At 42.7% G+C, this 144,179-nt stretch overlaps 5 protein-coding genes across 7 annotated transcripts; 2 read left to right on the forward strand and 3 right to left on the reverse strand.

Moving 5' to 3' along the window:
• Positions 1 to 885: 885 nt before the first annotated feature.
• LOC121548163 (A disintegrin and metalloproteinase with thrombospondin motifs 7) lies at positions 886 to 95,800 on the reverse strand. Its single transcript, XM_045209949.1, has 23 exons — positions 95,118 to 95,800; positions 92,056 to 92,423; positions 88,915 to 89,095; positions 87,609 to 87,805; positions 82,757 to 82,840; positions 80,630 to 80,754; positions 76,761 to 76,910; positions 63,121 to 63,264; positions 54,798 to 54,942; positions 45,015 to 45,107; positions 44,496 to 44,641; positions 43,273 to 43,442; positions 41,511 to 41,644; positions 37,525 to 37,645; positions 36,309 to 36,553; positions 26,622 to 26,769; positions 9,557 to 9,683; positions 9,119 to 9,332; positions 6,254 to 8,623; positions 5,590 to 5,742; positions 5,050 to 5,223; positions 1,093 to 1,239; positions 886 to 933 (listed from the first exon to the last, which is right to left on the reverse strand). The coding sequence occupies exons 1-23, from the start codon at positions 95,242 to 95,244 to the stop codon at positions 886 to 888; spliced, it is 5,811 nt and encodes a 1,936-aa protein (XP_045065884.1). The 5' UTR covers positions 95,245 to 95,800.
• A 2,024-nt stretch (positions 95,801 to 97,824) lies between these two features.
• rxfp3.3a2 (relaxin family peptide receptor 3.3a2) lies at positions 97,825 to 99,977 on the forward strand. Its single transcript, XM_041859837.2, has one exon. It carries the CDS (start codon positions 97,979 to 97,981, stop codon positions 99,230 to 99,232), a length of 1,254 nt encoding a protein of 417 aa, XP_041715771.2. The 5' UTR covers positions 97,825 to 97,978; the 3' UTR covers positions 99,233 to 99,977.
• A 3,075-nt stretch (positions 99,978 to 103,052) lies between these two features.
• LOC121548165 (calmodulin-like protein 4) lies at positions 103,053 to 109,896 on the reverse strand. Its single transcript, XM_041859514.2, has 5 exons — positions 109,815 to 109,896; positions 109,569 to 109,599; positions 108,977 to 109,117; positions 106,413 to 106,601; positions 103,053 to 103,351 (listed from the first exon to the last, which is right to left on the reverse strand). Exons 1-5 carry the CDS (start codon positions 109,815 to 109,817, stop codon positions 103,254 to 103,256), a joined length of 462 nt encoding a protein of 153 aa, XP_041715448.2. The 5' UTR covers positions 109,818 to 109,896; the 3' UTR covers positions 103,053 to 103,253.
• Positions 109,897 to 110,698: 802 nt separating this feature from the next.
• LOC121548164 (ceroid-lipofuscinosis neuronal protein 6 homolog) lies at positions 110,699 to 120,241 on the reverse strand. 2 transcript variants are annotated; one of them, XM_045209978.1, is made up of 8 exons: positions 120,146 to 120,241; positions 118,894 to 119,011; positions 115,081 to 115,179; positions 114,630 to 114,818; positions 114,328 to 114,383; positions 113,621 to 113,743; positions 111,738 to 112,023; positions 110,699 to 111,015 (listed from the first exon to the last, which is right to left on the reverse strand). In XM_045209978.1, the coding sequence occupies exons 1-7, from the start codon at positions 120,202 to 120,204 to the stop codon at positions 111,753 to 111,755; spliced, it is 915 nt and encodes a 304-aa protein (XP_045065913.1). In that variant the 5' UTR covers positions 120,205 to 120,241; the 3' UTR covers positions 110,699 to 111,015; positions 111,738 to 111,752. The 2 variants fall into 2 exon arrangements, with proteins under 2 accessions (XP_045065913.1, XP_045065914.1); XM_045209979.1 differs by having other exon boundaries at positions 110,699 to 111,046.
• An 8,796-nt stretch (positions 120,242 to 129,037) lies between these two features.
• LOC121548166 (CMP-N-acetylneuraminate-beta-galactosamide-alpha-2,3-sialyltransferase 1) lies at positions 129,038 to 135,886 on the forward strand. Of its 2 annotated transcripts, XM_041859516.1 has the most exons (7): positions 129,038 to 129,121; positions 129,211 to 129,407; positions 131,113 to 131,294; positions 132,335 to 132,517; positions 132,809 to 132,854; positions 134,164 to 134,283; positions 135,606 to 135,886. In XM_041859516.1, exons 1-7 carry the CDS (start codon positions 129,103 to 129,105, stop codon positions 135,774 to 135,776), a joined length of 918 nt encoding a protein of 305 aa, XP_041715450.1. In that variant the 5' UTR covers positions 129,038 to 129,102; the 3' UTR covers positions 135,777 to 135,886. The 2 variants fall into 2 exon arrangements, with proteins under 2 accessions (XP_041715450.1, XP_041715449.1); XM_041859515.1 differs by lacking the exon at positions 129,038 to 129,121 and having other exon boundaries at positions 129,128 to 129,407.
• The last annotated feature ends 8,293 nt before the right edge of the window (positions 135,887 to 144,179 follow it).

Below are 144,179 nucleotides of genomic sequence, written 5' to 3' on the forward strand. Positions count from 1 at the left end.
ATTCTATTCTCCCATCTAGGAGTTCTATTCTATTCTCCCATCTAGGAGTTCCATTCTATTCTCCCATCTAGGAGTTCTATTCTATTCTCCCATCTAGGAGTTCCATTCTATTCTCCCAACTAGGAGTTCCATTCTATTCTATTCTCCCAACTAGGAGTTCCATTATATTCTATTCTCCCATCTAGGAGTTCCATTCTATTCTATTCACCCATCTAGGAGTTCCATTCTATTCTCCCAACTAGGAGTTCCATTCTATTCTATTCTCCCATCTAGGAGTTCCATTCTATTCTATTCTCCCATCTAGGAGTTCCATTCTATTCTCCCATCTAGGAGTTCCATTCTATTCTCCCATCTAGGAGTTCTATTCTATTCTCCCAACTAGGAGTTCCATTCTATTCTATTCTCCCATCTAGGAGTTCCATTCTATTCTATTCTCCCATCTAGGAGTTCCATTCTGTTCTCCCATCTAGGAGTTCCATTCTATTCTATTCTATTCTCCCATCTAGGAGTTCCATTCTATTCTGTTCTCCCATCTAGGAGTTCCATTCTATTTTCCCATCTAGGAGTTCTATTATGTTCTCCCATCTAGGAGTTCCATTCTGTTATATTCTCTCACCTAGGAGTTCCATTCTATTCTATTCACCCATCTAGGAGTTCAATTCTATTCTCCCATCTAGGAGTTCCATTCTATTCTATTCTCTCACCTAGGAGTTCCATTCTATTCTATTCTCCCAACTAGGAGTTCCATTCTGTTCTATTCTTTCAACTAGGAGTTCCATTCTACTCTCCTAACTAGGAGTTCCTATTGCTTTGTTTACAATGCTGAATTTTGATACACACATTAAAGTCGAAGACAGAACATCTACTACCGCAGAGCGTAAACAATCATGTTGGATGATGCTGTGATTGTCTGTGATTGTTTCTCATGTGCACCTGTGTGGGTGTATGTCAGTAGGTACACAATATAATACAACATTACTGTGAATGAAGGCACAATGGTACATCCTTCACATACACACAACACCTGCAGCAACACCTGTAGGCTGTGTGTGTGTGTTTAGGCCGTGTGTGTATACAGTATCTGTCTCTTACCTGTCCCCAGGAGCCAGTGACCCATTGGGCACAGGGTTGGCTGTTACAGGCCTGGATGTTACTGGGCAGAAGGTCCTCATCACAGCGATCCTCTTCTGGACAGGTAACCAGACGTTGCTGCTCCCCTCCCCCACACACCTCAGAGCACTGGGAAACACACGCACACACTTTTAAGGATAACCCTGACTGTGCGTAGTGCTTTTCAGACAGTCTCAAAGCACTTAACATTGCATGAGGGGAACTATGTGGGTAACCCCATATTACACATCAGCTATCACAGTGATGATAACCCCTTATTATACATCAACTATCACAGTGATGATAACCCTTTATTACACATCAACTATCACAGTGATGATAACCCCGTATTACACATCAACTATCACAGTGATGATAACCCTTTATTACACATCAACTATCACAGTGATAACCCCTTATTACACATCAACTATCACAGTGATGATAACCCCTTATTACACATCAACTATCAGTGATAACCCCTTATTACACATCAACTATCACAGTGATAACCCTTTATTACACATCAACTATCACAGTGATGATAACCCCTTATTACACATCAACTATCACAGTGATAACCCCTTATTACACATCAACTATCACAGTGATGATAACCCCTTATTACACATCAACTATCACAGTGAAGATAACCCCTTATTACACATCAACTATCAGTGATGATAACCCCTTATTACACATCAACTATCACAGTGATGATAACCCCTTACTACACATCAACTATCACAGTGATGATAACCCCTTATTATACATCAACTATCACAGTGATAACCCCTTATTACACATCAACTATCACAGTGATGATAACCCCTTATTACACATCAACTATCACAGTGAAGATAACCCCTTATTACACATCAACTATCAGTGATGATAACCCCTTATTACACATCAACTATCACAGTGATAACCCCTTATTAAACATCAACTATCACAGTGAAGATAACCCTTTATTACACATCAACTATCACAGTGATAACCCCTTATTACACATCAACTATCAGTGATAACCCTTTATTACACGTCAACTATCACAGTGAAGATAACCCCTTATTACACATCAACTATCACAGTGATAACCCCTTATTACACATCAACTATCACAGTGATGATAACCCCTTATTACACAACTATCACAGTGAAGATAACCCCTTATTACACATCAACTATCAGTGATGATAACCCCTTATTACACATCAACTATCACAGTGATAACCCTTTATTACATATCAACTATCACAGTGATAACCCCTTATTACACATCAACTATCACAGTGATGATAACCCCTTATTACACAACTATCACAGTGAAGATAACCCCTTATTACACATCAACTATCACAGTGATGATAACCCTTTATTACACATCAACTATCACAGTGATAACCCCTTATTACACATCAACTATCACAGTGATGATAACCCCTTATTACACAACTATCACAGTGATGATAACCCTTTATTACACATCAACTATCACAGTGATAACCCTTTATTACACATCAACTATCACAGTGATAACCCCTTATTACACATCAACTATCACAGTGATGATAACCCCTTATTACACAACTATCACAGTGATGATAACCCTTTATTACACATCAACTATCACAGTGATAACCCTTTATTACACATCAACTATCACAGTGATAACCCCTTATTACACATCAACTATCACAGTGATGATAACCCCTTATTACACATCAACTATCACAGTGATAACCCTTTATTACACGTCAACTATCACAGTGAAGATAACCCCTTATTACACATCAACTATCACAGTGATAACCCCTTATTACACATCACATCAACTATCACAGTGATACCCCTTATTACACATCAACTATCAGTGATAACCCTTTATTACACATCAACTATCACAGTGAAGATAACCCCTTATTACACATCAACTATCACAGTGATAACCCCTTATTACACATCAACTATCAGTGATAACCCTTTATTACACATCAACTATCACAGTGAAGATAACCCCTTATTACACATCAACTATCACAGTGATAACCCCTTATTACACATCAACTATCAGTGATAACCCCTTATTACACATCAACTATCACAGTGAAGATAACCCCTTATTACACATCAACTATCACAGTGATAACCCCTTATTACACATCAACTATCAGTGATAACCCTTTATTACACATCAACTATCACAGTGAAGATAACCCCTTATTACACATCAACTATCACAGTGATGATAACCCTTTATTACACATCAACTATCACAGTGATGATAACCCCTTATTACACAACTATCACAGTGAAGATAACCCCTTATTACACATCAACTATCAGTGATAACCCTTTATTACACATCAACTATCACAGTGATAACCCCTTATTACACATCAACTATCACAGTGATGATAACCCCTTATTACACATCAACTATCACAGTGATGATAACCCCTTATTATACATCAACTATCACAGTGATGATAACCCCTTATTACACATCAACTATCACAGTGAAGATAACCCCTTATTACACATCAACTATCACAGTGATGATAACCCTTTATTACACATCAACTATCACAGTGATAACCCCTTATTACACATCAACTATCACAGTGATGATAACCCCTTATTACACATCAACTATCACAGTGATGATAACCCCTTATTACACATCAACTATCACAGTGATAACCCTTTATTACACGTCAACTATCACAGTGAAGATAACCCCTTATTACACATCAACTATCACAGTGATAACCCCTTATTACACATCAACTATCAGTGATAACCCTTTATTACACGTCAACTATCACAGTGAAGATAACCCCTTATTACACATCAACTATCACAGTGATGATAACCCTTTATTACACATCAACTATCACAGTGAAGATAACCCTTTATTACACATCAACTATCAGTGATAACCCTTTATTACACGTCAACTATCACAGTGAAGATAACCCCTTATTACACATCAACTATCAGTGATAACCCTTTATTACACGTCAACTATCACAGTGAAGATAACCCCTTATTACACATCAACTATCACAGTGATGATAACCCTTTATTACACATCAACTATCACAGTGAAGATAACCCCTTATTACACATCAACTATCACAGTGATAACCCCTTATTACACATCAACTATCACAGTGATAAACCCTTATTACACATCAACTATCACAGTGATGATAACCCCTTATTACACATCAACTATCACAGTGAAGATAACTCACTATATAAAGTCTTGTGTGAATTGAGAACTGTTGACTACATCTCAGTTCTCTCCTCAGGGACCACCAGCCGTTCCAGAGCTACCTGATTCAACTTGTTCATTAACAGTAATAACACCGTCATTTTAACTATATAATATGGCTAACCCCATTATAAAGGGTTCTATATAGCACCAAAAAAGGGTCCCGCTATGGTTACAAGCCATATAACACTTATTTGGTAGTGGCACTATATAGAACACATGTTTTTGTGTTGAGGTCATCAGCAAAGGTCATCAGCAAAGCTTATATTAGCATCTTATTGTATTTTAAATGGGCTGATATCCATTTTATTACACTGCTGGTCAGAATCGGTTTGTTGTGGAAATTTCAAAAGTGTGATGGTGATTTTGTAAAAACATGTATGCAAATATGTTTAAAAGTCCCGTGTAGCTCAGTTGGTAGAGCATGGCGTTTGCAACGCCAGGGTTGTGGGTTCGTTTATCACGGGGGACCAATATGAAAAGAAAAAAGTATGAACTCACTACTGTAAGTCGCTCTGGATAAGAGCGTCTGCTAAATGACTAAAATGTAAATGTAAAATGTAACTCCTTACTACACATCAACTATCACAGTGAGAGGTTAGGCATAATTATGGGTGGTAAGGAGATGAGGATTGGGAGGAAAGGATGTAACTAACCTGTCCCCAGGAAGAAGAGTACCAGTCCAGGCAGGGCTGGGGGTTGCAGGGCATGTGGGCCACCGGCCGGGTAGACACAGCCTGACAGTGGAAGGGCCGCAAAGGCCTCTGGTCCCTGGTGTCAAAGCACTGGATCTCACGCAGGGTCACCCCACCAGCACAGTTCCTGGAACACTGGGGCGAAAGAGGGTGAGAGGGGCGGTGCTTAAACAATTCCGTTATCGTGATAAAAACTGTTGCTTGATACAATACTGACTGATTTATTATTACTAACATTAGTATTCCATTATCATCCCATCCATGACTCATGATACAACATTCCATTATCATCCCATCCCTGACTCATGATACAACATTCCATTATCATCCCATCCCTGACTCATGATACAACAATTCCATTATCATCCCATCCCTGACTCATGATACAACATTCCATTATCATCCCATCCCTGACTCATGATACAACATTCCATTATCTTCCCATCCCTGACTCATGATACAACATTCCATTATCATCCCATCCCTGGTGTGGGGCCTCACCTTGGTCCAGTTCCCTAACCTCCAGGAGGAACAGGGTCGGAGGTAGCAGCGCCGGGCCGGCACGGGCCTCTTGGTCAGGTCACAGGCAGACTCCACTCCCGTGCTGCAGACCACCAGCCTCCAGATGGCCCCCAATCCACAGCTAGTAGAACACTGCAACACAAGGGGAGGCAGTGTAGAGTGAACCATGCATCATTCAATGTCTTGTAATCCACTGTAAGAGTTGCAGCCCATTCAGATACATAGAGATTAGTCACTAAGGACAAAATACTTCCTCATTTACAAACCCAACACAATGGAATACGAGAGACTTGATCTGTTGTGTCTTTCTGTACAGAGTGAATGTGGTTGACTTTGAGAGAGTGCAAGTCATATTTGATTTCACTCTTAAAACACAGGCAGAAAGCAGAGTGCACTGTGTCATGACCTGTTGGAAAAATGGGGCTGATATATTTCCCCGTGGCAATCTGAAAAGGTCAGAGAGCACCCATTCATCATGATAGAAGCGTTGGGTTGTTTATGTAGGAACCTGAGGCCAGAGTTGCAGTATGTCAGCATAATAAAAGAACGGGGGACATTAATAGTGGCACACTGCTGGGCCTTGTTCCTCCCACATTTACACCAGGGAGAATGTGTGGAATGCATAGAGAGTAGTGCAACTCACTGCGCTCCAGTTGCCGGCTCTCCAGAAGGAAGCTGTGGCGACTGGAGTTGAAGCTGGGCTCGGCACTTGGGTTGGCTCTGGTGTCCACCAGGGTGGGGTGGGAGAATGGGTTGGCAGAGTGGGCACGGCTGGCTCAAGGGACTGGGTGAGGGACATGGCTGGCTCAGGGGAATGGATGGGGGGCACGGCTGGCTCAAGGGACTGGGTGGGGGGCATGTCTGGCTCAGGGGACTGGTTGAGGGGCACTGCTGGCTCAAGGGACTGGGTGGGGGGCATGGCTGGCTCAGGGGACTGGTTGAGGGGCACTGCTGGCTCAAGGGACTGGTTGAGGGGCACGGGTTTCGTGCCATCCTGGGGAGTGGTTGTGGTGACATCCACTGGGGGCTGGTATGTGAGGGGAGGGTCCGTGCCCCTGGGTCTCAGCATGGGGGGGATGAGGATCTCATTGTAGTCAATCTCTGACCACCCGTATGGGGAGGGAGCTGGAGGGCCCGCATTGGCCCCTTTAGATGGAGTTGGCCCAGTCGTGGAGGACTGTGCTGCGATGTCTGTCTCTAACTGGGCTGTGGCTGGCTCTGTCTCTGCTAACATGAACGGCGGTGGGTCTCCTTCCAGATGACTGGGAAGTGGGGAGTCACTTCCAGGTGGAGACTGAGGGTCTCCTTCCAGATGACTGGAAGGTGGGGAGTCACTTCCAGGTGGAGACTGAGGGTCTCCTTCCAGATGACTGGGAGGTGGGGAGTCACTTCCAGGTGGAGACTGAGGGTCTCCTTCCAGATGACTGGGAGGTGGGGAGTCACTTCCAGGTGGAGACTGAGGGTCTCCTTCCAGATGACTGGGAGGTGGGGAGTCACTTCCAGGTGGAGACTGAGGGTCTCCTTCCAGATGACTGGGAGATAGGGAGTCACTTCCAGTTGTTGATGTGCTGTGTTTGAGGTTCTCCTGGTTTCCTGAGAGTGAATGGGAAAGAGGCGGGGGAGGAGAGGGTGGAAGACGTGGCTCCTGAGAGACAGGTTGTGAGGTCACTGTGAAGTCACTGTCGGTGACCCTTAAATCGACTTTGCTACCAGCGTTGGACTCAGTTTCAAAGTCCTGCTGATCAAAGTCTGGTTCATCAGGGAAAAAGCCATTGTAATCCTCAGTGGAGTCTGGGGCTGGTGGCTCGTATGGAAGAGAGGTGGTTGTCTCCCATTGGGACAGGGTTGTTGTGAAAAAGCTGTCCTCGTATGTTTCAAACTCAAACACAGGGCCTGGGGAAGGTGGATCCATGGGTGGAACCGGGCTCTCAGTTTCATCTTGGGAGCCAGGGGATTGCAGTCCAATTGCAGCCTCCTGGTGGGAATTGTAGTCCAAACCACCCACTTCTTCTTTCTCCTCTTCTACCATGGTTGTGGGTAAGGTGCCATCTTCATAGTCATGGCTGCCAGGGGCAGTGGTGCTATATTCGATAGCTGTACCAACATGGCCGTCTTCCACGTCAAAATGGCCATAAATGTCAGTGTTTCCATCATCCTCTTCTTCACTCTGGGGCCCATGTGTGTTCTCAGTGGTCCCCATGCTAGTGGACACCGGGCTGGGTGCTGTGCTGAGGTAATGAGGCCAACCAAAATTACCCTTTGTTTCTTTCCATCTTTGTGAAAACCTGGTCTCTAAAACTGGTGCTGAGGGTGTGGTGGAAACAGGTAGAAAATAGTCCTCTGAAAGGAGAACATCCTCCTCCTCGCTCTCTACTTCATTGGGTTTCTCAGTCTGTGGTTTGCCATCAACCTCTGCATTGCCCAGGTTATGTGGTTCCTCATCTTCCCTAATGAAAGGAGTCGTCTTAGAAGTGGTAGAAATGGGTGAGGTAGCTGCTGTAGTTTCTCTGTAAACATGTTCTTCTGCACTAGAGCTGAGCTTAGTCTCCTTTTGTGGATCTAGTCCAAGATCATCCCCCAAGTCTTCACCATTGTTCCCCACGCCAAAGTCATAGGAAATGTCCTCGTGGAATTTGATGAAGTTGTAGTCGTAGTAAAAATCGTCCACCGGTACATTGTTTTTGGCTGACTTGTCAGTAGTCTTGTCAATGTGATTCGGCTGGGGGATGATGTTATTCAGATCGTTAGGGGCCCTTGGCTGAGCTCTAGTCGTACTGTGTTTGGGCAGGGGGTTGGCATCAGGGATGGAGTTGATTTCGTTGATTTCCTTGCTGGACGAGCCACTGCCAGACCAGTCGTTACTGCCACCGAAGACGTCTATGATCTGAGGACAGTCCTGGAGGTAGCATGGAGTAAGGGAACTGGGCTTCTTTCGGGGGTCACAGTCCACCCCTGTGTTTCTGGAACAGACAACCTTTCGGCTCCGCACACCACCGCCACACGTCAATGAGCACTATGGGAGAAGCAGAGGAGGGTCAGATTAGGACAGATTGGTAACTGATCGATAACACAGCTTTATATATACAACAGCTAAACACCAGTTATAGTGCCAACTTTATAAACAACATGGTTCTGTACACCTACTCTTCCATTTTTTTATTTAACCTTTATTTAAACTTTTTTTTATTTAAGAAAAAATTCTTATTTACAATGACGGCCTACCCCGGCCAAACCCGGACGACGCTGGGCCAATTGTGCGCCGCCCTATGGGGCTTCCACAAAATCTTTCCCATGCCTACTCCACTCAAATATTGTGGAAACGGAGTAAAACTAGCCTCTATGTTTCAACTTGTACTCCCAGTGCAGAAAAATCTGCATTTTCCAGGCTCTTTCATGCTTTCCACATTAAACAAGCCGAGACCAGATGTTCCTTCCTTCCTTAGCCTCTCCCATCTCTGTGTGAGTCACTGCTGGAGCCAGATCACATTCCCCTGAATGGTCTCCTCACCTCTGACCAGTTGCCGGTGGACCAGTCCGCGGGGCAGGGGACATGAGTGTTACAGGGTGCCGCTGACTCAGGCCTGGGCATGTGGTGACATTCAGAGGGCTGCAGGGCTCTGTTCTCCTCCAGACCCACGGCCTGGATGCATAGCACCGTCCTCTTGGCCAAGCCCTTCTCACCGCACGTGGCCGAGCATTTCTGCCACTCACCCACCCACCATCTGAATGGAATGGCCAAGGAGAAAGACAGACAGAAAGTGTAATGTGTGTGTGTGTTTATGCTTAGTGCATGTATGAGAGGGTGTGTTCCTTCTAGTGTATTTATGAACGCATGTATGATTTGTTTGTGTGTGCATGTACGTATGTGTGTGTGTGTATTTTAGAGCATGCGAGCCCTACAGTGGGTCTTGTCCCAGTAGAAATCTGGTCCTGGGGGAAAACTCACATGGCTGGGCAAAGCTCCTCGTTGCAGCTGGCTCGTTTATCGTCAGGACGGGTCGTTGGGTCACAGTAGCCCTCTTCCACTATCCCAGAGGTCCTCTCCACACAGTGAACAATCTGTCGCTGGACACCTGGAATTCCAGTGGGATATATAGGAACAGCTGTTAGAAATGATACACACCCACACACAGAAAGACCCACACAGATTCTAACACACGTATACACGCAGTAACAGAGACAGACAGACAGACAGACAGACAGACATGTATACTTCATGTACACACACACACACACACACACACACACATCTAAAACGCAGACACACACCAAAGTACCCAGACATATCCTTGGACAAGCATCAAGCAGCAGGCATCAGAACAGAAACTTCCACAGGCATGAACACAAGTCCAATGTTTCTACAGTTTAAGATAAACGACTGATTAATTGCTTTCAATGCAGATTCCTACAGCAAATGCTGGTCTGTCAACGTTGTTGCAGTGAACACATCTATATCCAGTAATTAATAGACCGTAGACTGGGATCTGGAATGATCTGCAGGCATTGTGGGTTGTCAAATTACCAATGCAATTAAATTCTGGAAACATGGATAATTATTAAAAGACTGAATATAAATGAATGTTAGGCTAATACATGATACTGTTATTCATTATATAACGTGTCTTCCTTAATGATGAATTATAGATATTACTCTACATTTTATACCCAGCAATATAGGGGTCTTGAGATTTTGCAAAGGGGTTCCTGTAAGTCAATGTTTACAGTAGTTCAAAACACAAAGAACTCTGAAATCCATTGGAGACACATTCCTAATTATTCTCATAAACTTCTGTCTAGCAAGCTGGGACTTGTCTGAATGTAAAACAGAAACTTTATTATCCAGCTTCATCTTCTGCTCGGCTCACAGCTCCCCGAGATAACATCCCTCACATCTCACACCTCATAGCCAGAACAAGCCTAAAATCTAGGAAGCAGCTGTGGTGAGAGTTGTGTTTGTGAGACAGCCCTGGACAAGACAAGAAGGAAACCCCTTGAGGCGGCGAGACAGATGTATCTGTTCCTCTCATCTTTCTCCCCGTCATTACCCTCTACTCCTCCTCAGGGCTTCCAACCCATCTGAGCAGGGGCCAACCTCTCACCTCCACCGGTCCTTCCTGCATGGGCCAATGAGACGGCTTTGTCTGCTAGCTGACTTACACCTTGATTGACAAACCCTGGGAGAGGGAGGGGGAGGCACGGCAACCCTTGGGAGAGGGAGGAACGGCAACCCTTGGGAGAGGGAGGGGGAGGCACGGCAACCCTTGGGAGAGGGAGGGGGAGGCACGGCAACCCTTGGGAGAGGGAGGGGGAGGCACGGCAACCCTTGGGAGAGGGAGGGGGAGGCACGGCAACCCTTGGGAGAGGGAGGGGGAGGCACGGCAACCCTTGGGAGAGGGAGGGGGAGGCACGGCAACCCTTGGGAGAGGGAGGGGGAGGCACGGCAACCCTTGGGAGAGGGAGGGGGAGGCACGGCAACCCTTGGGAGAGGGAGGGGGAGGCACGGCAACCCTTGGGAGAGGGAGGGGGAGGCACATCTTGTCCGCTGGTTAAAGAATACCGTTCAGTCTGTCGAACCAGTAGAAAGGGATGAAGGGATGGAGTGAGGGGAAAGGGGGACAGGTAAGGGGGGAAGAGGGAGGAAATGACATCAGATAAGGGACTGGGAAAAGGGAAGTATCAGTGGGATCTGCTATCAGAGACGTAGATTAGAGGGATGCTCAGGAGCATGTCTGATGTATTGGTTAAACCACGGGTCCCTCACATAATGTATTCTGCAGAATGAGGCTCACATCATTTTGCTCACAGCAGTATCTTGATAAAAGAGGTGTATATCTAAAGTATAGCTGTTACACTCCTACACGGCTTGAATAGAACGGGACAGAACCCCTGGGCTTTCCTGGGAAAGTCATAACATTAAACTGAACGGTGGGAACCAGTCATTTTATACCCAGAACTCACCAGGTGTAATGTACTTCAACTTGTGAATACTGCATAGGATTATATTGTATGATAGGAAATGAAACATTCAGTGACAGCTATGGTAAACTATCATGTTCTGATATGATAAACACAGAGCAATGTCAATCTCTATCTCAGATCTACTCCACAATAATGAGGGAAAGAGATTGGGAACTACTTATCCAGACAGTCAAAACTACTCTTTCCATGACATACACTGACCAGGTGAATCCAGGTGAAAGCTATGATCCCGTATTGATGTCACTTGTTAAAACCACTTCAATCAGTGCAGATGAAGGGGAGGAGACAGGTTAAAGGATTTTAAGCCTTGAGACAATTGAGACATGGATTACGTACGTGTGCCATTGAGGGTGAATGGGCAAGACAAAATATTTAAGTGCCTTTGAACGGGGTATGGTAGTAAGTGCCAGGCATAATGCATTCACAAACCAGAGGAGAGTCAGAGAGTACTGTATACAAGCAGACTTCAGTCCAACTACAGGAGGAGGCGTGTCATCAGCCGCCTACATAGAAATACCAAGAATTCACCACGGCTCAGTATTCCAAAGAAGAAAGTCATTATGTCAGCATGGTTATAACAGAGGACAGAGATGTATCAGAATAATGAAATCACATTTATATAGAAAATATAATTGACTTAGTCAAAGATACACTTTAGTGGAGGCATTCAGCTACAGTTATTGTAATTGCTTTTTTGCCCTTGTCATAATGAAAAACAGCATGGAATGTGGGGTCGTTATTAGTTGAATTAAATCGATTTGTTAGTTTTGTGATGATAAAAGGAAGATCTAAATTCCTATATACAGGGGTATAGAGAGGGGTATAGAGAGGGGTATAGAGGGGGGTATAGAGAGGGGTATAGAGAGGGGCATAGAGAGGGGCATAGAGAGGGGCATAGAGAGGGGGTATAGAGGGGTATAGAGGGGTATAGAGAGGGGTATAGAGAGGGGTATAGAGAGGGGTATAGAGAGGGGTATAGAGAGGGGCATAGAGAGGGGTATAGAGAGGGGTATAGAGAGGGGCATAGAGAGGGGCATAGAGAGGGGCATAGAGAGGGGTATAGAGAGGGGCATAGAGAGGGGCATAGAGAGGGGCATAGAGAGGGGTATAGAGAGGGGTATAGAGAGGGGTATAGAGAGGGGCATAGAGAGGGGCATAGAGAGGGGCATAGAGAGGGGCATAGAGAGGGGTATAGAGAGGGGTATAGAGAGGGGTATAGAGGGGCATAGAGAGGGGCATAGAGAGGGGTATAGAGAGGGGCATAGAGGGGTATAGAGAGGGGCATAGAGAGGGGTATAGAGAGGGGTATAGAGAGGGGGTATAGAGAGGGGCATAGAGAGGGGTATAGAGAGGGGCATAGAGAGGGGTATAGAGAGGGGCATAGAGAGGGGCATAGAGAGGGGTATAGAGAGGGGCATAGAGGGGTATAGAGAGGGGCATAGAGGGGGTATAGAGAGGGGCATAGAGAGGGGCATAGAGAGGGGCATAGAGAGGGGTATAGAGAGGGGTATAGAGAGGGGTATAGAGAGGGGGTATAGAGAGGGGCATAGAGAGGGGCATAGAGGGGGTATAGAGAGGGGCATAGAGAGGGGTATAGAGAGGGGTATAGAGAGGGGTATAGAGAGGGGCATAGAGAGGGGTATAGAAAGGGGTATAGAGAGGGGCATAGAGAGGGGTATAGAGAGGGGCATAGAGAGGGGCATAGAGAGGGGTATAGAGAGGGGCATAGAGGGGTATAGAGAGGGGCATAGAGGGGTATAGAGAGGGGCATAGAGAGGGGCATAGAGAGGGGCATAGAGAGGGGTATAGAGAGGGGTATAGAGAGGGGTATAGAGAGGGGTATAGAGAGGGGTATAGAGAGGGGCATAGAGAGGGGTATAGAGAGGGGTATAGAGAGGGGCATAGAGAGGGGTATAGAGAGGGGCATAGAGAGGGGCATAGAGAGGGGTATAGAGAGGGGTATAGAGAGGGGCATAGAGAGGGGTATAGAGAGGGGTATAGAGAGGGGTATAGAGAGGGGTATAGAGAGGGGCATAGAGGGGTATAGAGAGGGGTATAGAGGGGTATAGAGGGGTATAGAGAGGGGCATAGAGAGGGGTATAGAGAGGGGTATAGAGAGGGGTATAGAGAGGGGTATAGAGAGGGGCATAGAGAGGGGTATAGAGAGGGGTATAGAGAGGGGCATAGAGAGGGGCATAGAGAGGGGTATAGAGAGGGGTATAGAGAGGGGTATAGAGAGGGGTATAGAGAGGGGTATAGAGAGGGGCACTGTGTTGAGCATTGGATGATAAAGTAAAGAAATAAGTTAGTCTGTGTAGTGAAATGGAAGGAAACTACTTAACATTCTTCAGGCAAGAAGAATGATACCAGCACGCACCCATAAAATAACCTGCATTTGTGAAATTCAAAATCGAGCCTCCATTCTCCAGAAGGCTCAATTTGAAAACCCACTTATAGTTAAATCGCAGTACTCCTATGAGTACCTGCTAAAGAGACAGGCTCTTAGCCATTGAGATTTTTTCATAGAATTTGAAGACTGTATAGAGAAGCAAGACCATCTGTGCTCAAATTACGACCTCAGATGGCATAAAACTGAATTAAATCGCACAAGCGTCTCATTTAATACAGGAGGCCTGCAGTATGAAAATGTATGCACTCACTAACTGTAAGTCGCTCTGGATAAGAGCGTCTGCTAAATGACTAAAATGTCAAATGTAATAAAAACATGGTGCCTGAGCAGATGTCAACATATCGGAATTTGGTGCAGCTTGTTACCAGGGTAGGCCTCATCTTGCATTAATCTATACTGCTAAATGGTCTCTCCAATCCCATGATTTCCATTGGGATGCTAATTGTCCACATGTTGCCATCCATGGCAGAAGATTCATTATAAACAACTAGTCATTTATTGTGATAGGGAAAAGAAATGACAAACTGAAATTCTGATAAGTATTCAGAAGAGGTTTTTCGCTAACGTCCCCACTTTGCATTCATTACATGTACTTAGGTTTTGAGCTTAAACTCATTTAATAAACAAAACAAAGTGTCGTTCCACAAAGTCTAATTTGTAATTATCTTTGGGAATTTGGCCGCATCATGCCCGTCTTCAATCATTGTAATGAATGACACATGCACTCAGAGGCATACAGATGCCACGACTGGCATGAGTTATTCGAATTTAACACGTTCAGAATCCGAAGTTGTCATCTCATCTCCGAATTCTAAAACTGGACTGCACATCCGCAGCCTGGCAGACAGTGAATCGCAACGCTGTGGTCAATACCAAATAAGTCATTAGCTGCTCCTCTAGACCAATCAAAAGTTGAGAACCAGTGAGGTAAGATTGAGGTAATTTCAGATCTCATTTTGGCCCCTTTTTTAAAATCTGGGATCCAACGCTGTAGGTGTTGGCTTAAACACAGCATATACAGGCATGCACAGTAGAGAACCACACATTACATAAGCCACAACTAATGATAATGAACAATTAGTATTTCCTCCAGGGTAGGATTATGAAGGTTTATACTTGGAGTATTGGCAAAAGTCCCATATAAACACTGGGCCTATTGAGACCGCCCTAGACACACTGGGCAGAAACCCATTTTCTATGAGAAAGATCAGATGAATACTAGCAGCATGAAGAGGATCCTAAGCAATCAACACTGAGAACATCTAAACAGTGGGGAGCTTCAGTAGTTCTGTTGTCTTCACACTGCTTTACATGCTCGACAACTGTGAAGATTTTCACGAGTTCAATATCCTGACTACAAGGTGCTGTTCTTTCTAAGCCCTCATGCAGAGTACCAAGTAACTTAGGCAACCTCATGTAAAGTGTTGGTCCCATGTTTCATGAGCTGAAATACAAGTTCCCAGAACTGTTCAATCTGTACAAAAAGCTTATTTCTCTGACATCTTGTGCACAAATTTGTTTACATTCATTTTAGTGAACGTTTCTCCAAGATAATCCATCCACCTGACAGGTGTGGCATATCAAGAAGCTCTTTAAACAGCATGATCATTACACAGGTGCACCTTGTGCTGGGGACAATGAAAGGCCACTAAAATGTGCAGTTTTTTTTACACAACACAATGCCACAGATGTCTCAAGTTTTGAGGGAGCGTGCAGTTGGCATGCTGACTTCCGGAATGTCCACCAGAGCTGTTGCCAGATAATTGAATGTTCATTTCCCTACCATAAGTCTGCCTCCAACGTCGTTTTAGAGAATTTGGCAGCATGTCCAACCGGCCTCACAACTGCAGACCACGTGTAACCACGCCAGCCCAGGACCTCCACATCCTGCTTCTTCACCTGCGGGATCGTCTGAGACCAGCCACCCGGAAAGCTGATTAAACCGAGGAGTATTTCTGTCTGTAATAAAGCCCTTTTGTGGGGGAAAAATGTATTCTGATTGGCTGGGCCTGGCTCCCCAGTGGGTAGGCCTGGCTCCCAGGTGGGTGGAGTCATGCAGTCATGTGAAATCCATAGATTAGGGCCTAATTTATTTATTTAAATTGACTGATTTCCTTATATGAACTGTAAGTCAGTAAAATAGTTGAAATTGTTGCATGTTGCGTTTATATTATTGTTCAGTATAGAAAAGGTCAGGTCTGATTCAGAGTGATCAAGACAACTCTCTGGTCTGCTCTTCCTATTTAGTAAACATGATCATGCCAAGAGTCTTGGTTTTTACTCAACAAGTAATTGCAGCGAATTGAAAAGGAAAGAATAAACAGTGCATCCGCCTTGACAATGTCAGATGGGGAAATATAGCTGCACAGATAATTAAATGAAATCTAAAATAAAAGCATTTTGTGAACTAACACTCACACTTGACTTTCTCCCCCTTAGTAGCTCTGACTTTACTGAAAGCCACTTTATTGAGGGAAAATGTACTTACTGTGACTGTGATATGTGGTTGTCCCACCTAGGGCTGTTGCGGTGACCGTACTACCGCCACACCGGCGGCCACGAGTCATGAAGGCAGTCAAATTCCACGTGACCATTTAGTCACGGTAATTAGGCTTCTCCAAGCTCTGATGCTGGTCATTAGTAGCCTACCAAACTTGCAAAATCAAAACAATTTTCACACATATATTATTTAGTATATGTAAAGACAAGCTTAAATCAAGAATAGTCTGATGGGTGACAATATTAGCCTATCATTTGTGAATGATATATTATCACTTGTGAATGATGCTCAGCATAATTAACAAAGCCTTTTTTTGGGGCGACGTTTTTGAGTCATAGTCGCACACCTCATGTAGCCTAGCCCATAGGCCTATGTTTTTTAATAAGGTTTGTATCACAACTAAAGTGGCCAAATAACTTCTTAAAATTAAGCACATTAATCCACCTCACAAGGGCATTGCTGCGCTTATAATGTGAAGAAATAGCCTAATAGTTTATCAACATTTAAACTAAACGTTCTGATCTGTTGCGTCAGCCACATTGCTAAAATAAAGTTTTTGAGATGCTAGCGGTTGTATTAATTTGGGATCTATCGCATCCCACAAATGTCCCAGACTATGTTTGGAATATTTATTTCGCACACAGAATAGAATAGGTTGTCCTCTGTACTATGTGGGATAGTAGATTGACATTGGCTAGTGCTTTTGCTGTTCGTTAGGCCTACTCATCTGATTGGCTGATGAAAAGTAAATGTGGACAGTTCTTCCAATATCTTCAATATGCACCTCGGAATTGGATAAGGACGTGCGCAGTTGCGTCCCCAAGGTGTCTGTCTTCACTTGTAGCCTGTGAGAAAGACCTGATATGTGATGGAGCGCGCAGCACTCAGGGAGAAGGACACAACGGCCACTGGCCGCAAACGGCATGGATTTTTTAGGGTGCATTATGGCCACACAATAGGGATGCCGCCGTGAAACTCTAGGCATTATCAAGTGCTTGTCAAATTGTGAATGAGTGACTGATGTAGTGTGTACAGCCTGCGCAAAAACCATAGCAGAGCACATGCCTTTCAAGCAACATTTTTCAAATCATTAGGAGTTGCATCATGCAGCCTTACAATGTATTAAAATTCTAAACATATAGCCCAACGTTTGTAGAACAACTAAAGTTACATTAATAACTCTAAATTAAGGAATACCTATTTATTTGTTAACCGCTCAACACAGAATAGACGCATGTGCGCACTCCCTCAAATCGTTTGGATAAATATCCTTTCTATTTTATTCACCTTTGTTCAATTGTATTCTTCATACTATAAAATGCCGCCACAGAATTCTAAGCAAGTCATGTCTGCTAAATGATATAGTGTAGCCCACAGCCATTTGGGATGGCCAGATCAGGACCTAACATACAGACAACTCAGAGTATGCTATTCTGTTCTTCTGAAATACACTACATTTTCTTCATATCATGCTTCTTTAGACCTGTCTAAAATAAATAATGGTGTAGACTATATTATATGGATTTATTAGACTTTTTTAAATGTAGATATTCCAAAGGTCTGCATCAGTGTGTGGAAGCAAGGAGATGCTAAATGTGTTTAACACTGGAGACACTGAAAGGACATTGACTGTTAACTCTAAGTGGATGGGACAGCCCTACTGGAACTCATTAATATGACAATCGTGAGAGCTTCCAAGAAGAGACTGAAAATATAGAGAGGCTCAAACCAAGGACAGATGTCAGACCTTATTTTGGACCAGTATCTTACAGCTGGAAAACAATCCTGCAGCAACAGGAAATGTGAATTATTGTGTGGATTATAATTAAACGGAAATGTTTGTAGGTAAATTTTGTTTGATAGGGCAAATCAAGTCAGAAATGTTAAAGTGGAAATTACAAACTTTAGAATAATTTATTTCCTTCTTAATGTGTTTGAGCCAATCAGTTGTGTTGTGACAAGGTAGGGGTGGTATACAGAAGATAGCCCTATTTGGTAAAAAACCAAGTCCATATTATGGCAAGAACAGCTCAAATAAGCAAAGAGAAACGACAGTCCATCATTACTTTAAGACATGAAGGTCAGTGAATACGTAACATTTCAAGAACTTTGAACATTTCTTCAAGTGCAGTCGCAAAAACCATCAAGCGCTATGATGAAACTGGCTCTCATGAGGACCGCCACAGGAATGGAAGACCCAGAGTTACCTCTGCTGCAGAGGATAAGTTCATTAGAGTTACCAGCCTAAGAAATTGCAGCCCAAATAAATGCTTCACAGAGTTAAAGTAACAGACACATCTCAACATCAACTGTGCCAGAGGAGACTGTGTGAATCTGGCCTTCATGAATTGCTGCAAAGAAACCACTACTAAAGGACACCAATAATAAGAAGAGACTTGCTTGGGCCAAGAAACACGAGCAATGGACATTAGACCGGTGGAAATTTGTCCTTTGGTCTGGAGTCCAAATTTGAGATAGTTGGTTCCAACCGCCGTGTCTTTGTGAGACGCAGAGTAGGTGAACGGATGATCTCCGCATGTGTGGTTCTCATCGTGAAGCATGGAGGAGGAGGTGTGATGGTGTGGGGGTGCTTTGGTGGTGACACTGTCAATGATTTATTTAGAATTCAAGGCACACTTAACCAGCATGGCTACGACAGCATTCTGCAGCAATATGCCATCCCATCTGGTTTGCGCTTAGTGGGACTATCATTTGTTTTTCAACAGGACAATGATCCAACACACCTCCAGGCTGTGTAAGGGCTATTTGATGGAGTACTGCATCAGATGACCTGGTCTCCACAATCATCCGACCTCAACCCAATTGAGATGGTTTGGGATGAGTTGGACCGCAGAGTGAAGGAAAAGCTGCCAACAAGTGCTCAGCATATGTGGGAACTCCTTCAAGACTGTTAGAAAAGCATTTCAGGTGAAGCTGGTTGAGAGAATGCCAAGAGTGTGCAAAGCCGTCATCAAGGCAAAGGGTGTATGACTTACTTAAATGGCTCGAAACCTTAATATTATATTTGTTATTATAACCGCGATTGATAATAGACAGTACTGTGCAGCCGTCTTCATCGACCTGGCCAAGGCTTTCGACTCTGTCAACCACCGCATTCTTATTGGCAGACTAAATAGCCTTGGTTTCTCAAATGACTGCCTCGCCTGGTTCACCAACTACTTCTCAGATAGAGTTCAGTGTGTCAAATCGGAGGGCCTGTTGTCTGGACCTACGGCAGTCTCTATGGGGGTGCCACAGGGTTAAATTCTTGGGCCGACACTTTTCTCCGTGTATATCAATGATGTCGCTCTTGCTGCTGGTGACTCTCAGATCCACCTCTACGCAGACGACACCATTTTGTATACATCTGGCCCTTCATTGGACACTGTGTTAACAAACCTCCAAACGAGCTTCAATGCCATACAACAATCCTTCAGTAGCCTCCAACTGCTCTTAAACACTAGTAAAACTAAATGCATGCTTTTCAATCGAACGCTGCTGGCACCCGCCCACCCGACTAGAATCACCACTCTCGACGGGTCTGACCTAGAGTATGTGGACAACTACAAATACCTAGGTGTCTGGTTAGACTGTAAACTCAACTTCCAGACTCACATAAAGAATCTCCAATCCAAAGTTAAATCTAGAATCGGCTTCCTATTTCGCAACAAAGCCTCCTTCACTCATGCTGCCAAACATGCCCTCGTAAAACTGACTATCCTACCGATCCTTGACTTTGGCGATGTCATTTACAAAATAGCCTCCAACACTCTACTCAGCAAATTGGATGTAGTCTATCACAGTGCCATCCGTTTTGTCTCCAAAGCCCCATACACTACCCACCACTGTGACCTGTACGCTCTTGTTGGCTGGTCCTCACTACATGTTCGTCGTCAAACCCACTGGCTCCAGGCCATCTATAAATCACTGCTAGGCAAATCCCCGCCTTATCTTAGCTCATTGGTCACCATAGCAGCACCCACCCGTAGTCTGCGCTCCAGCAGGTATATCTCACTGGTCATTCCCAAAGCCAACACCTCCTTTGGCCGCCATTCCTTCCAGTTCTCTGCTGCCAATGACTGGAACGAATTGCAAAAATCTCTGAAGCTGGAGACTCTTATCTCCCTCAATAACTTTAAGCATCAGTTGTCAGAGCACCTTACCGATCACTGCACCTGTACACAGCCCATCTGAAATTAGCCCACCCAACTACCTCATCCCTATAATGTTATTTATTTTGCTATTTTGCACCCCAGTATCTCTATTTGCACATCATCTCTTGCACATCTAGCATTCCAGTGTTAATACTATTGTAATTATTTTGCACTATAGCCTATTTATTGCCTTACCTCCATAACTTGCTACATTTGCACACACTGTATATATATTTTCTGTTGTATTTTTGACTTTATGTTTTTTACCCCATATGTAACTCTGTGTTGTTTTTATTGCACTGCTTTGCTTTATCTTGGCCAGGTCGCAGTTGTAAATGAGAACCTGTTCTCAACTGGCTTACCTGGTTAAATAAAAAAAAATAAAAAAATTAATGACTTGGAGAAGATCTGCAAAGAGGAGTGGGACAAAATCCTTCCTGAGATGTGTGCAAACCTGGTGGCCAACTACAAGAAACATCTGACCTCTGTGATTGCCAACAAGGGTTTTGCCACCAGGTACTAAGTAATGTTTTGCAGAGGGGTCAAATACTTATTTCCCTCATTAAAATGCAAATCAATTTATAACATTTTTGAAATGCGTTTTTCTGGATTTTTTTGTTGTTATTCTGTCTCTCACTGTTCAAATAAACCTACCATTAAAATGATAGACTGATAATTTCGTTGTCAGTGGGCAAACTTATATAATCAGCAGGGGATCAAATACTTTTTTCCTCACTGTATATAAGGTCCCATAGTTGACAGTGCATGTCAGAGCAACAACCAAGCCATGAGGTCGAAGGAATTGTCCGTAGAGCTCCGAGACAGAATTGTGTCGAGGCACAGATCTGGGGAAGGGTAGCAAAAAATGTCTGCAGCATTGAAGATCCCCAAGAACACAGTTCTTAAATGGAATAAGTTTGGAACCACCAAGACTCTTCCTAGAGCTGGCCGCCCGGCCAAACTGAGAAATCGGGGGAGAAGGGCCTTGGTCAGGGAGGTGACCAAGAACCTGATGGTCACTCTGACAGAGCTCTAGAGTTCCTCTGTGGAGATGGGAGAACCTTCCAGAAGGACAACCATCTCTGCAGCACTCCACCAATAAGGTCGATATTGTAGAGTGGCCAGACGGAAGCCACTCCTCAGTAAAAGGCACATGACAGCCCGCTTGGAGTTTGCCAAAAGGCCCCTAAAGACTCTCAGACCATGAGAAACAAGATTCTCTGGTCTGATGAAACCAAGATTGAACTCTTTGGCCTGAATGCCAAGCGTCACGTCTGGAGGAAACCTGCCACCATCCCTATGGTGAAGCATGGTGGTGGCAGCATCATGCTGTAGGGATATTTTTCAGCGGCAGGGACTGGGAGACTAGTCAGGATTGAGGCAAAGATGAACGGAGCAAAGTACAGAGAGATCCTTGATGAAAACCTGCTCCAGAGCGCTCAGGACCTCAGACTGGGGTGAAGGTTCACCTTCCAACAGGACAACGACCCTAAGCACACAGCCAAGACAACGCAGGAGTGGCTTCGGGACAAGTCTCTGAATGTCCTTGAGTGACCCAGCCAGAGCCCGGACTTGAACCTGATCGAACATCTCTGGAGAGACCTGAAAATAGCTGTGCAGCAACGCTCCCCATCTAACCTGACAGGGCTTGAGAGGATCTGCAGAGAAGAATGGGAGAAACTCCCCAAACACAGGTGTACCAAGCTTGTAACGTCATACCTAAGAAGACTTGATGCTGTAATCGCTGCCAAAGGTGTTTCAGCAAAGTAATGAGTAAAGGGTCTGAATACTTATGTAAATGTGATATTTCCGTTTTTTATTTGTAATAAGTTAGCACATTTTTCAAAAAACCTGTTTTGGCTTTGTCATTATGGGGTATTGTGTGTAGATTGATGAGGAGAAAAAAAATCTATTTAATCAATTTTAGAATAAGGCTGTAACGTAACAAAATGTGTAAAAAGTCAAGGGGTCTGAATACTTTCCGCAGGCACTGTATTTGAGAATAATGAAATCGCAGTCAGGCCAGAACAGTATTTATGCTGCAGCCAAAAGCTGTGGATGTTTATGGAGTCTGGTCATCGCCCTCTGCTCTCCTGGCGATAAAGCCTGCTGCGACTCTCTCTCCAGCACAGCACTCTGAAATTAACTTCAGGACACCGCTGTCAGGACACCGCTGTCAGGACACCGCTGTCAGGACAGGTGGCAGAAAGAAAGGAAGAGAAATGTTGGGAAACTTCTCCCAAAACCTATTTTGGGGAGTCAGCCAGCCATGATGCAGACAGATGGCCTTAGTCTCAGAGGCACTCGTGCAACCAAAGGAGTATCAGCCCACAGCATTGCCTTTGCTTTAGTTCCCCTTGAGTGCTCTGTCGTTTGACTAAAACCATTTGGGACTTGGGAGCAAACTTTTCACCCTTCATTCTAATTAACAATCTGAAAATAAGACTGTGTTTGTACATGTCACCTTTGAAAGTGCCAGTTACACATTAGCAGACCTGTCTTGGATGAAATGGCCAATTAACTTTCTCACTTTGGAAAGGCCAAAAGTAGCCCTTTACACAGGTTGAAAATTGCAGATTTGGACACCAATAAGCACCGAAATTAGAACGCAGTGGCTGTACAGTAACATGCTACACATGACGTCAGAGCTCAGGGTCTCCGCTTCACAGCTCTGTATGTTTTTTTTGTTTGTCGTTGTTGTCCGAGTGAGGGAAATGAAGATGACTCGATGTATTTTGAAAGTTGAGACGTTGAGGATCATAATGAAATACTGCTGTGATGTCATACAAGCCAAACACCTCTGACTCCAAATGTGCACTTTACATTTTTCATATCATAAAACTAATGCAATATTTAGGGTCAACATTTATGTTCACTATGTTTGATGTACAGTTACAAGATGACATGCTATTATACTATGGGTTGCCCTGAACAGAATAAGACTGTTTGTTGTATTGCAAATAACATTTTCCACGGACCACACATCTGAATGCACTCATGACTCCATTATATGCGCACCAAAATGACGATCTGCTTCTCTGAATTGCGTTGTGAAAGCCTAATACAGTGAGATCATATTTTATCATTTAGCTTAGTCATGTTGGCAATAGAAGCTTTCAAATGATGCCCACCTGACCCAGATTGGGATTTATAAACGGACCGTTTTTTGGATTGCGTAGACAACAGCAATTGTGCGAAGGCGGGGATGCTGGGCTGTGTTCCAAACAAGAGTGCGTGTTCTAGTTCCTCAACAGCACAGCTAGGAGAGCTAAAAACATTCACCTTATTGTTGAAGACTGAGTCATAAAAGTGCATTGAAATTACTTTGGAACTGTGCACACTTTGGAGAGGTTTGTGTCCACGTGGAGACACCAGTTAGACCTCTCACTCAAACTCCTGTCATTAATTTGTCTTATGTTGCACCTACCCCACATTTTCCAAGAATATTCTTATCACGTTACTGAACGTATCCAGAGGGTTTTCAGATTTCTTTATCAACAAATGCGGCGAAAAGTACAGTTAATGTAAAATGCACATCAAATGAACAGTGTAAGGTTTGGATTCAGTCTGGTGTCAGGTGAACTGTTGTGTCCTCACCTTTAGTCTAATAATGTTCCCATAATCTCTAAACTGTTCCCTTTTCATTGTTACCATGGTTATGCATTCCATATTTTTCTGTCAGAAACATTTCAATGTAGCCCTATCCATATAGGCCAATTCCCAGGAGATGCAGAGGTTACTTCTCTTAAGTCAGAGAATCCTTGCAGCAAGTCAGTTTTCCACTCAATTTCAGAGGGCCTTTTTTAAGGCAGTACACTAAATGTAATTACTGAATTATTACACAGCCTTTGATCCTTGAGAATCATATTCCAGAAGAGAGCAACTTGATTAAAAGCATTTCATCCTTTGCAGAACTTTGGCGAGAGAGCATATTCAAGTAACTTTTGGTTGAGTTTAATGACAAGTTAATAATTAATTCTGGCCTGATTAATAATTGATTCTGGCCAGATTCTGGCAGGATTTGAGAGCCAGAAGACACACTTTATAACCACTGAATATCAAAGCACTAGCGTAAGAAAAGTCTATACAATAACATTCTTTACTCATCCATACCATTTGTAATCGATTATCATGTGGTTGCTTTCTTGTTCAACTGAAGATGGTTAGGGACCCAAGAGAAATACGAATAGAGGTATACACCAGCACTTCAGAAAAAAAGATCAAAGACTTTTTTGAAAACGTTGACATGATATAAAATGCAGTCTGGACAAGCATTTCCACCCAATTTTCTTTACACTATGGAATTATGGGTAACTGCATCACTCCATGACCCTTAAGCCAGTTTAAGTCAGAAAACAATAACATAATGAGGGATTTTCCTGTCGATCATTGCATTTGCAAATAATTCTATACAATTTAAAGTTTTTAAATATGCGTAACACAGGGACTGGCTAAATGTAAGAAACTGTCAAAGTATTTCCTGTAAAAGTAGAGGGAAGAAGATGACTGGATGGTTCAATGAATAAAGCGGAATAACATCAAAAAGAGTGGCAGTGATTTTCACGTTCCGTCAAGTGTATGAAGCTCGTTGTTACTGTTTGGATTGAAATTACCCCATTTGAGACTCGCTTCTTTAAGGTAGAAAAAGACAGATGTGTGAAGAAGTTTCTTTCATAGCCTGACTGGATATTGCCTGCTACAGTAAACCATGTAAGGAATTCTCAAATACCTGGTGAAAGCTCTCTTACACTCGTTCGCAATGATCCTTTTAAACTTCAAACTTCTTACCATTAAGGAGGGCAGTGTTGAATTAGTCTCTCAAATCAGAATAATTAGCTAGGAATGTTTTCCTTTGAGTATGACTATGTTGCATCTTTGAGGGGTTCATGTGGGTTCAAATGGATCCTTCACAGAGGATGAGTGAATCATGCCCAACGAAATTCAACAAGGCCTTGGATTAGAAATACCCTCAACAGAGGTATTCCATGCTGTTGGCATCCTTCACTACCCTCCACAGAGGGATTCCATGCTATTGGCATCCACTGAGAAATATAGTTTCACCACAATTTCTTTTAATGTTGTTGGTTGGGACTCACACTAAAAGAGTAATGTTGTTGGTTGGGACTCACACTAAAAGAGTAATGTTGTTGGTTGTGACTCACACTAAAAGAGTAATGTTGTTGGTTGTGACTCACACTGAAAGAGTAATGTTGTTGGTTGTGACTCACACTAAAAGAGTAATGTTGTTGGTTGTGACTCACACTGAAAGAGTAATGTTGTTGGTTGTGACTCACACTGAAAGAGTAATGTTGTTGGTTGTGACTCACACTAAAAGAGTAATGTTGTTGGTTGTGACTCACACTAAAAGAGTAATGTTGTTGGTTGTGACTCACACTAAAAGAGTAATGTTGTTGGTTGTGACTCACACTGAAAGAGTAAGGTTGTTGGTTGGGACTCACACTACAAGAGTAATGTTGTTGGTTGGGACTCACACTAAAAGAGTAATGTTGTTGGTTGTGACTCACACTACAAGAGTAATGTTGTTGGTTGTGACTCACACTGAAAGAGTAATGTTGTTGGTTGGGACTCACACAAAAAGAGTAATGTTGTTGGTTGTGACTCACACTGAAAGAATAATGTTGTTGGTTGTGACTTACACTGAAAGAGTAATGTTGTTGGTTGGGACTAACACTGAAAGAGTAATAAACAAGTAGTAACATCCTATCCTATCCTATCATATAATATACTGTATATATTTTAGAAAGTTCAAAGCTTAAAAACGGTTGGCCAGGTTTTTATTATCTAGTGAATTAGTACATTGTAACAGGATCCCATAAGAGACTAAGCAAAGCCACTCATGCATGCATGGTAACCTGGATGTGTTGTAAGCAGTAGGCCAGTAGGATATAATGAACTACTTCTCTGGGTAAACATCCATTGTAGCCAACCACCATTATTGGGGTCTTACCTGTCCCGCAGGTGGCACTGCACTCAGTCCATGAGCCATACTTCCAGAAGAAACCGGGGATAGGGATGTCGTTGTCGGAGTCTAGAAGAGTCTCTCTATGGATGGTGTACTCATAGCGCACCCCTGGGTTGGTCTCCTGGAAGAGTAGCTGTAGAACATAGGATCAATCTCAATGAGACAGACAGACAGCATGAGACCGACAGACAGCATGAGACCGACAGACAGCATGAGACCGATGAGGCAGCATGAGACAGATGAGCCAGGCCAGCATGCGACAGACGAGCCAGCATGCGACAGACGAGCCAGCATGCGACAGACGAGCCAGCATGCGACAGACGAGCCAGCACGCGACAGCACGCGACAGCACGAGGCAGCACGAGGCAGCACGAGGCAGCACGAGACAGCACGAGACGGCACGAGACGGCACGAGACGGCACGAGACAGCACGAGACAGACGAGACAGCATGAGACAGACGAGACAGCATGAGACAGACGAGACAGCATGAGACAGACAGACAAAACCACTAAACACACAAACTAAAAGGTCAAACAGTCAACAAGCCATTGCTGCATCGGAGCACATATTTCTTGAAGTGAGTGATGTTGAAGGGTTTGTTGTTTGGTGTGTACTGTGTCTGTGTGTGTGTGTGTGTGTGCGCGCGTTTGTGTGTGTGTGTCATGCTGTGCAGTGGTAATGGGGGGGGGGGCATGTCTTTTGGGGAGTGTGTGGAATGTGCTCATGTTAGTGGTATGAGATGTGTGTGGCTAATATGTGTTTAGGAGATTGGATTGGGTGGTGGATGATCCCACAGGAGGGGGGCATGGATGGTCTCCCCTCCCAGCCAGCCAGTCAGACGGCCAGCCAGCCAGACGGCCAGCTCACCCGGGTGCTGGAGCTCGCAACGAGTCAACACACCTATGCCAGCCAAAAGCATAATCACAGACCAATTTCCACTTTAATTTCTGGACCAAGCATCCTTGGGAAGCCCAGAGCTGATCTCAGCTATCCAAACAGACAGGATGTAAAGTTAGAACAGGTCAGCTTGGGACAGCGCCGGGAGACTGCCAGGGCTGTAATACCCGGTTATACGCCGCCTGTATCCAAAGCTTGCACAGGCAGTAAGCAATAACTCATGCTGCATCCTCCATAGAGCAGGGGTCTGCAACCTATTTTAGCATGAGAGCTACTTTAGATACACATTCTGCTCTTCTCCCCTGCAACTCTTCCCAGGGTCCTTAGCGAACAAGAGAAAGTAGTGCACTATGTTTTCTGTTAATATACCCAGTAAAATAATGGTCAATAAACAACTAAGGGGGCCCCTATAAAATCAGATTTTTTTTCTCCCAATTTATGGCCACAGTTAAACATTTCCTGTTTTTTCACTCTTAAAATTACAGTTGTTCTTAGAGAAACAACGAATTTGGATGTTCTGAGTCCATGTCACTGCTTAAATCACATCAGAATACATAGTTTTTTAGGTGTGGAAGAAAACACATTTTGATTTTGAGTAATTCCCTTTAATTGCACATCTATAGAGTGAGGAGTGTGTGTGATCTCCAGGTCTAGTGATGGTTCTGTGCTGTTGCTGCTCATTTCATGGCAACGTTTCCAAATAACAAATAATAGATACAAATGACATACTTACACATGATATGCACTATACATACAGAAGTATGTGGACACCCCTTCAAATGAGTGGATTCGGCTATTTCAGCCACACCCGTTGCTGATAGGTGTATAAAATCGAGCACACAGCCATGCAATCTCCATAGACAAACATTGGCGGCAGTAGAATGGCCTTACTGAAGAGCTGAAGTGACTTTCAACGTGGCACCGTCATAGGATGCCACCTTTCCAACAAGTCAGTTCGTCAAATTTCTGCCCTGCTAGAGCTGCCCCGGTCAACTGTAAGTGCTGTTATTGTGAAGTGGAAACTTCTAGGAGCAACAATGGCTCAGCCACGAAGAGGTAGGCCACACAAGCTCACAGAACGGGATCGCCGAGCAACGTCAGCACAAGAACTGTTCATTGGGAGCTTAATGAAATGGGTTTCCATGGCCAAGCAGCCGCACACAAGCCTAAGATCACCATGCGCAATGCCAAGCGTCGGCTGGTGTAAAGCTTGCCGCCACTGGACTCTGGAGCAGTGGAAATGCGTTCTCTGGAGTGATGAATTACGCTTCACCATCTGGCAGTCCGACGGATTCATCTGGGTTTGGCAGATGCCAGGAGAACGCTACCTGCCCGAATGCATAGTGCCATCTGTACAGTTTGGTGGAGGAGGAATAATGGTCTAGGGCTGTTTTTCATGGTTCGGGCTAGGCCCCTTAGTTCCAGTGAAGGGAATTCTTAACGCTACAGCATACAATGACATTCTAGACGATTCTGTACTTCCAACTTTGTGGCAACAGTTTGGGGAAGGCCCTTTCCTGTTTTAGCATGACAATGCCCCCGTGCACAAAGCGAGCTCCATACAGAAATGGTTTGTCAATCGGTGTGGGAGAACTTGACTGGCCTGCACAGAGCCCTGACCTCAACCCTATCGAACACCTTTGGGATAAATTGAAACACTGACTGCGAGCCAGACCTAATCACCCAACATCAGTGCCCGACCTCACTAATGCTCTTGTGGCTGAATGGAAGCAAGTCCCCGCAGTAGTGTTCCAACATCTAGTGGAAAGCCTTCCCAGAAAAGTGGAGGCTGTTATAGCAGCAAAAGGGGGGACCAACTCCATATTAATGCCCACGATTTTGGAATGAGATGTTCGACGAGAAGGTGTCCACATAATTTTGGTCATGTAGTGTACTTCTGCCAGGTAAGCCTTCTTTGTAGTTAACATTTAATTGATTAGGTTTTAGGGAACGTATTTATGTCCACCCACAAGACAGTTATCACATCAACTGGCTACATTGGGAGTAATAGACAAACGCACGACACATTGCTGGAAATTCATTGACAGATATTGTGTTAGGTTTGGCTTTTTAAGACAATAGTGGCTAACCAGGGGTGGGATAATGCCAATGTTGCGTTGATTAGATAGTAATGTTATAGTCCCAACAAGACAAACTTCAAATGTCGCTCACAACAAAGGGAACTGAAAGAAAATCACTTTGACAACCAAAACCGAAGGGGGTTCAAAAGGGGTTCTGAAAGGCACCCATTGTGGATGCCCACTGAAAGTTGGCAAAGCTACTAGAAAGGGGTTCTAAAAAGACACCCACCATGGATGCCCACTAGGTTTGCGTTGGTTGAAAAACCCACAACAACTTAGGATAGGGAGTAAAAAGAATATGGAGCAAAACAAACAGGGGAAACACCAAAACTCAGGCTTCTGTCAAACTGAGCTCGAAATAGCCCCTCAGCTGACGTGAAGTGTAGCTCTCCCAACATCTCTCAAGCTCCACTGGAGCACTGGGCCGTCCACTCTTAAACATCACCTGGGCTAGCACAGGTGTAAGACCTACTGACTAACGCGATGGACAAGCCAGCACAGGTGTAACACATACTTACTAACGAGGTGACACCAATCGGTGCTCCCTGCGTGCTACCTCAAAATATTGCTAGCTAGTGCCTTAGTAGCTGCTTACGGAATAATTTGTTATATCAGTGGTTTTTATTCTGGATTGTCAGTGTATCAGTTAGTCCCATGAGAACCCGCTTTGCTGTCAGTTTTGGGAAAAAGCTGAAGACTATTGTATTGTTCAATCAAATATTGCTTTCTTGTTTCCCAGTTTGCCTGAGGTGAGCTTCAATCCTCTCACAATGTTACTATTAGAGCTGATTCTATTAACAATAATTGAATCAGCACCAATAAATTGACAGTAAAAACAAAGATGAATTTTGTGTAGCCATAACCTTTTTGTTCTGTGCTGTCACTGTGAATGACAAATGACAGTTCTTTGGGGAAAATCATGTCATAGGCAAGCACATATCTTGACAGCCACAGTCTCAAATTCTGTTTAGTCTGCGTCATGTAATTATTTAGCCCCTGTAGAAGAGAGATCACGGCCAGCGTTTGTCACTTCTAACTTTGTGTGAAATGATTGTCAAACTCACTGTGACATGACTTGACGATTAGGCATACCACTTGTGCTTGGACTTTGTCAAGTTGACCCATTCCGATATGATTCCTGAAGTCAACTTAGTTATTTCCCCATGATCCAATAACAGATTTCACAACATAAACTCAAATCTAGACTCTGGGGATTTGCATGTAGATCTGGCATCTGCATGTAGAGGGTTACAGCATACTGAGTGCTGCAGAGTTACCATGGTAACATCATTCATACACTGCAGCATGATGCTGTCATGCTGTGGGCTACAGTATTTCTTAATGCTTTCAGTAGATTTGAATGATCCAATCCTCTACTCGAGCTACCAGTAGCTCGCCAAACAATTCTGAAAGTACATGCAATTTTCACATCTAGCTACTGTTACATGTTTTGGTTTTTCCATTTCTCAAGCTCCACTGGAGCACTGGGCCGTCCACTCTTAAATATCACCTGGGCCAGCACAGGTGTAACACCTACTGACTAACGAGATGGACAAGCCAGCACAGGTGTAACACCTACTGACTAACGAGATGGACAAGCCAGCACAGGTGTAACACCTACTGACTAACGAGATGGACAAGCCAGCACAGGTGTAACACCTACTGACTAACGAGATGGACAAGCCAGCACAGGTGAAACACCTACTGACTAACGAGATGGACAAGCCAGCACAGGTGAAACACCTACTGACTAACGAGGTGACACCAATCGGTGCTCCCTGCATGCTAACGTGCTACCTCGAAATAGAAATGGAAAAACCAAAACTTGTAACAGTAGCTAGATGTGAAAATTGCATGTACTTTCAGAATTGTTTGGCGAGCTACTGGTAGCTCGAGTAGAGGAGGGCTCCTGATAACGACTCTTATAAGCCTTTGTTTAACATTACAAATGGGTGATCAATTACACAATATTGAACACTGGGCTCTCTGGGAGGACATTTGAGCACAATGTGAAATAGGATAGAGAATGAGTACAAGACGTTGCTATTTTCGTGGAATAACAACAACAAAATCTTTGCTAATTTCACTGTCGTGCCAGTAGCTGGAACAAACTCATTTGTTTTCAGGCCAGACGAAACCCAAAATTCTGGCCTCCACTTTCACAGATTCCTCATGTGTCTGATTGATTGGATCATTCAAATCTACTGAAAGCATTAAGAAATACTGTAGCCCACAGCATGACAGCATCATGCTGCAGTGTATGAATGATGTTACTATGGTAACTCTGCAGCACTCAGTATGCTGTAACCCTCTACATGCAGATGCCAGATCTACATGCAAATCCCCAGAGTCTAGATTTGAGTTTATGTTGTGAAATCTGTTATTGGATCATGGGGAAATAACTAAGTTGACTTCAGGAATCATATCGGAATGGGGCAAACTTGACAAAGTCCAAGCACAAAGTGGTATGCCTGATCGTCAAGTCATGTCACAGTGAGTTTGACAATCATTTCACACAAAGTTAGAAGTGACAAACGCTGGCCGTGATCTCTCTTCTACGGGGGCCAAATAATTACATGACGCAGACTAAACATAATTTGAGACTGTGGCTGTCAAGATATGTGCTTGCCTATGACAAATGATTTTCCCCAAAGAACTGTCATTTGTCATTCACAGTGACAGCACAGAACAAAAAGGTTATGGCTACACAAAATTCATCTTTGTTTTTACTGTCAATTTATTGGTGCTGATTCAATTATTGTTAATAGAATCAGCTCTAATAGTGACATTGTGAGAGGATTGAAGCTCACCTCAGGCAAACTGGGAAACAAGAAAGCAATATTTGATTGAACAATACAATAGTCTTCAGCTTTTTCCCAAAACTGACAGCAAAGCGGGTTCTCATGGGACTAACTGATACACTGACAATTCAGAATAAAAACCACTGATATAACAAATTATTCCGTAAGCAGCTACTCAGGCACTAGCTAGCAACAAGCCAAAACTGAATACTCAATTAGTCATGAATAATTGTGATAAATTGCATGTATTCGAATATAAAATCACAGCCACTTGTTTCATTTTTAATCCAGTACATTGTCTTTCATCATCAAAAGGTCATGGATATTAAATGTATGGGTACTTGGCGTATGGACTACGTTTGTGAAGCTATTTGATTTGTCTTATGTCTTACACCTTCTGATAGCATGATAAGTAGACCCATATCTAGTTCATGGGTTGTCAGCAGAAACAGAGGAGCAAAGCAAATTCATCAAGCTCCGACAAACAAGGCTGGCAGAAAGTGGAGTGTGATGGTGATTTTATTAACATATCTGATTTTAAAGAGTCTGTTTACACTTGGCTGTGATCGCTCAATATTTAAATGAACATCCTTGTCTAAGCGAAATGCAAATGTGTTTTCTCTGTACAACGTGTTGCCAAGGTTTATAAATATATTTCTCCAGTTTCCCCCAAACCCACGGTAAATGTGTCCAATCTACCAGACACCTTACCTCCCTGGTGTTATCTGAAACATGACAGTCTGAGTGCCACTTCAAGTGAGACACATGGGGTAAAGTGGTCAAATGGGACATACAAAGCCCATCCACCCCGGACCCTCCATCATCACCACCTCCAACATGAGGCCATGGATAACGTCTGAAGAACGCTATGGAATCCAGCTCCATAGGGAACGCTCCTCATCTCCAATATCCATCAACGCTTAGCAAAGAATGTCTAATTCCAAACACCATGGTTACGTGTTTGCACTTTGAGCTCTCTTTTGACACCTCCTTGGCCCTTCCCTCAAGCCACTGACTTTTCTGTGTGTCACTGGAAGCTTGTTACAATGAGCTGTTGTGTCCATTTGAGAGGACTTAACAACCGAGCTGCCAGTCCCCTTATCCTGTGTTTGGACAGGCTGACACACTTAGGGGATGAATGAGCTTTGTGCAAGACGTGTAAAGAGTGTGCGCAGACACAGTTTTGACACTAATGGCAAGGTGAAGCTGAGATCTGGGGAGTTGGCTCAAAAGCTGCTCTCTCCACAGGGTTTTACTTGGACAAGGTGCAGCTATTTCTTTTGAAAGGTATTTCTCTCTGACAGGAATTCCGAAACGTTTCCTCGGGAGACGGAGATAAGAAAATTGAATTTGAGTGGCACATGTTCCAAAACAAAAGTATTTTGGCTGAGACAGAGTCATAGGGCCTTGTGACGGGGCTAAATGATTTGGAAATAATCTGTTTCCACTGTGTCCTCAAAGTGAGATAGACATACTGTATTGCATGGGAATTTTATCGCTAAATGTTCAGAAATAACATTGTAGATTGTTACGTTGTTTTAGTGCTGCGCTGTGTGTGAATCTCATACAGTTATGTACACATGATCAATCATTTCTCACTTGTTGATTACAGGTTTCCACTTATTAAGTAGCTATTTACCTCACTAACGGCAGAACATAACAACTACAAGTCTTCACACATTGTGCACATATGCTACACACGTGGTCTTATTAGAGTTCATAACAAAAACATTGAAACATCAGACACCGCCACAGAAACACTCATTTGTCAGTGACACCATGTTGAGTGAGGAACTCTGAACTGCCTTCAAAAGGAGCTGAGGCAAATCAGCATGATCAAGCAGAGAGAGAAAGAGAAAGAGAGAGAGAGAGCGAGCGAGAGAGAGAGAGAGAGAGAGAAGGAGGGGACGGGAGTGAGAGAGAGAAGGAGGGGACGGGAGTGAGAGAGAGAAGGAGGGGACGGGAGTGAGAGAAGGGTTGGGGGATAGAATGAGAGGAGACAGAGAGAGAAGGTGGAGGTTGGAGAGAGAAAGAGAGAGAGAGAGTTTTAAGCATCAACTCATGAGAGAGAGCGAGAGTGAGAGCGAGAGAGCGCGAGAGAGAGAGAGAGAGAGAGAGAGAGAGAGAGAGAGAGAGAGAGAGAGAGAGAGAGAGAGAGAGAGAGAGAGAGGCTATTAGTAGACTCCAGCAGTGCCAGGGACTAAGAGGAGAAGAGGTCAACATGACATCAGTGCCAGTACTGTGGTCCAGCAGACAGACAGACAGACAGAAGCTGTCCCCCCACCACCCCCACCCCAGTGGGCACCATGCCAGGCTAGGGGGCTTCAGATCTCCACAGTGGGACGAAGCCCTTTATCTGCCCCCTGGTACTGCCTCCACCACCTGGCCTACATCCCTAATGAACCCTGATGCCACTTTCTTTGGGGACAACAGAAGATGCTGCTGGAGCCGCGTTCAATTCAAAGGCCTGCTTCAGCAATTCAAAGGCCTGCTTCAGCAACTCAAAGGCCTGCTTCAACAACTTCTGCTTAAAGTAACTGCCCAGTGTTTCCAGATTTCTATGAGATATGACCTAAAATTACTTACAATATGAGGGAAATAGTTTTCCTTCCAAAAATGTTTAATTAAGTAAGTTAAAAAGTAGCTTTTCTGTGTTGAAATGGTGTGGGCGTATACCGGTCATTAAAAATATTCATGCAAGTAGACCGCTGATTGACCAGCTCATCCTCCTCTAGACCGCTGATTGGCCAGCTCATCCTCCTCTAGGCCGCTGATTGGCCAGCTCATCCTCCTCTAGACGCTGATTGGCCAGCTCATCCTCCTCTAGACCGCTGATTGGCCAGCTCATCTTCCTCTAGACCACTGATTGGCCAGCTCATCCGCCAGCTCATCCTCCTCTAGACCACTGATTGGCCAGCTCATCCTCCTCTAGACCGCTGATTGGCCAGCTCATCCTCCTCAGGGAGATGACATGTTCTATGAGGAAATAGCAAGCGTTTTTGAAACCGTCTGTTTGAGATGTTTGTTTTTTTAAAGTGCTTTTTTCTCCTATTTATACTTTTGCCAGAAATAAGAGTATAGGACGAGTCAACAACATTATTTGGATATGAATTAACAGATATTAGTTAAAAGTGAGATTTTCACTGGGCAGTCGGTTACTTTAAAGTCTAAAGACAGGCATTGGGATTGTGGCTCTGTTGTTGTGATGCCTTTGTACGGGTGTAGCTGTGGATTCATTTACTGTACATGGGGGGAATTTGTAGTGACAGGGAGGACAGAATACTGCACCACCTTTCGAAATGAAACGGCTTCGACCAAAGAACCCTTCTCTTTTGTAGCCATAACAAAAAGGAATTCCCGCCGGATGAGAATTGTACAGATTCAAAGTGGATTCTCTCAAGGTCATCAACAAACAATTCTTGGAAACTGTACCCTTAGTTTTGCGCAGGTTGGCACAGCAGGGTTAAAGTATTTGAAATGACACAGCCTTTGAAAAAATATAAATTTATTGAATTACTGTAGCTCAGTGTAAACACCTACACTGCCTGAACAACCAAACCCTGTTAGGGGAATAGCTACTTATAATCAAAAGCGAACATCATCTTAGATCTCCATAAAACTATCATCGTAGAGCCAATCATGCAAAATAGAATTTAATTGAAAAGATATCCCAGTTTGATTAAAGTTGAATAAAACAAATTAAATGTGTGTAAGTGCACATATTTGTCTGTTTATGTGTTGGTTGACCTGGGTAATATCTCCCAAGTGGGTGGTATTTTAGATAAACAGACCATGCAATGCCTGTTAAACGACAGTTCGGAGTGTCTGGCGTGTGTGTGTGTTTGTGTGTGTCTGGTGCACACCTACGTGTGTGTGTGTGTGTGAGTCCTACCTGTATCCACACTGGCTCTAGGGTTGGTCCAGGGGAGGTCAGGTTCTCCAGTTGGCCTGTCCTCTCATAGGTGAACACCGTCCCCGCCGCCTTGTATTCCCCATTCCATTGGATAGTCCAGCCGCCGTTCAGGAAGTACTTGCCGGGGTCGTCACTCCGGAGAGCCAAGAAATTCCCAGCCTCGGCCACCTCCTCGATGCGAATGTCCCGCGCCCCCTCTGGAATCAGCCCAATGTCCACATAGCCTGGGAGACAGACAGGGTCCAGTCAAGAGGGGCTGTTCAACTTCCAACTCTCAGTACACTTCTACTGAAACTTTACTTTTCTAGTTGACCTAGTTTATTGTCTTGTAATCCACCCAGTTTGATACCTTCTTAATACGGATGTCAGACTTATGCTTTGAAGTCTATGGAAATATAATACTGTACCACCAAACATTTGGTTGATTATGAGACAGAAACTCGAGATGCGGTACATGACCTAGTTCACATTCAAACTGACATCTCAAGCCATGCTATGGGACGCTGATCACAATACCCAGTGTACAGTTACACTGTCTACCGCTTTAAAAACACTATCACTTTAAAACCTGTTCCAGGGTCAGTCTGGTTGTTTATCTCATAATGGTTAAGGTTTGGATTGGGTTGAGGAGAGCTGATCCTGTATCAGTAGATGTCCTCCAGTGATTCCTATAACTTTTACCGTCGAAAAGGTGGCATCCCAAGTATAAATACAGTAAAGTACACACACTAAATGGTAAAAAAATAAAATACATTGAGATAGTGTTTTTTAGACAACTGCAAACTTCAAGGAGTAGGGCATTCAAGGAGTTGGTCTTATGGGAATCTGTGATGTCATCGGCCTCCCCCCTTGCTTGAGGAATCTTAGGGGAGCAATAGATAAACAAATAGAGGAAAGCTCCCCCCTCCCCCACCCCCTCCTCTTTGTGCTATGTCATTACATACCTCGACCACATTTACATTTTAGTCATTTAGCAGATGCTCTTATCCAGAGCGACTTACAGTTAGTGAGTGCATACATTTTTCATACTGGCCCCCCGTGGGAAGCGAACCCACAACCCTGGCGTTGCAAACGCCATGCTCTACCAACTGAGCTACACGGGGCCTATTGGGATGTGCCTTTTGTTAAGTAAATCAGGTGTAAAATGGAGACTGGAGCGCCACTTTAAGTGCAGAGAGTAGCAGGAGTGTCATACCAAGCCCTTCGCTCTCCTCAAAGGTCTTCTTCACAGTCTCACAAGTAGACCCGTTGCCATGGCAAACCCCACAGCGATCCTCCACCGCGTTGGAGTCAATCTCGTAGTCACATCCCACATTCTGAAAACACAGAACATGTTCAAGATCAAAACAAAGCAAGAACCTGCAGATTCATACTGTATAACGATTGAACTGACAACAGAGAAGAATGACAGGCCTTCCGCAGAGGATAACGGATAACCTTAAAATGGACGCCACGCATAACAGTGTATGGTGTCCATTTTAGGACATGGGTACGTCTTTGGGTTCAATCTTTAGGGTTCACCGGAATCCCATTAAGATAACCTGAGGACAAAACAATGTACTCGTACTGAAACAAACGTATCCATCAATACGTCCACTTTGCAGGCAAAATATTCACAATCTGTCTTTTTCCTAAAATAATCAGTGTGTACTATAATAATGTTATGTGAAGATAATGTGGACGAAATTTAAACTTATCTGAGGAACTTTCTATACTCAAATGCACAGTTCTGCTAGATAATCATCTCCCCATTTACTCTGTAAAGTCACTGAGATAATGAATAATGAGTGTTGCAGAAAATTTACATCAAAATGGTCTGACAAACAAATAACTTCTATTATAAGCAATGAGCACAAGGCAGTACAATCTCCTGTAGCGTGATAGGACTCAGGAATTAGCATTTGATAACTGGGGTTACCACAACAAAATGTGTCCCCGCTACATCTAGCCACCAAATTATCCATCCACTATACTAATGTTATTTGGAAAGAATACGGACAAAATGAAAACTGATCAGAGAAACGTTCTATATTCAAATTCACCGTTGGATCCTAACGTCAATATTTGACTGGCTTATAAACAGGTGGATCCTGACCCTAACTGCTTTCAGCCAAAACCAATGAAGCAAAGCCAACATTTAAACACAGAACAACTCCACTGGGGTTACCACAACAAAATGTGTCCCCGCTACATGAAGTCACCAAATTCTTTTCTACGTCCAATCAGATCTTAGAGCACAGTCTGAATGAAGATATTGGACAAGAGTGAGACTATTGTGGGAGATGATGACTTTATCCATCAATACGTCCACCTTGCAAGTAAAATATTCACGTGTCTTTTCCAAAAAGAAGCATAGTACGTACTATAATAACGTTGTGTGGAAAGAATGTGGTCAAAATAAAAAATGGATCAGAAAAACATTAAATATTCAAAATCACAGTTGTTCTGCCAGATATTAAGTCACTGAGATCATAAAGAAAAATGTGTGTTGTCTGAGGTGATGCAGAAAAATAACATCACCTGTCTGACATGCAAAAACAAAATGTGAGGGAAACTTTTGAGCACAAGGCTTTCCAATCTCCTGTAGAGTGACAGGACTCAGGAATGAGCATTTGTCATCAGAGGAATAGTTCACCTTAAAAACAACGTTTGACAAACATTTCCATAGCTCAAACGTGATCTAATGTTCAGTGGTGTAAAGTACTTAAGTAAAAATACTTTAAAGTACAACTTGTATTTTTTTTTGGGGGGGGTATCTGTACTTTACTATTTATATTTTTGACTACTTTTACTCCACTACATTCCTAAAGAAAATAATGTACTTGTATACATTTTCCCTGACACCCAAAAGTACTCGTTACATTTTGAATGCTTAAGAGGCCAGGAAAATGGTCAAATTCACACACTTATCAAGAGAACATCCCTGCTCATCCCTACTGCCTCTGATCTTGTGGACTCACTAAACACAAATGCTTCATTTGTAAATTCTCTCTGAGTGTTAGAGTGTGCCCCTGGCTATCCGTACATTTATAAAAACAAGAATTGTGCCGTCTGGTTTGCTTAATTTTAAGGAATTTGAAATTATTTATACTTTTACTTTTGATAAAGTATATTTTAGCAATTACATTTACTTTGCTACTTAAGTACATTTAAAACCAAATACTTTCTGACTTTTACTCAAGTTGTATTGTTCTGGGTGACTTTCACTTTTACTTGAGCCAACTTGAGGTTCCAATAGCTCAGGGGTGTCAAACTCATTCTGCGGGTTTTTGGTTTTTCCTTTAAATTAAGACCTAGACAACCAGGTGAGGGGAGTTCTTTACTAATTAGTGACCTTAATTCATCAATCAAGTACAAGGGAGGAGCGAAAACCCGCAGACACTCGGCCCTCCGTGGAATGAGTTTGACGAATGTGCAATAGCTCATTTTTACAGTAGTTTCGGTGAAATTGAGACCTGCTGATTTATCCTGATACAGCCTAGCCAGATCTATACAGCAGATGGTGTGGACGGAGCTAAACTTTGTGCAGTATGAAAACATCTGACAAACTTTGTTTTAGGGTAAACTATCCCTCTAGCGCAGGGCTGCCCAACCCTCTTCCTGGAGATTACATTTACATTTACGTCATTTAGCAGACGCTCTTATCCAGAGCGACTTACAGTTAGTGAATACATTTTTTTTTTTTTATACTGGCCCCCCGTGGGAATCAAACCCACAACCCTGGCGTTGCAAACGCCATGCTCTATCAACTGAGCTACATCCCTGCCGGCCATTCCCTCCCCTACCCTGGACGACGCTGGGCCAACTGTCCTGTAGGTTCTCAGTCCAACCCTAATTTAGCATATCTGATTCAGCTAGTTAAGGTCTTGTTGAGCAGCCAATAAGTAGAATCAGATATGCTAAATTAGGGTTGGACTGAAAACCCACAGGACGGTAGATTTCCAGGAAGAGGGTTGGGCAGCCCTGTTGTAGAAACTATCCCTTTAACTTGAGGTGCTCTTTCCCTTTAACCTCAGTTGCATTGTGAACTCTAAATTCCAGTCTTTAGATAATGGGCGCGTTACTCTGCTCAGGCGTTGCTGACGCATGCCAGATCATACGATGCCTGGATAGGTATTTTACGTATCAGTTAACCACATCACATGTTAAAGCAATCTGGTGCGCAACGGCACAGTCGATGACGTGGCACGCAACCATTGGTACATTTACATTTTAGTCATTTAGCAGACGCTCTTATCCAGAGCGACTTACAGTTAGCACATACATTATTTTATCGAACCCACAACCCTGGCGTTGCAAACGCCATGCTCTACCAACTGAGCTACATCCCCTGCCGGCCATTCCCTCCCCTACCCTGGACGACGCTGGGCCAATTGTGCGCCGCCCCATGGGTCTCCCGGTCGCGGCCGGCTACGACAGAGCCTGGATTCGAACCAGGATCTCTAGTGGCACAGCTAGCACTGCGATGCAGTGCCTTAGACCACTGCGCCACTCGGGAGATGGTTAATGCATGCAATGTCTGTGCAGGGGAACACAACCCATGTCTTGGACATGAGTGTAAACCATGGAAACCAAAGACCAGGGTCACAATGTTGGTCTTGTTTGAAAATGTAAATAAAACAAGATAAACGGCTAAAATCATAGATCCTAACATCAATATTTGACTGGCTTATAAACAGACTAAATATTTAACTGCTTTCAGCTAAAACCAATTAAACAGAGCCAGCATTTACACAGAACGGTTCATCTGGGGTTACCACAACAAAACGTGTCCCTGCTACATCAATTCACCAAATTATGCATCTTGGGTAAAGTGTATAATTATTATTCTAGGTCCAATCAGACCTTAGAGCACAGTCTGACATTTTGGATGAAGATATTGGACAACAGTGAGACTGTATTGTGGGAGATAATGACTTCTTCCAACAGCACACTCATTTTCATACAGAATGTCAAATGTTCTAGATGATTCTGCAGAGAAAACAAGCAGCAGCTTGACTAAACAAAGTGCATTTCAAATGACGTCCCTGAGCACAATGTTGAGACCAGACAAGCGCGTCAACAAGGGGAACTTGACACAAGGCTAGAAAGTTACGTTTACTCAGCTTGAGATGGGGATTTGAGAGAGCGAGAGCGAGAGAGAGAGAGGAAGAGAGATTTCTGGGGAAAGGTTGCCGCTACCTTGCAGATGCCGTTAACACACATGTCTCGGCTCAAGCTGCCCTCGTAGCACTGGGTCCCGTCAATGACGGCGTCCAGCATCTTCTCTGAGAAGTACTCGTTCAAAGGACGGCAGTGCAGCTCGCAGGGGTTCACTGACAAACACAAACAGGTTAGGTGTCACTTTAGGGACAATGTATCACTTTACTTTAGGGCTCTATCTGGCATTAAGACAACCAAAGCTGTCTTAAGCATGATCAGAACCATAACATGACAAAGCAGCATTATGTCATATGTTACTGTGTGTAATCAGTTGGGTAATGGTTAGCTTGTCAGTTGGGTAATGGTTGGCTTGTCAGTTGGGTAATGGTTGGCTTGTCAGTTGGGTAATGGTTAGCTTGTCAGTTGGGTAATGGTTAGCGTGTCAGTTGGGTAATGGTTAGCTTGTCAGTTGGGTAATGGTTAGCTTGTCAGTTGGGTAATGGTTGGCTTGTCAGTTGGGTAATGGTTGGCTTGTCAGTTGGGTAATGGTTAGCTTGTCAGTTGGGTAATGGCTAGCTTGTCAGCTGGGTAATGGTTAGCTTGTCAGCTGGGTAATGGTTCGCTTGTCAGTTGGGTAATGGTTCGCTTGTCAGTTGGGTAATGGTTCGCTTGTCAGTTGGGTAATGGTTGGCTTGTCAGTTGGGTAATGGTTAGCTTGTCAGTTGGGTAATGGTTAGCTTGTCAGTTGGGTAATGGTTAGCTTGTGAGTTTATCTTATTTCAAATACTGCCTATGAACATGTAAGCTCACTTGGATAACACTTTGCTGTGGGTTTTATTGTAAGCAGCCATTCATTTAGATTTCAGAAGTACTAACACAGACATGACATAACTACACGATGCTGAAAATGATGTGGCTCTACAGTACCCACAACGGTTCCATCTCTTATTCCATTCATTTCATTATGTCTATATCCTGTAGGGTTCAAGTATTACCCTGGTTTACATGCTCCGTACTGTTTTTAATATATCCACTGTCAGAGGAATACCACTCTGCAGATTATTGACACTGCACAGACCCATGTAACCTTAACTCAGGCTTAAGGTTATCATCACACCCACATGAATTCAGCCAGGGCTAATCTGGTTAGCGCCCCCCGTGTCTCAACTTTCTTCAGGCTGATAACCCAGTAAATTAGGAGCTGGGCACGCAAGGAGCTGCTGTGCTATACTGTATATAATGGTTTCTATTTCGACAAGGAATCGTTGGTTTCCAACCTTGTCTATTCAGGGAAGTAAATTGAGGAATGTTTACCTAGTACATTGCATATGTTAAGCCATTTTCTCTTGCTATCCCTGATAAACACAGCTCACACTGTACAGTTAAATATTACAAAGTGCTGTTGTAAAAGTAAGGAGTTTGGAATGGCAAACAATAGTTTGTTTGCACACTTTCCATAGTTCCAGGTGAATAGAGGGAAACATGATATATACCACAATGCAACAAATACGCAACTCACATCACCTGCTTTATTGACACTCCAAACATGCATGAAATTGCCACAGGCTTTGCTCGGCTGTCGAACAATGAACGGTTTTGAAAAACGTTTCTGAATTGATCGTGTATTTTCTTGTCAGTTCCTCTTGTCTGCACTGTCACACTACTCAATCTAAAGTTTACAAAAAACATACAGGCTAAAAATGAACATCTGGAAATGTTTTCTGTGTTATCATGGGCTTGGGGAGTATTTGAGTTTATGTTCTACTAACTACAGTATCTAGCTAGAACAATGCACACTCACCTCTGTTGTTGACCTGCACCCACTTGTAGAACTTGCCCTTGTAAGGCATGGTGTTGAAGTGACTGCACTGGATGAGTCTGAAGGAGGGCTGGTTTGGGGGGCAAGGGGTGCTGTTACAGGTCTTGTAGCGCCTTCGCTCCCCCACGCAGTACTTCCCTCTGTACTTGGGACTGGAGGAGAGGAGAGAGTAGAGTGGAGTGTCATCCTGTTAGAGTGCACGACAGGCATGTCTTTAAATGGATGACAACAGTACTTCCAGGTGGCTGTAAGGCATGTGATAGCGAGGGGGAGACGGTGGCTCAACACTGGTGACTCACATTGACATAGATACACTGTATATATACACAAAAGTATGTGGACAACCCTTCAAATTAGTGGATTCGGCTATTTCAGCCACAACCGTTGCTGACTGTTGTATAACATCGAGCACACCGCCAGCGGAACAGATTAAAAGGTCCTCAAAAAGGACGATATTCCAACAAATAAGAAAAGATAAAAGTGGAAAAATATAAAAGAAAAATGTTATTGAGCTCTACACTTTTAATGTTTATTTCAAAATGCAAGGACACTCTGTCTAAGCACTGGATCTGCCATGCACAAGAGAAAAGGTCAGTCAGAATATGCCTACGCCTCTAAGCAGAGAAACACAGACACAGCAACAAGACACTAAATAAGGTACCACAGAAATATGTTTTTCATAGATGACACTGAACACACCTTGGACTCTACTTGAAAAAGACTCCACTCCATATCCACAACCATAATGTATGCACTCACTAACTAAGTCGCTCTGGATAAGAGCGTCTGCTAAAATGACTAAAATGTAAATAATGATTTCAAAATGGACACAACCAGCCTGGCACAATGATTACTCTATTCAAGCCCAAATGAATGAGAAGATTATTCAGTTCCTAACATATTAGCCAAGTAGGGCTTTAGTATGCTGGTGACACTCTCTGTGTTCAATAAGTGACATGGTTCACATTGAATGTGTTATACATGGATTAAATGTGTTCCATTACCTAAGATGGCCATTGGCAGATGGTGCATGGTGTGCATGTATGGTCCACTGTCATATCTGATACGTACATATTACCTCAATTACCTCGACTATCCTGTGCCCCCGGTCAACACACCACGGAATATTGCTTTGAATGGGAATGTGCGTTCTACGAATTCTAATTCTCCGGTGCAGGTGGGTAGACTAATCCATTAGGACTTACACTGGGTTGACGCAGTCCCTCTGGGCGTTCTGAACTCCGGCCCCACAGGTTCTGGAACAGGCAGACCACTCGCTCCATGGAGCCCAGCCTCCTTTGACGCTCTCAGGCTGGTATCCCACCGCCACACACTCCCCGTCAAAGCACCACTGACAATGACACATTTCAATACTTTATTTGGATGCTCAGTGAAGCATTGTGAACACAAGGGATTTATAATCTTCTAGGTCTCAGATCCTTTGACTGGAGTCTTCATCAACCAACTCATCATGTTCTTACATTTGGGGGTACAAAAACACAGTCTCCAGTGCACTACTACAAACACACTACCAAAAACAGCTGAAACTTTTTTTTACCTAACTCCTCAAGTCATCCTAGTAAGGAGGATGAAGATCAAGAGAATACAATGTTTTTATCCCAGGAAGTCTACACTCACCTAGTCCTCACCACACCTGGTCCTTGGAAGAGACTACACTCACCTTGTCCTCACCACACCTGGTCCTTGGAAGAGACTACACTCACCTTGTCCTCACCACACCTGGTCCCGTCGACCGCACCATCCAGCTTTGAGTGACAGGTTGTCCCCACAGTGCACCACAACGTACTGCAGACGTTCTACAGGGAAGGGACAAAGAGTCGTAGTTACTTCCTGCCCACATCAACTCAATTATGCCTCCAACATGATGAATTAAACATGAAAACATCCCTGGGAACAGTTGCTAAGGGCATGAGAGCCAGCTGTCTGCTGAGGCAGGGTCCCAGTACAGAGAGATGGCTGATATCATTTCATGAAGACGGATCTAAATAATGTGTGGCTGACATGATATGAGCTGCCAGAATAGGTACATTATTAAATGGAAGAACACTGATGTGTAATGTGCAGTTGTTCTCGAAATAGGGTAGCCTTATGAACTAATATGGATTCCAATTGACAGACACTTTCACTGCAAAGTTTGACATTCTGGCACTCCAGGCTGGCTCAAACAATCAGTAAAAGTATTTGAAAGATTTCATGTACTATTATAAGATTTTAATGCAGTTCTGGTCCTGTATATAGTATGGTACAAAAAAGATGAACCAATTATGAAAATGTAGTGAAATGTCTGTAATGGTCTTCTTTTCCTGATACTGTAGACATGGCCGTAATGCGTGTATAAAGATGAGGTATTAAGCAAGAGGCACATGTCCGCCATACCCAGGAACATACGGTACATCTGATTACTCTGGTTATTTCCTGAGAGGTTGAGCTCAGGAAAGGATTTGGAACAGAAAACATTACCGGATTTAAACACGACAGAGACACGCAGCGAGGATTAGGATTAATATGGTATCTTCCAAGAAAACCATTACAGAATCAAATCATATGTACTGTAGCTGTCTGTGAAGTAATGCCCTCTGGCATTAAGCATGTCATTTCTCGCCACACTATCTGGGGATGCTACTCCAAGCATAATGTCAAAAAGAACCTTCCATGCTGCTGTAACCGGTGTGAAACGTCTAGGTAGTTAGCGGATGCGAGCTAGTAGTGTTTCAAATTGGTGACGTCACTCGCTCTGAGACCTTGAAGTAGTCGTTTCCCTTGCTCTGCAAGAACCACGGCTTTTGTGGAGCGCTAGGCAACGATGCTTCGTGGGTAGGGATGTGCAGTTCGCAAACTATTTGTTATTTTTGAATGACTCTTTTTACGGACTCTAGAGTCATGATTTGTTTTTCTGAGTGACTCTTTCATTTTAATCGTTTGTTGGACCTGCTGGCCGCAATTCACTCTATACAGCCAACAACTGTCTGCACGCAGGCAAAATAGATCATGCTGTAGGCAGCATAGCGAAGGAAAATACATGTTTAGAACTGTTAATTGATTGCATGGTGCAATTAATTGATTATTGAATGTTATGATGGACACAGCTTTGTAGAACCAAAACTTGCACAGCCTCTGCTCAACAAACTCAAACTCGAGAACAAATCGTTTGGGGTGCTGCAGTTCGCAAACGATATTGTGCTTGTCACCCTCATGGCAGTCAAGCGATGCATCCGCCAACAGTCGTTCACAATCCATTCTGGTTGTGGCCACAACTAGACAATAGTGTGCAACTGCAGCCCGAAATTCAGGTAGGGGCAAGGAGTGGGACGGAAGCAATACTGTTACACTGTCACTGCCACTGTCACTCAGAACAAAAAACAAGTGTATTGTAAACATGGTATTATTTAAAAAGCAGATTGTGTGCTGTGTGTTGGTTAGCTACTACTGTATGTTTGTCAAAAGGCCACCCTTTTTGGAGGCGTTACAGTATCCAGCAAAAGAGTGTAGTTAGCAGTTGGTAATTTTGTTAGCTAACCACAACTTTAACTAGCTAACCATCTTGGCCAACCATCTTGTGGAACGAAACTATTTATTTATTTATTTATTTATAGTTAGCTAGCTAACCAGTCTCCCGAGTGGCGCAGTGGTCTAAGGCACTGCATCGCAGTGCTAGCTGTGCCACTAGAGATCCTGGTTCGAATCCAGGCTCTGTCGTAGCCGGCCGCGACCAGGAGACCCATGGGGCGGTGCACAATTGGCCCAGCGTCGTCCAGGGTATGGGAGGGAATGGCCGGCAGGGATGTAGCTCAGTTGGTAGAGCATGGTGTTTGCAACGCCAGGGTTGTGGGTTCAATTCCCACGGGGGGCCAGTATAAAATAATAATAATAATGTATGTAAGTCGCTCTGGATAAGAGCGTCTGCTAAATGACTTTTTAATTTAAATTTAAAAATATATATATAATTGAATTGAATTTAACCACAACCATCAACACCATTATCCCAGGCACCCTAGACCCACTCCAATTTGCATACCGCCCCAACAGATCCACAGATGATGCAATCTCTATTGCACTCCACACTGCCCTTTCCCACCTGGACAAGAGGAACACCTACGTGAGAATGCTATTCATTGACTACAGCTCAGCATTCAACACCATAGTGCCCTCAAAGCTAATCACTAAGCTAAGGATCCTGGGACTAAACACCTCCCTCTGCAACTGGATCCTGGACTTCCTGACGGGCCGCCCCCATGTGGTAAGGGTAGGTAACAACACATCTGCCACACTGATCCTCAACACGGGGGCGTGCTCAGTCCCCTCCTGTACTCCCTTGTTCACCCATGACTGCATGGCCAGGCACGATTCCAACACCATCATTATTCCAACACAATTCATTCCAACACCATCATCGTTTGCCGACGACACAACAGTGGTAGGCTTGATCACAGACAACGATGAGACAGCCTATAGGGAGGAGGTCAGAGACCTGGCAGTGTGGTGCCAGGATAACATCCTCTCCCTCAACGTGACCAAGACAAAGGAGATGATTGTGGACTACAGGAAAGAAAAGAGGACTGAGCACGCCCCCATTCTCATCGACGGGGCTGTAGTGGAAAAGGTTGAGAGCTTCAAGTTTCTTGGTGTCCACATCACCAACAAACTATCATGGTCCAAACACACCAAGACAGTCGTGAAGAGGGCACGACAAAGCCTATTCCCCCTCAGGAGACTGAAAAGATTTGGCATGGGTCCTCAGATCCTCAAAAAATTATACAGCTGCACCATCGAGAGCATCCTGACTGGTTGCATCACTGCCTGGTATGGCAACTGCTCGACTGCAAGGCACTACAGAGGGTAGTGCGTACGGCCCAGTACATCACTGGGGCCAAGCCTCCTGCCGTCCAGGACCTCTATACCAGGCGGTGTCAGAGGAAGGCCCTCAAAATTGTCAAAGACTCCAGCCACCCTAGTCATAGACTGTTCTCTCTGCTACCGCACGGCAAGCGGTCCCTGAGTGCCAAGTCTAGGTCCAAAAGACTTCTCAACAGCTTCTACCCCCAAGCCATAAGACTCCTGAACAGCTAATCATGGCTACCCAAACTATTTGCACTGCCCCCCCACCCCATCTTTTTACGCTGCTGCTACTCTGTTAATTATTTATGCATAGTCACTTTAACTCTACCCACATGTACATATTACCTCAACTAGCCGGTGCCCCCGCACATTGACTCTGCACCGGTACCCCCCTGTATATATAGCCTCCCTACTGTTATTTTATTTTACTTCTGCTCTTTTTTTCTCAACACTTTTTTGTGGTTGTTTTATTTTACAATTTTTATTAAAAAATAAATGCACTGTGTCACGATCGTTCATGAACGAGAAGGACCAAGGCGCAGCGTGATATGCATCCATATTTATTTACGTACTGAACACACGACAAAACAACAAACGAAACGTGAAGTCCAAGGTAGACAAATAACATACCTCACACGGAACAAGATCCCACAACCCACTAGTGCCAACAGGCCACCTAAGTATGGTCCCCAATTAGAGACAACGAGCTACAGCTGCCTCTGATTGGGAACCACCCTGGCCAACATAGATCTAAACGATCTAGAAACTAAACATAGAAAACACAACATAGAAACTACACACCCTGGTTCAACATTTAAGAGTCCCCAGAGCCAGGGCGTGACACATTGTTGGTTAAGGGCTGTAAGTAAGCATTTCACTGTAATGTCTACACCTGTTGTATTCGGCGCATGTGGCCAATAAAATTTGATTTGATTTGATTTAACTAGCTAACCATCTTGGCCAACCCTCTTCTGGAACGAAACTATTCATTTATTTACAGTTGGTACTGCATCGGTCTTTGCTAGCAAACGAACTCTGCCTCCAAACCTGTCTCCAGTTTGTTAACATTTTGCTGTTTACAACTGTATTACATGCTTTATCCTCATTTTAAAACACTCCTAAATCCACCCAGCCCCCTACATCATCCACCCAGCCCCCTACATCATCCACCCAGCCCCCTACATCATCCACCCAGCCCCCTACATCATCAACCAAGCCTGGGAATTGTCTTTGCTGATACAGAAGCCAACAGTCTTAACCTTTGCACTGGCAAAACGGTATCAAGTTCACTTCACAGCAGCTGCACTGCTCAGCATTGTATCCCGCCATAAAGCTTTCTTATCACGAGGAAGATAGCTTGTGTCTGAGCCCTGAGGTGCGTACGATTCTATTAGGGAGCACTCTTAAAAGACTGACCCTAGGTCAGAGACAGTGACTCTGGTCTGGGGTCCCAGCGCTGCGATAAGTACAAGCTGGTGGCATGGGACGACACGTTGGGAAGCTACTACAAGCCTCTCTGGAGAGAGACATGGTCTGCTCCCTCACACAACACCAAGGAGAGAGGGGGCGACTGGGACTTGACCATTTACTCCATTGCTGAATGTGGAGATTTGAGATAAGAGCTCCAAAAGGTTGATTTCAGGGTTTATCTGACTGGTGCTGGGAGATTGGGACAATGGAGATTGGGACAATGGAGATTGGGACAATGGAGATGTTTTTTTTGACTTACATTTTGTTTGTGAAGAGGCAGAATGGTGAAGGATGTCCGATTATGACGATAGCTTTGACCTTCTTGAAGCTGTTTGGCTTCAGAACGGGCTAGAGGACAATGAAGAAACATCTATCGAACTGTGAGAGATCTGATGCCCTTCTTTTTCAATTACTCGACAAAATTGGCGACAGATTGGCCATACTCGGAGGACTGTTGTGGTTATCAAAATGGCGATAAAACTAGAAGTGAACAGAAAAGAATGTCAGCCCTGCATGCTGTACTTGTGTCTTTGTGTGTAAGCCTCTGTTGGGAATGATATGACGAATGTGTCAGTAGCTAAGTCTCCATCCAATTGCCGACAGACTTTCATGCGGATATTCTAAAATCCGCATTAAAAAAAATATGCTAATTTTCCCACCAGAGATGTGTTTACATCAAATTAACTTGATGACTTGTTGCGTGATGACGTAGCGCACATAAATATAATTTATGCGGTTAAAAAAGGGGTTTCCATCACATTTTGCACTCTACTGTATGGTGCCCATTCTGGTCTAGGCACGTGCGCTCTAGCCAACAGCTTGCACATACAGTGCGGGTATAGCCTACATGACGAGATTATTATGGACAAACGAGCAAGATTGACATATCAAAATAAGCAGCAGCCAAGCATCGATCATCATGTCACCAGAATAAGACCCTCGATATTTATTGGAAAGGAGCATCAAGCTCATCACCCTGCACAGTTAGTACATCTGTAGACTAATACACTGCATGTCGTAGTGGGAGGACCACACAACATGTCATTGCGTGACTCGAAGTTTACTTCGATATGATGATTATGTCAATATTTGCGCATTAAAAAGGCATTTCAACTGCCGTTTCTCGCATAATTAATTTTACAGACACAAAAAGATCCCACCTTGTCTGACGTATTTTGCTTTGTCGGCATTTGGAAAGTTCACCGACAAATTAGCGGATGCCGTCAGACGACATGTACTTTACTCGCATTAAAAAGGTAAGATAGGAAAACTGGGGGAAAGGAGTTATTGCTATGCAAATTTCTTACGGTCTTCAGGCCCAACCATGTGTGTGTGTGAGTGCATATATTAATGTACATTTGATATATTAATGCTGGTATGAAAAGTGATTTCTATTTGACTGTCATCCTCTCTGTGTGCATGTACTGTACTACATCATGCAGCTAGTTCATGTTATTTAATAATGACACCTTGGTTATTTTTTGGGGGGCATTCCTCATTAAGTCTCCATACGACTACAATTCATCCCTTCATCTTATCTAATATTTTCATCCCTCCATCAGCCAGTTAGTGGATGTTAATGTTAACCATGTCTCCTCAGTGTATATGCAACACTTACTTACTAACGAGCTAGTAGTAAATGACATCCTGAATAATTAAATCCAGTTAAAATCGTGCATCAATGTCAATACGGACCTCAAGTTATGATTCAGCCTTAACCCAGCAGGCAAAGTCAGTTGAATTGACGTCATTACAACCACTTTAGAACCAACTGGTTTTAATCTTGGAATGTCGTCATTTCAACAAGATTTGCACGTTGGGAAAAGTGTCAAATTCTCACTCATTTATACGTTTGGGAATGTTTTGTTCTGGTGTTGTTTGCAAAACACAGACTAAGAAAGAAAAGTCCTTCTCCATCCTTCCAACCACTATCTAAAAAGGGTAGGAGGAAACCAAGGATTCTCTAATTCCATTCAGATTTCCTGCTTCAGTCCTGGCAATGGCACCAAAGAGGGTTGAAGGACATGATCTATCCCACGCTTGTTTTCCTGCCCTGGTGGGCTTCCTGTAAACCCAAGCACAAGGAGTGAGCAGCTAATGTTATTCATAGGGAGGGCTGTAGTAACTCCAACCCTGGCTGAGAATGTTTGTGTGTGGTCTCTCTCTCTCTCTCTGCAGAGGTTTTGTGTAAACTACGGGGTTTCCACAACACCCTACCAGAGGAAGTCTATGGAAAGTCTGCAGGAAGACAGTCCAGTGCCACCATCCATCCAGCTCCAGCTGACTTCACTGCAAACCTCCTCAATGAGCTCAAATGATGAGCTCAGTGCCCAGCGAGGGGTTTATTAATGATCTGTCCTCCCCGCTGTCTCGCACCAGTTGCTCTAACCACTTAAGCCGTGACGGTTTCCAAGCGCCGGATATACCAAACATCCATTATGACAGGGGGGAACGGGTGTAATTCCAGCTCAAATCACCGTAATTCCAGAAGTGATAAACGGGTACACATTCGGCGGCTCTATTTCCGCCTACCGATCTCCTCTCCTAAAGCGAGTTGGCTGTGAGTTTATCTTTCTGGCCCTCGCAGTAGCTCGCTGGTAATTCGAGCAAAATCACCCCATTTTCCTCTAACCAAACACATATAGGCCCCCTCAGATTCTGTCAAAAAACATTACAGTTAAGGGGTGACGCTATTCAATCAAGCTGCAAGCGAGGAATTCCCCTGAAGTGTGTTAAGTAAATACGGTGAACGTATTGGCTGTTTATGTATGTACTGTTTAAATGTCAGACCAGTGTATTATCACTCACAGCATCATTTTCTCATTACAGTGTAGCCTATGGCAACCAACTCTCAGCAGGCAAGCATTTTCTATCAAAAGGGTACTATTGGAATAATGATTTTTCATACAGATTAACTCATTTCACTTTTTTCTATCATCGACGTTTCGAGAAGTCTGCCGGGGATGAACATATGCAGAACTGTTCACAAATATTCTGTGTATATTCTTCTTGTGGGTTTCTTCCCCTTCATAATGGAATGTAAACGGAATCAAAACTGGAAAATTACCATCAGTACCACGACTCGAACCAAGACAACATATTCTTGTGTGTCTAATCAAAACCTCACAGCTCTTTGCACCTTGTGTGTTTTGGCTTACAACTAGTTTTCAAAACACAGTTAGACAAACAAAGACATGTGAATCCAATACGCTTGAGCGTCCAATTTAAACCGTAAAGCTTGCCACTTTGAACCTTGTATGTATGTATGTATTGGCTTGCAGATCGTTTGCCAACACATCTGGCCTTTAAGATTAAATGCTCTTGGTCCAATTTGTTGCCCTTTAAATTCCGTCACTCCAATCACATGGACAATTGCCGGAGCATTGCTGCACAGTGTGTATAGACGCAGCAAGTTGGCCACTTAGAAAGCATGTCTCATGTATGGTTTTTGCAGACAGCAGTCTGTTGAGAGGTTACAGGGGTGATGTTTTAATGGAGCAGTTCAGCAGTCTGTTGAGAGGTTATAGGGGGGATGTTTTAATGGAGAAGACAGCAGCCTGTTGACAGGTTATGGGGCAGACAGCAGCCTGTTGACAGGTTATGGGGCAGACAGCAGCCTGTTGACAGGTTATGGGGCAGACAGCAGCCTGTTGACAGATTATGGGGCAGACAGCAGCCTGTTGACAGATTATGGGGCAGACAGCATAAAGAGGATGAAGAGTAAAGCGGATGAGGAGTAAAGGGGATAAGGGAGGAGTAATGTAATGAGGATGAGGAGTAATGAGGATGAGGAGTAATGAGGATGAAGAGTAATGAGGATGAGGAGTAAAGAGAATGAGGAGTAATGAGGATGAAGAGTAATGAGGATGAAGAGTAAAGAGGATGAGGAGTAAAGAGGATGAGTAGTAAAGAGGATGAGGATGAAAAGTGGAGGAGTAAAGAGGATGAAGAGTAATGAGGATGAGGGAGGAGTAATGTAATGAGGATGAGGAGTAAGGAGGATGAGGAGTAATGAGGAGCGGAGGAGTAATGAGGATGAGGAGGAGTAATGAGGATGAGGAGTAAAGAGGATGATGAGTAAAGAGGATGAGGAGTAATGAGGATGAGGAGTAATGAGGAGTGGAGTAGTAAAGAGGAGTAATGAGGATGAGGAGTAATGAGGATGATGAGTAAAGATGATGAGGAGTAAAGAGGATGAGGAATAATGAGGAGTGGAGGCATAATGAGGATGAGGAGTAAAGAGGATGAGGAGTAAAGAGGATGAGGAGGAGTAAAGAGAATGAGGAGTAGTAGAGAATGAGGAGTAATGAGGAGTGGATGAGTAAAGAGGAGTAATGAGGATGAGGAGTAAAGAGGATGAAGAGTAAAGCGGATGAGGAGTAAAGGGGATAAGGGAGGAGTAATGTAATGAGGATGAGGAGTAATGAGGATGAGGAGTAATGAGGATGAAGAGTAATGAGGATGAGGAGTAAAGAGAATGAGGAGTAATGAGGATGTAACGCCAAGGTAGTGGGTTCGATCCCCGGGACAACCCATACACAAAAATGTATGCACGCATGACTGTAAGTCGCTTTGGATAAAAGCGTCTGCTAAATGGCATATTATATTTATTTATTATATGAGTAAAGAGGATGAGGAGTAATGAGGAGTGGAGGAGTAAAGAGGATGAGGAGTAATGAGGAGTGGAGGAGTAAAGAGGATGAGGAGTAATGAGGATGAGGGAGGAGTAATGTAATGAGGAGTAAGAGGATGAGGAGTAATGAGGGGTAAAGAGGATGAGGAGTAAAGAGGGTGAGGAGTAAAGAGGAGTGGAGGAGTAAAGAGAATGAGGAGTAAAGAGGATGAGGAGTAACGAGGAGTAAAGAGGATGAAGAGTAATGAGGATGAGGAGTAAAGAGTAAAATGGAGGGGGATGTGAGAATAGAGACAGAGAGCAGTAAGGAAGTGACGGAGGGAGAAGAAGGTGGAAGGGCTAAGAGGAGTGATGCAGGGTTACAGTAACTAGTGGGGGAATTAAGAGCAAGGTATGATGGCCATGACACACCATTAGTGAAGAGGAGACAAGGGGAGAGCTGTGACGAGCGTTGTGGGACACAGAGGGCACACCATAGAGGGATATGCAGATAGCAGGAGCATGCTGAAGAAACAGACAAGTATTGGTTCAGATTCAGGGGTCTTACGTCCACGTCGTCACAGAGCAGGGACCCAGAGCCGTACTGTAGGCGGCACTGGTGGGCAGCGCTGTACAGGACCCCGGGGGGAACAGAGTTCAGATCCAGCACGTTCCGCACAGGGGGGTCATCCAGGCACCAGCCCCAGCCTCGACTGTGGAAGGACAACCACAACAACATGGTGGTCAGACAAATGCATTAAAGTGACACACATGCACACGCAAATCGAGATGGTGAAAAGGTGTGTTATTAAAGGGATACTTTGGGATGTTGGCAGTGAAGCCCGTTATCTACTTCCCCAGATCAGATGAACTCGTGGATACCATTTTTATGACTCTCCGTCCAGTATGAAGGAAGTTAGAGTATGAAAATGTATGCCCTCTACTAAATGACAAAAAAATAAAATAATAAAAATATATATATATATATAACTAATATAACAAAAAATTAAATAAAAGGTCGTTTCATGAGCCAATGCAAACTAGCTTAGACGCAGAGACATAGAAAGGGTATCCACGAGTTCATCGGACAATAGATAACGGGCTTCATTGCCAAAATCCCAAACTATCCCTTTATGGCTAGAACGAAATGGAGGAGGGCTGAAATATGATTGAGCCTGATTTTAATGGACCATATATTTCATAGTTGACAGCGCTGTATGTGACTGAGTAGACAGTGACGGCATGCCAAGGTCTCCATGCAACAAAGCAGACAGACAGGGTGCTAACATAGTTTAGAGAGCTGTCTGCATGACACAGTCAAACCAGTCGTTAGAAGTCAACTCCAGCTCAGTCAAACTGCCAAGCTGTAACCACATGAATACAGCAGGCATTCTATCACATTAAATATAAATCGAGTCAATCCCCATTTTAACGGGATCCAATCTATCTCCATAAGGGGCACTTACAAATCCTAGTATTGGGACAGTTTTAATTTCCCGCCGCACTTTGAAGACGCTGGAACAGTCCACATTTACTTTTCCTCTGCAAACAAAATGAGTAATGAATAGAAGAATCTGACAACCAGGGACTGATTTATCAGGTAGAACAGAAAAGCAGCAGGCTCCGGACCTCATAGGGTCAGAGTTGAATACCTCTGGTGTTGGATAAAGGCAACTCCAAAAGCCTGCTGAGGTGGTGAAATATGAACATGAGACTCAAATGCTTTTGAAAATATAGATTGCTATTATTTTCTGTGGGTATCATGATGAAGATACTCTCAATGTAAGCTCCTACGCTCCCTAACAACACAGATTAGGAAAGAGATCAAAAAAGCATGGGCTTGCCCTGGGCTCTGTTTTAAAATATCACCCTTTTTTTTTTATATGACAGCGGTTCCACACGTTTCCATGATGCAAGTTGTGTTGGGAAAATATTTGCTGTATTTTATTCTGTTATATTTCATTCTATTCTTAGCCTACTATAACATAGATGTGTGTTGACTGTGATCAGGGTAGCCTAAGTGTGTCTTGGCTGTTTAATGAACAAAACTATTTTGTGAGACGCAGCACAGACCAGTAGCCCAACATAATTGAACTCAAAATATGCCATTACATTTTTTTTCAAATACATTTTATTAGTCTTTTAATGTTTCTTAGGACCTGCCTAAACAAACTAATAATGGATTTATTTTTAAAATAGACGCCCAACCACATCTGTTTGTAAGGGTGGGGGTTAAAATACCGTAAATCCTGTGTGAAAGTACGGTTTGATGTTGTGTGTTCTATGCGAGGTAAATATTCCTTTAGAGGTGCACTCAAGTTACGAGTGCCATAGGAGGGAAATCCCAGAATCAAATATAGGTTACAAATGTAGGCTAAATGTATTTTAGTAGGCTACTCAAACGCTTGCCAGCCACACCATTTTATATGGCCTGCGTATCGTCTAAGCATGAATTAATGTAATAATTAACAATTATCTGGAAAAAATAGTCTTACCCTGCTTGCACTTAGTGCAGGCTGTGTAACAATCTACCGTGTTGATTTCACTCGTGCAGCACCTACTTCCACAATGGGGCGCAACTTTCACTGGGGACGGGGAGGACATGTCCCCCCCACATTCTGAAACTGCATTTTTGTCCCCCCCCCCACAGTTTTATCATTGGAATGTGATACAAAAACGAGGCAACGGTATGCTTTAGGACCATGCGGATGCCTCCGAGCGTCGGGTAGGCTGTTTGGAGTGTTTATCCGACTGGATAAATTGTTTAAAAATAATAATAGTTATGTCCCCCCCCCACTTCTAAAACCAAAGTTGCGCCCCTGCCCTTATCATAACCTTAAATTTACCGCCTACATTAGCCATTTTAGGGTGAGCTAGGCTATCCAGGGAAAGTCAACTTGGCAACGTGTCGTATTCTCACGTGGGGAGAGGGAACATAAGCTCTGCATGTGGACAAATTAGAATGTTTTCACACAACACAAATAACGGACTGTTCCCGGCTCTACACTCTCAATGCGTGCGTGGTTGGTAGCCTTGTCTGCCTCGCTGCTCACAGAATGGAATTCACAACACAATGCTACATAACAAGCTCCTGTTTAAAAAAAAAAGTGTATTATTTTAATTTAAAATGTTTCAGACAAATGTAATTGTTCTGAACCACGAGCTGACCCACACGTTGGAAGAACGTTCACATTCCACCTGCCAGCTGATTTTTTAGCAGCACACCTGTGACTCAACTCATGGGAGAGTTTGTTTTGCATGGGTGCCCCGGGTGGGTGGAGAGTTCACTTAAGGACCAATGGAATGATCTAAACATGTACAAACTCCGCCTACCCGGGGTACTGGGCCATGCAAAACGAACTCGCCCAATGATTAGCCCAATAGGGTAAATGCAGATAGGCAACCCCATGCTTCAGCCTATGTATTTATAGCCACTATGCTGCATCAGTTGGGCTACAGGTGACAATGCTTATTGCTAATAGCACATCTGATAATATAGACCGTGCATAGGCTATATGCATGGACCAATATGTTAAAATAATTGTAAAAAATAATTTACCAATATATTATTTGGCTCATTTCTGGAGGTGGAAACGAGAAGAGACCCTGAGGCGACCACAACACAACTCCATCGAGGGGGGGGGGGCGGTAAAGGTAATCAATAAGAGTATTGAAGTGTTCAATCAAGACCAGTTCTACTGCTTTCATTCACACTGATTAGTCTGAAAGCTTTCTGAATAGAGCAAAGGATAATTTCTACCCTTGGCAGGCTACGGTGTTATTTTATTGAATGTTGTTTTCTCTGCATCACTGCCCAGGCCACTGATTCTGACCCAGTAATTGGTGAGGTGTGATCACAGCAGTAAGTGGAACTGCTATCAAGACTCAAATCCTCCCAGCAGGCCTGTTTCTCTCAAGCCTGGTCCTAGATCGGTTTGTGCTGTATCGCCGACTTTTATGGTCATTGTCACGCTAAACAATGACCACAGGAGTTGGCAAGACAGTACAAAAGAGACCTGAGACCAGGCTAGTTTCTCTCATAACAATCTAAAAAGCTGTGTGGATCTCAGTGAGCAAAACTCAACTCTGATCTCCAATTTCATCCCTCAGACACTATTCAGTCATATTGAAACCTACTGGAGTATCAGGGTAGCTAAAGTTCACATGTTTTATTGCCTGCAGTATAGTGGGTTATTACATTTGAGCTGGACAGATTCAGCAAAGAATGTTTAAACCATTACTTTTACAACTGTTGTCTTTGCAATTAATTGATAAAACTATGGCTAAAGGCCTTTATAATATCCTGCTTCAGTAAACTCCGTCTGTTCCACTTATGTAGCATTTCACCTGAAATAACCTATTAAAATATTTTTTGCATTTCTGAAGCCACATTTATACAATGATGCATCTGAAAATACTTCACAGTGTAGACACGGCATCAGTCCAAACCAATACAATAACATGCTATAACAGATTATGACATCAGTCATGATAAATACGCTAATACAACTGATTTTGTTGTGACTAATGATGAATAAGGCTTAACTGAGACTAAGCAATCCATTGGAATTTCCTCTACCTAGCAACAGCCAGATTCACACGCAAAATATTAAATGACTGATTTCACTATCAGGCAATCAATAATGGCAACTAGATGACACTCATTTCAACAAATTCCATAGATTTGACGGAGTTCAAATGTACTTCATTCAATGAACCCTATGCACCCAGTCGAGAAACAAAATGGCCACTTGGTTACTTTGGAGCTGTGAGCTTGAAAGCTGAGATGATGTGGTAAAACAACAGAAAAGGGTGAAGCTGCTGAGATGGATTAGGACTACCAAACTCAGGGCCTGTATTCCCAAGTGTCTCAAAATAGGATTGCTGATCTAGAATCAGGTCCTCCCTGTCTTATTCAGCATTATCTAAAAGGAAAAACGGATCTTAGATCAGCACTCCTACGCTGAAACGCTTTATGAATACAGGCCCAGATCATCTGGAGGAGCTATAAAGGTGGAGTTGGCCAGCTGCACCTCACAGCTGCAGGAATAAATAAAAAAAAAATAAACATGCCTAGAAATGTAGGTCAGGAGAATTCCACAGACTGCTTTCAGAGCTGAACAAGTGACCCTGTATTAGACTTTGGACCACAGTAGCGACTCCTGAAGACTGACCTGCCATTTTAGCTTCTGTGTTTTTTTTTGGTCCTGCCACATATGCCAAACGCTGTCATGATAGAGGACCAAATGGAAATAAGGCGGAGACTTTGTGTTTCTCTTCTGATTCTTAAATGAAGTGCATACTTTTTGTATGTGTACCTTATTTTAAAATATCAAATAATCTAAACTAAAAAGACCATTTAACAGCTAAGATAATGGCATTTGTGATTGCAGGTGCTAGCATTTCTGTGTAATGTATATGTTGTGCATCTGATAATGGACAATAGTACAGGGATCTATGGACAAAACATCCCCTAATACTTATTATTTTCCCTGATTCTGAAATGCAAACTTTGATTGAACTGGTTAATCCAAGGGCAAAGCTATTCTTTGTAACTTTAGATGCAGTATTCCTAAAAGGGGGGGAATATTTGTCTCAACATCTGTTAACAGCTGCTTAACCTACATTACATGACTTCCTCTTCAATGAGACTTCAATAACCAGGAGTTTAATGATGCATACATATAAAATGGTGTAGGCCGACATTGTAAATAAGAAGGTGCTTAACTGACTTGCCTAGTTAAATAAAGGTTAAATAAAACTCAAATAAATAAAATAAATGATGATGCATTTGGGATGACATAATATTGACCACTATGCAAGAGCAATTAAATTGTTCTCCATGAGTGACTATGGCTGCATGGGTCCACTGAATAGAGGTTTGTGGAAGAAAAACACTTGTGCTGTCCAGGAGAAGTTTATGCAGATTGAAGTAGCGATTTATAAACTCGATTATTTTCTGAAAAGCTACACAAAGAATGCTAATATTGTCAAATAGTCAAGTCACTAGCTAAAATAAGTGTCAACAATACGAATGTCTGACCTTATGTAAACACCAGTGAAAACATCATTCACCTTTCAAACAGTCAAAAAAATTGGCGCACTGCATGGTGCGTGTTCATTTACAGCTTAAGTCTTAGAAGTCTTGTCCCCTCACAATCAAGCAGTAGGCAATAACTGTCCTCGCTGCAATTTCCAGATTCCTTTTCATTGCAATTACACACATGAAAAGCTTTGGGGCTTTTTTGTAACCCCCACGTCTCCTTCCAACCTCCAACTCCCCTTCAAAACAATCTAGTCTAGACATTGTTGGAGAGCCGCTCTCTCCGTCCTCAGCCCATCTATAGGATAACCATCTGAACCCCATGGCTCAGCATGCCATTCCACATTCCACATTTAACTAACACCTACAGCTCAGAGTCAGACAACTGAATATAACTGAGTACTGAGCCCTGAGGAACCCCTCGGCCATTAGCCCTTGTTGGTGGGTGCAGGAAAAGATGAGAGGAAGAGGAGGGAGGGAAAGATGACAAATGGAGGAAGAGGAAGAGTAGGAGATGGGATGTAAAAAGCGTTAGAGGGAGGCAATTGGATGGTGCCAGCTGGAAGAAATAGGAGAGACATATATGAAGAAATAGGAGGAGAGATATAAATATATATATATATATAAAAAGAAAGAGTGAGTGAGATAGAGAGAAAAATGAGGGAAGGATGAGGAGAGATAGGAGTGGTGTACATGGGCCCATGGCTAGTGCCAGCTGGAAGGAGAGGCTATTACCCTCTCCCATTCAGGAGCAGGACGGAGTGGGAGTACAATGAACCGACTGACCGGCTGCATGCCAGCTCATTCTCCCAACCCTGCTGGTACTCTGACAATATGAGCTACCCATCAGAAACGGTCCTCCTCTGAGCAGAACTGGAGGATACACCATATCATTAAGGTAAGCTCATGATATTATAACACTCAAATCAAATTTATTTTTATAAAGCCATTTTACATCGGCAGCTGTCACAAAGTGCTTTACAGATACCCATCTTAAACCCCAAAGAGCAAGCAATGCAGAGGCAGAAGCCCAGTGGCTAGGAAGAACTCCCTAGAAGGCAGGAACCTAGTAAGAAATCTAGAGAGGAACCAGGCTCAGAGGGGTGGCCAGTTGTCTTGCATATAGAGTGGACAACTGGACAGAACATGCATGGTACAGCCAGTGGTCCTCAATGTATCAATGCATTGTTACGCATCAACACATTTCTATGCATCTATTTACATTTCAAATGCCGTTAGCAGTCTCTGGGATTTGCAATGGATTCAAGCATGACATTGCCTTCCTAAAGAAAACCTCATAATATCACTTCTGACATTTGGAGTCACGATTGGAAACGAATCCTTTTACTTTCAGATCTGAGCAACAATACAAATGAGTCCTAATTACGAACCTGAATTCTGGGAATCCAGGTGCATATTTCTTTCATTGCTATCCTCATTAAAGTCTGAGTGGCATCATCACTAAAAGAGACTATTGAGTCAGTCTAGTCTAAGCCTCAGAAAGCACAGCGTACGATCCTCCTGTGAAGCTACAGGTCCCGTGTAGCTCAGTTGGTAGAGCATGGCGTTTGCAACGCCAGGGTTGTGGGTTTGATTCCCACGGAGGGCCAGTATGAAAATGTATGCACTCACTAACTGTAAGTTGCTCTGGATAAGAGCGTCTGCTAAAATGACTAAAATGTTTTTAAAAAGCTGAGGGCGCTTACAAGGAGGTATTTCAATTATTTTTCAAGCTGCAAAAACACAAATAAAGCAGAAAGCATATCTGTTATAGTGTGACAAAGTATACATCTTTCAGTATGTTTTGCATTAAGATAGAGACACAGTCGTGTCCTAGAAAATAACATATTCACACATAATGTGAGGTGACAATTTCATCAGCACAGACCTATGACCGGAAAGGGTGCATGATGTATTGAAAGAGAGCCTTTATCGCGGTTTACATAGGAACCAAACAAGTCTCTGACGCTTGTCTCGGAGTCTCAGATCAATTGGATGGTACTAAGCAATGATGAGTTTTTGTCAATTGATCTGCGATTTAAACATTCTAAGTACCATCCACATACAACCCTCTCATATTCAGGCTATTTTGGGTAGATGGTAGATTGAAAGTGGATACATCAGTGGTGGAACTGATCAATTTGAAAGCATCAAGCAAGGAACATGGAACAAAGAGACCATGGGACAATTAGAATGCACTCATAACCAGCGCATATATACGGTACATATTGCATTAGGTCCTTATTGGAGAGTAGCTGTATTATGGATTCAAGGGCCATCAGTGGCACAAACGATGAGTGGAATTGTAGCATTGGGAGTTGGAGACGGGAAAGAGACAGATAAAGTGGTTTGAAGGGGGTGAGGAGAGAAGAGAGAGAGAATGAGAGAGAGAAAGACAGAGACGGAGAGAGAGACAGAAAGAGAGAGAGAGAGATTGAACGACAGATAGTGAGGAAATTATGTTAGCATTCTGTTTTCCTTTGAGAACATTGCATTAATAATATAATAAGAATAATAATAATAATAAGCCATTTAGCAGACACTTTTATCCAAAGCGACTTACAGTCATGTGTGCATACATTTTTACGTATGGGTGGTCCCGGGGATCGAACCCACTACCCTGGCGTTACAAGCGCCATGCTCTACCAATTGAGCTACAGAGGACCACTGTAGCTCAATCACACATTAACTCAATCAGTTCAATTAAGCCTGATTGAATGATGCATTGTATGGTTTTTCTATATATCATTATTTGCATGATCATTACAAAGTCAGAGAGAAACAGGGAGAAACGTAAACAGACAGAATGATGAGGTCATCAGTGTGGGACAATAGAATTAGAACTCACTCCAGGAAGCGGGTGATGTACTGGCGGCTGCAGCGCGACCAGCTGGGGGTGGAGGTGCCATACAGGAGCTGTGGAGACATGACGAAAGGTCTTTTCCCAATCGGCTCACAGTCATTGCCGTTGCCATCATGTTGAATCCCAAAGCTGCGGCATAGAAGCACATCCCACAGAGAGAAGGGAGAGTGAGTGGGCCCTGCATGGACAATTTGACATGTACACAGATATTTAGGAATATGCACCCACCCACCCAAACTCAAATGATCACACACAGTGACGGCACAGTGAGTGAGTGGACAACTATACAATATAGTATACATTCTCAAATATACAGTATACACCGAGTGTACAAAACATTAGGAACACCTTCCTAATATTGAGTTGCACCCACTTTTGCCCTCAGACAAGCCTCAATTCGTCGGGGCATGGACTCTACAAGATGTCGAAAGAGTTCATCAGGGATGCTGGCCCATGTTGACGCCAATGCTTCCCACAGTCGAGCCAAGTTGGATGGATGTCCTTTGGGTGGTGGACCATTCTTGATAACCACGGGAAACTGTTGAGCGTGAAATACCCAGCAGCGTTGCAGTTCTTGACACACTCAAACCGGTGCGCTGGCACCTACTACCATACCCCATTCAAAGGCACTTAAATATTTTGTCTTGCCCATTCACCCTCTGAATGGCACACATACACAATCCATGTTTCAACTGTCTGCTCCCTGTCATCTACACTGATTGAAGTGGATTTAACAGGTGATATTAATAAGGGATCATAGCTTTCACCTGGTTACTCTCATCAAAAGAGCAGGTGTTCCTAATATTTTATCCACTCAGTATATATACACATACACACACAGCTGATGCAGAGAGTATGTTCAGAAAAGCCACACAAAGAATGCTAATAGTCAATAGTCAAGTCACTAGCTAAAATAAATCAAAATCGATGTGTCAACAATACGAATGTCTAACCTTCTGTTACACCAGTGAAAACGTCATTCACCTTTCAAACATCCATCCAACTTGGCACGACTGCCTAGACAGGCTGCCTAGACACTTTAATATGCACACATATGAACATACACATTCACACAGTACAGAGAGTCCAAAGAGAAGACACTCAAGGACAGACCCAGACATGCACATCATACGCTGCCAGAGCCTGCCTTGGAAACCGCACAAAATCCTTTGACAAACATGTCTGGCAGCAGTCTTGGTGTCTTTGTAGTGGGTAGCGTGCCCGCTAAGCTAATGCCACGCATTGCTTTCATCAGGTCGCCGGACTTCCGGATCTCACACAAGCGTTACCCAACCCTGTCCCATTTACCCCTATGGAGCAGAGTATTTAGAACCAATCTGAATCACTCTAGGGGGCTTCGCAATATATGCCACAACCAACCAATATCACAGCTTCACTCTGTGATGCTCTAAAGACTCCAAGGCGAGGGCTGAAGCCTCAAAGACTATTCAAACTCACTTTTAAATTATATTTACATACCCTGTTGTTGTTAGTAGTCAAGGGCCCCTTTCCAACGAACGCCAAGGTCAGTGCTAGATCAGTTAGAGCTCTTTCAGTGCTAGATCAGTTAGAGCTCTTTCAGTGCTAGTTCAGTTAGAGCTCTTTCAGTGCTAGATCAGTTAGAGCTCTTTCAGTGCTAGATCAGTTAGAGCTCTTTCAGTGCTAGTTCAGTTAGAGCTCTTTCAGTGCTAGTTCAGTTAGAGCTCTTTCAGTGCTAGTTCAGTTAGAGCTCTTTCAGTGCTAGTTCAGTTAGAGCTCTTTCAGTGCTAGATCAGTTAGAGCTCTTTCAGTGCTAGATCAGTTAGAGCTCTTTCAGTGCTAGTTCAGTTAGAGCTCTTTCAGTGCTAGTTCAGTTAGAGCTCTTTCAGTGCTAGTTCAGTTAGAGCTCTTTCAGTGCTAGATCAATTAGAGCTCTTTCAGTGCTAGTTCAGTTAGAGCTCTTTCAAAAAATAAAAGTGGGACATGTACAGAGACATGCTATACATTGACTGGAGTTGACCTCAACTACTGACTCCCTCAAACTCTATTAGGTTTTGCATTGATATACAGCATTGATAAGGTCCACACCCTTCGAATTAAGGCTATGACATTGACACTGATGAAACCTGATCGGCCAAGACATGTGTCCCTAATGGAATAAACAAATGTATCTTCAAATCACCTTCATCCCAAGAGTGTGGACCTTCATTGTCTTGTCATTGGCCATTTGGATCTACGTACCACATAGTGAATTCATTGTACTTGTGTGCTGCACAACGTGTTTGTCTGACTTAACTAACTTGCATCATACCTCCTGAGTGGCGCAGTGGTCTAAGGCACTGCATCGCAGTGCTAACTGTGCCACTAGAGATCCTGGTTCGAATCCAGGCTCTGTCGCAGCCGGCCGCGACCGGGAGACTCATGGGCGGCGCACAATTGGCCCAGCGTCGTCCAGGGTAGGGGAGTGAATGGCCGGCAGGGATGTAGCTCAGTTGATAGAGTATGGCGTTTGCAACGCCAGGGTTGTGGGTTCGTTTCCCAGGGGGGGGGCAGTATAAAACAAAGTAAAAATATATATGTATTCACTAACTGTAAGTCGCTCTGGATAAGAGCGTCTGCTAAATGACTAAAATGAAAATGTAAAATGTAAATACCAAGGAACATTTAGATTTTCGATTTGGAATTTTAAGACCCCTTGAAGTATCCCAAAAATATCGACATAAATTCTTTGATGAAAAAAAAAAAGTTGGCCTTACTGCTATTAGCCCATACAAACGCATTGACTAACAGATTCAACCGATATTTTTGTCACTAAACAGTCTCCATATATACTTCCGTTAATTTGTTTGAGTCTTGTGAGGCCTGTGCCCGTCCTAGAGCAAAACAACCGACATGTACTGTACGTGTTCGAGAGAGTCTCATCTCTCACGAACATGTACAGAAGGGTCATATTAGTGTGTAGCCCAAACTATTCGGACGCTACAGACAGAAGTTGGCAGATCGGCTGTACCGACTGCAGACGAGTCTTGTGAGGCCTGTAGGCATCCTAGAGCAAAACAACCGACATGTACGTGTTCATGCAAGTCTCATCTTCCATTTTCGGGATGTCTCATGGTCTGACAAACACCGCTCTAGCGCTGTCACCTTTCACCGTAGATGCAGAAGTGTTACATAGGCGGATGTGGTGGATTGAGACACATCCAATGCAAAAAAATAGATATCTCTAGCTTAAACTGACAGGTAATATGTTAATTAGATGTCCGTGGGGCCAAGGACATCGACCTTAGGGGGTTTAAACCGTTCAAGCTAGAGACACCAAACAAACTTTGTCATGTTCCGGTTATCCTAACTTCAAATTCTTAAAAACGTTTATCAACTATAACTATATAAATGTGCATTCATTTGCATAAAATAGCCTACCAACAGTAACTCAAACCATTCAAGCTAGAGGCATCAAACAAACTTTCACATGTTCAGGCTATCCTATCAATCAATCCTTCACAAGCTAGCAAGCACACCACATTTTCTTCAGGAACGGAACTTTTCTAGTTTATTAAAGAAATATGTACTTACTTCGACTGTGATATGTGGTTGTCTCACCTAGCTATGTTAAGATGAATGCACTAATTGTAAGTCCCTCTGGATAAAAGTGTCTGATAAATTACTAAAATGTTTTAAAAAATCGTATTCGGCAAATGCAAACATTTTAATTTGATTTGGAACAATGTTTCTTCTGGTTGTGATTTATAAATTTTCTCAACTGCTTTTTCTGCTCAATGACAGCACATCCTTGATCTCTCTCTCTTCCTCTCTCGTTTTCTCTCCTCCCTTTTTAACACCCCCACTTTGCTATCTTGAACAACCAGCCAGCCTTGTTAGGGCCTGCAGTGTTGGCCTTATTAGCGCAACATGTGTTAGCTCTCCTGGATAATTAGCTACTCAAAAACAAGATCAGTTGCCTACAATGGAGAGATTCTGTGTTTTGCTATCAAAGACCACAATGGAGATAGATCCTAGATTTGTTTGTGTTTGTTCTTGAGTATATTGCCATTGCATTTGTGTGTGGTTGTATATGATTTTAATTGTCAAATTAATTAGTTGAGAGGGGGATAATTTCATAGATATTTATAATAATAATAATATAATATGCCATTTAGCAGACGCTTTTATCCAAAGCGACTTACAGTCATGCGTGCATACATTTTTGTGTATGGGTGGTCCCGGGGATCGAACCCACTACCTTGGCGTTACAAGCGCCGTGCTCTACCAGCTGAGCTACAGAGGACCAATGCCAGTGTCTGCCTTATGTTATTATGCACAAATTTCAACGTCATTGTGTCCGCCTCAACAATGTGTTTGTCATTGTTTGTGTCATTCTCCATTGAACTGCCATTGTATTGATGTTTGGCTGTATGTGTTTTTAATTGTCTAATTAGTTTAGGGGCCCATAGTGTCTGCCTCAAAGACAACATAACATCATTACAATGCCAGTGTCTGCCTCAAAGACAACATAACATCATTACAATGCCAGTGTCTGCCTCAAAGACAACAGAACATCATTACAATGCCATTGTGTCTGCCTCAAAGACAACAGAACATAATTACAATGCCAGTGTCTGCCTCAAAGACAACATTACATTTACATTTACATTTTAGTCATTTAGCAGACGCTCTTATCCAGAGCGACTTACAGTTAGTGAATACATATATTTTTTATACTGGTCCCCCGTGGGAATCGAACCCACAACCCTGGCGTTGCAAACGCCATGCTCTATCAACTGAGCTACATCCCTGCCGGCCATTCCCTCCCCTACCCTGGACGACGCTGGGCCAATTGTGCGCCGCCCATGAGTCTCCCGGTCGCGGCCGGCGGCGACAGAGCCTGGATTCGAACCAGGATCTCTAGTGGCACAGTTAGCACTGCGATGCAGTGCCTTAGACCACTGCGCCACTCAGGAGTAACATAACATAACATCATTACAATGCCAGTGTCTGCCTCAAAGACAACAGAACATCATTACAATGCCATTGTGTCTGCCTCAAAGACAACGGAACATAATTCCAATGCCAGTGTCTGCCTCAAAGACAACAGCCTCAAAGACAACAGAACATCATTCCAATGACAGTCTGCCTCAAAGACAACAGAACATCATTCCAATGCCAGTGTCTGCCTTAAGGACAACAGAACACTGAGGACAAAGAGCTTCATTAATAGGATCTAAAGGGGTGGAGGGACCAGAGCAATGTCACATGGTATCACATTCGGCAGCTCCTCTTTCATTCAGGTGCGCACTGAATGCTTATTAAATACTTACTGTTGCATTCTCTCAGCCACACATTATAACTAAGCGACATGGGGTGGAGGTACATAAATCCAACACCTGCCTGTTATCATTATTTAATGAGGATATATTCTCCATGGGTGTTTGTGTACAATGTGTCCTAATTGATGGTGTCTGGGTACAATGTATTGTCATTACTGAGGGTATTTGGGGACAATGCATTTATATAGCTGTGTTTGTTAGGAGGGCATGTATAAGACTAGCCCTAATACATGAAAGAAACACTTATTTTTGTTTAGCACACAATAGACATTAAACATCATGTGGATTACTCTATGGCTGCGTTTAGACAGGCAGCCCAATTCGGATCTATTTTTCACTAATTGGTCTTTTGACCAATCAGATCAGCTCTGAAAAAAGAGCTGATGTAAATCGATCTGATGTGATTGGTCGAAAGACCAACTAGTGAAAAACAAAAAGATCAGAATTGGGCTGCCTGTGTGAAGCCTGTGTAACATGAATCAATTTGGACACAATTTCTGTTCCAGCAAGTTTCGACATCACCTTGCTGATACACGAAGGCAAAGCAATTCAAAACGCAATTGAAGTTGAATGCAACATCCAATCTTGTCATACATCACGTTTTCATAAATGATTTGTTTATCCAAACGTTTGGTAATTGTAACAGCATCGATATAGACAAAATACTGGCTGTACAATTTAGCTAGTTAGCCAAAATGTTGCCTATTTGCCAACCGTGTTTTAACAACAGCTAGCTAGCTAACCAAGCTAGCGATGAGCTAAGCTATTTAGCTAGCTAGTGCAGTTCATGTTGGACAATTTTAGTTGAAACTGGACAGAGAAAGGTCTGGGTTCACTATTAAAATGACATTTATTGACTGCCAGACCATGCACATAAACCACGACTAGCCACGGTGTCTAGAATGGTTTATACATTTCCCATTTGTCATGTCTCTTTTGATGCGGTTTGCAGCAGCACTGAGTGGTGTTGACATGACGAGTCATGTAAGGTTTCTTCTTACTTACTGGACATTGCATACAGTCAGTTTCTATCTCTTGCGATGATGCAATGCAACTATGTTGCAGGCAATTTATTTTTTTAAGGTGACATGCGGAGTAGACCAAATGCAACTCTGTTGCAAGCAACATAAATTGGGTCCAGGTTGCTTCGTGTGAAGAACTCAATATCTTAGTGTGATGTTGTCAACAAAGAAGATCAAAAAGGTGTTAGATAACTGCAATTGGTAGCAGAGAGAAATGAGACATCAGACAGAAGCTTTCAAGCTTTGTTAGGGCCAACTGGGTCTGTTATTCTCTTTACTATCTTCTAAAATAGAGAAGCCATTTTGGTATAGACTACTCTTCACTACCCACTGGACACACCACATCATTTCAACATGGATAACTGCCTAATATTTGGGTTGAGACGTTGGATCAATGAGATTCACCTACTCAAAAATTACAGCTAAAAAGTTAGTTCAATTTCCAATGTGTTATCACTATTCTTTCAACCACCTAAAAGCACAACCAAATTCCAATGGAAAAACAATGTCTGATTTAGTTGTCACCCAAATGACTATCACTGCGCTTTCAACCATTTAAAAGCACAGCAAAGTTTAAAATGGGAATATATTATTTTGTTTATTTATACAAGAGATTAATGTGTTATCACTGTGCTTTATCTAATAGCAGAACCAAATGACCTGGATTGCAGTGGAGATTAGATTAACAGTACATGGTGCAAGTGATCAATGCCATTGGAGATTCTGCACAGATTATTATTACAGCAATTGTGAAGATCTCCACAAACTTGCAATGACCTATGCATGCTATCTCGATGACCTACGCACGCTTTATATGATTACATAAGAAGGAATTGATAGTTACAGTAACTTCAAAATGTGGCCATGGATGTGTTACTCATTTTAAAGTTGAATGTTACATTAGTTTGTAAAATAGCCTTAATTTCAGGCTATTTCCTATATTACAAAAGTAATATTGAATTGTGTTTGGTTGACAATTCAACCAAGTATCAACATTTAAAGGAGACTGCGGATAGTTCCATCTGAGTCACTGGCTTAATCCCATTCTTTAACTTTTTATTTTTGGTTGAGTTGGAGACATGAATTCAACATATCATTTCTTAACTTGTCGACAAGTTAATAGGCTATTTATTGTATTTAAAAAGTAGCAATTGTTTGAATAAAAACATTCCAGTTTACAAATTAATAATTGATACATTGGAGTCACGTCTCCATCTCAACCAAAAGTTATAGAATAGGACTAAATCAAATTAAAACTTTTAATAATTATTTGTAGACAAATTGGAATTAAAGCCAGATTACGTTAGTAGCACAGATGGAACTATCGAAGCAGAAGCTGCATCTCCTTAAAATGTTGATATTTGGTTACATTGACAAACAAACTGTCACGCCCTGGCTCTGGGGACTCTTTAATGTTGAGCCAGGGTGTGTAGGTTTATTGTTTAGTTTTCTATGCGTTTCATTCTAGATAGTTTATTTCTATGTTGGCCAGGGTGGTTCCCAATCAGAGACAGCTGTAGCTCGTTGTCTCTGATTGGGTACCATACTTAGGCAGCCTTTTGGCATGTATGTTTTGTGGGATCTTGTTCCGTAAGGTTTGTTGTTTAACCCAGGACTTCACGTATCGTTTGTTTTGTTGTTTTGGTTCGTGTTGTGTACATTTAATACAGTGTGTACGCCTATCACGCTGCGCCTTGGTCCGCTTCATCTAACGACGATCGTGACAGAAGATCCCACCAAAAGAGGACCAAGCAGCGTGTCCAGGAGCAAACGCCGGAGGTTACGTTAGTAGATGTCCTCCTCGGTTGGGGGAGAATCACGGAGGAGGAGGCCGTCCGTTACCGGAGGGCGATGAATGAAAATGCCCAGGCAGGAGAGGAGAAACGGCGCCAACCGTGCCGACGACGGACACCCGAGAGACAACCCCAATAAAAAATGTTTGGGGGGGGCACACGGCGTGGACGACGGGGCAGCAGGAGGCAGCGACAGGGCGTATCTGCAGACTAGGAGAGGAGGCCACCAGGTTACGGGGGCTATTGGTCCAGAGGGAGCAGGAGTTAATTGGTCAGAGGGAGGAGCTACAGGAGGCGTTAAGGGAGAAGGAGAGTGTAGAGGCACGGCGAGAGGAGCTGGTTAGGCAGCAGAGGGAGCGGAGGTTTATAAGGAAACCCAGTCCCGCTCCTCGCACCAAGCAAGTGGTATGTGTCACCAGTCCGGTCAGCCCGTTCCTGATCCCCGCACTAAGCCAGTGGTGCGTGTTCCCAGTACGGCCCGACCCGTTCCTGCTCCTAGCACTAAGCCAATGGTGCGTGTTCCCAGTCCAGCCCGGCCTGTTCCTTCTCCTCGCACCAAGTCAGTGGTGCGCGTCGCCAGCCCGGTCCGGCCTGTTCCTGCTCCCCGCACCAAGCTAGTGGTGCGCGTCGTCAGCCCGGTCCGGCCTGTTCCTGCTCCCCGCACCAAGCCAGGGGTGCGCGTCGTCGGCCCGGTCCGGCCTGTTCCTGTCCCTCGCACCAAGCCAGTGGTGCGCGTCGCCGGCCCGTTCCTGCTCCCCGTACCAAGCCAGTGGTGTGCGTCGCCAGCCCGGTCCGGCCTGTTCCTGTCCCTCGCACTAAGCCAGTGGTGCACGGCGTCAGCCCGGTCCGGCCCGTTCCTGCTCCCCGCACCAAGCCAGTGGTGCGCGTCGTCAGCCCGGTCCGGCCCATTCCTGCTCCCCGCACCAAGCCAGTGGTGCGCGTCGTCAGCCCGGTCCGGCCCGTACCTGCTCCCCGCACCAGGCCAGTGGTGCGCGTCGTCAGCCCGGTCCGGCCCGTTCCTGCTCCCCGCACCAGGCCAGTGGTGCGCATCGTCAGCCCGGTCCGGCCCGTTCCTGCTCCCCGCACCAAGCCAGTGGTGCGTGTGTCCAGTCCGGCACGGCCTGTGCCTGTTCCACCGGTGCCTGGTCCGGCACCGGTCAGCTGCTCCACTCCGGAGCCTGAGCAATCCGCTCCACCGGTGTCCAGTCCAGCTCCAGTCAGCGGGGCCAGACCAGACCAGGGGCGCAACGGGGAGGTGGAGAAAAGGTGGTGGTCACGCCCGAAGCCGGATCTGCCTCCGAGGCGGAATGCCCACCCGGCCCCTACCCTCTTGTGTTTGCGTGGCGCGGTCGCAGTCCGCGCCTTTGGGGGGGGGGTACTGTCACGCCCTGGCTCTGGGGACTCTTTAATGTTGAGCCAGGGTGTGTAGTGTCTGTTGTATTTTCTATGTTGTTGATCTAGATCGTGTAGATCTATGTTGGCCAGGGTGGTTCCCAATCAGAGGCAGCTGTTTCTCGTTGTCTCTGATTGGGGACCATACTTAGGCAGCATGTTTGGCACTAGTCATTGTGGGATCTTGTTCCGTATGGTTTGTTTTGGTGTTAACCTAGGACTTCACGTATCGTTTGGTTTGTTGTTTTTGTTCGTGTGTGTTAAGTACGTTAATTAAATAAAATGTACGCTTACCACGCTGCGCCTTGGTCCGTCACTTCCTTGAACGATCGTGACACAAACAATATCACTAAATATCATTACATTTTAAATCAACCAGAGCTTGAAACCCTAGGCGTATTGTACTGTTTATTTTGTGTTGAATCCTGGGTTGAATTAAAACAATAGCTGTTGATGACTTTGCAAAACGCTATATAGGCCTAAATAGCATAATTGACAATATGAGTGATATGACATTTCATTTGCTCTGTTAAACCTACCCTTTGATGTCGATAGCAACAGTGAATCTATTTAGTTGTTAAGTGGGGATCTAAAAATAATTGTCACAATAGCACATTGGTAATAGTCAGTAACAAATATCAAAGCTAAGCAGGGCTGGGCTTGGTTAAAACCCTGGATAGGAGACCAAAGGGAAGCTGTAGATAGATCAACTCTCCAGCAGGAAGTGCTGCCCAGCCTATAGCTTATTTTTTTCTTCTGATAGTGGAAATAACGTTGAAGATCTGACGTTGTTTTAAAAAGGTACAAATTCAATATATTGTATACAAGTTTTCAATATGTTGAAATTTGGTGACCATGATGACATAATCCTGTAGTTGAAATCTCACCCTCGATACAACAGTTTGCGTATATACTTTTTTTCAAATCCAAATGAATTTTCCACGTAGATTCCACGTCACAATACGTTGACAAATGACGTCGAAAATAAATTGATTCAACCAGTTTGTGCCCAGTGGGTACTCTCATCACTGGAAACAACTGAGTCAAAGAACAACAGGTACTCAATGACGCGGAATGCATCACAGCGGGTAGAATGTGTTTGCTGGTATAACAGAAACATGAAATATTCAGAGAGGAAGAAATTGTTTGTTCAATTAGATGTTCTATGTATGTTTAGCTAGTAAGCTAATGATTTAGAGAATCCCTGTGCACAGTCACAGGCCTTACATTTTATGCAAAAGCAGAATGTAAATATGGTATATATGATAATGTAATCCATTTAATGCATTAAACATTGGAGTGCTGGTTAACATGTCTAGCTATACTGAATCTGATTGCTTGAGAAAGAGGGCAGAGAATATGCCATGTGCAAAACCAATACCCACTCTGATGCACTAATCTTAAATTAATTGGGCGTTTTGTTCTGTGAACTAATTTAGTCCTAGTAAATTGACTAACAATATGTGAGAATATTGAATTAATAATTCAAATACTGTCGCAGCAAGGACCATTTTGTGTGCCACTGTAAATAATTTCATGCAGAATAAACTGTAAGCAGATAATTGGGTATTTGATGGACTTAATTGCTCATTAATTGTCAAATCTAGACGTCAAGCCATTCAAATTTAAATTAATTGTCTTCTTGATTGATAGCCCCAGACATTCAAACACATGACACATAGAGGGCCTTCAGAAAGTATGCATACCCCTCGACTTATTCCACATTTTGTTGTGTCACAGCCTGAATTAAAAAAGGATTACATATTTTTCTTCTCAACCATCTACACACAATACCCCATACTGAAAAAGTAAAAAAAAAACATGTTTTTATACATTTTAGCAAATGTATTGAAAATGAAATACAAATATCTCATTTACATAAGTATTCACACCCCTTTGCTATGAGGCTCCAAATTTAGCTTCCTTTGAACATCCTTGAGATGTCAATACAACTTGATTGGAGTCCATCTGTGGCCAATTCAATTGTTTGGACTTGATTTAGAAATAAACACACCTGTCTATATAAGGTCCCACAGCTGACAGTGCATGTCAGAGCAGAAACTATACCATGAAGGAACTGTCCGCAGATCTCCGAGATAGAATTGTGATGAGGCATACAGTGTGCTCCAAATGTATTGAGACAGTGACACATTTGTTATTTTGGCTCTGTACTCCAGCTCTTTGGATTTTAAATTATATAATGACTATGGAGGTTAAAGTGCAGACTGTCAGCTTTAGTTTAAGGGTATTTTCATCCATATTGGGTGAACCGTTACAACACGTTTTGTACACAGTTGGGCTGGGACAGTCCCCCAATTTGAAGGGACAAAAAGTATTGGGACAAATTCACTTATATATGTATTAAAGTAGTAAAAAGTTATGTTTTTGATCAAATATTCATAGCACGTAATGCCTGAATCAAACTTGTGAGTCTACATATTTGTTGGATGCATTTGCTGTTTGTTTTGGTTGTGTTTCAGATTATTTTGTGCCCAATAGAAATTAATGGTAAATAATGTAGTGTCATTTGAGAGTCATTTTTATTATAAGTATAATATGTTTCTAAACACTTCTACATTAATGTGGATGCTACCATGATTAAGGATAATCCTGGATGAATCGTGAATAATGAGTGAGAAAGTTAGACGCACAAATATCATACCCTCCCAAAAATGCTAACCTTCCCGGTTGTAACTGAAATGTTGAGAGGTTAGAATGTCTTGGGGGTTTGACCTCATAGTCATTGTATCATTTCAAATCCAAAGTGCTGGAGCACAGAGCCAAAACAACAACAAATGTGTCACTGTTCCAATACTTTTGGAGACCACTGTATATCTGGGGAAAGGTATAAAACAATTTTAGAGTGTTAAAGGTTTCCAAGAGCACAATGGTCTCCATCATTGGGAAATGGAAAAAACATGGAACTACCCAGACTCTGCCTAGAGCTGACCGTCCGACCAAACTGAGCAACCGGGCAAGAAGGACCTTGGTCAGGGAGGTGACCCAATAACAACTGACAGAACTACAGAGTTCATTGGCTGAGATGGGAGAACCTGCCAGAAGGACAACAGTCTCTACAGCTCTTGATCAATCTGGGTTTTATGGGAGAGAGGCCAGACCGAAGCCACTCCTGAAAGACTGAGATAATAAGGCAAAAGATTCTATGGTCTGATGAGACAAAAATGTAACTCTTTGGCCTGAATGCAAAGCGCTATGTCTGGAGAAAACCAGGCAGAGATCATCACCCGTCTAACACCATCCCTACCGTGAAGCATGGTGGTGGCAGCATCATGCTATGGGGATACTTTTCAGTGGCAGGGACTGGGAGACTGGTAAGGATAGAGGGAACAATGAATGGAGCCAAATACAGCCACATCCTTGATGAGAACCTACTTCGGAGTGCAAACGACCTTAGACTGGGGCAAATATTTACGTTCCAACAGGACAATGACCGCAAGCACACAACCAAAGCAACGCTGGAATAGTTTCAGAACAAGAATGTTTAAGTCCTTGAGTGGCCCAGCCAAAGCCCAAACTTGAATCCCATTGAAAATCTGTGGAAAGACTGGAAGACTGCTGTTCACTGCCTCTCCCCGTGTAATTTAAGAGTTGGAGAAAATCTGCAAGGAAGAATGGGAGAAAATCCCCAAATCCAGATGTGTAAAGCTGATACAGACATACCCAAGACGACTCAAAGCTGTAACCGCCGCCAAAGGTGCTTCTACAAAGTATTGACTCAGGGGTGTGAATACTTATGCAAATTAGATATGTACTTCATTTCCAATAATTTAGCAAACATTTATAAAAACATGTTTCACTTTGTCATTATGGGGCAGTGTGTGTAGATGGGTGAGATTAAAAAAAAATATTTCATCCAATTTGAATTCAGGCTGTAACACAACAAAAATGAGGAATAAGTCAAGGGGTATGAATACTTTGTGAAGGCACTAACACTTAACATTCAACCTGTAATAGCAAAGAAGATGACAAATCCAACCATGTGACAGAAAGTTATATGGAGGTGTGGTGTCAGAGTGTGAGTGTGTGTGTGTGTGTGTGTGTGTGTGTGTGTGTGTGTGTGTGTGTGTGTGTGTGTCCATGTGCCCAACACTTACTTGTGCCCAAGCTCGTGGGCGACGGTGAAGGCCAGCGGCAGGCCCGTGTCCTCACTGATGCTGCAGCTGCGGTGGGGCTGACACATGCCCGCTACATGAGACAGGCCCAGGGTCTCACATGGCTTATTGATGGCCGCACAGATGTCCTTTCTGAGGAGAGGAGGATAGGGAGAGAAGGAGAGGAGGAGAGTAGAGGGAAAAGGAGGAGAGGGGAGAGGAGGGAGGGAGAGAAGGAGAGGGAAAATGAGGAGGAGGGAGGGAGAGCAGGACTGAAACTTTGCAGTAAAGAGCACAACAATGAGCTTTAACATCATCGGTACTGAGGGCTTCGATAGAAAAGTGACACTACCTACTTTTGACATGTTTAATGTGCTGCATCTATCAAGAGCATGACCGGATGGATAAGTCTCTGCGTTTGAGCCAATCAGCAGTGTTGTGACAAGGCAGGGGGTGTATACAGAAGATAGTCCTATTTGGTAAAAGACCAAGTCCATATTATGGCAAGAGCAGCTCAAATAAGCAAAACGAAACGACAGTTCATCGTTACTTTAAGACATGAAGGTCAGTCAATACTGAACATTTCAAGAACTTTGAAAGTTTCTTCAAGTGCAGTCGCAAAAACCATCAAGCGCTATGATGAAACTGGCTCTCATGAGGACCACCACAGGAATGGAAGACCCAGAGTTACCTCTGCTGCAGAGGATAGGTTCATTGGAGTTGCCAGCCTCAGAAATTCCAGCCCAAATAAATGCTTCACAGAGTTCAAGTCTATTTGTAAGTCGCTCTGGATAAGAGCGTCTGCTAAATGACGTAAATGTAAATGTAAAATGAAAAGCTAATTAATTAACACAGTTGCAGAAAAGCCCAACTCAGGAGCTCCCAACTACCATCTGAAAAAGGTCACCAAATCTCTGCAAATATTCTTGTTGTTGCGCTGCTCAAATTCAAGTTCTGGTGAAGCCTCTAATTGAACTAGTTCGTCAAACAAAAGAGTTGTGGATTAATGAGTGGGTTTGAGTGGAAAGAGATGGAGCGAGGGAGGAAGAAATTAAGGTCTATTCAATTAACAATGGAAATTACAACGAGTTTCTGGGTGGTAAAACACAATGGAGAATAACAGGCCATCAATGGGAGGGGAAGGTAGGCGAAGGATCTCAAGGCTGTTTTGTTACAGTTACATGGTTTGAAAAGGACTGTCCTCCATGACAGAATGGTGAGGAGAAATCAATGTTAGGCAATTAGAGAGAAAATAAAAAAGAGGACATCGAATGCTTGAAAGGAGGACGGTACACTTCCTTCAGCTTCAAGGACTGCACCAATAACTACTACTGTTCAGAAAGCACAAGTAAGGAGAGGAGAGTGCATCGAATGTACACTGAACAAAAATATAAACGCAACATGTAAAGTGTTGGTCCCATGTTTCATGAGCTGAAAAAAAAAATCACTGAAATGTTCCATACGCACAAAAAGCTTATTTCTCTCAGATTTTGTGCACAGATTTGTATACATTCTTGTTAGTGAGCATTTCTCATTTGGCAAGATAACGCATCCACCTGACGGGTGTGGCATATCAAGAAGATGATTGAACAGCATGATCATTACACAGGTGCACCTTGTGCTGGGGACAATAAAAGATCACTCTAAAATGTGCAGTTTTGTCACACAACACAATGCTACAGATGTCTCAAGTTGAGGGAGCATGCAATTGGCATGCTGACTGCAGGAATGTCCACCAGAGCTGTTGCCAGAGAATTGAATGTTCAAGCTGCCACCAACGTCATTTTAGAGAATTTGGCAGTATTTCCAACCGGCCTCACAACCGCAGACCACGTGTAACCACGCCAGCCCAGGACCTCCACATCCGGCTTCTTCACCTGCGGGATCGTCTGAGGGGGGTGGGGGGTTGTGCTGAGGAGTATTTCTGTCTGTAATAAAGCCCTTTTGTGGGGAAAAATACATTCTGATTGGCTGGGCCTGGCTCCCCAGTGGGTGGGCCTGGCTGCCAAGTGGGCGGGCCTATACCCTCCCAGGCCCACCCATGGCTGCACCTCTGCCCAGTCATGTGAAATCCATAGATTATGGCATAATGAATTTATTTAAATTGACTGATTTTCTTATATGAACTGTAAGTCAGTAAACTCTTAAAATTGTTGCATGTTGCGTTTATATTTTTGTTCAGTATACAGTTGATGTCGGAAGTTTACATACACTTAGGTTGGAGTCATTAAAACTCGTTCTTTCAACCACACCACATATTTCTTGTTAACAAACTATAGTTTTGGCAAGTCGGTTAGGACATCTACTTTGTGCATGACACAAGTAATTGTTCTAACAATTGTTTACAGACAGATTATTTCACTTATAATTCACTGTATCACAATTCCAGTGGGTCAGAAGTTTACATACACCAAGTTGACTGTGCCTTTAAACAGCTTGGAAAATTCCAGAAAATGATGTCATGGCATTAGAAGCTTCTGATAGGCTAATTGACATCATTAGAGTCAATTGGAGGTGTACCTGTGGATGTATTTCAAGGCCTACCTTCAAACTCAGTGCCTCTTTGCTTGACATCATGGGAAAATCCAAAGAAATCAGCCAAGACCTCAGAAAAAGAATTGTAGACCTCCACAAGTCTGGTTCATCCTTGGGAGCAATTTCCAAACGCCTGAAGGTACCACGTTCATCTGTACAAACAATAGTACGCAAGTATAAACACCATGGGACCACGCAGCCATCATACTGCTCAGGAAGGAGACGCGTTCTGTCTCCTAGAGATGAACGTACTTTGGTGCGAAAAGTGCAAATCAATCCCAGAACAGCAGCAAAGGACCTTGTGAAGATGCTGGAGGAAAAAGGTACAAAAGTATCTATATCGACAGTAAAACTAGTCTTATATCGACATAACCTGAAAGAACGCTCAGCAAGGAAGAAGCCACTGCTCCAAAACCGCCATAAAAAAGACGGACTACGGTTTGCAACTGCACATGGGGACAAAGATCGTACTTTTTGGAGAAATGTCCTCTGGTCTGATTAAACAAAAATAGAACTGTTTGGCCATAATGACCATTGTTATGTTTGGAGGAAAAAGGTGGTGTCTTGCAAGCCGAAGAACACCATCCCAACCGTGAAGCACGGGGGTGGCAGCATCATGCTGTGTGGGTGCTTTGCTTCAGGAGGGACTGGTGCACTTCACAAAATAGATGGTATCATGAGGAAGGAAAATTAGGTGGATATATTGAAGCAACATCTCAAGACATTAGTCAGGAAGTTAAAGCTTGGTCGCAAATGGGTCTTCCAAATGGACAATGACCCCAAGCATACTTCCAAAGTTGTGGCAAAATGGCTTAAGGACAACAATGTCAAGGTATTGGAGTGGCCATCACAAAGCCCTGACCCCAATCCTATAAAATATGTGTGGGCAGAACTTAAAAAGCATGTGCGAGAAAGGAGGCCTACAAACCTGACTCAGTTACACCAGCTCTGTCAGGAGGAATGGGCCAACATTCACCCAACTAATTGTGGGAAGCTTTGACCCAAGTTAAACAATTTAAAGGCAATGCTACCAAATACTAATTGAGTGTATGTAAACTTCTGACCCACTGGGAATGTGATGAAATAAATAAAAGCTGAAATAAATCATTCCCTCAACTATTATTCTTACATTTCACATTCTTAAAATAAGGTGGTGATCCTAACTGACCTAAGACATGGAATTTTTACTAGGATTAAATGTCCGGATTTGTGAAAAACAGAGTTTAAATGTATTTGGCTAAGGTGTATGTAAACTTCCGACTTCAACTGGACATCCTCTCCCCAATAGACTGCAAATGGAATTCAGCCCTGGTGTGTGTGGATGCGTCACTGGTTACCTGGTGAGAAGGACGGCCACGTCGTGATGGACCGCGTGTTCTTCTCCCTTCATGTTGAGCCGTTTCTGCCACTTACAGAAGCTGCGCAGGCTGTTGTCCGCGTGGTGGGTGATCTTCAGGTCTCCCTGCCAACCACAGGGATGTCATCGTTACGTTAGACAATGACACATCAGATACCTTCATGAACAGGGGTGAGCTTTCCAAAAGCTTTGTAGCTTATGGCATGTGAAGTCATAATGACATTTTCTGGACGTAAACTGGTTTTCTGGTTGTGAGACGTTTGTCTGGTCCCTTTATAGCAGTGTTCCAGTAAACACAATGTACACACCTTTTGTGGAAAAATGCATTGAAAGAATAGGAAGCATTACAACCGGAGAGTTTACCCACCAATTATTTTGTTTACCACTACATCACTGCTTTAGAGGCATTTAAAAGATGTTGCTGGGAGATTGTTTCTGCTAGACAGCCATTCTAGAAAGGAACAAATTGGCCATATTGTCGTATCTTTGAGCTATTAGCTCTTGATGAAGAGTTAGATTTACCTTTAGGAGTTAAAATTGCATTTAAAGGTTCAAAATGTGCACTTTCAAGCATGATGAGATGGTGACAACCAAGTGAGAGCCATATTATGGCCAACCACAGACTTTCCTCAGCAGGGATGTAAACATTGACAGTCTAGTAGCTATGCCGACCAATAGGAAAAGGGAACCTAGACTATATGGTTGGGTCAACGTCTAGACACTACATTTGAAAAATGGAAAAACCAGCACCCAGTGTTTTGGCGATAGGCTTAGTCAGCGTTTGATGAAGGTTGTCGCCGAAACGTATCCGTTTGTTCTGACCTCTGCTCCTAAAAAAAAATACATAAAAACGTAAAGAATATTCCACTGAATGCAGGTTTTTCCCTTTATTTCAAATGTATGCCTTTTGAACCTGGCACCCAAATTATTTTTTCCTACTACAACCTTTTTCATAGTATAGACACTAAACAGAGACACCTAGAACAGTTAGATAAGATCCGGTTAAGGAATGGTTAGGAAACTTACCCTACATGCCCTTTCTCAGACTACATTATTACCATTAGCCACTAACCGCGACCAAGGCTTCAGAGAGATTTGTTTCAGGGCGTAAGGGGCTTATTCTTCCTACGCTGGGAGACAAATATGAGAAGAGGCTAATGGTGTTCTGATGTGAAATGCTGTTTGAAGGATGTAACTGAGGCCCTGGCTATGATGACGACAAGGCTGAAGGGGGAAATGTAGCGTAGAGGAGTCAGATGGGGCTAGCGCTATCCATCTCTCTCTTTCATTCTCTCGCTAATGAGCTCCTCTGTTATCACCCCCTCCACCAACAAAGTAAATTGGAGAATATCTCTACAATTTTGCAGTGCAATAGGCCTGTAGTCAGAATTTACATCATTACACAAACTAATCATATTATTTTATTGTTCAGGGAAAATGACATTGGAACTAGTTTAAACCAATTACCAAGAGAAAAACTGCTTCTTTAAGCGACAAGACATGATGATGATACACTAGTTTTAACAAGAGTGGAATTTTGTCTCGACTCCAAGAAAGGCAACTTAACTTCGCGTCATCATGCAGTTCCATCTTCACAATGTGCGTCACATATTCCATTTCCCGGTATGACACTGGGCCTCAAGCCATATGAATCTGTTATTGCAGCCTACTTGAGTTAGGATTTGTAATCAATTCATAATTAACTATCTGTGTTACTTTTATTTTTTTAAATTAAAATATCTTGATGTGGTCAGTCTGGCAGTTTTGTTTTAGGATAAGATTAAGGGTCATTGTCATTAAGATCTGGCAGTCATTTGTGGCCCCGTGTAGCTCAGTTGGTAGAGCATGGCGCTTGCAACGCCAGGGTTGTGGGTTCGTTTACCACGGGGGGCCAGTATGAAAAAAATTTATGCACTCACAAACTGTAAGTCGCTCTGGATAAGAGCGTCTGCTAAAAGACTAAAATGTAATGTAAATGTAATTTGATGCCACATCTGAACCGTTTGTAAGTCTTTCAACACTGATTCAGTAAATCTGACTTTTAAACGGAGCTCCAATGACTTGGCTAACAGTGTTTGTAACGTGCAGAGCTTTGTGATTCTATCACCTCTTCCTTCTCCAGCAGGATCAGACGAACCACTACGATGTTGATGGGGTTTCCAATGCTGGCATCACGAAACAACCCTGACACCTGAAACAGAATGGACATGATTTAGCACGTGACTCAGTGGGTTGGGGCAAAAAGTTTTCCTTCTCAACAAATAGTCAATCCAGTACCATTCTGTTGTGTTCTATTTTATTGAGACCACAGTATACAGTTCATATGAGGTATATCACGATCATTATAAATAATGGACTATCTTGTCTACTTAGGAATGTTTCATACCACACTGGCAAAGCAGACAGTGATGATTAGTTATACATGAGTCTGTCTGGAAAATCCATTCAGAAACGTAGTTTCTAGATAACACAAAAGAATGATTGATAACAACTTTGCTCACATTTCTCCTAAGCAACAATGTGATGCAGAAAACAACATCCACGGTTCTCACTTCGGCAGATTACAGTCTAAACATTTTCCATCTTTTCAGTTCAGGAGACAGATGGCCAGGTTATTTGAATTACACATTTCCCTTTTTCAGGAGGGTATAATACTGCTTTTCTTTAGGTATTTGGCAAATCTCTATACACACACACACACACACACACACACACGCACACACACACACACCTTCCCGCTCTCTTCTCATTCATTTCATCCATCCCTCGCTCCCTGTTATCTCTCAAGCTGTTGTAGTGAATTAAGGGTTCCTTTGATTTTCTGGAAACAACAAACAACCAACTGTAGCAGCAGCAGCTTTCACCCTGGCTGATTAGCAACATCTTGGAGGCAGCCACCCACACACCTCCGTTTTCAGGTCACATCTTAATACGCACACACAAGCTTTATGGTTTCTAGTCCTACATTAAGTAGGGGCTCAGGAGGCTCACTGACTGGGTGCTAGGGTGCCTGGGTAAATAGAAAGCGAGAGCTCATTTTCACTAAGAACTGTCTCCCTTCTCCAGGAGGAGGTAGGCTCATGGCAGCAGACTACTAATGTGTTTGAGCCAAGTGCTGGCTAATGCATTTAGACTGGTTTAAATCAGCCCTAACTCTTCCAGGGTTACTTATGCTTTTAGACTGGTTCATGAGCCCCAACTCTTTCAGGGTTATTTTTAGACTGGTACATCAGCCCTAACTCTTTCAGGGTTATTTTTAGACTGGTACATCAGCCCTAACTCTTTCAGGGTTATTTTTAGACTGGTTCATCAGCCCTAACTCTTCCAGGGTTACTTATTCCTCGTTATGCTTTGAAGTCAAGGACCCAATGCTAATACCTTTCCTGTTCTGATTTGGTGTGATAGTAGCTTAAAATAATGGACCTGTCTGACGGGAAGAAGTAGACATACAAAATAGATGCGTGAAGGACTGCTTGTCTTGATGTAGTCCATCTACAGAATTGTGCGGTTACTCTTGAAGCCGTTGGTGACAGCTACAAGTGGTTGCCTAAAGTTATATCTATCCAGAAACGCTGCGTGAAGTATCACACTTCAGTATTGGTACCAACCCTGTTCCTGGAGAGCTACCCTCCCGTAGGTTTATACTCCAACCCTGTTCCTGGAGAGCTACCCTCCCGTAGGTTTATACTCCAACCCTGTTCCTGGAGAGCTACCCTCCCGTAGGTTTATACTCCAACCCTGTTCCTGGAGAGCTACCGTCCCGTAGGTTTATACTCCAACCCCAGTTGTAACTAACCTGATTCAGCTAATCAACCAGCTAATTATTACAATCAGGTGGGGTAGATTAGGGCTGGAGTGAAAACCTACAGGACGGTAGCTCTCCAGGGTTCACAACACGGAGTCATATTTACCTTCTCCATTGAGTCATCATTGGTCAGAGTGATGCATTGTGGTCACGGACCAAAGCTTTTGGATTTCACGCTTGAGAAAATGAGTCATTACCGATACTTACAGTGGTGGTCAAACGTATCAAATTATTAGGCCTACTTCGTCTGCTTTAGGACCAGAAGTTGGTTGAGTGAACGTTACAAAGGCTCACCAAACCTCAACCTTATGTGGATATTGAATATTATGACTTGGAAATTTTGAGCTGAGCTGATATTATGAACTGAGTTCCAATGATTTGAAAAAATTCCCCTGACATTGGTCACATTGGGATCCCCTCCGTGGAAACAATATGAGCGCACATTTTCTTTATTGATGTTTACTTTTTGACGTTGTTTGGATGTTGTGTGAAAAAAATATCCTGACATTGGTCACATTGGAATCCACTCCCATCCCTTGTTGGTGTGCAAAGCATTCCACACAGCACTAACTCTGCAGGCAGGGCTTTGTCACAGTGACATTGCAGACAGCATATCACCAGCACAATGTATGAAGGGACTCTTTCATCATATAAATGCTATTTGTCCCTGAGTCCCAGTACTTTCTCCGCTGCCAAAGGCAGGGAAAGCCTTCAGTTTAAAAGAGATGAAACGCATAGCTGAACAAATAGCACTGCACTGGAACTCAAATAGGCTTTGTGCCTGCTGCCCTGCCGTGTACCCAAATGAACAAACTGTTCTATCATACTAGGTATGGTCCAAACGGCTCACAACATGAAAGGCCTTTTGAAGTTAAACCGCACACAACCAATTTATCTGTCCTTGTAACGCTTAGAATAAAAATACCTGTAGTTTAGATCATCATCGAGACACATTTCTCTCACACTAGCTGCATTTTATTTTATATGAAAAAGAGAATTATTAACCCAAAACACAATTATAACTTTTTGGAATATTTAAATACTCTTTGTCATCCTGCATGTCAATGTAGTTTGAAGACAGCATCCCACAGAAGACAGACGGACAGCATCAAGCGAGAGCTGTCGAAAGACCATCTTTCTTCACCCTTTTAATGAGTTTCAAAATGGCCGCCCTCACACAATGGAAAGAAAGCTCCTGCGTCTCCTGAGGAAGATAATGCCATCTCTGTTTGATTTGCTTCAGGGAAATTCCATGGCAACGGAATTACGAGACAGTTTAACAAACCATAGAACTCTATGCACAAGGACTGTCAATGTGTTTTTGTAAAATGTTTAGTGGAAATTGTTAAAAGTAGTGATTATGTAGCATAATTCCATGTTTTTTTTTTACTTTGAAAATCAAATGGTTTTTGTTTGGTATACATTTTAAAGAGAAAATTAATCGGAGTCTCAGTGTAATTCCATTATCATGGAATTGCCCTTCACTCACTGTACGATCGCTTCAGTTCCCGTTGACACAATAACAAGAGGCTGTGGAGTTCAAAGCAGAGGTTTGCAGGACTGAAAAACAAGACACCTGAGAGGATGCGGAGGATAATGTGTGTTTCCTGTCCTTCTTATTGTCCGCCAGATCCGGTGAAGCCAGGGGAGCTCTCTGTCATTGAAATCCCCTTTCCTGATACGCCGTCCTGTGCTTGCCCTCCTTGGCAGCTGCAGCCGGACCAAACCTTTCCTAATGCGCTCAAAGTTTCCTAATGCGCTCAACAGCAATAGAGCGAGGACGAGGTCAGAGGACTTGGTCTGGCCTCCGTCCAGGAAGTGCTAAAAACCCAAGGGTCAGTTCACAGGAAGTTGTAGTCATTTGGAAAAAGAGAGAGAGGAAGATAAAACAGAGGGATGAGGCTACAGTACATGGGGAGGGAGCGATAAAACAGAGGGATGAGGCTACAGTACATGGGGAGGGAGCGATAAAACAGAGGGATGAGGCTACAGTACATGGGGAGGGAGCGATAAAACAGAGGGATGAGGCTACAGTACATGGGGAGGGAGCAATAAAACAGAGGGATGAGGCTACAGTACATGGGGAGGGAGCGATAAAACAGAGGGATGAGGCTACAGTACATGGGGAGGGAACGATAAAACAGAGGGATGAGGCTACAGTACATGGGGAGGGAGCGATAAAACAGAGGGATGAGGCTACAGTACATGGGGAGGGAGCGATAAAACAGAGGGATGAGGCTACAGTACATGGGGAGGGAGCGATAAAACAGAGGGATGAGGCTACAGTGCATGGGGAGGGAGCGATAAAACAGAGGGATGAGGCTACAGTACATGGGGAGGGAGCGATAAAACAGAGGGATGAGGCTACAGTACATGGGGAGGGAGCGATAAAACAGAGGGATGAGGCTACAGTACATGGGGAGGGAGCGATAAAACAGAGGGATGAGGCTACAGTACATGGGGAGGGAGCGATAAAACAGAGGGATGAGGCTACAGTACATGGGGAGGGAGAGATAAAACAGAGGGATTAGGCTACAGTACATGGGGAGGGAGCGATAAAACAGAGGGATGAGGCTACAGTACATGGGGAGGGAGAGATAAAACAGAGGGATTAGGCTACAGTACATGGGGAGGGAGAGATAAAACAGAGGGATGAGGCTACAGTACATGGGGAGGGAGCGATAAATCAAACATGATGTCACAATACTAACAGAACAGAGATGAGGGTGGAACACATGGAAGCATCTAGCATAGGTATTGAGCCAGCCAAGATGGGATGTTTTGGATGATATTGACATGGATGTTACATAACCTACAGTACATACAGTGACAACAGAATGACTGTCAAGGCTGCAGCCTGCCTAACCAAAGAAGCTATTGCGTAAATCAAGTTTTATGACGCTTAATTCCCTTGAACTATAAGCAAGTTAGTGGGACAGTATTAGAGTAGGGTCAAGAAGTTTGCACTGAAAATAAAAAAAGGGAATTTCAGCAGACCAAAGGCTACTTCCAGCTAACACACAGCACCCTAGCCCATATTTGGTAATAGTGGGAATCAAACCCACAGCTTTGGTGTTGCTGACCACATACACCAACCAACTCCTACCAAAAGAAAACCCAGTGAGACAGACAGAGAGGGCTACCAGACACTTACGATGTTCATGACAGCCAGTACGTAGCTCTCCACGCCCTTGGTCCCGTGGTACTCCACCATCTTGGAATCGGCCACCACCAGCGTTTCCACCCACTTCTCCCTGCTGATGGAACGCTGGCGTATCCTCCTCTTCCTCCGCTGGCGTCTCTCCCAGCGCTCCCGTTGCCTCTCCACACGCTCCAACGACGCAGCTGGATCTGAGGGCGGAGCCGTGACAAATAGTGTGGTTGCAGAGCTTCAGCTTTAGTATTGTGTTTTAAACTACAATGGAATAAGGCAGACTTTTTTTTGTGTTATCCTTGATTGGTTTGAACTTTGTTACACCATATACTTGTAAGGGATGTTTATGTACATTTTGTATGTGTTTTATTAGCTCAGTTACACCAACTATAGTCAAATGTATTTGTCCAAAACTGCACATCATATGTGTGGCAATAGAGTTAGAACTTATACAGTACACACTGATGCATTGTGTTGAAAATCACAAGGGCTATATAAAGAAACAGGCTGTGTAGACAGTACAACAGTGCAACTTTAGTCTTTTCTAAATGTCTTGAGGGAATTCAAGTGAGCGTTACGCACACTTAACCCTGTGAGAGAGGCAGTGGGGATTTAATGCATGCTTAAGAAAGAAGTTTGGTGGAAGCAGTCGCTCCTAAAATTCCTGGTAAGCCAGCTGATCCTTCCTGGTTCTCTCTAGCACCCCCAGCCATCTGCAGGATATTCCATCAATTCTCTTGACCTATTCCCTGTGGGTGAAGTCAACCAATACTCCAGTGAAGTGCACGTTCAAGTGAGTACGAGAGAGTTATTTTCAAAATAGTTCAAGTCCCGGGGCCTGCAATGAATTCCTAATGGCATATTTACATAATACTGCCTCTCGGATATTTCATCCTGCAATGTGTTTCAGGGCTTAATTAAGGCTCCTGGTATTTCAAACAGGCCCTATTACCAGCCCAACTATTCCCAGGCTGTCTTCCTCCACCTCTAGAGAGTGTGTGTGTGTGTGTACTGTACGTGCGTTTGTGTGATAGATCCAGTACTCTGCCCACGTTTGAATACTTAGAAAATACATCCTCCCTTCCATGAAGCATCACTGACCGGTCACAATCTGGATGGGTTAGGTTGGATCTGACACATAAATCAGTTGGTGTCAGAAGTGGGATCCTTGTTTTGTCCAATTGGTTATTACTTCAAGGAAGGTAAGGAAGGGTGCATCTTGAAAGTATTGGAATAGCCTCATCCTCTAAGGGCTCTCGCCTCTATATTGGAGTGTGTGATGCCAAGTCAAGACGGGATGCTTCACCTTTGACCCCACAGGTACTGTTGGTGGTTTGGTCTCCAGAGATGGGCTGTACCAACTGGCTTTGGGTGGGGGAGGTGTGGCGCTTGTAGATAATGTGGACTTGTGGTGCCGTCGACTCATCACTAGACCGCTCCAATGGCCGGATAAAGAACTCCTCCTGGGACAGCTTGAACAGCCCTGTCTACAGAGAGGGAGGTAGGTCAGTATTGCTTTTGTTATGAGAAAAATATGGTTTATTAATATAAAAAAAAAGTCATAAAACAAGGACATTCTATGGGGTGAAAGAGAGGTCAAAATGTATTATGAGAAATATAGTGGTCCTATTGTACAGGGAGAAAGGGGGTCAGAATTGCTTTATTAATATATATTTTTTAATTGTCCTAAGCAAGAGGGGAAAAACACAGTAAAAACATTATCCTGGGAGAACAAGGGATCACAACTGCTTTGATATGGAAGAATACAGCTAGCACATTCTACTGGGAGAACAAGGGATCACAACTGCTTTGATATGGGAAGAATACAGTTAGCATATTTTACTGGGAGAACAAGGGATCACAACTGCTTTGATATGGAAGAATACAGCTAGCACATTATACTGGGAGAACAAGGGATCACAACTGCTTTGATATGGGAAGAATACAGTTAGCATATTTTACTGGGAGAACAAGGGATCACAACTGCTTTGATATTTTTAAGAATACAGCTAGCACATTTTACTGGGAGAACAAGGGATCACAACTGCTTTGATATGGAAGAATACAGCTAGCACATTCTACTGGGTGGGAGATGGGTCAAAATTGCTTCAGCGAGAAATAAATGCATTCAGCCTCATGAAAATGTGCCATTAGGTTACAGTATTAAATAAACGCGAGTTATCTTGTGATTTATCATGCGATTATTTTCCCTTCACTCTAGGAGCAAAACAAGAACATATGGGAGAAAACCCACCAACTGAAATGGAGTCATAACTGTAGTGGCTAAATCAGAATGCTCTGCAACAATCGTTTAGATTTATGACCGTCTTCAACCCAGCATTCTGGCCTCTGGGGTTCTGGCTCAGCCGTAGCTGTGGAACTTAGAGCCAGATGTGGGGTTGTGCCAAATGAAATGCCGTGGGCCAGGAGCTGGTCGATCGCTCATCAATATATCCAATTGCTATCATTTTAAAATAAACAACATTTCCAGTCCAGTATGTTCCCCTCCTCCGGGTTCGAAGAGGAGTTTAAAAGGACAGATTCACTATACAGTATATACATTGGATTCAACTGAAAATGGACTGTTGAAGAACATGGAAATTTAAGAGGATACTCTGAGAAAGTTTCCCCATTGGCCATATTTAGGAAAGTCCCTTATTGTGGGGCCTACAAGCATTTACAGTCACTTAGAAGTATCACAAATTTGACTGTTTGTATGCAAAAGTTTGAATTTCTAAAACAAATAGAAAAAGGCTGACATGGAAAGATATATTATTAGAAAGGAATAGAGTAATAATGTAACAGTATAATATTGTTGGATAGGACCTGTAGGGAGAAAGGAATTCAGTAATAATGTAAACAGTATGATATTGTTGGATAGGACTTGTAGGGAGAAAGGAATTCAGTAATAATGTAACAGTATGATACACAGGAGGTTGGTGGCACCTTAATTGGGGAGGACGGGCTCGTGGTAATGACTGGAGCGGAATCAGTTGAACGGTATAAAATATATCAAACGCATGGTTTCCAGGTGTTTGATGCCATTCCATTTGCGTCTGCCATTATTATGGTATGGTATGATATTGTTGGATAGGGCTCGTGGTTTCCTACTGCAGTTTCATCAGAAATGTCCTAAAGCGTGTAATGTGACTTTGGCATTGTGAAACATTTATTACAGCAAGACCAGCTGGAAACGTACTTTGCAGAGATTTTGAATCCAATCAATGCAACCATGAATCCCCAAACTTTTTTGCAAAAACGTTTTCTACTGTTTTACAAAGATAACAACAGATGGCTACAGCACCAAACTACAGAGGGGGAGACGACGGACATGAGATTTTGACATTGCTCTCTTGGGTGCTACGGTCATGTTGCCAACCAGTTGCTAACCAGCAGATGTGGACAGCGGTCACAGAGGAGAGATGACATGTGGACAGCGGTAACAGAGGAGAGATGACATGTGGACAGCGGTAACAGAGGAGAGATGGGATGTGACAGAGAACACAGAGGAGAGATGGGATGTGGACAGCGGTAACAGAGGAGAGATGGGATGTGGACAGCGGTAACAGAGGAGAGATGGGATGTGACAGTGAACACAGAGGAGAGATGGGATGTGGACAGCGGTAACAGAGGAGAGATGGGATAATTAAGACAATGAGATGTAAATGGATCATGCATAAGCACTTATTAACACGTGCTCCATCGCTTGACCTGTTCATGGCTGCATGATGATGTTTTGCACACACACACCTGCGTCATCGATGACATCCAGCCTGCTTTTAGATGAAAAGCGCTCTAACACTTGTGATGTGATATATCAAACGCATCCTCTCAAGCACAGCTCACAGGTTATTTCAGCAACCAGCCAGTGATTTTTTCCATGGATGGTGCAATCTAATAATATAACTATACTAACAGGGCAGGAATGAGGCCAACAGCACGTAGTGACTTCAGAGAAAACTGTTTTTCTTTTAAAAATACATAAACATCATCTGTTCAGACGTGCGTTTAAAGATTGAAACAAGGTAAGGTCAGACTAGGCTCAAGCCAGTGTTACATACTACATTCTGCAGTAGTACTTACTGCTTATTGCAAAGCATATTTTTGTCAGAGCTTGAGGAATAAAACACACAAGAAAACCTCCATTTCACCTAAATGTAATACATCTTTGATTTTGTATAATGATAATATAATAATGTATGCCATTTAACACTTTTATCCAGTCTCATGCACAGAACCAAAGCAGAAAAGGAACGGCCTAGGCCCAGTCATTTGCATTGATCATTTTTGTTTTGTTTTTGGTCAATTGTGTTTCTACTTCGACTTGTTACCCTGGGGACAGATAAGTTCCAGAAGTCAAAAGTTTGATGTTTTGCATTACCCTTCAGGCAGTGAAAGGAAAAACAGATATCTCAGTAGGTTAGCAGTGATGGTCTCTCTCACTCACCAGGCCATCACAGGTACTTATAGCCGCCTTCCCCTTCATAGTTGCCTGGTCCCACACCTCCCCGATAAAGTGGCACAGCGAGGGGCCATGGCTGTGTATTTTGGCCCCCTCCAGGCCACCGTACCTCCTCTCGGTCAGGAAGCCAGGAGCCAGCAGATGTGGGTTGAGGGTGAGGTTGAAGTGCAGATTGCGGCCACCGTGCTGCAACTGGTAGAACACCCGTGCAAGGCTTCCTGGTTCCCCCTGGGTTTCCCGCCTCTGTACCCGGCTGACGCGGTGGGACACAAAGTTGGACAGGAAGTGACCTTTGGCGTCCACTTGGTAGGGGTGAACGACTTGGTATTGCGGAAGCCCCTGTAGAAAGCTCTCTGGTTGGGAGAGGAAATAAAAACATGCTGTCTACTAATTGACTGCAAGGTTGTAAACAAACTGGGCAAGCTGTAAACAGTTCCATCTGCACAAGGCACACATACACTATCCATCATTTTAACAGGGGTTGGATATGGCTACAGTATGTATTTTTTACTTGGGGATGAGCATGTGACCCAGTATGTATCCACCAATGGCAGGCAATAGTCATGTGGAGTCGTGGATGAGGTTTCACAACGGGCGTTAATTAACTAGGGCTTCAGGTTACTATAGAGGCTGAATGGAGTGACGATCAGTCTGCTGTACTCTCCTATGCTACACCCGGATCCTGGCAGGGGGGCATCGTCACGGTGATCCGAGCGGCGTGCTGGCCCGCTGTGCCACCTTCAAGGAGCAGATGAGGCTTATGGCCCTCAATTAAAACAGACACACACGCACCGTTCAAGGAATGGTATGAATTTTAATACCAGCATGCACCACACAGCACTTTAATAGCATGCTAGTAGTAGCATGCTAGTAGTAGTATGCTAGTAATATGCTAGTAGTAGTATGCTAGTAGTATGCATATTGAAACAGAGTCAAAACCCTTTGCATACTAACAGGAACTGACAGCCCATATGAAATGAGGTGAGCAAGGAGACAGATGGGTTCATCACGAAGACATTAACGTTAGCCTAATATGTCAGAGACCATTAAACCACTTGCACACGATCTGTCATAACGGATCACACGTCACTGTCCCCAACTAGTGCTCCAGTCCAGGGTCATGTCAGCCTTGATGTAGGACAGTTTAAATAGTGCATGAGAAGAGGGACAGTTCACCCTGGCTCCGGTTCCTCTCCCATGATTTATAACGGGCTTATTAAAGAGGGTCCCACTTTACCATAAGTGTCGCTGGTCATACCTATGTATTCACATGGTAGTAGTTACATAGGCAGTTACAGTGTAGGTACACATTGTTACATAGTACTTAGGCTAAACGTTTGAAGCAATCACATTTTCCAGGATTTTGTAGATAAACTCACTATTAACTATTAAGATAAATGAATGGTGGAAGAGTGGCTTCATCAAAGCATTGGTTTTCCATGTCTGACTGAATCTTCATGGTAATATTATATCTCTCTATACTACCATCTTCAGGAATATCCACTTTTTATCATAACTTTATAATCTCTTTAATTGAAAAGCGATGACCGTGACAAATGTATTCCTCACAAAGGAGAATAGAAACATGATCGGCAATAATCCTTCCTAGAAAACAAAACACAGACGTAATAGAAAAATCCATAAGCCATCTTTATTTCTGCCTAACATTCAAAAGTAATTCAGAACTAGTTTCACTTTAAAAAGTCAGACCAGTCTCACAGGAGGATCCAGGTAGCTGATTTGAATGGACGAGACGCGGTGGAGGTATATAGGAGGTGAAGGGTAGTGTTTGGGTTCTTTGATTGGGGTGTTCAGAGTCGCTCTCACAGGGAATGTGTTATGCCAACCCTGAGACCGTTGAATCCTTTGATAGAGGACGGTGCCCACCAGTACTGTCAGGTGCCATCCCAAATGCCACTGCTGCAGTACCAAGCTATCTCCCCTGTGCCAGTCCATCGCCTCGCAAACCGATTACACTTAGCCTTGGTTCTCCAGAGCAACCCACTAAGGTTGATTTGTATGGACGGTAGAGTGTCAAACAGCCCAAGGGTGTATCTAGACTGCTCATGGAAGGCCTTCCCTTGTTCACTAAGGCTGCTACACAACACAGGAAGACCAAGGGGAGAGAGATGGGAGAGAGAGAGACATGCAACTGGCATACTTGTTCAAAAGTAAGTTCTAAAGTAAACGCAGCATTGGTATCTTGCACATTAAAGCTTTTGGAAATGTTTAATTTGTATTAATTGTTCACACCAAGACACCAGCTCAGAGGCCAACTTTAGGTTGACTACTGTATCTGGTATCTTTAAGATACCACAGCTTGAGTTATTGGACTAATGGGAGCAAATTATTTAAAGAACTGAACACAATTAATCCTCATGCCATTCACTCATGTTGTTTGCCTAACAGTTTACATTGACTAGTGGAATGTGACTATCTCTGTGAGGTACAGATACAGTAGGTAAACATGAGCGTGCTTATGACATCATCAGGCATGACCCAAGTAAAAGTTTGGGGTAGCAAACTACAGCTAGGCTACTAGAATTTTAAGCATGGCCTGAAGCACTAGAGGCGGTTCAATGACGGATCTCTCTGGGGGGAAAACCCCCTCTGAAATACTGTAGCTGGTCTCATACAAGCTGGAAATAGAGGTATAGCCTGGGAACATCACGTCTGTTTTGAGTCATATTCTCATGGGATTTCGGCAAAAGGGTGAAAACATAACATAAGTGTCAATATTTCCCAAGTGAACTGCTTGCATATATCAGTCACATCACTAGGCTGTTTGTGTAAAGGCTGCGTAGATCAGTCACATCGCTAGGATGCGTTTGTGTGACTAAATAGATCAGTCACATCGCTAGACTATGTTTGTGTGAGTAAAGGCTCCGTAGGGCAGATCAGTTGCCTGAGTACAATGGGCTGCAGAGGTCCCCTTGTTACTGTAACTGACATTTTAAAATGCCAGCATAGCTGAACTATTCCACAAAACGATTTAAAATAAAAGTATGTCAGAGGAATGATTCATTGACTTTAAGCGGCTGGCTTACCTGTCTCTTGTTCAAATCCAAATGTTTTACTGTTGTGAAACATCGCCAAGACCCCCGCTGCAACCAAAAAGTGAATGGGAGAGAAAGTTTGCTCGAGAACGTGCAGTCCGCAGTGAAAGTAAATCATCTTGTTGGAAGGTAAAGAAAGAAAACATGTAATTATGCTTTATCCTCACTGTGCCGACTGTCATTTCAAACGCTCTCCATTTTGGAGTGAAACACTTATACCCGGCTAGAACCATGCACTTTAAGCATAGAAAGCGTGACGCCGGCGATATAAACTTCATAAGTTTTTTACGAAGTTGTACCGTTCCTCGGGGATTTTCACATGCGTCTTTTGCATTTCAAGAATGTTAAGCTCTAAGTGTTGTTTGCTGACAAGACGTTGTCCCTTCTTTCTTCCATCAAGCCCCCTTCGACAGCCCTGACAGTTAGGAACGGTCCTTAACAAGCCAAACTTTGCTTAAGAACCGCCCTCTCCGATAAAGTTTAGTGGGTGGACTTGAGAGAATAGAATGAATGTCTTTCAGTAGTAGCCCAGGGGATGGTAGGTGATGGGGAGAATATTACATTCAATTACTTGGGTTGCCTGTTAAAATAAAAATACGTATGGTGTGCAAATGTCAATAAAGTGGGATAGTTGAGGAAAGTCGAATTGACACATTGAACTGGATGTCAAATAGGCTAACACACACCCGATAAAGGCTAATATTGCGATTGTACACAATATTAAAGCATATTGCTTGTATATTATAGGCCTACAGCGACACTTTAGCCTACTGTATAATCTTGTTCGCATGGATTCATCATATGTGTGACATATAGCCGTCTAGGTTACTGCACTGAGCACCAGTGCATAACGGGACCTGTGTGCATTATGCACTGTGAGAAGGCCAAAACTCCAAGGAAATCATAAACACAACTAATCAAGTGCAATTGCATTATGTTTCCTTTGAAAATTATGCTTTCATCTTGGAGCTCAGAATAGTGTATCTCCTATGGCAGGGGTGTCAAACTATTTCCACGGAGGGCCTAGTGTCTGCTGGATTTGACCTAGACAACCAGGTGAGGGGAGTTCCTTACCAATCAGTGACCTTAATTAATCAATCAAGTACAAAGAAGGAGCAAAAACCCGCCGACACACGGTCCTCCATGGAACTAGATTGACACGTGCCCTATGGCATCCTTCACTGGTCAACCACTGGTTCTCTCCAAAGTGTCCCCATCATGTTGCCCCCTCTAGCGGAAGAGGATGGTCAGTTTGGCACATATGTCTATAATAAACATGCAAATGTCAAAGAATGAATACATAAATAAAAAACATTTAAAATGTAATGTCTGCCGTGGTAAAGCTTTGGTAAGATAAGGAAACCGATATTTGAGTAGGCTAGACTAGGGGGAATTTTGGCATTTTTCGGGCACCTGTTCACGCACAAGGGAGGCACAACTATTTCATGGTTTTGCAACATCATTTTGGTCCTTTTCAAACCATAAAGTATTGGCAACTGGTCAAGTAAATACCCTCCCATTATTCATTATATTTTGATAAAATGTCAGGGACATTTTTTCTATATAGAAACATTAAAAAGTATATAAAACAAGGGAAGAAGAAATGTACATGTACACTTCGTGACCAAAAGTATGTGGACAACTGCTCATCGAACATCTCATTCCAAAATCATGGGCATTAATATGGAGTTGGTCCCCCATTTGTTGCTATAACAGCCTCAACTCTTCTGGGAAGGTTTTCCACTAGATGTTGGAACATTGCTGCGGAGACTTGCTTCCATCCAGCCACAAGCATTAGTGAGGTCGGGCACTGATGTTGGGCAATTAGGCCTGGCTCGCAGTTAGCGTTCCAATTCATCCCAAAGGTGTTCAATGGGGTTAAGGTCAGGGCTCTGTGCAGGCCAGTCAAGTTCTTCCACACCTATCGACAAACATTTCTGTATGGAACTCGCTTTGTGCACAGGGGCATTGTCATGCTGAAACAGGAAAGGGCCTTCCCCAAACTGTTGCCACAATGTTAGAAGAACAGAATCGTCTAGAATGTCATTGTATTCTGTAGCGTTAAGATTTCCCTTCACTGGAACTAAGAGGCCTAGCCCGAACCATGAAAAACAGACCCAGACCATTATTCCTCTTCCACCAAACTTTACAGTTGGCACTATGCATTGGGGCAGGTAGCATTCGCCTCCCTTCCAGAGGCAATTTGGAACTCTGTAGTGAGTGTTGCAACCAAGGACAGACGACTTTTACGCGCTCCAGCACTCGGCGGTGCTGTTCTGTGAGCTTGTGTGACCTACCACTTCCTGGCTGAGCCATTGTTGCTCCTAGACATTTCCAAATTTGAAGAACTGACTAATTGGAAAGGTGGCATCCTATCACGGTGCCACATTGAAATTCACTGAGCTCTTCAGTAAGGCCATTCTACTGCCAATGTTTGTCTATGGAGATTGCATGGCGGTGTGCTCGATTTTATACACCTGTCAGCAAAGGGTGTGGCTGAAATAGCCGGATCCACTAATTTGAAGGGGTGTCCACATACTTTTGTACATATAGTGTAGCTTATTTTCTTTTGGTATCTGAAAAATCATATTTTGTCGAGACCTATTAGTAGTTTATTCACAGGGTCCATCACGTCTCAATCGACCAATCCACGCGTTGCAGGGGCAGGCGCTGTGAACGCGCACAGCGGCGCACCTGTATAAGACTACAGTCAAGATGCAAAGTTTCACATTGATTGCCGTGTTATCAAGGACTGTAGACACGATAACTTTTATCATACAAGCTTCAATTACATAAAATGATCAGCTAAAATAAGCACTCAGTTGCATGGAGCGCGAGGACTCTTCTTTGATATGCCATCGGGAAGCGACCTGGTGCAAGTAGAAGCACCGGTTGTTGCATTCTTATCAGTGAGGATGGGCGAGCTACTCAACCACAGCGGTAGCGGGGCATTGAACATGACTTTGATGGATGATGACAAATTCGGCAGTCTGGAGGATATTGACGTGACCGCGGACGGCACCCCGATTCTAAGGATAATCATCTCCGTTGTGTACTCCATTGTTTGCGCGGTGGGGTTAATTGGGAACTTGTTAGTCTTTTTCCTAATGAGATTAAAACAGGGCCGGAAGAAATCGAGTATTAACTTTTTCATCATCAACTTGGCAATGACGGACTTCCAGTTTGTGTTGACTCTGCCGTTCTGGGCAGTGGACACCGCACTGGACTTCAGCTGGCCGTTTGGAGACGCCATGTGTAAAATCATCCTTTCCGTAACAGTTATGAACATGTACGCGAGCGTGTTCTTTCTGACTGCTATGAGTGTGACCCGTTACTGGTCTGTGGCCTCGGCTCTGAAGAATCGGTCGAGGCAGAGGTCGTGTTCCGTGAAATGGGTGTGCGCGGTGCTGTGGGTCTCCGCAACCATTGCCACAGCACCCACTACCATCTTCTCCTCTGTGACAGTAGTGGCTGGAGAGAAGCTCTGCCTCATCAGGTTCCCCGAGGGACATGACTGGCTCGCGCTCTATCATCTCCAAAAAATCATCATAGCCTTCGTCATACCCATGCTGATAGTGTCCGTCTGCTATCTGATGCTCTTACGGTTTATCCGTCTGAGGAGCATGAACAACAACCACCCCAAACGGAGGTCGAGGGTTACCAAATCTGTCACCATCGTGGTCCTCTCCTTCTTTCTTTGCTGGATGCCAAATCACGCCATCACATTCTGGGGCGTATTGGTGAAATTTAACGCTGTCAATTGGGATAAATCCTACTATTTGGTCCACACCTATGTATTCCCGGTGACTGTGTGCCTCGCGCATGCCAATAGCTGTTTGAACCCAGTTCTGTATTGTCTCATGCGACGAGAATTCAGAAAGATGCTGAAGGATTTGTTTTGGAGAATTTCCTCACCAGCAATCTCCAAAGCCTGTACAATACGTACGTTTACGGGGACGTGCAACACACGTGTAACACACGACGACAACCAAGGGGTTATTCCCTTGAATGTTCTAGACACCACACAATGTCGACTATCCGTTATTGACAGACTGGTTCTACCCGGAATGGCACCTGAAGATTCACAGTGTATCCACCAGACATAATGCACTTACTCTATGAAATGACTTGCTTTCATCAATTACGCATGCATTTGGGAACGATAAATGACAGAGTTCTTGAGTTCCCAATGTTGTCATTACGCACGGGGCACCAGTTGCACAGAGTAGCCCAACGTTGTGAAAAGCAGTATTTACAGAAATTTGGTGCGTCCCTTGGCACGCACTGGAACGGGACGGACATGTACTTAGTAAACTTTACTCGCAATGATTACCTGTTGATTTTAAGATAAGAGAGTCGCAAATCTATAGAGTACACCGAAGTCAATATACCCTGTGGATATTATACCCTTTATTGGAATGTTGAGATGTTTCTTCTGTCGTCCATTCAAGCTCACACATCGCCATTCAGTGTACACATTTTTAGTACAGCAACATCGAAATAAATGTGATCCTATTAATATGTTATCAGTGCTTCTGTTGTGGTATCTGAATGTGTGGCTGAATGTAAAGGGTCATTGCCATGTATGTGAAATAAAGCGCAAATAAATTAAGCATTTTGGTCGATTGATATATTCAGGCAATGTGTTGTGTGGGTCAATTTGCAACTTTCGAAAACGCTAGATACCAATTACTAAAACTCATTAGATGACAAGAAATGGTCGATTGAAGATTAACGTTATAGCATCATGATATTCAATGCGTTATTGGAGATTACTTAATGCGTAAAGACTCACACACATGTGATGTAACTGCGACACGATATAATGGATTACAATTAGACAGTACATTATAAATAAGATAAGCATATTGGTATGCGTATTTTCTTCGTTCATATAGAGTGTTTGAGAAGGTTGACCACTTCGGAAACCGGCCTAAGGTTAATCTACTTAATTTTACCGACGAGATTACCCTTTCAGAAGTTGTAATGACACTCAAATCTATTTATATTATGAAAGCGGCCGGCCTCGGACCAATTTAACCCTTATTTTCCCCAAATTGGTGCAGAGATCATTGCTGCCTCTCTCACGCATATATTTAATCTTTCATTGGCGAGTAATACGATTCCAAAAGTCTGGCAAGCAGCCTACGTCAACATTTTACATCTTGGTCGATTGATTTATTCAGGCAATGTGTTGTGTGGGTCAGTTGGGTCAAAGTTGGATAACTATAGTCCCATATCTAAACTGTCTGCACTGGCAAAATCTTTGGAAAACCTGGTTGAACTCACAATTGAAAGACTTTCTGTATAATAACTAATTTGATCTCAATTCCAGTCGGATTTTAGAGCCAAGCATAGTACAATTACTGCTGTAACTAAGGTTGTAGGTGATATTCTAGATGCTCAGGACAAGAAACATCACTGTGTTTCACTTTTTATTGACAGCCTTTGTTGACCCTGCAGTTGTATAGACAAAAAAAAAGTTGGTTTAAATGTTGAAACATTGGATTGGTTCCAAAACTACCTTTCTGACAGAATGCAGTGTAGCACAGAGGGTATGAAATCTGAGTTTCCAAGGCTTATCAAAGGAGTTCCCCAGGGCTCAATTTTAGGTCTGATCCTTTTTACAATGTATATAAATGATATAGGGAAGACTGTATGCTGATGACACAATTATTTATTCTAGCACATCTTGAAGGCTTTTCAGGATTTACAGTTGGCTTTTGATGCTGTTCAAAAGCAACTTTTCCAATTGAAACTTGTGCTTAATGCAAGGAAAACTACACTTATGGTTTTCTCTTCTCTGAAAGTAGACAAATGGAGTCACTTGCAGATTTCAACTGTAAAAAGCAAGCAAATTGAAAATGTCACCTATAAGTATGTTGGCATTTGGTTAGATGAAAAGCTGAATTTTAAACAGCACATTGATAACTTCACCAAGAAACTGAAGTTGAAATTGGGTTTTAATTTTTGGAACAAATCTTGCTTTTCAATGTCAGTCAGAAAGGATCTTGTTCAAAGCCCTTTGTTAGCAGTGCTGGATTATGGTGATATTATCTGTATGCAGGGCTTAGCAAGTACCTTAAAAACTCTGGACACAGTGTGTCATGGTGCTTTTAAGATTTATCACCAATGCAAGATAGATCACTCTCCCATCACTGTGATTTATATGCCATGGTGCAATGGACCTCTCTCTCCACCAGGAAGCTAAAGCACTGGTACACTTGTCTGTTCAAAGAAAGCATTGATAGGGCAACCACCTTTGTATCTCTGTTCCTTACTGACCAGATCAGTCACTCAATACAGTCTTCGTTCACAGTCGCTGCAGTCCTTGTCTGTTCCTAAGGCTAGAACTGAGATGGGGAAACCATAGTTATCCCATAATGCCCCTTCATCCAGTAACATGCTTCAAAAGATATTAAAAGTTAGGGGAGTTAGAGTCTTTCCCGGTGTTTAAGACTGATCGAATAATGTTTTTGATAGCTGCAGTTTATCATTTTTGTTTACTTGTATTTTTTTTGTAACATTTTATGTACACGCTGCTATTTCCGTTTTGTCTTCTTGTCAGGTCGCCCTGGAAAATGGGTCTTACCTGGTTAAATAAAAATAAAACAATTACATTTGGTAGGTGTGTCCAGCGTTTCCCAAACTTGGGCCTCGGAACACCAAGGGGTGCACGTTTAGGTTTTTTCCCTAGCACTACAAAGCTGATTCAAATAATCAACTAATCATCAAGCTATGATTATTTTAATCAGCTGTGTATTGCTAGGGCAAAAACCAAAACATGGGGTCCCCCAAGACCGAGTTTGAGAAACGTACAGGTAACTGCCAAAATAAAGGAAAAACCAATAAGTGTTTTAATAGGGCATTGGGCAACCACGTGCCGCCAGAACAGCTTCAATGTGCCTTGGCAAAGATTCTACCAGAGTCTGGAACTCTATTGGAGGGATGCAACACCATTCTTCCACAATAAATTCCATATTGGTGTTTTGTCGGTGGTGGTGGAAAACGCTGTCTCATGTTCCGCTCCAGAATCTCCCATAAGTGTTCAGTTGGGTTGAGATCTGGTGACACACACACTCTAAACCCCCTATGCTCCTTTGAGACCCCTGTTTCAAAGTCACTGAAATCTCTTCTAGTCATGGTAGCCAAAATAATGGACAACTGGGCAATTTTATACATGACCCTAAGCATGATGGGATGTTTTAATTGCTTAACTCAGGAACCACACCTGGGTGGAAGCACCCGCTTTGTATATATTTTGGTACCCCTCATTTAATCCAGGGTTTCCTTTATTTTGGCAGTTACCTGTATATTCTCCACATATTCCTCCTGCCCCCCTGCACTCCTTAACAATGGCTTAGCTATATTGGATGACTAAATTAAATGCCATTACGTTCTTGTAAAAAAATTATATATGCTTACTGACAATCTATCAGGCAGAGAATTCCTTTGACGTGTAATTTATGCCATAAATGAATGGTGTGTGTGCAAAGAATTCACCTCCAATTGCAGGCTACAGCTGCACACTATTGACACAATATGCAGTGTGTGTGCAAAGAATTCGGTCCTTCCTACATAACTATTATTTTTTTTAAACATACATTCCTACTAATGACGTTGTATAATTTGGTTACTATGACATGTAAATATTGACTTAAATTGTTATTGTAAAGAATATTGTGGGAGGAACAAACAACTTGCACAACTTTTTAGTTCAATGGTATGGCTGAAAGAGCTTGAGTGATTGCACCATGTAAACTACATTTATAAAATCCTACACCTAGAACACAAGTTCAACAAACAGTTTTAAACTCAAAATCGAAAAGGGATAGTTGTGTTTATTTTGTTTATTTGAATCTCCATTACCTGTTGCACATGCAGCAGCTACTCTTCCTGCAGCAAGTAAAATACAAACCCTCAATAAAAAATAAAAAAAGATTCATCCATTTAATTAATCAAATGCACTTGTATAAATGATAGAACGTAGCCTACAATAGATACAAACCTAGATGATCAATAAATTATGTGCATGGAGGTGGTTGGGTAATGCTCAGTGCATGCATAACCAGGTCCCTTCCATGACCATGCTTCCCTATCATAAAGGACGTCACCTCCTCCTGTCCCTCAGTAATCCACTGACGGTAGTGTCACCATCCTGGTGAACTCCTCGTAGTGCACCTTGCCATTAGACTTCACGTTGGCTTCTCTGAACAGCTCGTCCACTGCAAATTTTAGAGGGGAAATAACTTCATGTTAATTCGCTGATTTAGGACCAACCACAAGTATGTTACCAGGTAGAATCGTTAAAACATTTAAAGTGTTTTATAATTTGCAAATTGACACAAGATTCAGTTAATGTATGTGTTGACACATGAGAATGACTTGACCCACTGGGCACAGATGTCAATTAAATTGAATTGAAATGACGTGGACACAACGTTAATTCAACCAGTGTGTCCAGTGGGAAAGCTGCCATCTCAATGTGTATTTCCATAGGGTCTCTTGAAGGCACTGGGTGTCTCTCAATGGTCTAAAGTGGCCTTGTTTCTCTATTTCCCCCATCTGCACTAATTTAACCCTTTACACTCCTGGGAATTGGCCTATATGGATAGGGCTACATTGAAATGTTTCTTACAGAAGAAATATGAAAATCATATGCATAAACATGGTAGCAATGAAAAGGGAACAGTTTAGAGATTATGGGGAAATTGTTAGACTAAAAAGGTGAGGACACAGCAGTTCACCTGACAAGACTGAATCCAAACCTTACACTGTTGATTTTATGTGCATTTAAATTTTCTGTACTTTTTGCCACATTTGTTGTTAACGAAATCTGAAAATACTCTGGATACATTCAGTAACATGATAATAATATTCCTGGAAAATGTGTTGTAGGTGCAACACAAGACAGAACAATAAGAGGTTTGAGTGAGAGGTCTAACTGGTGTCTAAGTGGCCACACACCTCTCCAAAGTGTGCACATTTCCTAAGAAATGTCTATGCACTTTTATGACTCATAGAAAAGGCTTCAACTGTAAGGTGCTTTTTTGAGCTCTCCTAGCTGTGCCGTTGAAGAATTAGAGCAAGCACACTTGTAGGTATTTTGTTTGGAACACAGCCCAGCATCCTCGCAATCACAGTTATTGTTGTTGTTCACGCAATCCAAAAACAGTCCATTATAAAATCGCAATCTGGGTCAGGTGTGAATCATTTGAAAGCATGTTCTATTGCCAACATGACTATCTAAGTTATGAAATACAATATTAAAGTGTTAGGCTTTGTCGTAGTAAATATAATTGGTTATAGATTGGTCTGACTAAAATGTTGTGCAAAGACCCATTTGGAGCCTGTTTTCAATAAATGCTGTTTTAGGTCAGAGATCAAAGGACAGAGGAGAACACCATATCTCTCACCAGATGACCTAGTCTTGCAGGAATGCGATAATAGGACAACACCCCCTCTCCGGCCATAAACCACCAGATACTCCCCACCACTTTCTCTTGACACACACCAATATTTCACTTTCACGCACACTCATTCTCAACTCCTCACGAGTTCCCTGGACACACACAAACATTTCATTTGCACGCACACTCATTCCACTCCCCTGTCTACTGGTCGGGTGCCAAGGGCAGAGGACTCAGCCGTGCACCAATGGGGCATCTGCTCTGGACAGAGCAGACCCGCCTCCTACGCCTCGGGAACCAATCAAGGGACTAGAAGAAGGACCCCTTCCTTTATGTTACATTGTATAAAGTAATGCTGTAAACTCTGTTTATGCATCCTTCTCAGCTGACACTAATAGAGTGCTATATGATTAGGTCCATGCATGTTAATTAGCAGGATCCCATGCATGTTAGCTAACAGTAACAGATATCTCTGTGTTTAATAAACTGCCTTTTGCTTAAGCAAATTCCTCTCTGTCTAGCGTCGATGGTTTTGTACTTCCTCTCCTAATTATGTGTTCACCAACAGCTTTCACAATGCAATTTAGGGAAACATATCGTAATTTCGGTGCGCATAGACGGGTTAGCTGACAACGCCACGAAAATGATGCACGTGATTCAATGGGGCAGAAGTCTGTGTATTGTTGTCATTCTGGATGGTCAGATATCTAGCAACAATGAAAAGCTGCTGCCATGAGCGGAATCGTAGGTGGCTCGTTTCAGCTAGTTTTATCTTGTTCTTGATACCATGTCTTGTTTTGAGGTGTTTGGACTGATGTCATGTCTCTGCTAATATGGCAAAAAAATCGCTAGCTAGCTAACCAACAACTGTAACAATGTATTTGAGAGAAAAGTGCTCATTGTGCAAATGTATTTGTGTTTTCAATAAATACAAATATATTTCACACGTTTCAACAATCTAAGAGCACCCCGTCTGTTTCGCCCCATAGTTGCGCTGTTGTTGCTAAACAACCAACCCGTCTATAGAAAGGAGTCATGAGTGCATTCAAGTGCGTGTGCCGAGGCAAATGTTATTCACTGTAGACAAACAGGCTCATTCTGTTCAAAATAACCCAGGGTATGACGCCATGTCATCTTGTAACTATACATCAAACATAGTGATCATAAACAAACACTGTATATGAAATTACATTTATGACATGGAAATGTGAAGTGCCCATTTAGACTCACTGGTGTTAGGCTTGCATGTATGACATCAAACCAGTATTTATTATAATCCTCAACGTCTCATCTTTCAAAATACATAGAGCCCTCTTAATTTACAACATTTCCCTCACGCACACAACGAAACATTTTAAAAAGTTGCCCAATTACCGGGAGGGATGGGGCAACTTCTTTTCGCAAGCAGTGCTCAAGTTCAGAATGGCTGTCAGTCAAAACCGATACAGCGCTGTGAAGCGCAGAGCCAGAGCTCTGACGTCATGTATAGAACGTTACTGTCCAGACAGACACTGCGTTCCAATTTAGGCGTTTATCAGTGCCCAAATCTGCCATTTTCAACCCGTATACGGGTACGAGTGTAAAGGGTTAAAAGAGCTGGACTGATGAAAACAAATACCAGGAAAAGGTATACCAGTTATATTTTACTTTTCTTTTTAACCTCAGTGCAGATGATGTATAAGAGATTGTAAGAAGGAGCCAATTCAGACTGTCAAGCTGCACTTTCAGGGCCAGTTTCCCCGACCCAGATTAAGCCTATCTACTACTCCTGCATTAAACAGCATTTTAAATAGAGACTCCATTAAGCATTATATCTAGTCCGGTCTTAATCCATGTCAGCTAAAACCCATAGTGATAGAAACACATTGTAGGCTACCTTCTTTATCAGTTAGCTTCTCTCCTAGCTTGGTGAGCTTGGTCCGGAGCTCAGAAGCCAGGATGTAGCCCTTGTTCTGCTTGTCCGTCATCCTCATGGCCTCCAGGATCTCCGCCTTGGGGTCCTCCTGCTGGATCTGCCGGTGCATCATGGTCAGGAAGGTGGAGAAGTCCAGCTCGCCCTTCTTATCTGGAGAAGGAAGGAGATCCATAGAACTAATCACCTGCAAAGGGCACCATTGATCCAAAGTAGGCCTAAATGCTGCTGTTAAAGTGACTGGTTACCTGCTACATGGCCGAGTTGTGGTGTATTTTCATACAACTCTACTGAGCATTGTTGATTATTACTTACTTCTTCAATCAAATCATTAGTTAGGGCAGTGGATTGTGTCAATGTGGCTGCGTTTACACAGGCAGCCCAATTCTGATATTTTTTCCATGAATTGGTCTTTTGACCAATCACATCAGATCTTTTCACATCAGATCTTTTTCAGAGCTGATCTGATTGGTCAAAAAAATCAATGAGGCGAAAAAAATATCAGAATTGAGCTGCCTGTGTAAATGTGTAAAAGAATGAACTGCAAATGGGCATAAAGTTCAGAGTAACAGAGCAGACACACTTTTTGACTCTCAGAAAGACATTCAGTTCTATGTTGTTCTCAGGAAATTGGGGATTGATGGAAAAAAATTATGTTGAGTCAAACGTGTTTTAACCAAAGCCATTTTCACATTACCAAATCAGTTAATTGGTTTGAATATTTCTCAGTACTTCCCCCAGGTTAAAAAGTTCAGTGCAGCAATTATGAAGAGCTGAGAGAAGATAAATATATGTTTTAATGTAATAAATGGAATTGGAACAAGCCTGGACAGATTTCAGCTAATGTGTAGGTTACACTCAATGTGACAACAAGGTGACATTTTCTCCCTCCACCCACCTCCCCAAGTAGCAGCTTGCCTGCCTGTTAAATCATTTACAGCCAAAACCTCACTACCATTCCTAAACAGTACAGCTAGATCACCAGGTGTCTAGAGCCACTTCAATATTCTAATGGCTTCCACTTTCCTACTTGTTCCCTTCATCTGCACTGACCTTTAAAAAAATAAAATTGGGGGGAAAAGATGTCATGGTAACGCAGATGAAGAGAGGACGTCACTCTAGACCCCTCAAACTCAACCAGTTCCAGTGGGTTGTTTCATCTTTCCCCTCTAATCAGGGAGTGATTTAGACCTGGAACACCAGGTGGGTGCAATTAATGATCAGGTAGAACAGAAAAGCAGCAGGCTCCAGACCTCGTAGGGTCAGAGTTGAATACCCCTGCTATAGACTACTGAGATGCCCCCAGGGTAAGTCACTCTAGACCATGGCTCTCCCAACCCTGTTCCTGGAGAGCTACCCTCTTGTAGGTTCACTCCAACCCCAGTTGTAACTAACCTCATTCAGCTTATTAACTAGCTAATCAATCAGTGCGCTAGTTATTGCCCTACAGGACGGTAGCTCTCCAGGAACAGGGTTGGAGAGCCCTGCTGTAGACTACTGAGATGCCCCAAGGGTAAGTCACTCTAGACTACTGAGATGCCCCCAGGGTAAGTCACTCTAGACTACTGAGATGCCCCCAGGGTAAGTCACTCTAGACTACTGAGATGCCCCCAGGGTAAGTCATTCTAGACTACTGAGATGCCCCCAGGGTAAGTCACTCTAGACTACTGAGATGCCCCCAGGGTAAGTCACTCTAGACTACTGAGATGCCCCCAGGGTAAGTCATTCTAGACTACTGAGATGCCCCCAGGGTAAGTCATTCTAGACTACTGAGATGCCCCAAGGGTAAGTCACTCTAGACTAATGAGATGCCCCCAGGGTAAGTCACTCTAGACTACTGAGATGCCCCCAGGGTAAGTCACTCTAGACTACTGAGATGCCCCCAGGGTAAGTCACTCTAGACTACTGAGATGCCCCCAGGGTAAGTCATTCTAGACTACTGAGATGCCCCCCAGGGTAAGTCACTCTAGACTACTGAGATGCCCCCAGGGTAAGTCACTCTAGACTACTGAGATGCCCCCAGGGTAAGTCACTCTAGACTACTTAGATGCCCCCAGGGTAAGTCATTCTAGACTACTGAGATGCCCCCCAGGGTACGTCACTCTAGACTACTGAGATGCCCCCAGGGTAAGTCACTCTAGACTATTGAGATGCCCCCCAGGGTACGTCACTCTAGACTATTGATATGCCCCCAGGGTAAGTCACTCTAGACTATTGAGATGCCCCCCAGGGTACGTCACTCTAGACTATTGATATGCCCCCAGGGTAAGTCACTCTAGACTACTGAGATGCCCCCAGGGTAAGTCACTCTAGACTATTGAGATGCCCCCAGGGTAAGTCACTCTAGACTACTGAGATGCCCCCAGGGTAAGTCACTCTAGACTATTGAGATGCCCCCAGGGTAAGTCACTCTAGACTATTGATATGCCCCCAGGGTAAGTCACTCTAGACTATTGATATGCCCCCAGGGTAAGTCACTAGACTATTGAAATGCCCCCAGGGTAAGTGAGGGGACCTTGATGGCATACCTATCTTGTGGACCTGCAGGTGTCTGTCGATCTCGCCGAAGGTGGGACTCGTCCCCAGACAGCGCATAACTGTGATCAGGTCCTTGGCTTCAATCTTCCCCTTGCGCTTCTTGTCATACAAGGAGAAACATTCCTTGAACTCTACAGGGGGAAAAACATGCAAATAATGCACTGAGGTTCTGGGTAAAAAAGAAACTATGACTGTGGAGAAAAAAATAATAATCAGGATAATATATTCTAAAAACAGTGCATATTACAATGTCAAAATGCATTCTAAAAACAGTGCATCAAAATGCATTCTCCTCACTCCAAGGAGGCAATTAAAACGTTCTTGTCTCACTCCAAGGAGGCAGTTAAATGTTCTTGTCTCATTTCGACAAGTGTAGAGGAAGAAATAAATCATACTTTTACCCTCAAATGGGATTCTTCTTTTCTAAAATCCCTTTTTTAAAGACATTGCTCTCAAAGTTAGTCACAATATTTTACTCTACTGTTCAATATCAACTTATTGAAAAAGACTGACATTATTTATGCCTCAAGTGACCTCTCACACACCAAAAGAAAAGCTAGCAAACAACATAGCACACCTTACCGTTGATCTGAGTTCCTGACAGGAATTTAGCCTGAGAAAAACACAATACACCATGAATTGGCTTAAACACAAATTATTAAATGGAAATTATTAAACAGAAAACACACAAAAATACACCATGAGTTGGCTTAAACATGTACAGAAATTATTAAACCGAAAACACACAAAAATACACCATGAGTTGGCTTAAACGTGTACAGAAATTATTAAACAGAAAACCCCAAACAATGAAGTGGTTTTTCATACCATGTCTGTCGTCGGAGATCTCTCTTCCTGTAATGCCACTGGCTCACCTCACCTGTCTCCACACCCGTCTGCCTGCCCGTTCTAAAGTCCAGTACAGAGTACATGTCATTTAATACCGGTTGCTGTGGAAACCGAGATAGTGGATCCAAGGTATCATATTATCCTCTCCCTTTCTCCTCTCTCAAAGAGCTGTGATACTAAACACTATCTATTGTCTGTTATGACAACCAGGATATGTTAAACTACACAGTGTGGCCAGTAGCAGACGAGTTACAGTATACGGAAATTGTAGTTACATTTAAAAAGTAAAATTCTTCAATAAGATAAGTAACTTTGTCTATATTAGAAGTAGGCGTAAGTATGATTGATCTTGCCCAACTAATAGAACTCCCGCATTCAATTCAATACCTTGTAATGTCTAGTGAAAGGACCGATGACAGGATAGTGACGACAGTGAATATATACATTTCCTGAGGTAGCTGCAATATATATCATTACCACTAGAGGTCATTGTCTATCAATCCAGCCATGTACTAGTACGGCATATATAATAATTTGGTATGTGGATACCCCGCTACATCTGGCATGTACTCTGTATTCCCGCTCAATTGGTAGAGCATGGTGCTTGCAGTGCCAGGGTTGTGGGTTCGATTCCCACTGAGGACCAGTACGAAAAAGTATGAAAATGTATGCACTCACTACTGTAAGTCGCTCTGGATAAGAGCGTCTGCTAAATTACTAAAATGTCAAATGTAAATCTGCTATAGGAGACATATGACTTATTTCAGTATGGAAAAACCCTGATGATGATGATATCTGTTATACCTTATAAGCAAGTAAAGTTAAACATGTCTTCAAAGCTCATAAACACAATACACATAAAGTGGAGTAAGAAACATTTATTACAAAAATGATCTGATTTTCAAATGTTTAAACAACTTACATGAAGCAATCCAATGATGTTCAAGTACATACGACACTGACCTTTCTTTGAGTTCATTTCAAAGTTTGGCTCATTTTAAATGAATACTGTAACATTACATACTGTAAGATGGTCATTGTCATGTAGACGGGGTTGGGTGCAACTGTAGAAAAGAGGGGCCTGTCCCAGAATGCACCACAACACTGTGCTTGATCCACACTCCATGTGGCGCTTGCTGATGATGTCATTCCACCATTTGGGAGCAGATACACCATTTATCTGGCGAAGGAAAGTTTCAGACCTGTAAATTCTACAAAATGTAAGATATTGATGGAGTCCATTCAGTCAATATTAGTCCATTCCACAGGAGGGTGGCGATGGAAGGACGGCTCATAATAACTTTCCTTACTCCATGCAAACCTAACCTGGATAACTAATTGTTAACACAAACTAGCATCATCATACTGGCTCCCAGGCTAACACAAACTAGCATCATCATACTGGCTCCCAGGCTAACACAAACTAGCATCATCATACTGGCTCCCGGGCTAACACAAACTAGCATCATCATAGTGGCACCCAGGCTAACACAAACTAGCAATGTCATACTGGCACCCAGGCTAACACAAACTAGCTTCATCATACTGGCACCCAGGCTAACACAAACTAGCAATGTCATACTGGCACCCAGGCTAACACAAACTAGCATAATCATACTGGCACCCAGGCTAACACAAACTAGCATCATACTGGCTCCCAGGCTAACACAAACTAGCATCATAGTGGCACCCAGGCTAACACAAACTAGCATCATACTGGCTCCCAGGCTAACACAAACTAGCGTTATCGTACTGGCACCCAGGCTAACACAAACTAGCATCATCATAGTGGCACCCAGGCTAACAAAAACTAGCATCATAGTGGTACCCAGGCTAACACAAACCATCATCATCAAACTGGCACCCAGGCTAACACAAACTAGCATCATACTGGACACTCACCTGTTGTCACTCCCATCATTGGCTGTCCTTGACGTGTAACGTGTAGTAGGACCAGGGTTCGGGGACGTACAAGAGACCGGGATATTTCTTACGCAGCACTGGGTCGCTCCACAGCCAGGCCACCCACACGGCGACCAGGCACATGGTGACAGAGAAGCTGGCGAACAGAAAGTGGCCGTTGGCGTCCGGGACCGAGCCCTTATGTCGCTGGTGGATCACGGTGGCTACCATAGCTAGGAAGGTGAGGAGGAAGAGTTGGAAGATCTGACCCTCTGTGACCAAGTACCTGAGAGGGTGTGAGAGAGGGGCAGAAGTGAGAGCTGCAGTCAAGATACTTTCACTTTCTAGAAGAAAATACTTCCAAAGAGTTGAGCCACGCTTCACACAGTGAAATGTCCCCTTACTTCAGGTACTTACAGTATGACATAAATCACACAATGGAGTACAATTAACAATTAGAATTCAGCAAACCTCTATTTATTTTATTTTATTTCACCTTTATTTAACCAGGTAAGCCAGTTGAGAACAAGTTCTCATTTACAACTGCGACCTGGCCAAGATAAAGCAAAGCAGTGCGATAAAATCAACACAGAGTTACATATGGGGTAAAACAAAACATAAAGTCAAAAATACAACAGAAAATATATATACAGTGTGTGCAAATGTAGCAAGTTATGGAGGTAAGGCAATAAATAGGCCATAGTGCAAAATAATTACAATTAGTATTAACACTGGAATGATAGATGTGCAAGAGATGATGTGCAAATAGAGATACTGGGGTGCAAATGAGCAAAATAAATAACAATATGGGGATGAGGTAGTTGGTTGGGCTAATTTCAGATGGGCTGTGTACAGGTGCAGTGATCGGTAAGGTGCTCTGACAACTGATGCTTAAAGTTAGTGAGGGAGATAAGAGTCTCCAGCTTCAGAGATTTTTGCAGTTCGTTCCAGTCATTGGCAGCAGAGAACTGGAAGGAATGGTGGTCAAAGGAGGTATTGGTTTTGGGGATGACCAGTGAGATATACCTGCTGGAGCGCATACTACGGGTGGGTGTTGCTATGGTGACCAATGAGCTAAGATAAGGCAGGGATTTGCCTAGTAGTGATTTATAGATGGCCTGTAGCCAGTGGGTTTGGAGACGAATATGTAGTGAGGGCCAGCCAACAAGAGCGTACAGGTCACAGTAGTGGGTAGTATATGGGACTTTGGTGACAAAACGGATGGCACTGTGATAGACTACATCCAATTTGCTGAGTAGAGTGTTGGAGGCTATTTTGTAAATGACATCGCCGAAGTCAAGGGTCGGTAGGATAGTCAGTTTTACGAGGGCATGTTTGGCAGCATGAGTGAAGGAGGCTTTGTTGCGAAATAGGAAGCCGATTCTAGATTTAACTTTGGATTGGAGATGCTTAATGTGAGTCTGGAAGGAGAGTTTACAGTCTAACCAGACACCTAGGTATTTGTAGTTGTCCACATACTCTAGGTCAGACCCGCCGAGAGTAGTGATTCTAGTCGGGTGGGCGGGTGCCAGCAGCGTTCGATTGAAGAGCATGCATTTAGTTTTACTTGTGTTTAAGAGCAGTTGGAGGCTACGGAAGGAGTGTTGTATGGCAGGGATCATCAACTAGATTAAGCAGCGGGCCAATTTTTTCTTCAGCAGATGGTCAGGGGGCCGGAACATCATGACAAATAATTTGTAGACTGCAAATTGACCTCAAGAAGCCCAAACAGATATGACTAAAACAATAATTTCAAAACTTGCTTACATTTGTATACGATCACATATATCTTGCTACAGATTTCCAAAATTAAAATCACTTGGAGCTGTTTTGCTCAGAAAACTTTACTCAAGTCAAAATAAGGAAGTAATGAAGAGACTGACCAATAGTAGAGGGCACTGGGTCCGAGCAGCAGCCAACCAGACAGGGGCATCGTCTTATCCTCTTTGACGTGAGTAAAACAGCCGGTGAAGTAGAGGAAGAGGATGATGAAGAAAGGAATATACCTGGAGGTAGAGAGAACTCTGTTGAGAACTACTTCATGTCAACTTATTACACATATTGAACTTTAATAATGTTTACATACTGTTTTCCCCACTTCTGATGTATATAGTGTATTCTAGTCCAGGCTCATCCTATATAACTACTGCTGTACACACCTTTTCTATTCATATACTGTCCATAATCTCATTGTCTATACATACCAACATATACATACATATTTATATTCCGGACTCTGACATTGCTCGTTCTAATATTTCTATATTTCTTAATTCCTTTATTTAAATTTTTGGGACTTGCGTTTATTGTTTTGTATTGTTAGGTATTACTGCACTGTTGGAGCTAGGAACATAAGCTTTTCTCTACACCCGCAATAACATCTGCAAAGCATGTGTACCCGAACAATAAAATTAGATTAGATTTTTAGATATACAGACATAAATACATCAAAGCAACTAAATTTGAAAAACGGTCAATGTTCAACCACTTTAAAACAGGTTTTAAACTAAGTTATAATATCAACCAATTCCAGTTTTACGCAGAAGAGAATATCCCATTAAAAGAAATTACTACATGATCCGATACCTACCACATTAAATGTCCCAGCTGTTCATCATAAAAATAAAGAAGTTCAAACGAATCAATCTAAAATAAATAAAATAAGAAACATTTTCAAACATCATCAGCATTTTTTTGTTGGTTGATATAAAACAGCATACATTTGAGCTCTACCAGGCACCATGCGTTCATTCATCTCGGTTAACCCACAACTATAATTTTGCATAATTTGGTCAGATTGTATCAGAGGGGTTGGGTAAAAAGCAGAAGACACATTTCCATCCCATTTGGACTAACGAAGTATATCTTATATAATAAAAAGGTATAGCCTACCAGTGTAGCAGGTTTGAGGTCTTTGATGATGGGGTTCTCTCTGACAGACAGGTGGAGCTGGTAACCGCTCAGCAGGAGACGGTGGTTGATGGAGTCTCCCACCAGGTGGATGCTGGCGCCCATCACAAAGGTGATGATGCTCAGGTACACAGCGGAGCGAGGCAGGGCCCTGGGACTCCGCTCAATCAGCTGCTCAGAGAGGGACGAGAGCACACACACATTAACGGGCATGTAAACACACACAGTCAGTGCGTACGCACACACACACACGCTTAGTATAGCATGTGCATCACAAAATTCTTCAGATTAATTAATTAATTACATATTGAAATAGATTTTTTGGGACACATTTTATTGTCACTGTAGCTTCTTATAGGCCACCTGTGATTGTGAACAAACGGTATCAACCAGCGTTGCAGTTTGTGTTTGGTGGTTCCAGACAGTCACCCACCTTGAGCAGTAGGAATGGCGTGATGACATTGTAGGCCATGTGAAAGTAGTCTCCAGCACTGGGTTTGTTCAGGGGGAACCACTCCAGAGGGAGAATGATCTAAATGAAATCATGGATACAACACAGGGTTGCATTCATAGATTTGAATGCTGCTATAACTAGGCTATTTGTTTGTTACACTTCCTTATTTACTCAAATATATTATTGTAGCAGGGTGGTTCCACGCCAGGACAGCACGAAAATATTTTGGGTATCTCAGATTGTTCTGGCAATTCTCACATAGAAACTTTATTGGAAGGGAAATATGTTAGACATGCTTTTTACATTTGTATCAAGGTATTCTTTTGTTTTTATCATGATGAAAATGCCTCCTGTAAGAACCTATGATCCGTGAACCGTACATGATACAGACAATATCTTGGTGTCATTATACTTATAGTGTCAGTGGGCTCTCTGGTACCTTTGAAGATATTACCCATTTTATACACAGAAATTGACAATATAGGTCATTAAGAAATCATAGCCCTCTTTTAGGATTGCACATTCAGCAAATCACCAGCAGAGGAAGTTCCATTTGAATCCATTTTCCCATTCACTGTGTTGGTAATAAAATGTATCATAACTTCAAAATTAGCAGACAAACAACTCTGGAAATTTGATGTCCTTACATGCTGACCACACCGCTCGCGTCGCGTGTAAATAAATGTACACATACGTGTTTTTCAAATCATTGCACCGACACTGCTCGCGCGCCTCAACGAGTGTCTGCGTAGCCAGGCGCTAAAATAGAACTTGGTTCTATTTGTGACGCCTGACGCGCTGCAAGTCCCACCTCTCCCATCGGTTTTTAGGAGCATATACCCACGTGGGTGATTGAAAGATGAGAGGTCCACACTCCAGTGCAGTTGGTGGTGTTAATGCATCTTAAAGTTGGTTGCCAACCGCCATATAAAGTCCATAGAAGAAGAAGAAGCCTGAAAGAGGAGAGATTACTAGAAACAAACTCTGTTTACCCTTTTATCTATGGATTAATTGTCGGAGTAGAGAACCTTGTGGATTTCAGGTAAAATAACAACCCAATGTTTATATCCCAGGACAAATTAGCAAGCAACAGCAAGCTATCTAGCTAAACTGCCATAAATGTTTAATGCTTTTCGACCTGTCCCCAAATTAATATAGTTGGTTCAGAGTTCGTTTTGATATTTCAACCTGGGTGTCCTGATCGCGTCTGGTGTGGTCGGACAAAATCAACATGCGCACGGTGTGGTCTGGTCAGCATGTTAGAGTATATTTTTCCAACCAATGTCTTAAAATTAACAAAATCAAAAAGGGTACTTATGAGATATTTAAAATGTTTATGTTGATTAAATAAATGTGAAGAATTGCATTTCAGAATTTAGACATACTCCATATTAGTGATAAGGGGTATAAAAAAATCTACAGTTACATATCGCAATATTATTGTGGCCGATATTATATCGATACTTTGAGTATAGATCTGTAAAAAATATAAAACTCTCCAAAACTCAGGTATCCTATAGCTTGTTCTCCATCTTTTTAAATAGTGAGCCAACATGTTTTCAGCACTTTTATTTCCCTGACTGATCAAAACTCATTTTCCCATGCTCTCTCTTATATCTCCGCACCAGACATACTGTATCAAATCGCAATACTTATAGAATCGTGAGAATCGAAATACATATCGTATCGGCACCTAAGCATGGTGATAATATCGTATCGTGAGGTCCCTGGCAATTCCCTCCTCTATATGTTAGAGCACACACTAAGGAGTATAATGACACCAGGATGTTGTCTGTATCATGTACGGTTCACGGATCATAGGGTCTTACTGTAGTGGAAGAATGAGAGAAGGTGATACTCGCGACTAGCGACTTGCTGTCGCTGAGGCCCAGCATGAAGACTCAATCACGATTTATGACATTGTTTGGATGGCTGACCATTCGTGGGCTATCACAGGGGTCAAACACATCTTATCGGGGGATCACATGGAAGTCCTGGGGTCACTGACGCCAGGAGAGGTGTGAAGACTGATGAAACTTGAATCGACTAAATGAATGTTACCGTGTGAATTAAATTGTCATGTTTGGATTGTTTCAAGAGTTTATAAAACGCTACAAATGTTTATGTTTTATTGTACTTTAATTGGTATGGATTTATTGTTATAGGGAAACTTAGGTTTTGTTCGTCGGATGGCGGATAGCTCAAAGAGGAGCGACACGGGTGCGCTCCTATAATTTAAATTCAGTTGATTAGATTCGAATCTGGGTGTGTTTTCCTGTCTTTTGTTTTTACTAGCAAAAGTGCAAAGAAATGTTCATTCAGGTTGGGGGTGAGTTTGTGCTTGCATTTGGTTGAAAGGACAGTGAATTCACTTATACTTTGAGAACTTGCTAGCAAGCTCCTGTGTCACACTGCTTTTTCTTTTAGAGATGATTCTGAACTGAAGACACGTGTCACCACGTTAAGCCTATTGGGGACAGTCATTTTCTCGGAATATTCTGGAAGGTATCATGTCCACTCAATTGTTTGAGTGTTCATTATTTTGTGACTAATACATTCTATTAGTTGAATTGAGTAAATGCATTCCTCGTTCTACAGAGTAATTATTTGATTGACTATACGCTCATCATTTAGGTCTATTGACAGTTGTTATTTTCACTATACACGGCACATTCTTGGGTTCCACCTTCACGTCTCTGATCTGCTTGCCTCAATATATTAATGCTAGAACATTGGTCGCCAGGATAAGCTAGTCCCCTGTAGCTCAGTTGGTAAAGCATGGCGCTTGCAACGCCAGGGTTGTGGGTTCGTTTCCCACGGGGGGCCAGTATGAAAAATGTATTCACTCACTAAACTGTAAGTCGCTGTGGATAAGAGCGTCTGCTAAATGACTAAAATGTAAATGTATCTAGTCTCTTAATAATTTGATAACGGTGCAAGTTAGACACATGTTCATTATATTTTCATACTGAGAGGAGATGTAATGCTCGCTACCATGACTAGATTCCTCCAGAGACGCACAGGGCCTGTTGCATTTATTCACATCATATTTGCGTCAGATTGATCAATGTAATTTATTATTATGTTCAACATAATTTCTACATAATGGTTGTATAAGTTCAACCAAACTACATTACAGCAGGCATGTATAGGTCTAAAAAGGGCTTACATTTCGTATAGATTAGCTTGTTTGTTACAATAGTTCAAAATGGTGTGGCCAAACATGTGAATGAAAGGGTATAGTTTGTGCATCATAGAAGTACACGTTTATCAACCTATTAGAGAGTCTATCAAATCATGTTTGATCGTGTTCATTCATTATGATTTGTTATGACAATTTTAAGACAACATTTGTCATGGAATCTAACTCTAAATGACTCCGTTGACAAAGACCAACACAAAGTTAACCTGCACTTGAGTGGAGGGACTGGAAATGTGCAGCAGCCATCCCTGTTCAAATACACCTCCACATGAACCTTATATGGTTGACTAAAGTAATCCATAATGGATTTGTGTCAACAATAATTTCCTTCAAGATGTATTGCATTGTTATGGAGTAACGTACTCCACCCAGTGTGGTAAGCTTATCCCTCTTTGGGATATGAGGTAGCCTAAAATGGCTACTTTCATCATGATTTTCTCAAAAACGGTTTGTGATATAAATGTAAAAAGCATGTCAAATATCCTTCACCCCAATGAAATTTCTATGTAAGAATTGCCAGAACAATCTGAGATACCCCAAAATATTTTCGGGCTGTCCTGGCGTTGAATCGCCTAGCAGTTTGACCATACCATTACAATGGGCCTTCCAAAGTCCAGTACCCAGTTTTGCACTGTGAGATAGAACCACAGGTCAAAGTGGAACTGTGGCCTCTTCATTGATGACCCTTTTGGCTTCGACCCTGGTTGGCTTTAGATAAAGACACATTGTGAAGTATGAATTCCCTCCAACTCCAAAACAACATTATACAGAATGACAATGTATGAACAAGACATTAAGCCAATATGTGGGAATGCAACAGTGCTGTGGTAGGCCTTCACCTAAATGAATACACTTAAATAACATTATAATTATATTTCTGTTCATGTAGCCTACTGAATTATTCATCACTATTATTATGTTGTTTTTGTTGGCCATGATCCTCCGAGGTTAACGCCAGTGGGGGAAATAGGACGAGGACATGTAAATAAATACGATACATGTTATTCAGTGGGCTGTTTGCCACGGTGGATACGCTGTCCAATGCATTCCAAGCCATCTGCTTGTACAGGTTCCATCTGTTCCTAACTCTCTGCTAATGATAATGGGCAACATAAAAGCCAAGATACACAGTGTTGTATAGCTGTGTTTGACAACCTTCACAGCCGTCATCGTCTGAAAGCAGTACAGGCTGACAACTTCCCTCTTCTTTCTCATATGACACTGACCATGAGCACATTACAAGGCGAGAAGAACTTCAGCCAGCAAGCACAGGCAATAACTAACCTAGTTTAGAAACCAAGGGGGCAGTTTTGAGTGGCAGACTGATTATGCCTTTACAGTATATTTCCTACTGAAACTGTCTGACAGTAGCCTAGCAGACTAAACTTCACGGTGAAGGAAGTTTCTGATAAACTTCAACAGAGTGCAGCCCGAGACCAGGATTTGTGGAATCTAGCTCTGACTACATCAATTCGCCCATGTCAATACTTCAAAGAATTTAAATTATGAAACGCCCACCTTGTACCCATGTTTAAAACCACTTGAAGCTGATTTCCTGGTTTACAGTGTTTTATGTCCCAGTTGGGGAACCCTGTCTTAGAGCAACAGCAATGAGCAAACAGTCAGTGGTTGTTTTTGATTAACGTTTAATATAAGTATAGATTTCAGTAAGCAAAGAAAGCTGTTTACGTTTCGTTTATAGACAAATGCCCGAGACACCTCGGCTTATCAGGGCGACTCTTTAGACACGCACGGTGCCTTCCTACCAATGGCCCGCTAGATGGGAACATGAAATACTTGCCGATTATATAAACACGTGAATCACAAGCAAAATTTTCAAACCTGGGGTTTATTGACGACTGGGACGCATTGCTTTGACGTTTCCGTACCGCCGCCTGCATTCTCTTCTCTTCGCGCGACGAAAATTCTTCTTCTTCTTCTTCTTCTTCAGTGGGGTTTATCGGCGATTGGCATCCAACATTATGGTGCATTACCGCCACCTACCGTACTGGAGTGTGGGCCAGAGACAGGGAGAAACTAAATCCTACCTGCCAGCCCCGTTGCTCTTAAAAAAGATAACAAAATATTTGACACTATATCTAATGACGTTCTACTCAGTATCATCTTTAAACTCATTTCCTGTATCCCCTTCTCCCTCATACTGGATCTCAGCCACTCTCTTTTCCTCTCATACTGCCCACACCGTATCAGTACATGCTCCACTGTCTCTGTTCCCTGGCAATATTCACACTTTCCTGTTGGATTATTTCCTATCCCATTTAAGGTCTTATTCAACCGGCTGTATCCCAGCCTTAGTCTTGTAAAAAATAGCCTCCTCTCTTCTGTCTCTTTCTGCCGTCCTCCCCTCCCCGACTTTCCTCTGTACTTGGAATAGACGCCTGCCCTTAGTGTCTCTGTTCCACTGCTCCTGCCATCTCTGCACCATCACTGTCCATATCGGGCTTTTTGCCTCTGCCTTGCTCATTGAAACTATAACATCAACATCTCCACTACTAAGTGCTTGTTTAGCCTGTTCATCTACTGCCTCGTTCCCCTCCACCCCCACATGGGCTGGGACCCAAGTAAATCTTATCTGTACACATCTGTCTAACCCTGACATGAGTTTGTAGTACCTCATTCAACAGGTGTTCTCTGCTACGTGAGCAAAATGACTGCAGACTCATCAACACTGCAAATAAGTCAGAGCAAATAACTACTCTGTCTGGCTTGACTTCCTCCATCCAATGCAAGACCAACAGTACGGCCCTCAGCGCTGCCGTATATACAGCCAGGTGATCTGTAATACGTTTCCGGCCTGCCACCCCACATACCTGCACTACAAATTCTGACCCAGTACATCCTGTCCTTGGATCTTTTGAACCATCTGTGTAAATGGCCACAAAATCCTGATATACAGTATTCATGCGTCTATTAAACAAATCAGATGGATCAAACCTCCCTATCATTCGGTAGTCTCTCCAACACTTCTAAATCAACTACTGGAGGCGGGAGTAGCCATGTTGAATAGCTACCGTGGGGCTAAACTCCCTTCCATACAGTCCCATCTCCCTCGCCTGGGTAATACCCACCCACCCAAAGCTTGTGTTCTGTCCTCGCTCATGTTCCCAGCATGCCTGTAGAATCGATTTCGCAGAATGAGACACCTCATGTCCCTGTAGGTTAACCCAATAATTCATTGCCAGCTGCTGTCTCCTAATTTCCAATGGCATATCCCCCATCTCCACCTGTAGTGTGGACACTGGGGAGGTCCGAAACGCCCCACTACATATTCTGAGTCCTTGCCCCTGTATGACATCTAGCCTTTCCAGTGAGGTCCGGGCTGCCAAACCATATGCTATACTGCCATAGTCTATTACAGATCGGATCAATGCAACATACTGCACATAGTCCTCAATGAGGAACGCCCAGCCACCCACTCCTTCCCCATCAGACAGCGCATCACATTTAGCACCTTCTTAAACTTTCCCACCACTCTCTCAATGTGTTCTGCCCAGGTCAGTCTAGTGTCAAAGTACACCCCAAGGAACCTGAAGGCCCCCACCCTCTCCAAGCTTCTTCCATATAACCTCAAGCGTACCTCATCTCCCACCTTCCTCCGGGTAAAGAACACTGTCTGAGTTCTCTACAGAGAACCTGAATCACCACATTAATGCACACCGCTCTACCGCATCAATTGCTTCCTGTACCTTCCTGACTATGTATGGCACATTTCTTCCCCTCTTCCATAAGGCCCCATCATCTGCAAATAACGACCTCCCAATATCCGTCCGTACCTGAGAGTAAACATCATTGATCATGATTGAGAACAACAGAGGACTAATCACGCTCCCCTGCGATGTATCGTTATCCACCAGCTAGCCGCCTGATAAAGACTTCCCCACCCTCACCTGGATAGTCCTTCCAAACAGGAAGTTCTTTATCCAGTTGTATGTTCTTCCCCCTACCCCCATAATATCAAGCTTGATTAGCAACCCCCTCCTTCCACATCATATCATACGCCTTCTCCACATCAAAAAAGACAGCTACAACAGTCTCCTTGTTCACCTGAGCCTTCCTGACCTCTGCTTCTAAGCAGAGCACTGGATCCATAGTTCCCCTTCCTGAACCCACTCTGGTGTGGCGATACTAACCCCCTGCTCTCCAGGAAGTAAGTTAGCCTCTCTGTAGTCATACATTCCATAATCTTACATACATGTGATGTTAAAGCTGTTGGCTGATAGCTTGATGGCCTCGTTGGGTCCTTCCCTGGCTTCCGGATTGGTCCCACTACTGCCTCCTTCCAGCTGCCTGGTAGTTTCCCCTCCTCCCACACTCTGTTTTACAGCCCCAATACCTTATCCAGTGCCTCTCTCCTCTGTTACTGCCATATCCTCCCCACTCAACAACACTGGATAATCCCACTCCCTTCTGACCCCACTCATCCTCTTAATCATCCCCCACACTTCTCCCACAGGTGTCGCCCTTCCAATGGTGTCACAGAACTGATGCCAACATGACCTCTTTGCCTGATAGTTCTCCTCACCAGGGCCAAAATTCGCTCTGGTTTGTTACTTCCTTCTTCTTCTTCGGATTTATTGGTGAATTACACGTAAAAGGTGTATTGTCGCCACCAACTGGACGCGGGTGAAAAAAATCACCCTAAACAAGTTGATTCCACTCTGGGGAAGAGAACATGTACATGAATCCACACAAACTACACAAACATTTTTACAAAAAATAAATCTATATGTATTCCCGCTCTTCAGTCGTTTGAAACCTCAAATCCCCTGTTCAGGCTTTGGGGCCTGAGAGAGTGGGACCGCACGAGTCAGTAATCCGTGTAGCTCCTCAGATGTTAAATCTTTTAGTCCCAGAAATAGCTCAGCTGCAGAAACAATGATGTCAATCTTTCTAGACTTTTTTTTTTCTACTTGCGCAGTGCCGTTTACCACCATTGCTATAAAAGCAACAAAGTCTCTCACCAACCCATTTTTAAATCAAGCGACCCCTAGTTTGGGAAATGCTGCCTTAGACTGTCAGACTGTGACACTAATATCGATGAGGTGATATACTGTTATTATATTAATATTGCTGATATATGTTTGTGATACATATCCATTGTTTGTGTATAGAAATGATCAAGCGATCAATATATTTAGTATAAAAATAATGTGTTTAAAAAGAAAGCAAAACTAAATTGAAGGAATATTGAGAATTCCTCTTCATGTAACATTCAGGGGATTGTTTCTTCATATACAGTTTGTGACTTCCCACTGCTCCAGTCTCTTCCTGCTCCTCAGTAGCGTTGGGAAATCAGAGAAACAAAAGCAAGGCCTACGTGTTTAGTACTGTGTACTAGTCATATAGTCAATGTAATACTACCAGAGGTACCACTAACTCTCTCTGTCCCTCACTGCAGTATATCTGGAGCTCCTGTTCAGCTGCCAGTTTATTCATCTGTGCTGAAATATGGGAAGAACATTTCATTGCCCCTTCAGCATTGTATCTTGTCATGACTTCACCTCTATCCACCACCAAGAAGCCATAGTGGTTCACTTCACTTGTTGACCTCTCCGCCCAAGCTCTTGTCACAGGCGTGGCTGTAGAATGCGTTAGCGTGGCTGTAGAATGCGTTAGCGTGGCTGTACAATGCATTAGCGTGGCAATAGAATGCATTAGCGTGGCTGTAGAATGCGTTAGCGTGGCTGTAGAATGCGTTAGCGTGGCTGTAGAATGCGTTAGCGTGGCTGTAGAATGCATTAGCGTGGCTGTAGAATGCATTAGCGTGGCTGTAGAATGCGTTAGCGTGGCTGTAGAATGCATTAGCGTGGCTGTAGAATGCGTTAGCGTGGCTGTAGAATGCGTTAGCGTGGCGTGGCAATAAAATGCAAATTAAATACTTAAAAATCATACAATGTGATTTTCTGGATTTTTGTTTTAGATTCCGTCTCTCACAGTTGAAGTGTACCTATGATAAAAATGACAGACCTCTACATGCTTTGTAAGTAGGAAAACCTGCAAAATCGGCAGTGTATCAAATACTTGTTCTCCCCACTGTATATACTTCAATGCACACCTGCATTTCAGTGAACATGCACGCAGCCATAATTATACCATTGACAACCGAGTGAGCAGAGTCTGCTAAGTCTCATTGTACCTCAGGCACAATAATCAACATCTCAGACAACAAAGTGTACAGAGCCTGCTAGGTCTCAAAATATATAGTCGTACCTCAGGTACAATAATCAACATCTCAGACAATACCAGCTACAACTCATTTTCATCCCTAGTCCCATGATCTGACTAAAAACTATAAAAACATCACATGAATCACACATTGACACAGTAACACTTCAATATGACAAACACTGTTATATACTTTTTAAACTTTTCCTCAGGCACAGAAGAAGTTTGGTCTGTCACACAGAGGGGTAGAAATGTGGTCCTCTGTAGCTCAGCTGGTAGAGCACAGCGCTTGTAACGCCAGGGTAGTGGGTTCGATCCCCGGGACCACCCATACACAAAAATGTATGCACGCATGACTGTAAGTCGCTTTGGATAAAAGCGTCTGCTAAGTGGCATATTATATTATTATTTATTATTAAATGTAATGACTCACCCTGTAGAAGAGAGGAATGTTGTCAAACAGGTAGGGTAATGCGAAAGCAACACTGCGGAGACATTTGCCACCCTGGGAATCTGGAAAAAAAACATGCAATGGTGGTTTAATCAGCCATCACAATGACCCATACACATTGTTCTCTCTGCTGTCTCCTGTAGTCCACGATCAGCTACTTCATTTTGTTGACGTTGAGGGAGAGGTTATTTTCCTGGCACCACTCCACCAGGTCTATCACCTCCCCCCTGTCACAACTGCTGAGCCGTGGTCAGATCAGATTAGCATAACAGATTCTGTTTTAGTAGCTTTGAAACACATTCCAGTGTAAATGAAGCCAACTCCCTCTTCACATAAAGAACACACGATCTGTTGTTAACTACTGTCCATGTCTTCCCTCTCCTTACTACCTCGTCCAACTAAAACCACACCTGATAGTCTATCTACATGGTTTTTTTGTTAGCTAACTAGCACACACATAATTGAAAAGGGAGGTGCATATTTTGCCAAATCCAATGTTTTTCAAGTTCCACTAATATTTAAATCAGTTGACCTTTACTACCTGCACCGTAATCTCAATCTACCCACTGGGAACACACTGGTTGAATCAACGTTGTTTCCACGTAATTTCAATGAGACTGTGAGTAAGGATAGCAATAGTACAGCAGTTGATAGAAATTATTTTTATGATGTCATGGTTATATTGAATATATGGTAAGCCAAGCCTTAGCAGAAAAGAGGAGAGGAGAGGGAGAAGCATTGTGAGACTGCCATCAAGCTGAGAATACTGAGTTATAACTATGAAGAAAAGTAGGCAAACCAGTCGGGCTGCGTTTTAACAACAATGTGTACAGTAGGTTTGCTGTACGATGACAAGAGACGTCACAATAGGTGCTCCACAGTGAAGCTAAACTGAGGTAAAAGACCGGTCCAATTTGTCTCCTATCATGCATGGTATTTTGACAGAAAGGAGCACAAAGGAGTAGTTTCATTCCCCAAAATTAATTAATAACAGCAGTGTGTGTATCAAATCTACATTACATGTCCATTAAAATGTTTAACGTCAAATCTTTGTGTGCATACACATCAGCAACTTCTTCTAACAGCAATTTGAAAGTAGACGTTTTGAAGGATTTTTTTTTTATTATGACAACCTAAGTTGCTACGCTACAATGTTGCTAACGTCATCAATCTGTAAGTTAAGTTGCAAATCTTCATGGCTCGACTTCGACAGTACAGCTGAAATGTAGCCTCACGTGACCTAAACTCTCCAAAGTGTCGTTTTTTGTCTCAAACAGTTGACTGTATGGTAGGGTAGGGTAAACACGACTTTTGACACAATATCGGTACCACTTCACCACAGAATTTCAACCAAGGTCTTTATTGCAACTCATTAACTAAACAAAAAAAATAGTTATTTCCAAGTAGAGATCTCTATCCATATCTATGGTGGCCCACCAAATCGATGATGACACCTACCACTACCAGGTAGAGATCTCTATCCATCTCTATGGTGGTCCACCAAATGGATGATGACACTACCAGGATGCTTAAGTACGAACTTCCTCCTGATACATCCTCTTCATGAGTCACCTATTAAACATCAACTCCCAACAGCCTCAACAATAAAGTTCCTTAAATGTATGTTTTTGTATATATTTTTTTCATTTTCTATTAGTTCAATTGTATTCTGCCATGTGAATGAATTAAAACAACTTGAACTGAAGCTTCTTTATATAACGGCCCGATGTCGCAAGGATCTGTACACAATTCCTTGAAGCTGAAAATGTCCCAGTTCTTCCATAGCCTGCATACTCACCAGACATGTCATCCATTGAGCATGTTTGAGATGCTCTGGATTGACGTGTACGACAGCGTGTTCCAGTTCCTGACAATATCCAGCAACTTCGCACAGTCATTGAAGAGGAGTGGGACAACATTCCACAGGCCACAATCAACAGCCTGATCAACTCTATGCAAAGGAGACATGTCGCGCTGCATGACGCAAATTGTTGCCACACCAGATAATGACTGGTTTTCTGATCCATGCCCCTACCTTTTTTTAAAAAGGTATCTGTGACCAATAGATGCATATCTGTATTCCCAGTCATGTGAAATCCATAGATAAGGGCCTAAAGATTTTATTTCAAATCTGATTTCCTTATATGAATCGTAACTCAGTAAAATCTTTGAAATTGTTTATTTTTGTTGATGAGATTATGGACAAGAGTGAGAATTTTTATTTGTCAAACGGCAGCCAAGCATCGATCATCATGTCACCAGAATAAGACCCTCGATATTTATTGGAAACCCAGCATCTAGCTCATCACCGTGCACTTTCACCACCCTGTGAAGTTCATTGTAACTTATCTGTAGCCTAATAGAGAGCAATATTAATAGTATTTTTGTAGGCACTAACTCTGCCATGCTACGTTTAGCAAAGCCTATAGAGTACCACAGTATGAGTCATAATACCCATGAAATCTAGCGGTCAAAGAGTGAAATGGTTCCAATCGTTTTTCCACCATTCATTTTTCCCATAAGGGATTTTAGAAACACTTAAAATAAGGGCTGTGTTTTGTGTAGGCTTACCCTGGCGTGACGTTTTGATAACCGTGTAAATCTCTCTAGGACAAGCAAGAAAGTTTTGGACTCACCTTGTTGTGCTGTGCTCACTTGAAGGTGGCGCAGCGGTCCTTCTTGAGGGCAAGTTTTGTCATCAAAGTCTGGCATTCTCTGGATTTATGGTGTTTTCAAGACAACTGGTAACTCAGGGGGAAAAAACAAGGTCGAATCATGACGTCAGTGATCTTCAGGTCGGAGCTCTAGAAAGAGGCCCGAGTTCCTGACTTGGAATTCTGAGTTGGATGACCGTTCAAAACTTATTTTCCCAGTCGGAGCTCGTTTTTTGGCTGATCCGTTTGTGGTTTCAGGGTGGGTGAAAACAGAGTTGGGTGCTGTGGAATCGGTGAGGGTAACCAGAAGTGGTCTGGTGATAATTGTTTGTGTTGCAGAGGGAGCAGGCGCTCCGTGTTAAACGAATGGGGACAAGAGATGTGAATTGTTTTGCTCTCAAGAAAAGGGTGCCATTGAAAGGAGAGATTACTGGGGTAGCAGTAAATGTAAAAGTTGACCAACTGAAGAGGAAGATTCCCGGTGTTTGTGATGCTCGTCGTTTGGTGAGACGCAGACAGGGTGGCGAAAGTGGTGAAACAGAAGAGCCATTGTCTGTTCTTTTGAGTTTTGATGTTGAGTCTTTGCCCGACAAAGTGATGTTAGGATATATAAGTTATTCTGTACAAGCTTTTGTGCCGAATACATTACGTTGTTACAGGTGTCAAGCTTATGGGCATGTGGCAGCAGTGTGTAGGAGGGAGGTTCCTAGGTGTGAGAAGTGTGCAGAAGGGCATGAGACAAAGGAATGTGTAGCATTGGGGAAAGTGGTGGTATGTGTTAATTGTAGGGGTTCCCATGGGGCTGGGGTACAGAAATGTCCCGTGCGAGAGAGGCAGGTTGAGGTTTCCAGGGTTAGAGTAGTGAAGAAGTTGTCATATGCTGAGGCAGTGAAGAAAGTAGTGGAAAATGGGTCAAGGGGGAGGGATCCTGAGAAGAATGGTGTGAGTAGTAGATCTGTACCAGTACAGAGGGATAGGCCAACAAGTGATACATGTTTCAGTGAGATTGGATTTTTAGCATTTATAGCAATGGTTATCAACTGTACTTGCAGGGATGGAACGTAAGTCGCCAAAAATTTAGGTTGTGTTGGCAACTGCAGAGAGGTATTTGGGTGTGCGAGACTTGACATCAAAAGAGTTACAGGGTGTGTTAAAAAGTAGTAGTGTCACATCCTTTCAGGTTGTTGGCCTGAGGTAGGACTAAATAGATTTAAATAGTGGAGTAGGGTGGTGTTATTTTTTATTTTGTAAATTTTTTTGTGAGTGTAGTGTTAGATGGCAGGGTATTTGTTTATTAATTTTTTCAAGCAAAGTATAAGGAAGTTGTACTCCAGTCTAGTAGGTGGCGGTGATGCACCATACCGTTGGATGCCAACCGCCGATAAACCCCACTGAAGAAGAAGAAGAAGAAGACTAGTTCCCCATTGTGTTGAAGGCTCGGGAGTCAGAGAGTTCCGAGTTCCCAGATGTTGTGAAAGCAGCAGTAATATTAGGGGCGTTTTCACATTATGGATCTCTTCACAGGTGGTGAGTATTCTGTGCCACCCACAAAATGAATATCTTCAGGATTAGAAAAGGTTTTCTAACCACCGTTCTACTCTGCTTCACTACTATAGTTGTGTTTTATTCTGGACAGCAATCCTCCAATTCACTTGTGGATTTTGTTACAAATGCCCTTCGGCCGCTAGACGGGATCTTCTCTCCACAGCCGGACGATGACCCATGGTTTCAGAAGTGCTTCATCAGATCTATCAAACCATTTCTGACGAGAGAGAACAAGAAACTCTCCAATGATACCAGAACGTGGTGGCGGGTAGGCTATATATTTATTTATTTATTAACATATATATTTTCCATTATGTTAAAAAAAAAGGCGTAACAAACAACATTGGATAAATAAAATCATTTCTAGCGCAAGTCCAATGCATTCAGTAATAGGCCTATAATTTATTGAATTTATAGCCTATACACAGACCCTAGCAATAACAAACAGCCTACTATGCTTGTTGGGTCAACTGTTAAAAGAAAACCAATTAGAAAAATAAGACACCGTCCACCCCATCCCACCAGAGTAGCCTGTGGCGGGTAAATGATTGATTATTCAAAACTTTATTGCACTAGCTTACCCCATCTGTAAAGAACAACCCCACTGGGCACCGACATCATTTCAACATCAACTTTTGATTTACATTTTGGTTGAGCTGTCAACTAACGTGAAATCAACCATACATTAAACCATGTCATTGGATTTAGGTTAAAAGTTGGGTGAAGAAGACGACATTCCCTTACATTAATGACTTTATGCAAATCCAATCAATTTTCCATGTTGATTCAAGGTCATCATATAGATTTGTTTTGTTGAAATTATGTGGAAACAACATTTATTCAAACAGTTTTTGTCCAGTGGGATTGATCAACTGTCACAGTAGCCTCCAATGTAGATTAGCCTATTAACGTTCCTGTTGCTCAATGAATGTCCCAAACACTCACTACCACTATATATTGAAATGTTCATTATTTTCTTAAGGTAAGCACCTTTTTTAATAGCCTACTGTTGCATGTTTATTTTCTCATGAGGTGTTTATATGAGGGAGTTTAATTCAGAATGAACTTTTATTGGATTTGGTTTAGGCTGTGTGAATGAGTGAGCCCTTCACTACAAGGGCATTGTTTTAATGTATTGCTTATCTATTGGATAAAACAAGTTGTATGCAGAATTCCTTTCATTTTAACCATTCATCATTCCAGGCAATACTATAGCTACAATGTCAATTGTGCCTCTTCCCTGTTAATTGGGTGTGCATCCTGATTGGCTGGTTAATTGAACACTGTCCCGCTGACCCAATTATTGAATGAACTGGTGTGTTATTGCTTGACAGATCATTGTGGGTGTAAGGTGGCTGCATTTAGAAAGGCAGCCCAATTCATTTATTTTTATTTTTTACTAATTAGTCTTTTGACCAATCAGCTTAGCGCCGAAAAAGATCTGATGTGAAATGATCCGATTTTATTGGTCAAACTACACAGTGGAACAAAGATCAGAATTGGGCTGCCTGTGTGAATGCAGCCTGGTTTTGCTTGGTTTATCCTGGCCTTTTACAATAAATTAAGCTTATTTTTTTTCACACTTTACTTCTGTTTTGTTTTTAAGCCTTTTTAAGTGATCGGGTAAGGCCAGCTCCTTCACAGGCTGCAATACAAGCGTGGTCACTGACAACTGACTAACTGATTGCTATTGTAGTCAACAATAACCTGTTTTTCTGGACAGGGACAATGACCAATCCAAACATAAGTCTCAGTATACTGAGAAATGATGCATTGCACCAGATTTAACAGCTCATTTCCCTCTGCAGGTGAACATTATATACAATCACACAATATACGTACATCAGATTTGACTAGTGTGTGAGGGTTTGGGCTGATGTCATCTGCTTTGTGCTGCTTGACCATTGTTCTGTATTTATTGGTGTTTTATGTCTTGGCTGGCGCAATCAAATAAAGTACCATCTTATCACCAGAAAATGCAGAATGACCGTAGCACAGCCAACTTCAGTGAGGTGGTGGAGAAGTTGTTCCAGGTCATCCCCGATGCTGACCTCTACCCTGAGCGCCATGGGACCTGTGCTGTGGTGGGGAACTCTGGGAACCTCAAACGCTCCCACTATGGAGCCGTCATCGACTCCAGTGACGTCATCATAAGGTAGGCCAACAGAGGGTGTTGACAGAGGGCGTCCTTGCCACAAAGCCTGGTTTAGCATTGGCAGTGCCATTGAAGACTTATGCCATTTTGAATTAGTCAACTGGGTGGGACTTCCTATGGGTTAAGGAAGGATCACAGGATTCCATACAGCAGGGCAGTGCGCAGACCTTTTAGGGGGCAGGTGCTCAAAATGGGAAAAAAAGGGCACCCACCGGTAACTGCCCGTCTTTCTGCTGCGCGTCGGCGATCAGCCAACCAGGCCGAATATTATGTAAATCAAATGTTATGCTGCTGTGGCAGCACTGTTGACATTTAAACTAGGTAGCTTACGACACACACTCAACTGGTGACCGCATCTCAAACCATGCACGTTTGGCTCCGTACAGGGCAGACCAGGGGTCGGGGTGGTGAACTTGAAGATGTCACATCAACTTGGGGGGGCAGTGTGTTCAGAACAACAATGACAAAACAATAGAATTTATACCACCACCCAAAAGGCCACTTGGCAAGTGGGAGGGAAAAGGGACAGGTCCTCAGACACAGGTAGAACCCTATCTGTGTACGTGCCTGCCAACCACGTCAGCAGGAGGGATCAGCCAATTCATTAACGGCTGTGTCCCAATTATCCCCACTAGCTCAAAGTGTGCACTTGTTCACTTCCCTTCCCTGATTTGAAAGGAAATGACTATATAAGAAATATGGTGGAACTCCCACTAGCTAACCCAGGCCTCCACCAATCCAATGCTTTTAGATTTGTGGGAAGTAGGGAAAGACTGTACACTCCAGTAGAAAGGAGCAAACCTTCCATAGCTGCAGGTGGCAGTAAATCACCAACCTTGGCTTTATGCCTGTACACACAGCACCACTCCAGATAGAGGTATGCACCATTTGTTTGTTTACTGACTGCCAATAAACTCATAGAAGTTGAAGAAGAAATCAACTACTTAAAATAAAGAGAGCCCTCAATGGCGCTACCCATGCGGCCACTATGAGCTTTGAAATATTGCAGTCATGGTATGAATTCCTGCTGTGTTGTCCAGAATGAACATGGCTCTTACCTCTGGCTATGAGGAGGATGTTGGGAACCGGACCACGTATCACGTCATGTACCCAGAGAGTGCCATAGATCTGGAGAACGCCACTAGGTTCCTGCTGATCCCTTTCAAGACACTGGACCTTCAGTGGCTACCAGGCGCCGTGACCACTGGGACTAACATCACTTTGTGAGTAACAACTTATTGTGGACTCTTCTGATTAGTTATAACAGTGTTTCTCAACACCGGACCTCCAGTTCCCCCAGCGGCACATGTTGTTGTATCCCCGGACAAAAACACCTGATTCAACTAATTGAGGGCTTGATGATTAGTTGACAGGTTGAATCAGGTGTGCTTGTCCAGGGGCTACAACAAACATGTGTGCTGTTGGGGGGACTGGAGTGGGAAACACCATGCATTTTTCTAAGATAACATAGCTAGCACTTCCTAGATGAAATTAAGTCTTATTTTATTCAACAGCTCATATGTACCTCTTAGACAGAAGATAAAGGCCAACAAAGATTTGGTGAGTCACCTTGTTAATTTATTATGGTTATAATACAGCTACAGAGTCAATGACATCTAATTCATGATCTTTTATACTGTCTCTTGGACAGTAGGTCTGCTTGGAATTGAGGATGTGTGGTATGGGCAGAGCCATGTAAATATAAAAACATTTTTTTAAACAGTTAAATATATGGTTATAGGAGGTTCCCTAATAAAAAGCATGAGCTGGCGCACACCCAGGGAACATTATTTGATGTAGAGGTGCTGACTAACGACACACCCAGGGAACATTATTTTATGTAGAAGGTGCTGACTAACGGTGAATAAACTGTAAGCTGTAAAAACAAATAAAGGGAGTTGCACACTCTATGTATAAACTCTATGTATATACTCTATGTATAAACTCCCAGTCATTTACTGGGAAAGAAACCACCAATGTTTTGGCATCACTGTGCCTTCTTCAGGGTGATGTCATGAATGCTTGAACCAGGTTATGTAGACAAACGGTGCAATTAGTGCAACCAATGACAATAGTGATGGGTGTGTCGTAATTGCTAGGTTAATCAGAATGAATTAAGCGAAACTGTTAAAAGACAATAGTCCACAGCGTATTGCATATATTATGCCATTGTTATCATCAGCATCAACATACATTGTTTCATTTAATATCACATATATATTTAAATATTTCCAATTTCATTAACTGTTTTTTTACATGTAATCTTTTGGTTCAACCATAATGCATAATAAGCATCATCAACAGGGGGACACACATTGGGTGTACGCTGATAAGCTGTGGAAAGAATACATTCATTTCCAAGACCTGTTAACAAAAAAATATAATTGGTCATAAAAAGGGCCTGAGATCAAAGTCAATATTCAGACCACTAGGGGGGGGGGTCAATGTTTTTACAGGTGGTTTTCTAACAAAGGAGGTGGTGATGTCAGACATAATTTAAATGTTTAGTCATTTCGCAGACGCTCTTATCCAGAGCAACTTAGTTCGTGAGTGCATACATTTTCATACTGGTCCCCCGTGGGAATCGAACCCACAACCCTGGCGTTGCAAGAGTAGTGCTCTACCAACTGAGCTACACGGGACATTTGTATTATTATTTGCCTAAGGGCAAATCTGTCATTACAAGTCATAGTTTGAGACGGCATCAGAATGGGAGTGTATTAAAAGTGCATAATTGCATCCGATCTCGGACACATTATCAATCTTACAAAGTTACTTCTCAAATTTGATGCATCACAATAGACATCATTCCTATTTTTCTAATTCAATCAGGTTGATAGACATGTAATGTGCAATGTATTCCATGCAGGTATTGGTTCTGAATCCTGTGTTTATGAAATATGTTCATGAATCCTGGCTTGACAATCAAGGAAAATACCCCTCCACCGGATTCATGGCTTTGATATTGGCCCTACACATCTGTGACGAGGTACGACCGATAGATATCAACAGATACAACAACACCTCAAGGCACAACGAGGGCTGTAAAGAGAGACACTGTAACACACAGTAATGTTGTGGTTATCAATCAATCAAATTTTATTTATAAAGCCCTTTTTACATCCGCAGATGTACAGAAACCCAGCCTAAAACCCCAAACAGCAAGCAATGCAGATGTAGAAGCACGGTGACTAGGAAAAAACTCCCTAGAAAGGCAGAAACCTAGAGAGGAACCAGGCTCTGAGGGGTGGCCAGTCCCGGGTGGAGATTATAACAGTACATGGCCATTAAGGCCAGATTTTTCTCCAAGATATTCATAGATGACCAGCAGGGTCAAATAATAATCACAGTGGTTGTAGAGGTTGCAACAGGGAGAGAGAGTTGAAAATGGCAGGTCTGGGACAAGGTAGCACGTCCGGTGAACAGGTCAGGGTTCCATAGCTGCAGGCACTGTGGATTTTATATTGTACATTAGTAATATTAGAGTAATAATATCTTCAATTAGGCAGCTAATGAGGATCCTAATAAATACTAAATATCAACACGCTCTGCTAGGAATGTAGATAGGAGTGTACTTTCTCACCTCCCTACACTACACACTGTGTACTACACACGATACACACTGTGTACTACACACGATACACACTGTATACGATACACTGTGTACTACACACGATACACACTGTATACGATACACTGTATACTACACACGATACACACTGTACTACACACGATACACACTGTATACAATACACACTGTATACTACACACTGTGTACTACACACGATACACACTGTATACTACACACTGTGTACTACACACGATACACACAATACACACTGTATACTACATACTGTGTACTACACACGATACACACTGTATACTACACACTGTGTACTACACATGATACACACTGTATACGATACACACTGTATACTACACACGAAACACACTGTATACTACACACTGTGTACTACACACGATACACACAATACACACTGTATACTACACACTGTGTACTACACACGATACACACTGTATACTACACACTGTGTACTACACATGATACACACTGTGTACTACACACGATACACACTGTATACTACACACAATTGCAGTGCAGGAAACCAACCCTGACACCTAATGGATTTACATAGCATAGCTCTGACAATATGTGGTATCGTCACACATTACTGGCCCAAATCATGTAGGTGTATAGACTGCGTACACAATATACCACATTGCCATAAATAAAACTTTTTGGTAAACATTTTATTAAACTAACGCTCTAAACACTTATTTCCAATGCAGGTGAATGTGTATGGATTTGGGGAAGACAAAGATGGGAACTGGCACCACTACTGGGAAACCCTAACCAATAGAAAACTCAGAACTGGACTACACAATGGAAGCTATGAGTACAACGTCACCGTGAAGCTCTCGGAAATACACAAACTACAGATACATAAGGGATTTCACTAATATTTCATAAAGATAATTTCCCTTCCAGCTGTATATGCTATAAAGAGCTTTTTAATAAAGAGGTGTATTCAAATAGGTGTTAGCCTATTGTCTACATTGCACAGCATGTACATACTCTAATACCTTATCCTTTTATCTGCACTACAGTTTTTGGTTTTGCATGAACTTGAACAATGGGGGGCCATACTTGTGAAATTTGCTTAGACCATGGTTTAACCATTTGGTCTAAAATGGCTAGCTGCTAGCTTTTCTCATAGGCCAACCTGGCCAAATTAGCCACGATGCTGAGTACACCAGCTGAGCAAATAATTATATCCGGTAACAAATTCCGTCTCAGCCAATTTAAAGTTGACGTGACCCATCGCTTCTTTTTCACTAAAGCATCCTTACCCGGATTCCCGTTTAAGAGACAGGTTTAAGCCTGCTTGACAGAGACTAAGCTACTAGCCATCAAGCTAACGAAGTTGGTACCAGATGAGTTTTGCAACGGAAACCTCTTTGTCTGGAGAACTAAATGAACGGTTCCAGCGCTGTAGGAGCTGTATCTATTACGCTTTGTTTCGGGACAAATCGGATCACTCGGAGTTCCAATGTGGCAATTTGTTTACTTGCCGAGAATTATAGTCTTGAGGTGGCTTCCTTGATCACACAGGTCACCTGCCTACGTAAGAACTGTGGAAAATGCAGAGTGGAATGTTTACATTTTCTACGCCGGTGGCTGGACGGCGTTCGCGCTTGTTGGATGCATCTCCACCTTGTCGTTTATCCGACTGGCCAGTGCTGCGCGGAGCTCCCCCATCTGATAGCGCTGTCGAAGGAGCACATCATAAGGAGAAAGGCAATCAACGATGGTCGCATGTCACGAGCCGTGGAAGCCGAAGACGGCGACCTCCCGCAAAGCAGTCTACACTCCCAATGAGAGGCCCAGAGCGGATACAAACAACAAATAGTTTTGCCGTCCTGGAGCCTGATCTTCCTGCACCTTCGTTGCTGGGGGTGTCTGCGGCCGCAGTGCCTACTACTACGATTTCAAAGTCGATGTCGGCAACCTTCCGTCCCTGCTCTGGATCGAGCGGGGCTTCTCCATCTGTCGGAGGTCTGCATCCTGTGAAGCGTGGGAGTGGGCGGATTTCCTCGTCCTTCTCGCCAGCTGTGATTTTGGGCAGCTCCGTGGTAAGAAATGTGACTGTTCCTGGTGCAAAAACAATGTCCTATCCCGGAGCTCGAGTAAATTACTTTACTTAGCTTCTCCCAAATGTACTACGTCAGGACACACGGAAATCGATTCTATCGTAGTCCATGTGGGTTTTAATGACATTATGAAGGGCAGCTCTGAACAGTTGAAACTGGATTGACTCTCTGCTAGACACTAACAAAAAACCCATAATATCTGGCCCTGTGCCCTCTCTGAATTGTGGCATTGAACGCTTTAGCACGATTCTTGCTCTTCACAACTGACTACGTGATTATTGCAGCTCAATGGGTATAACTTTTGTTGAGAATTTCGATACCTTTTGGAAACATAACACATTTTATAAGGAGGATCATTTGGGTTCCTGGATCCTTTCACAGCATTATAAGGCTGCAATTAGACAATGACATAGCAATGACCCAAGCCCAGCTCAGCTAATCCCTACCATTGTGACACAGAGTTGTCAAAATGCTTCAGCAAATGTACATTACATCAGGGGCGTTGGTAGACACAATATAAGTAACCTAATTTATGTCCCTCTAACTGCCCTGAATGCCACTGCTGACCCTACAGCTATTGTACACAGTAATCATGTGCCTAAGAACCAGATTAATACTGTTAGCACTGAGCCGGTGTGCCCGAGGAGGAAGTCCACTGTGTGCAGCTCACCCTGCACTAACATAAAGAACATGAGCACATCTACTGCTGCTAAGCTTCCCAGTAAAGAAATAAAAACAAGTAAGCATCCCAGAAGAAAAGTGATCAAAATAGCCCACGTTAACATATGTAGGTTCATGAAATCAATAATTTGCTAGTAACAGATGACATTCATATTCTGACTCTCTGAAACTCACTTAGATAATACCTTTGATGATACAGTTGTAGCAATACAAGGTTATAACATTTACAGAAAACATAGAAATGCCAATGGTAGAGGTGTTGCTGTTTATATTCGGAACCACATTCCTGTGAAGTTTAGAGAGGATCTCATGTTAAATACTGTTGAAGTAATATGGCTACAGGTTCATCTGCCTCACCTAAAGCCCATTCTGGTGGGAAGTTGCTATAGACCACCAAGTTCTAACAGGTAGTATCTGGATAAGGTGTGAAATGCTTGATAATGTATGTGATATCAACAGAGAGGTATACTTTCTGGGTGATTTTAAATATTGACTGGTTTTCATCAGGCTGCCCACTCAAGAGAATGCTTCAAACTGTAACCAGTGCCTGCAACCTGGTTCAGGTTATCAGTCAACCTACCAGGGTAGTTAGAAACAGTACAGGATTTAAATCATCAACATGTATTGATAATCTTTTTTAAAGTTTTTTTTATTGGGGGTAGATCAGCTTTAATATTTCAGATAGATTGTAACTTCCATCAATGTAATTGTCTGCATCACTTCCAATCCCCCATGTTGTTTTTTTCTCGCAAATATACATACATACATGCATATCCTTTTTTAAATTATATTTCCCATCATTACTTTCCAACCCCACCACCCCTTCCCTAATTGGAGTAAACTAGTGAACAACAATGCTTAGGCCTCTACTTCCAGCTTATACATACTATATACATTTTATGGACAGACAAATTTTACAATAATTATATTTAGTTTGTTTTTACTTTTGAAGTCCATCTGGTTTGCTTCTATATGCTATATCTTTCTAACTGTGCTCTTTCACAAAAGCTCTCAACCTATAACCTATATACTTATTATGGACACAGTATGCTTTACGTTAGTTATCTTGTTGTTGTTATTAGTCCCATCCTTCAGCTCCATTCAACACATCCCATCTATCTCTTAACACCATCCATATTGGATTTCTATTTGCCATATATTTTTCAACTGTACTGTGATGTTTTACAAAAGTTCTGAACCTTTCTATTCTCATTGTTTCTACAGATTGTGAATTGAAAATAAACATTATTATATTATTGATCGATTGACTACGACTTTTCAGATTACACAGCAGTGCTATGTGCAGGGTTAGCTCCAGGTACATGTGTCCAAAAACAAGCTACAAATGGACAGTACCAAAACACATGATCTAATGATTCTGTCTCTTCACAGCAAAATCTGCAGAGCTGGGAAGATTGTATCCCCCATATAAATAACATTCTATTGGTAGCAAGAATTTTATATAATAATTGAAATTGAAAAATTGTACGTTTTGAATCCGGCTTCGTTTTGCGTATCAGTTCATAAACACTATGCCATGGAATCGGTACGTCAAAAATCTCTTCCCAACTATTTTGCAATCTATATGGGACGCCTGTAAATCCGTTGGTCCTTAAATGAAACTGGTATACTTTTTATCACAATTTTCTTTAACCAATTATGTTCTTTTAATGCAAGGCCGACAGACAAGTTCCTTACTTTTTACCCCTTCCACTTTCCTCTTCCATTTTTGCGGTAATGCTGCAATTATTTGGTTGTAATTTTGGGTAGACCAGACATTTCCATATGTTTTTTTTTTTTTTTTCTTTGGGGGAATGGATCAGCTTAATATTGCAGATATGTATCTTCTATCAATGTAATTGTCTGCATCACTTCCAATCCCCCATGTTTATTTTTATTTTTTATATATATACTCCCCTTTATTACTTTTCAACCCCACCATCCTTTCCCTACTTGGAGTAAATTAGTGAACAACAATGCCCAGGCCTCTACTTCCGGTCTATACTTACTATCTACACCTTATGGACAGAGTTAATTTTACAATAATTCTATATATATATATATATATATATATATATATATATATATATATATATATATATATTTTTTGCTCCTGAACTTATTCTACTCTCAACCTCTCCGATCATTTTCATGGTGTCCATCCGGTTTGCTTCTATATGCCATATCTTTCTAACTGTGCTCTTTCCCAAAAGCTCCCAACATACAACCTATATACTTATTATGGACACAGTATGCTTACATTATTAGCTATCTTTGTTATTATTTGTTGTTATTTGTTATTAGTCCCATCCTTCAACTCTATTCAATACCTCCCATCTATCTCTTAACACCATCCATATAGGATTTCTATTTGCCATATATATTTCGACCGTACTGTGATGTTTTACAAAAATTCTGAACCTTTCTATTCTCATTGCTTCTACAGATTGTGAATTAAAAATAAACATTTTTGCTAAAAGTATTATTCTATTATTAATTGATTGACTATGATTTTTCAGATCACCCAGTAATGCTATCTGCAAGGTTAGTTCCAGGTAAATATTGCAATCCTTTAGCCATTCCTGGACATGTGTCCAAAAACAAGCTACAAATGGACAGAACCAAAACAAATGATCTAATGATTCTGTCTCTTCACAGCAAAACCTGCAGAGCTGGGAAGGTTGTATCCCCCATATAAATAACATTCTATTGGTAGCAAGAATTTTATATAATAATTTATGTTTTTGTTAGCTGCATGTGCAACATAACTCCACCAGTCCTACCGATTAATATCATTTACGAAGATTATACCTTTTTTTAAACATTTTTATCAATTAGTATATTTGAGTTTAACCACAATATTTGTTGTAATATTTGTTCTGTCGTTTCTGGAGGATTAAATTGAAATTGCAACCAACTCTCTATGGCTTGTTTTAGAAATAGTGATATTTGGGAGATAATTTCCTTTTCAAGTAACTGAAAGTGAGAGGTTGTAATCTGAATAAAGGGAAAAAGGCCTTTCTTGAACATTGGGTGAGACAATCTTACTAATTTGCTAGAGAACCAGTTCGGATTTAAGTATAACTTTTGTATTACTGAAGCTTTTAGTGATGCGTCTAATGCTTTAATATTTAATAATTTCTGTCCTCCAAATTCATATTCATTATATAAATAGGCCCGTTTTAATTTTGTCTGGCTTGCCATTACAAATAAAATGGAATATTTTCTTCTCATAATTAAAACTGTTCGCTAGGCGTAGGCAATACCATAAGCAAATAGGTAAACTGGGATAATACTAAAGAGCTAATCAAGGTGTTTTTTCCACAAATTGACAGGTAGCAAGATCTTATCTATTTTTGCTAACTTTATATTAAAATGTATTGGAGTGAGAATTTATTTCATTTGGGATATGTATTCAGAGTATATCCACATCACCATCAGACCATTTTATTGGTAAACTACATGGTAATGTAATTTTTTTTATTTTTTAGTGATCCAATATGTAATATACAGTGGGGGAAAAAATGTATTTAGTCAGCCACCAATTGTGCAAGTTCTCCCACTTAAAAATATGAGAGAGGCCTGTAATTTTCATCATAGGTACATGTCAACTATGACAGACAAATTGAGGGAAAAAAATCCAGAAAATCACATTGTAGGATTTTTAATGAATTTATTTGCAAATTATGGTGGAAAATAAGTATTTGGTCACCTACAAACAAGCAAGATTTCTGGCTCTCACAGACCTGTAACTTCTTCTTTAAGAGGCTCCTCTGTCCTCCACTCGTTACCTTTATTAATGGCACCTGTTTGAACTTATCAGTATAAAAGACACCTGTCCACAACCTCAAACAGTCACACTCCAAACTCCACTATGGCCAAGACCAAAGAGCTGTCAAAGGACACCAGAAACAAAATTGTAGACCTGCACCAGGCTGGGAAGACTGAATCTGCAATAGGTAAGCAGCTTGGTTTTAAGAAATCAACTGTGGGAGCAATTATTAGGAAATGGAAGACATACAAGACCACTGATAATCTCCCTCGATCTGGGGCTCCACGCAAGATCTCACCCTGTGTGGTCAAAATGATCACAACAACGGTGAGCAAAAATCCCAGAACCACACGGGGGGACCTAGTGAATGACCTGCAGAGAGCTGGGACCAAAGTAACAAAGCCTACCATAAGTAACACACTACGCCGCCAGGGACTCAAATCCTGCAGTGCCAGACGTGTTCCCCTGCTTAAGCCAGTACATGTCCAGGCCCGTCTGACGTTTGCTAGAGTGCATTTGGATGATCCAGAAGAGGATTGGGAGAATGTCATTTGGTCAGATGAAACCAAAATAGAACTTTTTGGTAAAAACTCAACTCGTCGTGTTTGGAGGACAAAGAATGCTGAGTTGCATCCAAAGAACACCATACCTACTGTGAAGCATGGGGGTGGAAACATCATGCTTTGGGGCTGTTTTTCTGCAAAGGGACCAGGACGACTGATCCGTGTAAAGGAAAGAATGAATGGGGCCATGTATCGTGAGATTTTGAGTGAAAACCTCCTTCCATCAGCAAGGGCATTGAAGATGAAATGTGGCTGGGTCTTTCAGCATGACCATGATCCCAAACACACCACCTGGGCAACGAAGGAGTGGCTTCGTAAGAAGCATTTCAAGGTCCTGGAGTGGCCTAGCCAGTCTCCAGATCTCAACCCCATAGAAAATCTTTGGAGGGAGTTGAAAGTCCGTGTTGCCCAGCGACAGCCCCAAAACATCACTGCTCTAGAGGAGATCTGCATGGAGGAATGGGCCAAAATACCAGCAACAGTGTGTGAAAACCTTGTGAAGACTTACAGAAAACGTTTGACCTGTGTCATTGCCAACAAAGGGTATATAACAAAGTATTGAGAAACTTTTGTTATTGACCAAATACTTATTTTCCACCATAATTTGCAAATAAATTCATTAAAAATCCTACAATGTGATTTTCTGGATTATTTTTTCTCATTTTGTCTGTCATAGTTGACGTGTACCTATGATGAAAATTACAGGCCTCATCTTTTTAAGTGGGAGAACTTGCACAATTGGTGGCTCACTAAATACTTTTCCCCACTGTACTTCCAAAGTTGTGGCAAAATGGCTTAAGGACAACAATGTCAAGGTATTGGAGTGGCCATCACAAAGCCCTGATCTCAATCCTCTAGAAAATGTGTTGGCAGAACTGAAAAAGCATGTGCGAGCAAGGAGGCCTACAAACCAAAATTCACCCAACTTATTGTGGGAAGCTTGTGGAAGGCTACCTGAAACGTTTGACCCAAGTTCAACAATTTAAAGGCAATGCTACCAAATACTAATTGAGTGTATGTAAACTTCTGACCCACTGGGAATGTGATGAAAGAACTAAAAGCTGAAATAAATCTTTCTCTCTACTATTATTCTGACATTTCAACATTCTTAAAATAATGTGTTGATCCTAACTGACCATAAGACAGGGAATTTTTACTAGGATTAAATGTCAGGAATTGTGAAAAACTGAGTTTTTAAATGTATTTGGCTAAGGTGTATGTAAACTTCCGACTTCAACTGTATGTTCCACAACACACTAGTTGTTTGCTCTGTAACCCATTCGTTCATACGCCACCTTGATTATATAGGCTTAAGGCCAAGACAACAAAAAGACAACAGTCACACAATGGCAAAAATAAATTAAACTACACATTCGTTTGTTTCATCATAAAACCGGAGAGCAACATCTGTCCGGTGAAGTCCACAAAGCAAATATTGCAAACATTACATGACCTGCAGCATGGTCAAGCAAGTTAATGTTTTCTACAGTTTACTAAACTACTCATTTAGAACCACAGAGTTACCGCAAGTCAGCACAGACAACAGGAGCACTGCCTTCGCTATTCCAGCACCAGTTCAACTTCAACATTTTAAATGTAATAAAATCAACTAGACTATAATACAGTGAAAACAAACTTAAAGATATAAAAAAACAATTTAGTCTAATCAAAGTTGCTAAATGTCATGTGGCTGTCCATGGCACTGATTTCTGTTTGTTGGTCTGTGTGTGTGTGTGTGTGTGTGTGTGTGTGTGTGTTGCGCAAGTTTCACTCGCTCAGATGATTTATCCGATTGAGATTCAACCACCTGCGAATTGAAGATACATTATGAAAACACAGAGAGACAAAAGATACATTATTTTGTAATTATAATTTTTTTATTGTGCAAATATTTGGGAAGCCTGGCTTCCCTTGGCTCCATGAATACACGCCACTGCAAAAATGTAATTTCAAAAAGTTAACTGTCCCTTTGCCAAGTTTCCCTTGGAACTGCATGACATGCATGTGAGGAATAAGACATACTGTATTTCCCTGTTTTCTAATATACTGTATATTTAATCTACAGTGGATGTGACTCTAGACCCTGATACAGTACATCCTGTTCTCATCCTGTCTGAAGATGGGAAACAAGTGAGATGTGGAGACACCAAACAGGATCTCCCTGAAAACCCAAAGAGGTTTGACAGTAGCCCCTCT

This window comes from Coregonus clupeaformis, chromosome 32, assembly GCF_020615455.1.
Source record: "Coregonus clupeaformis isolate EN_2021a chromosome 32, ASM2061545v1, whole genome shotgun sequence".
NCBI lineage: Eukaryota > Metazoa > Chordata > Actinopteri > Salmoniformes > Salmonidae > Coregonus > Coregonus clupeaformis.

Excerpts from the sequence above, each read along its gene's own strand:
- LOC121548163 (XM_045209949.1), bottom strand. The coding sequence starts at position 95,244 with ATGATTTACTTTCACTGCGGACTGCACGTTCTCGAGCAAACTTTCTCT. Across the intron at positions 89,096-92,055 it reads TAAGTACCTGTGATGGCCTG|ACAGGGCTGTTCAAGCTGTC; the intron begins GTGAGTGAGAGA and ends CCCTCTCTGTAG. Across the intron at positions 43,443-44,495 it reads AGGGACTGCGTCAACCCAGT|TCCCAAGTACAGAGGGAAGT; the intron begins GTAAGTCCTAAT and ends CCTCTCCTCCAG.
- rxfp3.3a2 (XM_041859837.2), top strand. The coding sequence starts at position 97,979 with ATGCCATCGGGAAGCGACCTGGTGCAAGTAGAAGCACCGGTTGTTGCA.
- LOC121548165 (XM_041859514.2), bottom strand. Across the intron at positions 109,118-109,568 it reads GTCAGGAACTCAGATCAACG|AGTTCAAGGAATGTTTCTCC; the intron begins GTAAGGTGTGCT and ends TTCCCCCTGTAG. Across the intron at positions 106,602-108,976 it reads CCTGCAGGTCCACAAGATAG|ATAAGAAGGGCGAGCTGGAC; the intron begins GTATGCCATCAA and ends TTCCTTCTCCAG.
- LOC121548164 (XM_045209978.1), bottom strand. The coding sequence starts at position 120,204 with ATGCAGGCGGCGGTACGGAAACGTCAAAGCAATGCGTCCCAGTCGTCA. Across the intron at positions 115,180-118,893 it reads TTGGAAGGCCCATTGTAATG|ATCATTCTCCCTCTGGAGTG; the intron begins GTATGGTCAAAC and ends GATTTCATTTAG. Across the intron at positions 113,744-114,327 it reads CAGCTGGGACATTTAATGTG|GTATATTCCTTTCTTCATCA; the intron begins GTAGGTATCGGA and ends CTCTACCTCCAG.
- LOC121548166 (XM_041859515.1), top strand. The coding sequence starts at position 129,147 with ATGAATATCTTCAGGATTAGAAAAGGTTTTCTAACCACCGTTCTACTC. Across the intron at positions 129,408-131,112 it reads ATACCAGAACGTGGTGGCGG|AAAATGCAGAATGACCGTAG; the intron begins GTAGGCTATATA and ends TCTTATCACCAG. Across the intron at positions 134,284-135,605 it reads CCCTACACATCTGTGACGAG|GTGAATGTGTATGGATTTGG; the intron begins GTACGACCGATA and ends TTTCCAATGCAG.